The following is a 144179-nucleotide window of genomic DNA, read 5'->3' on the forward strand; positions in this document are numbered from 1 at the left end:
ACAATTGCAGAGGTTTACAATGCAAACACTCAATATAACTTCATACTACGTGCTAAAGATGTTATAAGTAAGATCAATAATGCAGCATCCTACAAGCATTTCATCAAGTCTAAACACATTCTTATCACACTAAATACACTCTTATCAACTTAACATCTATTTTAACAATGCTAACAAACAGGTAAGCCAGGATGATTTCCAGCTATGCATTTGTCAGTGTTCATTGAGGCTTAGGGACCTTGGCATGAGCTGGCATCTAGTCTGCCAGCATCACAGGACTCTCTCAATTTCTCCTGTTGAAGCTGTTCCACTTTGAATAACAACTCAGTCATAAGGCCAGAGTTGAGAATGACTCTATAGCTGGTGGTTAGAGCACCCACTCAGGAGGTGGGTGACATAGAGTTCAGTCCCCCTGCTCCAATGACCCCTTCATTATTTATAAAAGGTGACTGTGAAACAGCTTCAGCAGGTAAGATTCAGTAAATCCCACATCAGCACAGCCCATAACTTAATGGTTTGAGCACATGCCTCCATCAAGCAGAAGGGAGAACTGAACCTGGGTCTCCCACCTCTCAAGTAAGTGCTTTAATCAATAGGCTAAAAGTTATAAGGTCACCACTTTCTCTTTTGACCATTTTGTGTGGAATGACCAGGTGTCTCACTCATTCTCACTAGAAACAATTTAGGTACCTAAACTGCCTGACTCCAGGAGAGGGGTTCCTAGCTCCGGATTGCAAACAGAAATAGGGACACTTCCTGCAGCCTGGATTTAGGCACCAAACTCCTTAGAAGGCTTAGGACACACTGCTCTCTTTAGTATCTCCCACTGGTAAGTGTAGACAGCTTCCTGTCTAGCATGCTCGTGTAACCCACACACCTTCTGTCCCATCCAGTGGCACCGAGACCACTTAGAGAGAGAGAGAGGAAATGAGTCTGCTCTACAGCCTTAGCTAACAGTCAGTTGGCTTTTAGCTCATGCAGTAAAGGCTCATGCACTAAACTCCAGAGATCCCGAGTTTGGTCCCACCCATCGATGACTGGGGTCTGTTGGCGTTACAAGTGAGGGCTGGTCCGGGATTTCAACTGGGAAGTCTCTGAAGCTCGGGATGGGCTTCCTCAGCTAGGGGAAGAATGTAACCCACACACCTTCTGAGTATGGTGTTCTGTCCCATCTAGTGGCACCGAGACCACTTAGAGAGAGATAAAATGAGTCTACTCTACAGCCTTAGCTAACGGTCAGTTGGCTTTTAGCTCATGTAGTAGAGCAGGGGTGGCCAACCTGTGGCTGCAGAGCCGCATGCGGCTCTTCAGAAGTTAATATGCGGGTATTATGTATAGGCACCAACTCCAGGGCTGGAGCTACAGGCACCAACTTTCCCATGTGCTGGGGGGTGCTCACTGCTCAACCCCTGGCTCTGCCGCAGGCCCTGACCCCACTCCACCCCTTCCTGCCCCCTCCCCTGAGTCTGCCGTGCCCTCGCTCCTCCCCCTAGAGCCTCTTGCACGCCACGAAACAGCTGACCGGGAGGTGGAGGGAGGGGGAGGCGCTGATTGGCAGGGGTTCCGGTGGGCGGGAGGCACTGGGAGCGGGGGGAAAGGGGGAGCTGATGTGGGGGCTGCTGATGTATTACTGTGGCTCTTTGGTAATGTACATTGGTAAATTCTGGCTCCTTCTCCAGCTCAGGTTGGCCATCCTGCAGTAGAGGCTCATGCACTAAGCTCCAGAAGTCCCTGGTTTGATCCCACCCACCAACAACTGGGGTCTGTCAGCGTTACACTTGCTTTTGTGGATTGCATTTTTGGGTGCCTATTTCTCCCCATTCATTGTATAGGGAGTCTAGGTGCCTAACTCAGGCTTTATGGATCCCAGTGTTGCTCCAATGATTTTCTAGGCACCTAAAAATTAGACATTGTGATGCTGGGCATTGCAATGCCTAGGTCCCTTTGTGGATATTGACCTCTCTCTTCTTTGGTTTAATCTTCAAGCTTGTAATCAACTTTTCCATTCAGTTTAGTTCCACACATTCTTCCCTCTCCCTATGTTAGTTCTAGTCTTACAATTGCCACCTGGGCTATAAAAAGAAAACGTATATTTGCAATTTTCCTCAAGTACTTTTGATTAAAACATCTTTTAAAATGGCAGGAAACATTTCCAAATACTGTTTTCAGTAACAGTTCTGCTGCTACAAATGTTTTCTCTCCAAAAGCATGTAATTTATTAAAATAAAGTATGTTAATAGTAAAAAGCTATACAAAAACTGACACTTTCCAAAGTGATTGAAGCTACTGGTAAGGGAGTGAGCGATGTGTACTGGTTAGAGCATAAAATTGGATTCTAATCCCTAGTTCTGCTAATAATTTACTGTTGGCCAAATTATTCACACCTTTGTGTGGCTTTCTCCATTTAATATTGGGGGGGAAATAATTATTAACGCCATTGGAGTGTTGAAATTTAAGTTGTTTCTTAAAGCACTTTGAGTTGCTTGGATAGAAGTTGCTTTAGAAGGGCAGTAGGTACATGTAACATTGACTATAGACTATAGTTTAAGACTAATTCCATCCTCTATTCTATCATCCCCATTTTTGCTTCCTCACATTCCTTCTATACTGAAATTTTCCATGCAGGCTCTCAGCCCAAAGATGCATAAAAGGGGTGAGAAAAATAATTTGAGCTGTTTGAGCTATGTGAGTGTGGAAAAAACACTTCCTCCATATACTGTAATCAAAAATTTTGCACTCTGACATAATTCAAACCTCTGACCAGAGGACCTTGGGATTACTTTGTGAAGCTCATTGACACTCAAAAAAAAGGTGACTTTTAAGAAAATCTGTTGAGTAAGTTTAAAATTATGCATGTCTAAATTCAGCAGTTTTGCACATGGACACAATGTATTTCCAGTTTTGTAGACTCACTGTAGCTATTTATTAAAAAACAAAGCAAACAAACAAACAGTACCCCATTGATTTCAGTGGAATATATGATCTCCAAGAAAATTCATTTCAAGGAATTTAGTTAATATTTCTGGAGGAAAAAAAACTAGGGATAAAAGATACGGGGACAGTGCATTTTAGGGAGGGACACAAAGGAGAATGGCGTGTTGTGCCTCAGGAAGAAGACTGAAATGGAGGCACTTGCACTATAAAATATACAAGATGCATAGCGTGGATGGTATAGAGTTGTAGGGACAACTGTAAGTCTTAGAGAAAGTTCTGACTTTATGAGTAGATGCTCTCGCAAACTTTAATGTGGCATTAACACTAGTGTGTGCATTTTAATTAAAAGTTTCAGAGTAACAGCCGTGTTAGTCTGTATCCGCAAAAAGAAGAACAGGAGTACTTGTGGCACCTTAGAGACTAACAAATTTATTAGAGCATAAGCTTTCGTGGACTACAGCCCACTTCTGTATGTTAATAGAAGAAGTGGGCTGTAGTCCACGAAAGCTTATGCTCTAATAAATTTGTTAGTCTCTAAGGTGCCACAAGTACTCCTGTTCTTCTTTTTAATTAAAAGTGCAAGGCATTAGACTCAGCTGGTCACCAAGGAAGTCTTTGTTCTCTATAACTAAACCTTGTACCACGAGCGGGGTAATAACTATATCCCCTCTTCAGTGACTGTGACTGTGCCCGCCCCCAGGGGAACAACTGGAAACCACCGACTGCCCTTCGCCACCCTGATACAGCCGCTGAAATACCCTGGCCTGGGGGCAGAGGAAGCACGTGTCTCACACGCTGCCCCCACGGCCATTAACACTGGTCTCCCTCGGGGCCGGGCCTGCCCGACCCTCCCCATCCGAGCGTGACGTGCTTTAGGGAACACCCCTGGGATTCAAATGTGTTTAGATTACACTAGGGAACGCTACCAGGTGCGCATGCGCAGTGAGCAATTCTAGCACTCAATCACTTCCGGCTTTGTGGGCGGGTTAGAGGGGTTTATCGTCAAGCTGCTGATTTACTGAGGCCATTTTCCGATCTGTGTCTCCCTCGGTGATTGGCTACTGCAAAAAAACGCTATGTGTGTTTGATTTTCTGGTTGGCTGCCGTAATCCCTACTTCACCCCTATTGTGGATCTGTCATGCTGATTGGCTCCTTTCATTTGCCAGTGTGCCTGGCCCGCTGATTGGCTGCTGCACGTCTACCACACGAGCTGCTTATATGTCCCGCTCGTTGATTGACTGGTCCAACCGTTTGGCCCCTCCCCCCAAGCCGGGTGCGCGCAGCCCCTGCGCCGCCTGTGTTCGCCGAGCTAATAAAGTTTTGTTGGAAGAAAAGCGGCGCCTCCTCTCGCTCCTGCCCCGCCCTCTCGGAGCCGCTCGCCGCGCCCGGCCCCTCCCTCCCGGCTCGGGCCCTGGGGCGGTTGTTTCTCGCCCAGCTGCGCGCGCGCCAAGAGCTCGAGCCGGAGCCTCCCGGCGGCTCCTCCGCCCGCCCCGCTCGCCGCTGCTGCCTCCTCCTGCGGGCACGGTAAGCGTCTCCGAGTCCGGCCGGGGCGGGGGGCTGCTCGGGGAGAGTCCCCGGGGTATAGACCCTCCCTTCCCGGCCGAGACCGGGCTCCGCGCCGCTCCCTCCGCTGCGCAAACGCGTGTGGCCGCCGTGATTTAACGGGACTCCGGGAGGGTGGCACCCGGGACTGCGCTGTGCGCTTTCCCCCCCGCGCCGTGCGCGCGACGGTTAAACTGCTGCTCTGCCCCCGGGGAACGGACTCTAAACACCGGGGGGGGGGGGTGATGTCGCCTGCCTGCCTGCCGCGGGCTCCCCGGTCCGGCCGGGCGAGGCTGTGGCGGAGGCAGCGCTCTGCCCCCGGGCGGCTCCGTGGCTGGCGCTGCCCGGCCTCGGGTTGTTCCCTGCCGCCGCCCGTGAGGAGCCGGTGCATCCCGAGGATGCCGCCTGCTCTCCCGCCCCGCCGTGCTGTCGAGCCGGCCAAGTGCCGGAGCCCTTGGGAGGGAGGGGGGGGGGGCAGATCCGGGTCAGGGCTGAGGACCCTTAGCGAAGCAGACCCGCCTGAAAGGCTAATTGGGCTTCGCCGGAGCTCCCGCTTGCTCTTCAAGCTCAATGGACATTTGAGCCCAAAAAATGCAGGAAAAGGTGCTTAACAGAAGTGCTTTCTCAAACTCAATAGTAATATCTCTGTGGGGGAGGGACAGCAGCGCTTGGCCAATCTCTTCATCTTTATTCCCGTTTCCCCATCTGTAAAATGGGGGAAAGACTTGCCACCTCCCTGGGAGTTAGGAAACTTAATCTGTGTCTTTAAAGTGCTTTGACATACTCTGGAATAAATTAATATAAGTACAAAAAGTATTCTTAATGCAATACCTATAATCCAGTTGGCAGTGAATTTGGTATCAGAAATCATGGGTTTTGACATTAAGGGGCTGAGGGTGCAGTTTCTTAATTTGACTACAGTAGACCAGCTATGTTGGTGACAATAAGTATCAGCAAAAGGTGCCAGTGTACTAGTGCTGAGCACAGTTTAGCTGAAAACATAGACTAATGCGTTCAGCATCTGGTGGTGTTAACCTCTGTTTCTGAAATTCCTGAACACTGTTTCTCTGTCTACACGTTAATCTTCTGTAGCCCACTGTTTCACTCATTGTGGACATCTGTTATCAGCAGTGCTTCATTTTTCTAGTGTAGAACGTGCCTTAGTTAAGACAGTGATTACACCTTTAAAAGTATTTTGTAGATATACTAGCTTTTGGATGGCTGTCATTGACACTTCTCATTTCTTTTCCTACTTTAAAACATTTTTCAACTAATAAAACTAATTTTAAAATGTTTGCATTTGATACAGCTGAAGGACAAATTCATTACAGTTTTATTTGTTAATTCAACAGATGCAGTTTATGTTGCTTTTTAGTCGTCAAGGGAAGCTCAGACTTCAGAAGTGGTATGTCCCGTTGTCTGACAAAGAGAAGAAGAAAATCACAAGGGAACTTGTTCAGACAGTGCTGGCCCGTAAACCGAAAATGTGCAGCTTCCTGGAGTGGAGAGACCTGAAGATTGTCTACAAAAGGTGGTTCTGTCTCACTAAGCTTGTAATTACTAGACATCAAAAAAGATGTAATGAATAGCAAAGAAAATAATGAAAGTGAAATGTTTTCTCCCTTATGATGATGAAAACAGGCTGGTTTTGGGCTTTTTTTCCTTAAATCTTATTTAATAACTTAGTAGGAAGCATCCATGTGTAAAGAGCCACTCATGCATTTAGAAATGTGCTGAAGAACAAAGGATAGATTTTCCTAAACTTAAGAAAGAATGATTCTTTCCGGTTCTGTGTTCAGCTGTCTAAGTAAAAGGATGAATACAAATATGAAAAATAATGTATGATCTAATGGCTATTTAGTATGACTAAATTCTATAAACATGTTTACCTCAAGCAGTGGGTAACTATAAATTGGTTACAAATATAATTTGGGCTCAAAGGCACCAGATATATGAATAAGAAAAGAATTTTGCTGGCCATACAAAAAAGTATTTTTTCACTTTGAGAAATCAAGATCAGTTTTCTGTGGGTGAAAGTACTGTTTATTTTCTTAGTCAGAAATCTCTTTGTACCTGTTTACTTGCAAAATGCTAAGGTTGTGCAGCTGAAATGTTTTGATTCTGCTGACCTTTTAAATGTAATACAAAACAGCTGTGAAATTGCTTTTCTCCTACTAAAAGCTAATTTTATAAAAGGAGTTTAAAAAAATTGCAAGTTAATTGATGTCCGGGAAAGTAATTTAATTTTTCCTTTGTTTTATTTCCTTGTTTTTCTTCAAGTTTGGGTAGTCATGGTCATCACACAGCTGAGGGAACACCACTAAGAGGACTGGATTTAAGTAGTGATAAAAAAACACTTAGTGTGATAGTGCCTTTGGGCTTGGAGAAAGTGCATTCTTCCAAAGATAACGATGAAACCCATAAGGAATAGGAGCAAGCTCTGGTGGCCCAAGAGTCCAAGAGCAGCCTTGGAAACAATCCTTCATATTCAGGGAGTTCTTGTAGTCTTTGTCCTGGGCAGGCAGCCAAAAGAGAACCAGACAATCTACAGAAACTGACAAACCTTGGCAGGGGTCACAATCCTTCTTAGCAAGAGGTGCTTCATTTTGGTTGCAAGTTTGAGGATGCTACAGAGAATCCTGAGCCAATCCTCTACCAAGGTCTGCCTAATCTATCCCATAGTTTGGGGACAGTTTGATTCACATTGGGTGAAAATCATGACTTGTTAAAAAACATAAAACGTTTAACATTTTTTAGTTTCGTGTTGCTGGTTCTTCGTTTTTCTTATTTCATAATCTAAATTGCTGAAATGCATGCTTTATACTTATTTATTCTAGAACTACCTAATTGTGAGAATTTCAGATATTAGAGCAAGGTAGTAGGTTCACTTAAATCAAAGCGAATTTTAAGCAATCAATTTTAATGTTTTTGCCTTTGTACTCCTAAAGAGAGGTTGTTTAACTGATTGACAATACTTAAAACATGTTAATTTGCAACTAAATACAGTCTTTACACCAGGGATCTCAAATTCAAATGACCGCAAGGGTCACATGAGAACTAGTACATTGGCCCAAGGGCTGCATTACTGACACCTCCCCTCCCCCGCCCTGGGCCCTGCCCCCACTCCACCCCTTCCATGAGGCCCCTTCCTTGCCCTCATTCCAGTTCCTTCCCCAAAATCCCCACCCCAACTCTGCCCCCTCCCTGCCCCCAGGGGGTGCAGGTGGGGTGTGGCGGGGGCTCAGGGCAGGAAGTTGGAGTGTGGGGTGCAGGAGGAGTGAGGGGTACAGCAGGGGGCTCTGTGCAGGAGGGGTGCAGAGTACAGCAGGGGGTCGGGGTGCAGGAGGGGTGCGGCATGGGGCTCAGGGCAGTGGGTTGGGGTGCAGGAAGGGTGCGGGGTGCGGCAGGGGGTTTAGGGCACGAGGTCGGGGCTCGGTGCGGGAGGGGACTCAGGGTGCAGGAGGGGTGCAGCATCTGGCTCAGGGCAGGGGGTTGGGGTGCAGGAGGGGTGCAGGGTGAGGCAGGGGGTTCAGGGCAGGGGGTCGGAGTGTAGGGTGCAGGAGGGCTGCAGGATACGGCAGGGGGTTGGGGTGCAGGAGGTGTGGGGGTCGGGGTGCAAGAGGGGTGCGGCATGGGGCTCAGGGCAGGGGGTTCGGCTGCAGGAGGGGTTTTGGGGGGCAGGATCTGGCCTGGCGCGTACTGGGGGCAGGGCAGGCTCCCTGCCTGCCTGTCTGCCCCCACGCTGCTCCGGGAAGAGTCTGGAATGTGGGGAAGGGGGGCAGAGGGTTCCCTGTTCCCGGCCAATGGGAGCTGCTGGGGGCGGTGCCTGAAGCAATTCACAGCCCCTCTGCCCCCCCTTCCCCAAGTTCCAGCCTCTTCCTGGAGTGTTGTGGGGGCAAGGCAGGCAGGCAGGGAGCCTGCCCTGCCCCCGGTGCATGTCCAGCCGGAGCCGCTCTAGGTAAACACTGGGGGAGGGTGGGGGGCTGCCAGGGGCTCGCGGCCCGCAGAAAAATGTTTGAGACCCCTGTTTTACACTAAATTTGGTGCTGCTCTTTGCAAACTTAGGAGGAAACGTTATTTCTATACACATTTATTTAAGCAGTTATATAGCTTGCTTTACATTTATTCAGATGCTTAATTTTTTATTTTGTATTATGTTAGTAAACAATGAATAATGCGTTTCTTATTTGCAAGATTAATTTTTTTTACTTGTTCGTTTTGAGCTCTTTGGATAGGAACTCAAATGCAATTAAAATGCAATTAAAATTTTAAAGATTTTAATTAGTAAACTAAAGCTACCTTAAATATGCTGGATACATTAAAAAAAAATTAATCAAAACCTGCTTAAAACTAATTGATTTATTAAACAAAGTGTTACCTGCAGTTAGTGAATTGAACTAGTTGTTTCTGGTCACCGTGTCCTTCAGGATTTTAGAAATAGCAGATCTCAGCCTCTCACATTTAGTTTTTATTCATAGTTTGGAAGAGAAAACAAGCTTTACTGCTTTTCAACGTTCGAATGCTTTTTAACTTTGAATTAACTAATCATTGAACTTAAAATAGTTAAATAACCTGAAATGAAGAAATTATTTTCTCTGCATCTGCAAAAGAGGCTACTGCTGTCAAAGCTGAATTAGTTTTTCAACAGACTCTGGTTCCAGGTGTGTAGCCAACGATGTCTACCAGTTCAGTGGTTTGACTTTCTTTAAAACTTTGGCAGTAAACATATACTGCTTAAGCCCCAGGGCCTCATTAACATCGTTTTGTTATGAGAGCAGTACAAACTCAAATACAAATTTGGTAAGCTTATAGCTTGTGCCATATATACATTGAAATACTCAATGTTCACAAATCAAGAAAGCTGAAATGCTTTGATCAAGGCTGTACCCTTCATCATGGTTTGTAGTGGCAAGACATCCTCTGAATGAAGTGTTTTAAGAGGAAAATCTGAAAATATATTTTCACATATGTCAGTGAGAAAAAACACAGAAATAAACTCTTGCACATTCTCATCTCCAGAGGACCCACTCTAGACTTGACAAGAGATTTAGCTTGCCCGTCTCAGGGCTTGTTTTGGATATTTTGAGGTCCAAGATAGGAGAACCAATATGACTGCCTTCAAGCATTGGGGCCTGATGAGGGCATGTGCCTTTGTTTATTCCTTCAAAAGATTACAGATGTGGCCCTTACAACTGTGGTTGAATCTGGTGTAGGTGCTTGCTGTTCATTGCTTGGATATGGAAGTGTGTTTCTTCAAGAGGTCAGGCTTGCTCCTGTTTTGATTTGATTATTGCTGAATGTTTTGAAGGACAATGCTCTTTTCCCAGCCAGCATATCATTATAGGTACCTTTGCCTTCAGTTTGTGTTAGGGAGTTGCAACTTAGAAGCTTTTGTACTTAAATATATTTAAATTTTCCCCTCCAAACTGCATGTTGTAGAACTTGAACATGCATTCTAGTTAACGCTTGCTTTAACCTAGTTGAAAATACTAGACCAGCAGGGTTTCTAACCTTAAATTTGCCTTTAAATGTGGTTATGAAGGACAAACAGTCTTCTAAGAAGAAAGGTCCAGGTGATATAATCTTTTGCATTGTTGAAAAGTAATTTGATGTATTAAAACGGAATCTCAAAGGGTTGCGTGTAGTTTTAAAATCTGTATTTAGTTGTGGACACTGTATTGTGACCAAGTGTTATGGAGTGGAAGTTCATTTGTTGTTGTTTTTTTGTTTAGTGACACAAAAGCTGTTTTGTCTGAAACAGGTCAAATTGTTTGTTTAATTATATTTAAGGCCTGTCCTTTTAAGAGCTTATTACTCATTTAACTTGAAATGAAGGTCTGCTATTGTCATGAGATTCAAATTATCCTTCAGCATTGGAAGGGAAACAATTTAGCTGAACATAGCAATAATCAGCTGACATTAAAATGAATGTGGAGAAAGTCATGTGCCTTGAGTAACAGAATAGAAGTATTCAGACAGATTTGCTTTGAGTGCTAGTAATTAGAGTAAGCTTCAAATGGTTGTCCTAGAAAAACACAGATATTTTTCTCTTTCCAGACTGATGTTTTAATGTTAATGTTTTATTTATAATTTAGATTTTCAAATCTTATCTATTGGATGCTTTCTGTACTCTTTTAAAAACCAAGCCAGTAGAAAGTGATTTACCCAACAACTGTGTATAAAAGACATAATTTGTTTTGTAATGCATTAAAAAAATCCTCTGAGTTACTGTTTTTCTTTCTGTTGAATCAGGTTTGACAAAACAAGCTTAAAAAAAAAGAAAAAATTGAAAAGGCCATTTCAATTTTCTAACAAGCTCAGTTTGACGTGAGAGAAGCCAATGGTTAAAAAGGCCATAGAAATTGAAATATTATTTGATCCATGGAGGTGATTGCTCTTAGTTCTTTTTAAGGAACAGCAGTCATACTATGTGGGCAAGCTTGCAGTGCTGCTGCCTCTAATCTGTTACTTCTGAGGATACACAGATCTTAGTTTCCAGGACTGAGAACAATCTGTCACCTTTCAGGAGCACTAATTTAACTGACATGGGGGCTGGTGTTTTTATAATAACATAAAGATAATTTTGTTGTTGCAGATATGCAAGCCTTTATTTCTGCTGTGCTATTGAAGATCAGGACAATGAACTGATAACTCTGGAAATAATTCATCGTTATGTGGAACTACTTGACAAGTATTTTGGCAGTGTAAGTTAGTGACTCTGATTTTGGTTTCAGTTTTTTACAGAATTCCATTATGTATTTTTGTTAATATAGTAAGTGCATCATCTTCTTGCTTAGTGTACAAGATATTTTAAAAGTGATATGTTTTCTGCTGGACATGGATATCTGATATATCTATATCTATATCTGGCAAATCTTACATCACTTGTTCTTCCAAACCAACCTGGTAACTAACCTATCTTCACAAGACCTTTGTCAGGGGAGGAGGTGGTTGTATGTCCTGTTCCTCTCTCCCCCCAGGCTCCTTCCCAATCTACTTTCCTTCAGCTGCAATTTCAGGAAAAGTTCTGTGCAGCCCCAGTCTAGAGCATACTCAGTGCAGATAGAATTATAGTTAGCTATGTTGAAATTCAAGCAAATCTCTACTAGCAGATGCGAACTGTGGTTTTTCAGATGCATGTGATTTGGCCCAGTTTGGGTGGATTCTCATGGGGACAGTGAAAGGCGCATCCCTGACACAAAGGCCTCCCTCCTGCCAAATTTCAAGTCCCTGCTCCAAAGCATGGGGGTACCAGAGCTTGTCAGAGAAACAGTCTCCAGAATTTTTTAACGTGGGCAAGATGCATTTCTCATTAGCCTCATTCTCAGAAGTGATGGAACCACTTTGGCTGAAATTCACCACAAAAAATTCAGCCTTAAGAAAATGCCTGAAATGGAAATTTTCAGTTAGTTTGGCAAAGTTATGAGTAAGTGAAAGAAGAATCTAATAATAGGAAGTGTTGGGCAACCTTAATAAGGCATGCTACCCCCCCATCACAACATTTACTGTGCTTTTCAGGTGTGTGAACTTGATATCATCTTCAATTTTGAAAAGGCTTATTTTATTCTGGATGAGTTCCTGTTGGGAGGGGAAGTTCAGGAGACCTCCAAGAAAAACGTTCTCAAAGCCATTGAGCAGGCAGATCTGTTACAGGAGGTAAGCAAATGGTACTTCTCCTGCCTAAGCGCCAGCATGCTGTACTCTGGCTAATGAAGGCTCTCACTTTTCTAATATGGTAGAAAGCGCTTTTTAGCATGCTTAGCATGTAATCTCCTGTTAGTTTTTCTGTTTGTGTAGTATATGTACTACCACAGTATTATCTTTCAGCTTTTTTATTCTTTTCACCTTGTATTTAGTACACACATATGTAAAGCTTCTTTTTAAAGCTTTAGATTTATTTAGAGATTGTCCCTATGTTGTATGTGTTTTGCTAGAATTGCAAGCTACCTAATATTTATAGATGTTGCTCTTTTTAATTTATCCATATCTCTTCCTTAGATTTCTTTGTTGCACTTTAATAATCTTGATAATTATCACTATTTTTTTGTCATACCTGATGCATGTGTGCTTCTTTACTGTTTCACTGCTCAAATCCAGAAGCTAGACTCTCTTCTTTGAGCCTCTTTCAGGTATAGTTAATATTAACTATTCTAAAGGCATTATGTCTTAATGTTGTAGTTTAATTTATTTTAAAATATAAATGTTAGAATAATAGTCAGTAGTCATAGAAATATATAGAATGAAGTAGAAAAGACATTCAAAACTTCACCATTATTCAGTTATTGAAATAAAAATATTTCCACTGTTCATTTCTGACTTTGGAGAGCCGTTAAAGTATGAACTCAGATCTTAAACCCAGAGTTTAGAAAGCAATTTTTTTTAATTGTACCGCAAAATCCCTAGTAATAAAGTAAATTTAAAAAAGCCCTCTTGTCTCTACCAGCCCCTGTGTATTTTATTATTTACTAATGATGTTCTCAAGGTTATAACATTGAACTAGCAGTTCAAACCCTGCCAATGACACCTAGTAAGATCGTGGGAAAGTCACTTAACTTCTCTGTGCACCAATTTGTGACAGGAATGTACAATTTGCCCATCTCATGTGCATGTTAAAGTTTAAGGCTTGTAAAATGTTTAGAGGTCACTGGTAAAATATGCTATATAAATGCAAAATAGTATTTGAGCTTTGTCCTATGAACATTTTAATGGGTTATTATTTTGTCTTGTGAGAGATCTGTTTCTGTTGATCTATCATGTGAGCACTCCATATTTCTGAGGTTCTCCTTCTGCCATCCTTGCTATTGACCTAGGAACATCTTATTGCTAAATTATAGGATTGAAAAATCATCCCATTCTTTATTCTCTCCTCTCATAGTTTAGTTGCATTTTGTAATCCTATTACTTGAGGTGAAAGTAAGAGGATGACATACCAGCTAAGACTCATTTATAGATAGAGGTGCTAATAAACTGTGATGTATCCTTTTTTGGTTTGGGAAGCTTAATTATTCCTATTTTCAAAGGATGCTCTGAAACCTTCCTCTCGTCACTCCTTTATTGTGGTAAGAGGGGAATTTCCTAATGAGGTGGATATTACAGGCCTACTGACATTTTAGCTGTTTGGTACTCTACTAATGCTATATATTGTTATGGCATACAGAAAATGTTCCATGGGTTTTTTCATCTAAAGCTTTTGCTTTCCTAGAATCAAAGAATTGCAGAAGTTACAAATGGGAAGTGACCTAGTAAATAATCGGTCTCCCTGCAAATGCATGATTGTTCCCTACAATGTCAGCATTTTGCAGCATTTTGTCCAGTCTAGTTTTAAAAATTACAAGCAATGAGACTTCCTTTGGGAGGCTGTTTTATTGTATCCTACAGTCAGAAATAATTCCTAATATTCTGCCTAAGATTTACCTTTAATTTCATTCTACTACCCCTAGATTATTTTGACACTAAAAATAAATAATACAAAATAAAAAAATTGCCTCCCTTTTTCATTTTTTACAATGGGAAATTTTCTCCTTCCCTCCATTTTCTTTTTAAATGTGGACTTTGCTTCTTTGAAATAGTGTTTTATTTATTTATTGAATCCCCCCCCCCCCCCCCCCCAAGCCTTCTGATTTCTTTTATGATCTCTGGGTTAACTATTTTCCTGATTGTGACCAATAAGTAACAAAAATCTGTATCCTTGTTGCTTTTGAAGTTTATTTTACATTGTGATGGTGGAAATGTAATTGAGATTTTTGTCACCGTTTGATAGATTAATGATGTCATTTAAATATAAAATGGCACTCTTTATATGACTGCTTTTTTACTTCAGTGGGAGTTCAGTTTAAGGACTTCAGGATTTTAAAGAGGTTTAACACAAAATTATATATTTTAGTGTAGGATCTTTCCTTTCATGCTAGTTGATGCAAAGTGAATCCAGGGTCTGACAATGAAGAATACTGAAATGTTGAATTCATGTGTCACCATTGGAGGATCTTTTTATTTCAGTGAATTTCTGTGTCTCTGAATAGTTCAGAAAAAGTCCACAAGAATAGAATACATTCTTCAGTTCTACCAATCCCAAGTTTTTTCAAACATCAGTATGCTTTTTTCTCACCAGATCCGCTCCTCATATGCACATTATATCTCAAAGCTAAAGATTTTCTTTGAGCCCTAAATGGATTGTTACTTGACAGTCATTTAAAAAAAAAATTAAGTACTGTATTTTTAATACATTAAATGTAATGCATGTATCATTAACTGGTTAGTGTTTCTAACACATTTTGATGATGATTAGCTGTTCAGAAATGTTTATCACACAAAGGAACATCATTTTACAGATTTTAAGTGGGAGGAAGCAGTGGCTGTTGTGAGTAATATTAAAAGGAAAACATGCACAGGCAAGAGTTGTTTGAAGAGTGAATTGGCCTCTTATAGGCTTGTCCGTTTGTATGTCCCTGGCAGTTTTCCAGGAGATGCTTTATACTGTAGAGCACCTTTTTTAGAGTGTCATGTACTTAACCTTTCCGTGCTGTTATAATCACTTACAAACATTCAGGGCTTGTCTACACTTAAAATGCTGCAGCTGTGCCTCTGTAGTGCTTCAGTGAAGACAGGAGGGCTTCTCTCATCAGTGTAGGTACTCCACCTCCCTGAGAGGCAGTAGCAAAGTTGATGGGAGAATTCTCCCATCGACCTATTGCTGTGTACACCAGGGGATAGGCTGGATTAAGTGCATTGCTCAGGGATGTGGATTTTTCACATCCAAGAGCAACATAGTTATACTAATGTAATTTCCTAGTATAGAGCAGTCCTCAGTTCAGTTAGCGCTCATCTCACTAATGTACTGATTTTGGAGACTTACATGCTGTGGTTTCATGTGTACTTGATGCTCATTTTTCTTCAGTGTTCTTAGCTCCCTTCACACTGACAACACATTGAGTGTTGGCCACTAAAGTTATCAGTGATACACAGCTCACCCTCATCTTTGAAAGAGCTGCAACCCTGACGGTAGTTTGACATTCTATGTGTGGAGGTGCAGAGGGGCACATACGTTTCCATTTGAAAAGAATACATTTTTTGTCATATTATGGAACTGCGAAATAAAATTTTTCAGGTCTTGATGTGATCAATTAACCACTTTGCATTATAAGTATATTTACAAGAGCCAGTTTTCCATGCCACTTTCAACTATTCTTTTTTTCTCAGGTTGGCATTGAAATTAGTATGGTATTCCAGAAAATCTGTGGCAATTTCTAATCTCTGTATGCACTTTTTTCTTCTGTGTGGATACTGCTTTTTTCATTTTATATTTTCTTTGTTGTTTCCTGATGTAAGCATCAATTCAGCAAAGCATTTAAGCACAATCTTAAGTAAATCCTGGTTTAGTAGAGCACTTAAGCATTGGGGTTCACTTTAAGTTAAGGAAGTGTTTAAATGCTTTGCTGAATCAGGGCCTTATTTGATAATCCACTGCCTGTTTTATTGCAGTTACCAGTCTATTTAGTAACTCAAAACAGTTACTGAGGCATACTTTTGTTAAAAGACAACATTTTGCTCTTGAGGTCATAGCTCAACTCTTTGCCTGTGGTGACTTTTTTCTTCCATAAGCATAAAATGCTATGGCGTTTGTGCGCATTTATGCATCTCATATTGAACAGCTGAAAAGTAATTTTACTTTTCCTTATGCATCATAGTTTTGTAGATGAGTAAAGGTCATGTGGCCAATTTCATGATTGTTTACAATTCCAGCTAAAACTGCTAATGGTTTTTAATACTTGACATTGTAACACATAAATAACACAAACAATATAGTTTGCATTGTTATTGTAGCATGATGATACCAGGATTTGAGAGACAAGGTTGGTAAGTTTACATCTTTTATTGGACCAACTTCCGTTGGTGGAAGAGGCAAGCTTTGGAGCTCCACAGACCTCTCTTTCAGGTTTGAAAAAGGTTAATTGCCTATTTCATTTTAAGAAGTTTCTTGCAATGTGTGTTAATCTTATTCTTAACAATCTGTCCGACCTTGTATTTAGCTGTGATATTCTGGCTACCTTTTCCAGATCTGAAGATGAGCTCTGTGAAGCTCAAAAGCTTGTCTCCCACCAACAGAAGTTGGTCCAATAAAAGGTATTGCCTCACCCACCTTGTATCTCTGAGTATAGTACAGAACAATAATAAAGTATCAGTTTTTCACTTAGGGCTATAGGAATTGCCATTCAGTAATTCAATGATGGCCATTAGTATGAGATACTGTCTCCGACTAATACTGTGCAAACCTACATAATAGTCCCAATACAAGTATAGTTTCAGATACTATTATATACATTTAATAATACATAAATAATTAATCTCATTAAACAAAACCGTTACCATCAGTGTTTACTAAACAAAGAACATAACTGTTAAAGGCTTGCCAGCTGGTGAGATTTTTTTCTGTTTTTTTTCCTAGTAACCACATTTCAAAATAGTTTTGTAATCTTTTTTTTTTTGTAGGTGAACTTTTCTTTCACTAGAATTTCCCAAATCTTGTTCAACCCACGTATTATCACTGGAGCATATTTATTCCTCCAGGGGTCTTCAGCAGAACAGTTTGGATATTTCACTGTAAATATTGATGTTTATGTTCAGTGGAAATTCCAACAGTCTGGACAAAAGATCTGTTGGTAAATCACAATTGGTTACTTTTTGTTTCCATATTTTTATTCATATAATTGTCTAATCCTTTACTAAATATTACTAAAGTATGTGCTTCATTAAAATCAACAATTAGTTGTATTTTTTATCTTTTTAAAATATCTTGCATCCTAATTTCAGTTAGTGACTTCTTGTCCCTGTATATGAGGAAGAATAAGTGTATTTTCAATGTTATTCCTCTGTCTACTTTTTTGAAGGTAAAAACTTTTTTTGTGGGGGGGGAGGGGTATTAAAAACCTGCTCCCCCACTGAGATAAGCAGCTTGCGTGTGGAAGTGGAGGCTATTTTGGAACTGCCATGAGAATTTCCTATCAGAGGAAGAACTTCTCGACTGGAAGCTGTCAGTTTGAAAGAGCAGCTATATGTAGACTGTAGGATTGTGTATGGTTCTAAAGGCTGTAATATGCCTTTAGTAGTATATAACCGTTGTGCATATAAATAATGCTAGCAAAAGCAATTTTTAAAAATAAAAATCCCCAAACATTTTAACCTGTATAAGGGATCTCCACAAATGGGTGAGAACATAATTTTTCACCATCTCTATTAGAAGACCACCTCTGTAAGCAGCTGCTTTTGTTTGTCCCCCTTGATTGCTTAAGATAGTTCTACTGTGTCCTAGTAAACAGAGGCTGAAAAACTCAGCCACTGGTGAGTGGAGCACTTTCAGTGTGAATGTGGTGACTTCACATTCAGTTTCTGCAGAATCTGATCTTTCTTTTAAAAATGTTTCTAGTCCTTATAGTTATGAACATAATCCTAAAGTATAAACCAATGAAATACTGTCGTCCTAACTGTTGTCAGATTTCGTGCTTCTGCTATTGCTCATATTCCACAAAAGCAAAAGAATTAATGAGAATAGCATTCTTGACTAATTAATGCAAGCCTGCATATCATGACAGTATTATTGGGAAATGTGTTCTTCATACATAACTCCCACTGACATCAGTGGGAGTTGTGTATGGGACACATCTCACCATCAGACCTTTAGACCTCAATCCTTTAGAAACTTTATATATATGCTTAATTTCATGCAAGGATTTCTTTTTCACTGAACATTTTTTGTATTTTATAAATTGTATATACTCAATCAGAAGCCGGTTCGTTTGTAAGCCGACCGCACCCCAAGATGGATAAGTAAAAATGGAACATTTTTTATGACCCAATCATAAGCCGACCCTATAATTCGGGGGTCAGCAAACTTTGGCTCCCAGGCCATCAGGATGAGCTGCTGGTGGGCTGAGATGGTTTGTTTACCTTGAGCGTCCGCAGGCACGGAGGTAAACCTAAGTAAACAAAGTGTCCCAGTGTGCCAGCTGCTTACCCTGACGGGCCGAGGACAGCAACTGGTGAGGAATTTTTTTTTGGGGGGGGGGGGGGGGGAGCTGGGGGTCAGGGGAGTAACCCCTGAGCCACCTCCACATGACCCCATCCCTAGCCCGCGACCCTCACACTCTCCCCATCCCATCCCTTCCCACCTTATCTGGGGAGGATGTCTTTGACCTGGCTGGAGTTGCTCCGGCAGGCTGGGCAGCACAGCCGCAGCCTGCTCTGCCGGGCCAGACCCGGCAGCATGGCCGCAGCATGTCCCAGCGGGCTGGGCTGGGTGGCATGGCTGCAGCCTGCTCTGGCTGGCTGGGCCGGGTGGCGCGGCCACAGCCTGCTCTGGGGGGCGGGGCCGAGCCCTGGAGCTGCAGCTGCTTTGGAGGCTGGGGGGAGAGCAGCATGGCCAGAAGCAGAGAGACTCTGGCCCCGCCTCTTCCCTTCTGTCTCTGCTGGCTGTGCTTCCTCTCCTTGCTCCCTCTGTTGGGGGGAGGGGATGTGTCCCACCTCTCCCTTTCTCTCTCCCCGTTCATAAGCCGACCCCCTTCTCTGGTGCTTCCCTTTTTTACTAAAAAAAAAAATCGGCTTATGAACGAGTATATCCAGTAAGCTGTATTGTAGGAACACTGGTGGAAAAGCAATACTGTGTGTGTCAATGGGAGGCATTCAGTTAATGAAGTGTCTGAAGATTGGGCAACAATGGAAATCTATATATTGGTTGGGAGACCTTAAAAGTCCCAGGGAGATGAAGGAAGTGGTGGTGTTGATTAAGTAGACAGCAGTCTTCCCCTAAACCCAATACTGAACCATTGTCCCAACATGTCAGGAGGGTGAAGAATGCAGCTCTGCATTTTGGAGGTATAGTCTTCAGAATGAGATGTGAAGTAAGTTCTGATCAGCTGTACTTGTTGGAGATGCTAAGGCATATTAAGCAACAGTAGAGGTGTCAGCCAGCCAACCACAGTTGTGTTATTGCCCCAACCCTTTTTCCCATCTATCTTGCCATAAACTTGCTGCTTCTTTGTGATTGCCGTTCTTCTGGAATTGGGATAGAGTATTGCATGGATGGCCAGCTCTTCAATCTGTGACGTCTTCATTCTAAAACTAAAGTCACCAGGACTGTTGTTACTGACCTTCAGTATGCTGACAGCTGTGCTATCCTCACGCACATTGAGGCTGACTTGCAATCCACCTTAGATCTCTTCTCAGACGCCTATCAGAGCTTGGGACTTTCCCTCAACATTAGGAAGAGTAAGGTGCTCCTCCATCTTGCCTCAGAACAAGTTGCCCCTGTTCTCCAACAAATTGTCATTGGTGAACCCCTGGAAAATGTTGAGCATTTCCCTTACATTGGTAGCCACCTCTCCCAGACAGCCAATCTTGATGTGGAGATTGAACATAGGATCCGTTGTGACAGCGTATCCTTTGGAAAGTTGCTCCGTTCTGTCTTTACTGACAGATCTGTGGATGGAATCTAAGATCCTGGTCTACATTGCAATAGTCATCCCCACTCTTCTTTAGGGAGCGAGACATGGGTGACATGCCAAAGCCATATTAAGCATCTGGAGTGGTACCAACAGCGCTGCTTTAGGTAGATTCTCTGTATCGGATAGGAAGACCATTGTACCAATGCCAGCATTCTCTCTGCAGCTAACATCACCAGTGTTGAGGCAAAGATTATGAAACATCAGCTTTGCTGGGCTGGTCATTTTGTACGGATGGCTGATACTCGTCTTCCAAAGCAATTCCTCTTTTCTCACTTAGTCATGGTAACAGGACCCGTGGAGGACAGAGGAAATGCTACAAAGACACCCTGAAAGTATATCTTAAGAAGGGAGGCATTGACCCACGAATTAGGAAGAGCTGTAGTGGTGGTGTATCATACCTCAAGCCTCATCCTGTTTTGAAGAGAATTGCCTTGCTCAAGAGGCTGAGAAAGAGCATAGGAGGAAGGAAAGGGTACAGCATCCAGGCCAGCGGTTGTGCTCTTTCCAAGCAACCACCTGCCACATATGTGGGAAAAACCTGTAAAGCACGAATTGGACTCCTCAGCCATCTTAAGTCTCATCAATGATTTTTCCCCATGGCAGACATCATCCTTGTTTTGAGGGATAGCTAACAAACAAACAAGTGTTAGCCCTGGTGTCCTGGCTAGATATAGGAAAGATGATCTCATGCCTATGGAACTGTTTTGGGACATGTTTGGGTCATGAGATTTGGGTTCTATTGAGGCTGTGCCATTTCCTGTGATCTTTGAGCAAGATGTTTAATCTCTTTGTGCCTATCTGATTATACGTTTTGTGAAGATATATTCATTAATGTTTGAGAGGCGCTCAAATACTATGGTGATAAATGCTGTAGAAAAGCCTATATGTAAATAAAATACTTGAGTACAATTTGGGAAACTACATTCATCCTACTTAACTTTCCCCTGAAGTCTCACTTGCTTTCTTGCATCTTTTAGTGCAAGATGTGGCTGCATCTCAGTGCTAGGGTTGGGGGAGAAGTGTATTATTTTTTGTGAGGCACTTGGGAATCCTCTCTGTAGGCTCTAACTGTGAAATAAAACAGCTTTTGCACAGCTTGTTTCTTGAGATTTGGGTAACTTGTTACAAAATATTGAATTCAAAAGCAAAATGCAACAGCTTTAACCCAAATTAAGTCAATTATTTAAATGTTTGTTTTCAAGCTTATAACTTGAATAGACATAAATTATTATATTCTTTCCTGCCCGATTAGTTACTTATGATGGAAGTAAATGTTTATATTTTTAAATCTGTCCCCTATGGGCCAAGATGAGATTGCTAAAACAATATCACTTTTATGAACAATTCATGTTTAGTCAAATTTTGTGTCATGTGGGTTGAATTAATTGTAATTCAGTTATACTGTGTGCTGTCATTGGGTTGTACAAAATTTATAAATAAAACACTTCTAAGATAATTTATTTGGTAACATGGCATATATGGGATACATGGTAGTGTGGTATCGAGGTTTGATCAGCACTTATTTGCAATAACTTGCAGAAATATGGCCATCCCAAAATTATGTTAAGTTCTAAACCATGCCACGTTATCATGTATTCTTCGTATGTGTCTGTTTTATAATTACTTAACTCTTCATAGCATTATATCTGAGCATATAAAGTATGATTTATAATCTTTATATCCTGTTTTTATATTATTTGTTTTATGATTGGCTGGATGTTTGACTACTCTGCTTATAGTTGAATTTGTGTAAAACTTTTTTAAAAAGTATATAAATTCACTTTTATACTTTTCATTAACTGTTTTTGAGGCTACTGTTAAAATGTCCTAAACATATCATAGAAGTAGAGCTGGCTTTGTGATAAATAAATTACAAAAGTATGCATATGCGCAAACTGCAGGAATATTGGAACATCACCCTGTTGGTTAGTATTACTTAAAACAATAGAGATCAAGTTCTCAATTTGTTGGAATAGGGGCAGGCTAAGCTGGTATTGCTAGTTTAGTGTGGAATCTATATTATAAAAGTTATTTAAAAGTAAAATCAGCCTTTTAATGCCATTAACCATGCTTTCTTCATGAACAACCAACAAACTCTTTCTCTTGTGTCTTTGGAGGAATGGGAACCACGGTAGATGAAAAGCTGCTGTGCGAATTTCTCTAAATAGAAAATAAGTTTTTTAGTTAGGAAACATGATTGCAGAGAATTTTCACTTAATGTGTGCTGCTTCAGGTTTTCAGGCAGTTCCCTAGATCCCTAAAATCTCCTCATTTCACCAATTCTGCCTCCGAAAAAATTTGTTTAGCTGTGTAACAATACTCCTCCCCCTCTTTTTTTCTTCAATTTTGTTCACATGGAATTGGATAGGGGAATACAGAATGTAAATGTCTTTTTATGAAGGACATTATAAAAAGAAGCTGTGTCCTCAAAAGCTTCATATATTTAAAAATAAAAACAAAATAAATTCTTAATGTCACATATGCCAGCTGGAAAATTTCTTCCTCACTAGTGGTAGAATTAGTGTTCTAGAGCAGCTAGCTGTGTTCAAAGTACTACAAGAAATCCCAATGATAATGCTTCCAATTTAGAGGCTCTCAGACTCATTAATACTAACTGGGAGTCCTTGCCATCTGATAGCTGTTCAGTAGCCTCTGTCATATGAGGTCTAGTGAACAGCATCCACATTACAAAACTATTATCATGTAATTATTATCAACAATCTCTGTAGACATGCCAAGGAGTCAGTATATCTGCAATCTAAACTACCAGTTCATCCCTAGAGATGCTCTATTCCAGAACAGGCTTGAGGCATGCTGTGACAAGGCAATGTGAAGAAGCTTGCATTGCCATTGCATGTATCATACTTATTTTGAGGATTTTAGCTACTAGGGTTATCCGTCAATATGCACAGTAAGTTCACTGAACAACTGGAGAACACTCTCTGCTTTACAATAAAGCTGCTACTACATCTTGTCTCTCAAATCCTGTGCTTCCTGTTTAGAGACTTTCTTACAATCTACATTTCATTATATTTTATACTTTCCTTGAATCAACACCATGCTGAAGAGAGTAATATATAATGTTTCATATGTACAGAGGCTTTTCAGTTGCATGGAACAGCTTGCCATGTAGTGTTCTCACCCTCTGTTTGTTCACGTTACTGCTAAAGATGTGTTTCATGAGGCTTCAAAACACTGGGGGGGGGGGGGAGAATTAAGTTAACACTGCATCTGCCTCCCATTGTCTCCTGTTCTGTGTGTGTCATACTGCAAGTTCCTTGTGTTAGGTACTGTCTTTCTCTGTCTTGTACAGTACCAAGCACATTGTTGGTGCCCTTTTAGCAATAGCTTCTGTCATGTCTATCTCTACACAAAAGAAGAAATTTTGACCAAGAAGATATAAATTCTAATGCTGAATTTTAATGTTCGTAACAAATAATTGCAGAGATTTTTTTAGATGTTATGCCAGAGAATCTGTATGATTGAATATAGAAAGAATGTTTTTTAAAATCAGTAATCTAAATAAATTTGATAATCCATTGACATTTGTACTTAATCCATCTACTGTTTTTAACATTTTGCATATAGTAATGCGACCTGAAAATAATTGCTATGAATTATTACCATACAGAATTCATTTGTTGATGATGGTAACCAGAGGAGAAGTGATGTAAAAATGTGGTTGAGTGAATTCTGTATTAAAATACTTGCTCTAAATTGCAACAGAGAGAGTATGGTAGCTAATAAGTGAACCTATGATGTAAATTTTGCTTTATACAGGCATAAAACACCAATTTTGCTCTAATTACAGAGCAGTATTAATGGTTAAAAAATCAGTTTTCTGTGTGAAATACAACCACAGGGATTAAATATATACACAAAATTGCTATAGCTTCCTACTGATATTTTATAAATCTTACGGTTATAAGTAGTGAACAATTGATATTACAGTTCTTTCTTGTAAGAAAAAGCTCAGTTGGGTTCCTGGGTGGTGGTTAATTTTAAATGCGGGTTTCTAACAACTTTCAGTAAGCTCCTTTTTTTTTTTAAGGTTTAAAACTCCTCTATCCTTAAACTTCATGCTTCTGTTTAAAAAAATATCAAAATCAAACCACAGTGAGCTTTTTCTTACAATGCAACTTATTGGGATCCTCCAACAGATGTTCTTCATCTTTGCTAGTTGCGTTTTTCCTAGCAGTGGACTTTAGTTAATCTAATTAAATTATTTGTTTTCTTGAAAATCAATAGCAGCTGAAGTACACTAGTGTTATAAATAACTGATTTTATTTTTTGCATGAAGTTCAGAATATTTTTCTTAGTGTATCTAGACAAACACTCCTACGAATAATTTGTTAAAGTAGTAACTATGAAATTTTCACTGCTGCTTGATTTTGTGTTTGTAGAGCCAGAATGAAGACTGGGGAGGTTTGTCTGAGGATATCTTATGATTAAGAGCAGTCTAAGGCTTTAGCCCTTTTGACCCCCCTCTAAATTGGTAACTACCAGATTTACCATTTTGGTGGCATGGATTAAATGGGTGCTATGCAGAGACTGTTGCACGTGTAATGAAGTCCTTGCCTGATGAGTAAAGGATATACACAGAAATTATGGGTGATGGGCTTAATCTTCTGCAACATTTGCATGATGGTATTTGGAGAGTGCTTTGGGTGTTCTGTTTTATTTTCATTTTTATACTAACAGCATCAGTTTGAAGTGTGATTTTTTTTTTATGAGCTTTGTTTTGGTGTTGGTAATTAAGTGGGTTAATGGAGTTTAGAGAAGTGGTATACCAAAACTAATTACTAAACAGATGTTTGGCTTTGTTTACTTGTAAGCAACCCACTTAAACATGTGTTTACTGGAAAATGCGCTGTTACCTCTGGTAGGCAAATGACATGGGCCCCTGTATAGAATGGTGCTGCTGCAATTGACTGTATATCTAATACTGGGTGATGCTGCATGAGAGAACAAACTTATTTGCATATATAGTGCATTGCAACATATTTTTGTGCAGGCCCCTAAAAGAGGAATACATTGTGGCAGTGTTACAAAGAAAAGGTAAGACTGTCTTCAAAAAGCACACACACGAAAAATAGGTCACTTTGAAAACCTATTAGTAAGGTCTTAGTGTTTAAATCAGTTACATTACATAAATGTAGTTAAATATATCAACTTTTATTGTGTACAGATGCCACAGGGAATATTTTATTTCAGGTGTAGTTTCAGATGTATAAAGATTAAGACTTAATTCATTAGACCAGTTGAATGTAAATGTACACAAATTTTGCAAGTAATGAAAGGAAATTTCATCTTTAAGAAAATACATTTTGCAAAGAATGAGTTCAGATGCGCAGCTTGCCTTTTATGATGAGTCATAATTCTGGTTTATGTATATGATACATAATTATTTTAATAGTTAAATTTTCTTTATATGATGTCTTTTTTTGCCTTTTAAGTAAAATTTTGCTTGCTGTTCATTTGATGACTCCTGTGATGGCATCCAAGAGTGCTGGTAAAGTTTTGACATCAAATGGGCTGGATTGCACTACAATATTTTATCCTACATTAACGGCAGCAATTATGATTTACATGATGCTGAATGCAGTTTAATGGTCAGGGTAGACAAGGACAAAACGTTTTTTCACGTCAACTGACTGTTAGTTTGTTCTGGTCTACAATGACCACTAAATTGCATTCAAAATCATGTCAGTTAAACACAATTGTTGGCATCTGTGTTTAAACAGTAAAAATCTTGTGGACCTCATAGATTCAATTATTACTTATTTAGATTTAACATTATTAATGACTTTCACTTGAAATTTATTTGGAGGAAGGGAGTCTTTTTTTATTTTTTTGAAAGTGTGAGTTCAATGTTGTAAAGTGTGTGGGAAGAGGGAAGGGTACTTGATAAATTGTGTAGGATGAAGACTTAGGGCACATAAAAACAAAAACTTGGATTAATTCAATAAAATAATTGATAGGCTGGTTTAAGGGAAATAGAGAATAAACATTCATAACAATGCATTTGTTTACTGGGAATATTTTTGAAACTTAGTTGGGTGGAGCTCCATGTGAAAGCCTTACAGCACTTTTTTCATGCAGTTAATTAATTGCCATGTGGGATGGAGCCCTTATTAGAATTATTGGCACTTACTATATCTTATTAAAACAACCTCCAGTGTGGCCTTTATATAGTCCTACACATCATAGGAGGGTAGCTATTTATAATGATCTATAGAAGTTGCATACTAAATTTATATTTGAAGGACATTCATCTGGGACACGGGTACTCAAATTAGGGGTTGTGCGATCACCCTGCCTTTCCCATATTATATTGCTCAATAGGAAATGGGTCTTGACTAGATCCTGGGTACCTGGGATGGATGAGAATTCCTAGAGGTAGTTTGGGGCTACAGTGTGGCAGATGCTGAGTATTACTAACCTAGAAATTTTACACGTCCTAAAATACTGATGTGTGACGAGAGTCACTTTTTTGTTTGAAATAAAACTATAAGAAGTGAGTCTTGTAATACATTCATTGAGCACAACCAACAACCTTTGTAAATATTGCTAGGAGAACTTGGTCCGCCAAACAGGAGTATCAGGTTTCTTTTTCTTTTTGTACTTTGTTGTACTTTCCCATCTCTCCACTATAACAGAAGTCCCGTATAAGGATGTGACCCTTATGGCTTGGCTAGTGTTAATTCTGTGATTGTAAAACTTTGGTGATCCCTGTTTTGTTATGTTTTTCTCAAGTGGAGACTTACAAAAATGTTCTGTTCCAATCTATGTTGGGCAGTTAGACTATGGGCTTTTGAGGAACCTATATAATTTGTTGTCCTGTTTGGCTACTTTATGCAATGTTTCTAGGGTCTGATGCATATTCGTACATGTAGTAACTGGGGCACTGCATAATCTGAGTGTCAGTAAGTGGAATGTAATCCTATGTTCTTGAGGGGTATGTGTGAAAGAGCATATTCTATAGTATAGATGCAGAGTTTCTCCTTTTGTTGTTTTTACTCAATGTGTTACAGTAGTATGCATATGCCCCTATCAGGGCCCCATTGTGCTAGATCTGTGCAATCACATGTTAAGAGACAGTCTCTGCCATGAAGAACTTAGTCAAATTTAAGACGAGGCTACAGTTGTAATGAATAGTTAGAAAATATAAGGGAAATAGTGATAGGAAAAACAACGAGGCGTCCTTGTGTCACCTTAGAGACTAACAAATTTATTTGGGCATAAGCTTTTGTGGGCTAAAACCCACTTCATCAGATGCATGGAGTGAAAAATACAGTAAGCAGAATATATATTATAGCACATGAAAAGATGGGAGTTGCCTTACCAAGTGGGGGGTCAGTGCTAATGAGCCAATTCAGTTAAGGTGGAAGTGGCCTATTCTCAACAGTTGACAAGAAAGGGTGAATACCAAGGGAGGGGAAATTACTTTTGTAGTGCTAACGAGGCCAATGCAATCAAGGTGGCCCATTTCCAACAGTTGACAAGAAGGGGTGAGTATCAGCAGAGGGAAAATTACTTTTTGTAGTGACCCATCCAGGTGATGTGCACTAGATGATTTTGAGTTTATATGTATGCAGTAAATATGCATACAGGTCCCGCTAGATGCATACAGGTCCCGCTAGATGCATACAGGTCCCGCTAGATGCATACAGGTCCCGCTAGATGCAGTAGAAGATGTGCTTGCATATCTGAGGGTAGCATTTGCAAATGTTAGAGTAATGGTCATGACTTAAAAAGAACAGGAGTACTTGTGGCACCTTAGAGACTAACAGATGTATTTAAGCATAAGCTTTCGTGGGCTAAAGCCACTTCATCGGATGCATAGATTGGAACATACAGCAAGAAGATATTTATACATACAGAGAACATGAAAAGGTGGAAGTAGTCATACCAACTGTAGGAGGCCAATCAATAGAGATGAGCTATTATCAGCAGGAGAAAAAAAAGTTGTGAAGTGATAATCAAGGTGGCCCATTGAAGGTGTGAGGATACTTAACATGGGGAAATAGATTCAGTTAGTGTAATGACCCAACCATTCCCAGTCTCTGTTCAAACCTAAGTTAATGGTATCTAATTTGCATATTAATTCAAGTTCAGCAGTCTCTCTTTGGAGTCTGTTTTTGAAGCTTTTCTGTTGCAAAATTGCCACCTTCAAGTCTGTCACTGGGTGGTTAGAGAGGTTGAAGTGTTCTCCCACTGGTTTTTGAATGTTATGATTCCTGATGTCAGATTTGTGTCCATTTATTCTTTTGCATAGAGACTGTCCGGTTTGGCCAATGTATATGGCAGAGGGGCATTGCTGGCACATGATGGCATATATCACGTTGGTAGATGTGCAGGTGGACGAGCCCCTGATGGCGTGGCTGATGTGATTAGGTCCTATGATGGTGTCAGTTTCCACTCTGAGTGTGATTTTTACCCTACGTGCATTGCTTACTAATATATCCCATAACAATCACAGTGTGGGGTATCTATGATGAGGAGGAATAACATTTTTGGAAAGCTTTAGTGTGATATAGTGGATGTTTACTCCCTTAACTGTAAAGCTTGTGTAAATCATTTGGAAAACACCATTTATCAATTAACTGGCAGGTGTGAAGTGTTGCATTCTAAAGGGATTATCACCTTTGTTCCAACCAGATCAGGGAAGAGGTGGGAGTGGGTGAGGGGGAAGAAAGACACCCACTGAAGTCTGATTACAGTGAATGAAAGTTCAGCTGGTACTTTTGCTTCCCCAGTTGAGAGTGGAGGAGGCGAGGGGTCACTACTGTTGTCTTGCACGCTTTCCTTGGCTGGTGAAGTGAAGACTAGGGAGATGACAGTTTTACTTCACTGTGTAAAATTTTTACATTCTTGCAAAATAATGCTTTAATTGCCTAACGATGGAACCGCAAAGAAAGCGAACAGTAGCAGCTTTGTATAGAGAAATATCTTATGAAATATTTCCTGGTGACTCAATCTCTATTTGTTAAATTGATCTAAGATCTGATGGATTTCTGTATAATGTCTCTTTAAACAAAATCTCACTGTTGTAGTAATTGTTTTGTTTCTTATATTTACATGGCTAGGATCTGTAAACCTGTTAAATAAATAGTGTGTGTGTGTGTGTAATCATTAATTTTGCAATCTTATCTTCAGGTGCGTTTTGCCTTGAAATCTCTTCTAGTTGACAGTTGTTAATGAAGATTTCAATCTTAATCAAAATTTCTTACTGTTCCCCCAAAGGTAGTTTGCTTCTTGGACCAAAAACACTCCTGAAAAATGGACTACAGTTATTACCAATTCTATACGGACTACTGATTTGTTGCTCCAGTTTTGTATTTGTTTAGACTAGGAAAAGTGGTCAAGGTTAGCCTGAGGTTAGTCAACACATTTCCGCTCACAGTTTAACACATTTCTCTCTCCTACCTCTAAACCCCTACCAGCAAAACAAAACCCAACCTTAAAAATCATCCTCTATGCTACACAGAATATTGATCCCAAAAATGGAGCAGTAAGAGACTCAATGAAGTCCACTAGGGATTTCACTATTGTTATTGATTTTATGTAGAAGGTGTTCAGATACTACAGTGATGGTGTATTTATCATCATTTACTGCATACATATTTAGAGAGCTCATCTCAACTTTTCCCTGATCTAGACACAATATTGTCTCACTTTAGCTAGTATGGACATCAGTCAGCTAAATTGAGGCAAAAGTTGTTAACCTGTATATCTATGCTTGGGAAAAGATTAAGGTTAGGTTGGGGTTAGCTAGATATTTTAGCTAACATGAATTTCATCTGAACCACTTTCCTAATGTATACAAGTCCTTAGTGACAGGCTGGGATTTTCAGAGAAGCCTTACTCGCTTAGGTTCCTTTGAACATCCTTCCCGTAAGAAAGACTGTGTCATTTGAAGTAGTAGTCATGATGCATTAATTTCCAAATAAGTATTTGAGAAAGAGCAATCTGAAACCAAGCTCATGATGTCAGGCAAAGTGTTTCTCGGAGTTTAAATTTTCAAAAATGACTAGTGATTTTCAAGTGGGTGGTTGATGTCACCACCTGGACAGTTGTGCTGCAACTATACGAATACAAGTCTATTGTGAGTAGACCTAACTGCTGGGTTCCATGTGCTTCTAAGCCCACAGGGTCTGGGTAGAGTCTACTAATTGTTTCTAGCTCTGGGTCTCTAGGTTGCACTCCCAGGCTCAGACCTTGTGTCTGAGTCCTTCCTTGGGACATGGGACTCCACAGTGCAGCCACTTAGGTCCTGAAACCAATGTCTCAGACTTTCTGAGCCCCCAGTTGCTTAGACATGCTCTCCAGCGTTCCACCTAGGCAGTAGCTACTCAAGCTTCTGGTTTAACACCTTGAGGGACAATGTGGCATGGAAGCCAGGAACATGGGCTTAGCCAAGGAATTTCTTAACCACAGTTACTCTACTCGTAAAGTATTTGAGAGTAACAGGTCTTTGAGAACAAGCCTGAGATACATCCCTCCTGGGCCTTATCTAGTTCCTTCTGAGAGTCTGAAACTTGTCAGTGTTCAAGCTGAGCAGAGTCCTTCCTGCACATCTGGCTTACATGTGGCGATGGTCAAGCCCCCTGCTTGAGAGCAGCACCCCTTTTTAAATGGCTCTTTAAATGTTTCTTCTTTTGCCATGTGGCCAAGCTGAGAAGCTGCAGATCCATCAGCTGTGCTAGTGCCATTGTGTAGAAAATTCATAGTTCCATATATCATAGATTTACAGGATCTGTGCCATTCCCTAACCTTTAGACAGTCCCAGGGGAGGATATGTTCAGTGTCACACTCTGCCACAAGGATAGGCCATATAGCCTCAGTGGCTCCAAAACTGTGCTGCTGGGCTCCAGCATTCCTGTTTCTCTCACTGTGAGCTATGTCCAGCGAGTCCCACTGAAGTAGATTCCTGTTCAGAGACTTTTACTCCATTCAGGGACCAATGCATTTCAGCAAATATTTGCTTTTCAAAACAGAGTAGGGTTCTTTGAGTGATTGCTTATGTGTATTCCACAATAGGTGTGCGTGCTCCCCACGTGCACCAGTGCCGGAAGTTTTTCCCCTAGCAGTACCCGTAGGGGGGAGCGCCCCCCACAACCTCTGGAGTGACGCCTGCCTGGCGTGGTGTAAGGGGGGCTGCGCTCCCTTCCCCCCCCCAGTTCCTTCTTGCCGCCAGTGAAGGTGCGTCGGAACTGCTCTGCTCCAGCTTTGCTGTAGTTCATCTCCAGAACTGTTCGTTCATTTAGTACCCGTAGTTAGTTAGCGTAGTTAGTTTAGTTAGTCAGTGAGCCCGGGCCGGGGCATGCGCCGAGCCCCGGCATTTAAGTCGTGCGGTTCTTGTCAGCTGTGTGCACCACGGTGTTGGTAAGCAGCAATCCGCCAGTGCCATTGACCAGTCAGCACCCCTCCCCGTCCATGGGCGCGCCAAGAGGGCCAAGAAGGCTCCCTCTTTGCAGTGGCACCAAGGGAATTCTGGAACAGAGGCCAGGCCCATGTCGGGCAGTCCTCAATTCCCACCGGGCCCTAGGTGTCTGACTCTCATAGAGCAGAGTAGCCCGGCCCCTTCGGAACAGGCCTCTCCGTATGTCCGGGTGCTGTCCATGCCTGAAGCTCTCCAGGCAGCCCGGGACATCTTGTCCATGCCGGTGCCCAGAGTGCCGCTGATGTCAGCCCCATGCTCCAGAGGCAAGCCTCCACTGGGCTTTCCGCAGTCGCCCCCGGGTTGGTACCGGTCTCGGTCGAGGGAACGTTCTCGAAGCCGATCACCGCCCAGTTCTTGGGTCATATGTCGGCGTGCACGTATGTGATCCGTCACGCCAGACTCAGGATGAGGCCTCTCCAGCTCTGGTTGGCCTTGAATTTCTCCCAGGCCACGGATTGGATGGACAAGGTCCTCACCGTGCTGGATGCTGTGATTACCTCCCTGCGATGGTGGTCCACCCCGAACAACATGCTCCAAGGGGTTCCATTTAGGGACAGGCCCTGTCGCTGGAGCTGGTATCGGATGCATTGGACCTGGGTTGGGGGGCCCATGTGAGGAGCTTTCAGAAACAAGGCCTGTGGTCGGCCCAGGACCTGACCCTTCACATAAACGTCAAGGAGCTCAGAGTAGTGCGGCTGGCGTGTATGGCATTCCGCTCGCACCTGGAGGGCAAGGTAGTCAGGGTCCTCACGGACAACACGGCCTCGATGTTCTATATCAACAGGCAAGGCGGGGCCCGCTCCTCTGCCCATTGCCTCGAAGCCCTCAGTCTGTGGGACTTCTGTATAGCCCACAACAACCACCTGAAGGTCTTCCGCTTACCGGGCACCCGCAACAAGAGGGCAGATTGCTTGAGCAGGGACTTCTCCTCGCAACACGAGTGGTCCCTCCACCTGGAAGTGGCCCACCGGCTCTTCCGAAGGTGGGGAACTCCCCAGGCGGACCTATTCGTAACTCGGCAGAACCAGTGATGCCCCTGGTTCTGCTCCGGTGGGGTCTGGGGAAGGGCGCTATCTCCGATGCCTTTCTCCTATCTTGGTCAGACCGGCTTCTTTACGCCTTCCCCCTGTTCCCTCTAATCAGCAGGGTCCTGGAGAAGATAAATTCGGACAAGGCCTGAATTCTCCTGATTGCCCCGGCGTGGCCCAGGCAGTATTGGTACGGGACCCTCCGCCGTGGCTGTTGCCGCTGTGCCCGGACCTGCTCTCACAGGACCAGGGCCGCCTCCTCCATCCCAACCTAGCGGCTCTTCACCTTAGAGCGTGGCTGCTCATTGGTTATGTGGAGAGGAAAGAACGTGCTCAGAGCAAGTTCAGCGCGTCCTCCTTGAAAGTAGACGGCCCTCCACTCACCACGCTTATTTGGCAAAGTGGTTCTAGTTTTCTAGGTGGTTGGCAGACCAGGGTGTCTCCCCGGTGACCGCCCCGATCCAGCTTATCCTTGATTACCTCCTCCACCTGAGGGCCCAGGGCCTGGCGCCCTCATCCGTCAAGCTGCACTTGGCGGCCATATCGGTCTTCCATCTGCCGGTGCAAGGACACACCATGTTTTCCCATGCTATAACTGGCCGGTTCCTTAGGGGTCTAGACTGTCTTTTCCCGTATTCTAGACCCCCCAGTTCCACAGTGGGACCCAAACCTGGTGTTGGCTCATTTCACTGGGACCCCGTGTGACCCACTGGCCACGTGCTCCTCGTCTCACACCTTGTGGAAGGTGGCCTTCCTGATTGCTATCATGTCAGTCGGGCAAGTCTCAGAGCTCAGGGCCCTGACCTCTCAACCGCCGTACATGGTCTTTCATAAGGACAAGGTCCAGCTCCACCCACACCCTGCATTCCTCCCGAAGGTGGTCTCCGCCTACCACATGGGTCAGGACATTTTTCTACCAGTCGTCTTCCACAAGTCTCACCCATCCAGTGAGGAACGCCACCTCCACATGCTCGACATGCGGTGGGCTCTGGCTTTCTACCTTGAGCAGACTAAGCCATTCAGAAAGTCCTCGCAACTGTTTGTCGCCTTGACTGAGCGTGCGAGGGGCCAGCCGATTTCCACTTAGCGGCTTTCCAATTGGATTACTTTGTGCATCCATTCCTGTTATGAGCTGGTGGGCGTTCCCCCACCACCCATTGTGAGGGCACACTCGACCTGGGCACAGGCCTGTTTGGCTGCCTTTGTGGCTCACGTCCCCATCCAGGACATTTGTAGGGCCGCCACATGGTCTTCAGTTCACACGTTCAACTCGCACTATGCGATCGTCTCCCAAACCAGGGATGACGCCGGGTTCGGCAGGGCTGTCCTCTGTCCTGAGAACTTGTGAACTCCTACCCACCTCCAACAGATATAGCTTGGAATCACCTATTGTGGAATACACATGAGCAATCACTCGAAGAAAAAACAGGTACCTTTTCTGTAAATAGTGTTCTTCTAGATGTGTTGCTCATGTTTAATCCACATCCCACCCTCCTTCCCCTCTGTCAGAGTTGTCTGGCAAGAAGGAACTGAGGGTGGGGGGAGCACGCAGCTTCCCTTACACCACACCAGGCAGGCGCCACTCCAGAGGTCGCAGGGGGAGCTCCCCCCTACGGGTACTGCTAGGGGAAAAACTTCCGGCACCGGTGCACGTGGCGAGCACACACACCTATTGTGGAATAGACATGAGCAACACCTCTCGAACACCAGTTACCGAAAAGGTAACTTTTTTTTTAGTAGTCAACTGGAATACAGCCTCAGGAAGCCCTTAGGTTAGCATAGAGGAAACAAACGTTAAGGCTTATTCCATATTGGCACTGAGGCAAAAATAAAAATAAATCTAATTTGGAAAGTACAAAAAACAGCAAGGTAGCAACTGGATAAACCATCAAGTGAAAGATTAGGGCATTCTTATTTGTCATGTACCAGTCCTGCAAGAAATTGAATTGAGTCTTTATATTCAGAGGTGACCTCCTGTGCTGGAGAGAAGTTGGCACTTTGCTGGGAAGATCTTAAATTAATTGGTGAGTTCTTCAGAGGAGAGTTAGGGAAATGAGGTCTTGTTGGGTTCAGTAAATCTTCCTACTCCCTGACCAGAAAGAGCTGTCAAGTGCCTGTGAGATGAGGGATAGCCCAGCCAGGTGGAATAGTGGCAGGTGCTGGACTAGGGGAGGTGAACCCAAGACTCTTCCATCTATACCCAGGAGGAGAAAATGCTATACATTATTTATGGCTATTCCACATATCTTTCCCAAATCTAAACTGGGGCAGATAATTTAAATGTACTTACCAAAGAGAGACTGTAAAGTTAAAATTCATATACCATTGTTAAAAAGCAATTTCTTTAGACTTGTTAATAAAATATTCAAATAGGCAGTCTATTATCTTGCAGTGCTTCCCCAGTCCACTAACTTGCACCACTCAGTCAGCACAAGGGAAGCTGGAACTTTCCGTAAGTACCCTGTAGGGGAATACCCCTTGCGTGGGGGAGATCTCAGTAGGTGTAGAGCTAGCGCCTATGCCTCCTTTCCCAAAGGCCACAGCACTAGGGGCCAGTGCTAGAATATGCTTCAAGATCTCAGCTGCACCACTGTAGCACTTCAGTGTAGACAGTACCTATGCCGATAGGAGAACCCCTCCCATCAGCATAGATAATTCACATCCTCGAGAGGCGGTAGCTAGGTCAACAGAATAATTCTTCTGTCTACGCAAGGACTTAGATTTGTTTAACAACACTTAAGGGTGTGGCTTTTTCACATGCCTGACTGACATAGGTAAACCAGTGTGATTTTTCTAGTGTAGACCAGGACTGTTTGTTAGTTTACTTCTGTTTTGGGTTGGGCAATGAGAAAGTTTTCAAACTTCAAGACCTATCATGCCACACCATTTTTACTAATTTAATCAGCGCAGTTAATATCTGAATCAGAATCCATTATAACAGGGGTAGGCAACCTATGGCACGCGTGCCGAAGGCGGCATGCAAGCTGATTTTCAGTGGCACTCACACTGCCTGGATCCTGGCCACCGGTCTGGGGGGCTCTGCATTTTAATTTAATTTTAAATGAAGCATCTTAAACATTTTTAAAACCTTATTTACTTTACATACAACAATAGATTAGTTATATATTATAAACTTCTAGAAAGAGACCTTCTAAAAATGTTAATGTATTACTGGCATGCGAAACCTTAAATTAGAGTGAATAAATGAAGACTCAGCACACCACTTCTGAAAGGTTGCCGACCCCTGCATTATAAGTTTAAACCAACCCACATACCACTTGGTTGTTGCTCTCCTACTAATGGTATATGTACCATAGTTTTAGAAGTGATGAATTAGTCAAATTCACTTGTTCATATTCAATTTCTAAATAATTATATGCTGCAATGTTTGGATTGCAAACATTGCGGAGTAATGTTACTTCCTCAAGAATGGTTTCCTTGGAAATTGGGAATTATACATTTTTATTTTTTGTCATTTGTTAAAACATTTGACATTAAACCGAATTGGAGATATTTAAAGACCAGTTATATGCAGGGTGTTACAGATAAGATTAGCAAGTGCGGAAGCTTTTCTCGTAAGTATTTCCATCCCTTTTTAAGAATTTTGCTTGTATTGAGATTTCTTTTCTTGGTGACTCCTGGAATGGAAAGTGAAATAATGTCCTTAATTGGCATACAGTAAAGGGTAGTAACTGATAGGGAGATTTTCAAAAAATGCCTGACGGACTGAAAAGTAAATATCCTGTCAACTTTCAGTGGGACTTCTGCTCCTAAATCCCTTGAGCACTTGAAATTCTGATCCAGGTGTCCTCAAAACATCATAATGCATTGCATAAAGTGAACATGTGTTGTGAATGCTGTGTGGGTTTTAACAATATACTGCAACTGAAGCAGTTTTTCTAATATTCTAATGTTTCATATTCATAATGCAGTCCAAGAGCAAACTGTTATGTTAATAATCAAGAGTATTTTCAGTGAAATAGTAAGATTTAATCTGTGAAAAGTTTTTGATTACAACACTGAGTTAGGGAAGTTTTGCAATCATTAAACAAAAGTGCCCTTTTGAGAGGAGGGAATCTCGATAGTATCTGGCCCCTCTTCATGAGACATGCACATATTTTAAAACCACAGAAAAATGAATTGTTGCAGCTGAACCTCTTGGAAGTACAAATGGAATTCTAATATTTGTAGAATATTCCTTTAACTTCCTTTAACAATTTGTACTATGCTGTAGATAACTGTAAGGAAAAATATACCAAGCCATCATTTTGGTAAATTTCGTTGAAATTCAGTTCCTTTTTGAGTATCTGCTGATTAAAATATTTGTACCTTCAGAGGCAGGGTTTACACTACAGAATTTTATCAGAAAATTCTTATCTGCACTATCATTGTTTCAAATGCACTGGTATTAGTATGCAGAGCCCTAGTGTGAGCAAGTCTTTGTTGGCTGGAACTGGTGCAGATAAACTGTTTGGTGGCACGAGCCATAATCTGATTTAAGGTAGTTTATATGGGTCCTTTCCACATGTAATGCACAGTAGAAGATCAGATAAGTTTATAAAGCTCTCAATATCTAAATACAAACATTTTAGCAGCATATTGTTACATGGATGTTGTATACATAAAGGAGCTGTTCTAACAGTTTGAAAGGCAGTCATCAATCTATGAATGAAATTTGTGGTGGGTATATAAAGGAAAGAGAAAAAAAAAAAGGGCCACTTTTTCTCAAAAAACCCCCAACAACCCCACTTGGAAAAATGATGACAGTGCTGTGTCTACATGAAGCTTTTTTGGAAATCTCACTGGGACAGTGCTGCTACTGGTAGTGGTGGAAGAGCTAATGCAGATAGATCTCCACCATGTTGTAACCCATGCCTTCTGGATCCGCTTATATTAGGTCTAGATGATATAGAGGTATAAATGCCTGTGCCCTGTCTTAATGCTCCCAGCATTATATCACCAGTGGAGGAGCATTAATGGTAATACAATGGTAAAATATTTTCCCCAAAGGGCTAGTGGAGACAAGGCTAGTGTGTAGTTCTATATTAGAGATAGTATTGTAAGAACCTTCTGGCAAGAATATTTATTGTATATCTGTCCACCTGTGTACTATGTGTAAGAATGTATACATTTCTTTTTGTAGCCACGTCATGAATACTTTAATGTCCCAGTGTACTAAATGACTTCATTCATCATGCATGCAGCATTTCAGAGAGGAGATAGACCTGACTTATTCATGGCAGAACCTTATCCTCAGCTTGGTGAAATCAATCATCTTGAACACAATAGACTATACCACAACCATTATCTTTGCTGTTGTACTTTCCTTCACCCCTTCTGTTTGTATATTCTCATGTCTCATCTTGATATAACTTGTTCTTGTCAGTATATGATCTCTTACTGTGTGAAAAGTTCCCAGTCTTATGTTTAACGTTTGTGTGGAAGTCATTCATTTGAATAAGTACATACTGTAACATTACTTAATCTTTTAAATATTTCAGCTGTGGTGTTACTTGAAAATACATATAAAATTGTAGTATACATCAGAAGTTTATACAGAGAAACTAGTGATCCCATGGAATAGTGTAAGGCTTATCTTTTTAAAGCGTGTATAGAATATATACATACATATGTATAAGCTTTATGTATAGTTGTAAAACTGCATACATCTCTAATGAAAAATGCAAAAGTAAAATGCATTTTCCTCTACCTTTACTTTTAATTTACTTTGAAAGTATTTGTTGGGGGTAGTGGTGATTTACTGTTTATGTATAGAGGTAGTGGGGAGAAATTGTTACGTCTGATCGTTGGCATTTAAGCTAGATAATGTTTTTGTAATATCACAAAATCTCAGAGTTCTAACATTCTGATTTGGGTTTAAAGGTTGAATACACTTGAGCATTTGTCCTCCTTTTATCGTAGTAATTACTAAAATTGTTACCTAAGTACATTCCTTTGCAACCTAATACTTCAAAGTTGTAACATTTTGCTTTTAATATTCAGTCATTAATAGCATATTAAAATCTTAATGCTCATTAATCAGTATTTGTAGTTTGAAATAAGATGTATTGAATCACAAAAGAAAGACTGCTACTTTAAAGATTTCTATTAAAATAACTATCCTGAGTGTTATGCAGATCCAAGATGAAGACATATACTTCACCCTATATTGTCCACTAAAAGTGAATGTTGTTGCATTTATATAGAGCTGGTTTATCTTTAAGGCAAAGATTACATTCATTTAAATAGAAAGGAACTGGTTAAATAAATCGACCACAAACAGTTTAAAATTTCAAAAGTGTTTCATATATGGTTATGTACTACATTTTAAATGTCTATTGACTTTAAAAAAAATTGGGGGACATGAAAGGGGAATTTTTGGATTTAATTTGCAGCATTCTGGGATATGTTATAGAAAACTAGATCATAGGGATGGTTTTCCATTTCCAAGTTTGTTACTCTTTTTTGTAAGACATTAACAGTTTGTGTGAACGTGCAGTTGGTTAATGCTACTTTAATCTGCATTCTCTCCTGACTGTTGGCTTAAAATGCTATGCATTGAGCTGTAATGAGATGCTGTTTCTCTTGTTATCTGTATACAGCTGCTTGCTTTTAAATGACTAGATAATGAATTAGCTTCCTGGCATGTCTGAAATAAAGTATTGCATGCATTTCTGTCTCATGTGAATGGCTTTTTTCTCAACTCTTGGTTCTGGTATTTCAAATGTGTATTTGTTACCTCTGTTAAATTCTGTATTGCAGATGCCTTATAAAATGTCGTAAAAAAAATTCCATAACAGCTAGATAAAAACGTATGGAAATGTTTTCTAAATCTAAAAAACACAAATAGAACTAAATATAGCATAGATCTTGTCCATGTTGTATTTAAGTCTTAAATTGATTCCTAAAGTTCATAACAAAATGTTTAAAAATATCAAAGCATCCTAAATTGGAATGATGAAGGCAGTTGGTAAGAATTCAGGATAAAATGTATCTGTCACAAGACTATCACTTATCGCTGTTGTACAATAACCATACATCATGATTTCCTTTGAGGTCTAGTTCTAGATTTTTAATAACACAGTATCCAATCAAATGCCATTTAATTTTATTTGAGTCATGAATGAAGCAATGTGTTTAACTACACAGGATCAGTTGGCTGGAAGAAACTTTATTTTGAGGATAGTAAAAACTTTTACAATTTAAAGATTATCTGGAATTTGAATATACAGTGGTAGAAAAGTTCCTTAGTGTACAAAAATTGAAGTGGCAACATTAATCAATAGTTACCGTGTAGTTTATTGTGAAAGAAGTATTTTTTGGTCATTTAGGAAATAATTAATTTCACTTCTGTAGTTGTAGGTTTTCAAATCCATTATAATTAAAAGTTAGAATCACAGAAATGTAGGGCTGCAGGGGACCTAGCAGACATCAAGTCCAGCACCCTGCTCTGAGGTTTACCAAGTAAACCTAGACTATCCCTGACAGATGTTGAACAATTGCATTAAAATAAACAGGATAAATTTGGTCATCAAGCTCCCACAAGCTTGCATGAGAATTTAACAATTCTATTTCTCTTAATCCAACCATAGGAATAAAGTTCAACCCTCATTTAGAATCTCATTTTCCCCCCTCTATTATAGAATAGAAATTTGCATAAGTATTTTTAACATTTTTATAATTGATAGTATGCCAAGGCTGTTTTACACCAGCTTCCATGTCAGTACGGGTCTGGGAATATTTAAATACTGCTTCAGTGGGAAAACACATCTGTGGGTGTCACATGGCTGGAAGTGAGATTTTATGTCCTTGGCTTTATTAGAAAGGGGTAAATTTTATTGAAAAGTGAGTGGACTGAAAAAATCCACAGGATTTTGTCTAATCAGATTGTAATAGCGTTGAGTGATTTTAGTCTCCTTTTCGTACTTAATTTCCAGCATTATTGATGGAGTTGTGTATACACTGAGTGTAGAATGGACCTCTTGGGTCAAATGTTGGGCTTAAGCTACTCAACAGTGTCCTTGCAAAGTACAAAAATACACCTGTTTCAAGTGAAGCGGAACTATCTTAATATTTAACTTTGTGCCTTTAATAGTAAATCAGTGTATACACATGCATTAATCTGAAGATTAAAAACTTGATCATTCTACGTATGACGCATATAGAGATTAAATGACTCATTTCTGAAGTGCTAGTGTTACAATACTAAACCCCTTGAATCAAATAGGTACAAGACTAGTCCACGGATACTTTTAAAATGATCTAAATATTCTGTAAAACTAAACTTTCTGAGGATTTGCTGTTTAATTGTAATCTTTCTTTTTCTTGCTTCATGACATGCCTTGTCTTAGGATGCTAAAGTAAGTTTTGTTTTTCATTCTCTGGGTTGCTTTAAAATGACATTGGTTTTGGTTTCAGAAAGAGACAGTATCTCTTTTCATTGACTATGATGTTGCTAGTAATTGTGGAAATGGACAGCCCAGTTTTTCTAATTGGCTAGATCTTCTTCCAGTTGCTTAGAAATAACTCTTCAAATCCCTGAAATGAAAATCGGATATAGACTTTAGTACAGTAACTCCTCACTTAACGTCCTCCCGCTTAACCTTGTTTCAAAGTTACGTCACTGCTCAATTAGGGAACATGCTCGTTTAAAGTTGTGCAATGCTCCTTTATAACATGGTTTGACTATCTGCTCTGTCCACTTCTTGTAAGAGCAGCAACTTGTGCAATGCTCCCTTGTAAAGTTCCTCTTCTCCACCTGCTCCCCCTCCCTCCCAGCGCTTCCCGCACCACCAAACAGCTGTTTGGCGGCACTTAGGACTTTGTGGGGGGAGGGGAGGGAGGGAAGGAGCAGGGATGCAGCTGCTTTGGAGAGGAGGTGGAGTGAGGGTGGGAAAAGGTGGGCCTGGAGTGGAGCGGGGACAGGAAGAGGTGGGCCTGGAGCATCCCCTGGCAAAGTCGGCTCCTGTTCTTCTCCGGGGAAGCTGCTGCAAAGGTGCTTCCTAGTGTCCCTGCCTGCAGCGGGCTGTGCCTGTGTGGGGTAAGCCAGGGGCACTTCCCAACCACAGTACAGTACTGTACAGTATACAATGTCTTTTGTCTGCTCCCCAAAAACTTCCTTGGAATCTAACCCCCCGCATTTACATTAAATCTTATGGGAAAATTGGATTTGTTTAACATCGTTTCACTTAAAGTTGCATTTTTCAGGAACATAATTACAATGTTAAGTGAGGAGCTACTGTATATATAAATATATTAAACACATTTGCTTTATTTGGTACAGGGAAAAGGTTGTCTTTGAAAATTTAGTGCAGTATCTTTAGGAAAGAACTGGTTCCAGAAGTTTATACCTGGCCTAGAATACTACAGCCCCAAATCTTGGGCTTCCCTTCACTTCAAGATTGGCCATTTCATCCTTCTCAAGTAGTTTTTGTCCAGTATACAATAGTGTCTCTAGCTGGGAGGGCTATTTTGCGAATTAATACTCTTGATTTTGCATGACTAGGACCTGTTGCTTCCAAAACTTAGGAATTTTAAAGGATTTAAAGGATATTGTATCTGTACAGTACATCAGCCATTTCATTTTTACTTGCAGGTTTTCTGGCGCTCTCCATAAAATATCACAAAATGAAATAATATTGAATCCATTACAGATTTTAAAAAAATTCATGTCTGTTTTGCTAAGTTGTGACTTGTTCCATGATGGAAGGTCTGTTGATTTATTTTCTTTTTAGTGTTGAGGTCACAAAGCTTACAAGCCATCCCTATAAACCATGGCAAACTTCTTTTAATAATCCTTTTAGAAATGCATCTGATGTCAGACACACACACTCTCACATTTTCTCTTACAATTTTTTTTAATTATGCACTTTCCATATTAACTTTCCACATATGAGCTTGTTTGCTAGGAGCACAGGATCTGTTTACCACTGTCTCAAATTTTCCCTCCACAGGAAGCAGAGACCCCACGTAGTGTACTTGAAGAAATTGGACTCACATAAATCTCCTTTGAAGTCTCCTGGTGTTTCACATACTGTAAATGTTCACTGCCATCATTTTAATGTTTAGCTAATGGTGTAAGATGCTGTTTGTCAGTATTATTGTTTTGCTAAGTTGCTTCATTCAGGCCTACAAGAAAATATCCCATTTAAAGTTTTTAAAAAAGGGAACAAAAATGTAAAACCTCCAAAAAGGATAAAAGAAAGGGATTTCAATTCAAGACCTCTCTCTTTGGTGCATTTGAGAAAATCATAGGTGACGACTTCAGTAATTATACTGTTTTATAAGCAACTGTGACTTAAGGAAACAAATGAATCAGCTTCAGTACATATTCATGTTTAACAGAAAGGAAAGTACATGTGACAACTTTAAATGTGAAATGTAACAATGTGGAACTTGGTTTTATGCAACCAAAGACTTTTGTTCATCTACATTTTATGTCAACATTTGTGAAAAATCTGCTTTTTTCAGTTAATACAGAAAGATTGGGAATTAACTGTTTACTATGGAATTTTTTTCATTATACCAAAGAACCCTATTATGATCTGTATATCAAACTGGTATGAGCTGTTAAGGTGGCTTCATTTTTTAGCAACAGAGCTGCAACCAGACCATTTGATAGAAATGGAAATATTCAATACAAAGATTTTACACAAAAGTACATGAGTTAAGGTATTAAAGGGAATGCCAATTATTTCTTACAATCTGCATATTGGAACCATCCTGTTTTTAACATCAGTATTATTGCTTAACCACTGTGGATTTATACCTAGATTATGTACTTTGCCCTTCTGACTATTCAGATGAGTAGATAGATAATGTAAAATATGCTGGGGTAGCACTTGACATCATGGAGAGGAGGGGATAACCTAAAGGGAAAGTTAAAAATGTGCAATTTAAAAGTTAGAGAGAGAAGGTGGGTAAGGTAATATCTTTTATTGGACCAACTTCTGTTGGTGAGAGAGAGAAGCTTTTGAGCTTACTACATGTCAGGTCTGAGAAATGTACTCTGAGGGTCACAGCTTAAATACCAGGAGGAACTGCCCCTTCTGTGGCTCTGCCCAAAGCCCTGCCCCCTGCCAAGCCAGAAGCTGGAGCAGGTTGGGAGCCGCGGACTCTCCACCTGCCTGGGGCTTGGGGGGGGGCCCTAGAGCAGCCCATGGTCTGTGTCCCTGCCCAGCGGGCCCCCTGCCGAGGATAGGTGGAGGGCTTGTGGCCCCCCACACTGCCCGCGTGGCTTTTACCCCAACCCAACTCCGGGCCTCAGAGCTGCAGCCCGGCTGTGGGAAGAGCCACACAGCCAGTCAGCTCCGAGGAGCTGTGGATCTTTCACCTGCCCTGGATGGGGGGCCCAGGGCTTCTCTTTGACACCCCCCCCCCCCCAGGCAGGTGGAGGGTGGAGAGTCAGTGGTGCAGCACCTCCTGCTGCCCACACTCCCCAGCTGGGCTCCAGCTGCTGGCCCTGGCTAGGGGGGCCTTTGGTGCAAGAGGAGGGGCAGGGGCTATGGCAAAAAAGTGGACAGGACAGGCCCATCTGCTTTCAAAAAGTGGGAGGGCCATAGCCCCCCCCCTCCTATTCCAGCACTGATGATTTTAGTGGGTTATAGATTGTTGTAATAAACCATAAATCCAGTGACAATGTGGGTGAAAACTTTTCTCAAAGCGATCACTCTATATCTGACCTTTCAGTCCTCATCCTCAAAGGAAACCTGCACAACACTTTCAAAAAGTGAGCCTGGGAGCTTAAATTCATAACTTTGCTAGACACTAAAAATCATGGACTGAACAGACACATTGAATTTATGGTTTATAACAACAATCTATATCCACTAACAACCCCCTTACCCAAGCTGCCTCTCCCTGTATTTCTTCCTCCCCTAGAACTGGAAGGGTGTTAACAGGCCACTTCACCTTGAATGGTCCATTGAAATATGTATTAACTGCTTATGCTATCTGTTCCACATTGTGTTTAGCTGTGACTTTTAAGTACATTTCTCAGATCTGAAGAGCTCCCTGTAAGATCAAAAGCTTCTCTTTCTCACCAACACAGTTTGTCCAATAAAAGATATCACTTCCTCCACCTTGTGTGTCTAATATTGTGTGACAGACATGGCTACAACACTGCATATAACAATTTAGAAGTTTTTATTTTGAACCCTAGAAACAAGACTAATGGCTTTGCATTTACTGGTATATTATGGTATGCTCAATAGGGGCATAAGCATCTATTTTAAAAATATTTTATTAACCTGCTACATTGATATACATTAATGTCCTGTCACCGTACATGCAGGTGACATCCATTGTGAAATTACTAAGCTTAAGCAAACAAGTGTTTGTATACAGTACCACCAACCTAGTTTACGCTGAGGTCCTATTGAAAATTACTGAGTGAGTTTCAGCATGTAAATGAACAAATAAGGGTAATACACCACAAAATGTACTTTGTTCATTTATTTTGACAGTTATAGGTGTTTTGCAATATAGTCTACACTTTAAAGTATTTAGTCTTATGAGATCTCTGTACAGAACTCTGTTCTGTTGCTGAGAAGTTAGTGCCATTTTTTCTGCAAATTATATGTGGAGTAGCAAAGTTCTACTGTGTGTATCTGCAGTGATCACAAGGTGAGTGTTTTTCTAAGCTTGCTGTTATATTGGAACTGACCATAGGCTCCATAACATTTCAGTTTGCTCACTTGACGTAAGCAGTACCACACATTTGCAGTATTCATATCCACTCATGTCATGTACAGAACACAGGCCTCTCAAATCACTAGAATATCATGTTTGTATAAGGTACACAAGAGCCCTGTTCTGCATTTGACTCATGTAGAATATGCAAAAAAAGAGGATACACAACTGGTATGGGATGGCCTGCTGTTTGTGCTGTTGAAGTGATTGACATTTTAAATGAAGGAAATTCAATCTGAAAGCAGTTTTATATGTGTTTAAACAAACATGTTTCTAAGGTTTACGCTGTCACTTGTATGTGCTAGGCTGGATTAAGCTTTGTTGTGATTGTGTCAAAACCTGTGACCACTGTCTTAGTATCACATTAATTTAATTGTAATAAATGTTCATTTTTACACCATTTCTGTGTGCTTATATATAATCAAAGGTTTAATATTTTTGCAGGGGGAAGGAGATAAGTAAAAATAATGCACAATTAAACATTACATCACTTGATTTGCATCAAACTTTATTAAAAAAAAGTGTAATATGTACTCAAGATTCCATTTATTTACAGCTATTAACAACTTTACAGAAAACAATAAGTTAGCAGGTAATTGAAAGCTTAATCACATTAAACATTTACTGTAAAGAAACTTCATCTAAATGAATATTCAGGTTAAGCTATAGTGCTATTTCATCTAAGAATTAAAGCCAAAAACACACTTACTGAAGGTGTTTTGGATAATACAAACTTAGCATTCAATTTCTTGACTATAATAAAGGGCAGTTCAGTACAGTATACACAGTCCTAATTTCAGTGAAAGTGTTTCTCTAACTGGGAGAAGCCGCCACTCATTTTTCAAAAAGGGAGCACTAAGATTCTTGTCTGAATTCCACTTGGCTTTACCTGAAGGAAGAAAGAAATATGGAAAATCATTAGTATCCTCACTTTAAAGGGTTTCTGCCAAGGATAAGATGAAAGCAAGCTTAAGTGCAAGAGTAAGTTTCTCTACTTAATTGTCCTTTTCTACTCCAGCTATTGCCATACAATCTGTGCTGTGCTTGAAATACTGAGCATTGGACTCAAAGAGTTTTCAAGCTGAATGCCTCGCAGAATATTTTTCCAAGTGTTGAAGGATAGACTGCGAAACAGCATTTAGGGGTATAAATCAACCTCAAACTAACATCACTTCTCTAATTTATAAGCAGGGTTCTGCTTATTCTGCCATGCTGCAAAAGTTTCCTCTATGGGCCAGCTGCCATGGAAATCTAGTTTTCCTGGCAGTTTGGACTCCATCTTTTGATCTCATTTGGTACCAGGACGGTAAAAGTTTTGTTCTGCCTGCTTGACTTTACTTGCCTTATAAAGCAGAAGGATGTTCTGTTTTGTATTCATATTTCAGTGAAGTGAAAAACCAGAATCTTTACAAGGTTGTGTTAGATTTCTCTGTCCAGGGTATGGTAAACTAGTGCTGCCATTTATCTGTGACTAACTAGAGAACTTGAACATACACCCTTGCACCCTACCTTCCTTCTCTTCCCTCAAAGCAACCCTCTCCCCCAAAAAATGTTGCTTTAGCCACTTGTCCCCCTCTTCTACCAATGTGTTCTCTACTTGCTTTCCCTTCTATTCATATCCTGTGAAGCTGGAACAAGGGCGAGGGGCATATGGACTCCATAGCTTATAAGAAGGGATGCTGATTTTTGCAGCATGCTAAAGTGGAGCGCTGTAGCTTGCTAATAATCTACCCCACAAAGGCTTTTTTGAAAGAGATTCATAGATAAGGCCTTGAGAGACCATTAGTATCTAGCCTGACCTGTACAACACAAGCCATGCTACTTTCCTGCATTAATTCCTGCTTGAACTAGAGCATATGTCAGAAGAATCCAGTATTGATTAAAAATGCTAGTGATGATCTACCACAGCCTTGCTAGCTTATGCAATGGTTAATTACCCTTCTTGTTAAAAATTGCATCTTTATTTCTAGGGCTGTTGATTAATCACAGTTAACTCATGCAATTAACTCAAATTAATCCTGATTAATCACAGTTTTAATTGCACTGGTAAACAACAGAATGCCAATTGAAATTATTAAATATTTTGGATGGTTTTCTACATTTTCAAATATATTGATTTCAATTACAACATAGAATACAAAGTGTACACTGCTCACTTTATTATTTTTGATTACAAATATTTGCACTGTAAAACTGATACAGTATTTTTCAATTAATTTCATACAAGTACTGTGGTGCAATCTCTTTATTGTGAAAGTGCAACTTACAAATGTAGATTTTTTTTGTTTGTTAGTTACATAACTGCATTCAAAAACAAAACAATGCAAAACTTTAGAGCCTACAAGTCCACTCAGGCCGCCTCCTTGTTCAGCCAATCTCTAAGACAGACAAGTTTGTTTACACTTATTGGAGATAATGCTGCCCACTTCTTATTTACAATGTCACCAGAAAGTGAGAACAGGCATTCGCAGGGGACTCTTGTAGCTGGCATTACAAGGTATTTACATGCCAGATATGCTAAACATTCATATATCCCTTCATGCTTCAGCCACCATTCCAGAGGACATGCTGATGGCATTCATTTAAAAAAAAATGTGCTAATTAAATTTCTGACTTTACTTCTTGGGGGAGAATTGTATGTCTCCAGTTCTGTTTTACCTGCATTCTGCCATATATTTCATGTTATAGTAGTCTCAGATGATGACTCTGCACATGTTCATTTTAAGAACACTTTCACAGCAGATTTGACAAAACACAAAGAAGGTACCAATGTGAGATTTCTAAAGATAGCTACAGCACTTGACCCAAAGTTTAAGAATCTGAAATGCCTTCCAAAATCTGAGAGGGACGAGGTATGGAGCATGCTTTTCAGAAGATTTAAGAGACATGTTGTCTGGAATGGTGGTTGAAACATGAAGGGACATATGAATCTTGGCGCATCTGGCATGTAAATATCTTGCAACACCGGCTATAAGAATGCCATGCGAATGCCTGTTCTCACTTTAAGATGATGTGAACAAGAAGTGGGCAGCATTATCTCCTGCAAACGTAAACAAACTTGTTTGAGTGATTGGCTGAACAAGAAATAGTACTGAGAGCTGCTGCCATGCAGTATAGCTGCAGTTTTTATTTTTTGAGGCAGAGTACAGTGAATGACAGAACTGAGACCAGTGTCTCTCACTGTTGAACAACTGTGTAGCCTTTAATACAATAATTGTGGTAATGCACAAGATGGTCATCATCTGTACTGAGAAAATGACTCTTGTCTTTAAGCATGAAAGGCAAAAGTTAGACCTGAAAGATTACCAAAAATGTCTTAAACTTTTCCTGCTACTGCTATGAACTGGAGAACCGAGAGGGCCAGAAGAGATGAAGGGCCTGATTTTCCACTACCCTGCATCTGGCTCAGTAACGCTGAGCTTTTCTCTGAAGTATAGCCATGAAATTAGTGACATGCTCTGAAGAAATGCTGCAGCAGTACAGGAGCCCTGTTTAAAGTACACTCCACCAGGATTATGTCTCACTTTGGGGTGGGATCTTGTCAATGGCCTACACTCACTACAGACTGCTTGAAATGCCCTTATTCTGGGTGTGTGTATGTGTCTGTGTCTGTCTTAGAGTGTAAGCTCCATGGAGCAAGGACTGTCTCTTTTTGTACAGTACCTAGCAAACTGGAGCCCCTCAGTGCTACTGTCATACTCCTTTAGGATACCACATGATAGGAGCTGTACTACTGCATTTTGTAAAAAATCTTCATGAGCTGTAATGGCAGTAGATATACACATCACAGAAAATCCATCCTCTGAATTTAGTTCCTTCCTTGTTGAGCCCTTTTGCTATTTCCCTTGCAAAATTTAAGCTTACATTAAAAAAAAACAACTTCAGTTTTGATTTCAAATAAAAATAATCACTCACTAACCTGTAGTGAATTACAAAAAAGCCATGCACATGACTGTTTGTGAGAAGGCTTCAGAATCATTCAGACCTCACTTAGGTGTTATGGGAAACAGTAGTACTGAAACATGAGGTATGAAAGCAGTTGGAAAATGAATGCTAACACCTCAAAGCTGTAGCGGCAGTCTAGTTTTTAGTGCTGAATGCATACCCAAATAGCTTAAATGTGGAGGAAAAATACAACAGTTAGCACCTGCTGAATGCACTATTGCTATTAACCACTGATGCACAGTCAAAGCTTTAGAAGAAGCTGCACCCTCAAGTCAAGGCTGGAATAAATATTTCTTTTTCTATTTAATAGTGTGGCTATAAATAAGTATCTGCATTATGGGGGATAGGCTCCCAGCTCCTCTTGAAAAAATCAGTGGGAGTTAGGCACCTAATTGCCCTTTGAAAATCTCTCCTTAAGTATTGTATCTAATTTATACCCCAAGATTGTACTGGTTTCAAACATCCATTTGGAATGCAAATGAAGATTTTAAACACTAATAGCACCCCATCTATCAAGATTAACCTTGATTTCTAGAAGTTATTTTATTACTGCTTCGCATGCTCCACATAGGAAAGCGTATAAGGAATTGGAATGAGGAAGTCATTCCTTGTGCGTTGGAGGTGGCACTATGTGAAAGAAAATGTAGAATCAAATAAAGTAAAAATCTTAAATGAATCCACATGTTCCATAGAATCTATATGGATAGTAATTCCATGCTCTAATAAGAATATAACAGTAGGGATCTATTATTGACCACCTGACCAGGACAGTGATAGTGTCGATGAAATGCTAAGGGAGATTAGAGAGGCTATCAAAATAAACAACTCGATAATAGTGGGGGATTTCAATTATCCCCATATTGACTAGGTATATGTCACCTCAGGACAAAATGCAGAGACAACGTTTTTCAATACTTTAAATGACTGCTTCTTGGAGCAGCTGGTACAGGAACCCCACAAGGGGAGAGGCAATTCTTGATTTAGTCCTGAGTGGAGCGCAGGATCTGGTCCAAGAGGTAACTATAACAGGACTGCTTGGAAATTGTGACCATAATATAATAACATTTAACATTCCTGTGGTGGGAAGAACACCTCAACAGCCCAACAATGTGGCATTTAATTTCAGAAAGGGGAACTATGCAAAAATGAGGAGGTTAGTTAAACATAAATTAAAAGGTACAGTGACTAGAGTGAAACCCCTGAAAGCTGCATGGACACTTTTCAAAGACACCATAATAGAGACCCAACTTAAATGTATACCCCACATTAAAAAACACAGTAAAAGAACTAAAAAAGAGCCACCGTGGCTTAACAACCATGTAAAAGAAGCAGTGGAAGTCAAATCCTAGTGAGGTAAATAGAAAGGAGCATAAACAGTGCCAAATTAAGTGTAAGAATGTAATAAGTGCCAAAAAGGAGTTTGAAGAACAACTAGCCAAAAACTCAAAAGGTAATAAAATGTTTTTTAGGTACATCAGAAGCAGGAAGCCTGCTAAACAACCAGTGTGGCCCCTGGACGATCAAGATACAAAAGGACCACTTAAAGACGATAAAGTCATTGCGGAGAAACTAAATGAATTCTTTGCTTCAGTCTTCACGGATGAGGATGTTAGGGAGATTCCCAAACCTGAGCCGTCCTTTGTAGGTGACAGATCTGAGGAATTGTCACAGATTGAAGTGTCACTAGAGGAAGTTTTGGAATTAATTGAAAAACTTAACAGTAACAAGTCACTGGGACCAGATGGCATTCACCCAAGAGTTCTGACTATAATGTCAATATTTAAAAAGGGCTCTAGAGGTGATCCCGACAATTACAGACTGGTAAGTCTAACATCAGTTCCAGGCAAATTAGTTGAAACAATAATAAAGAATAAAATTGTCAGACACATAGAAGAACATAACTTGTTGGGCAAAAGTCAACATGGTTTCTGTAAAGGGAAATCATGTCTTACTAATCTATTGGAGTTCTTTGAAGGGGTCAACAAACGTGGACAAGGGGGATCCAGTGGACATAGTGTACTTAGATTTCCAGAAAGCCTTTGACAAGGTCCCTCACCAAAAGGCTCTTATGTAAATTAAGTTGTCATGGGATAAGAGGGAAGATCCTTTCATGGACTGAGAACTGGTTAAAAGACAGGGAACAAAGGGTAGGAATAAATGGTAAATTCTCAGAATGGAGAGGGGTAACTAGTGGTGTTCCCCAAGGATCAGTCCTCGGACCAATCCTATTCAACTTATTCATAAATGATCTGGAGAAAGGGGTAAACAGTGAGGTGGCAAACTGTTCAAGATAGTTAAGACCAAAGCAGACTGTGAAGAACTTCAAAAAGATCTCACAAAACTAAGTGACTGGGCAACAAAATGGCAAATGAAATTTAATGTGGATAAATGTAAAGTAATGCACACTGGAAAAAATAACCCCAACTATATATACACAATATGATGGGGGCTCATTTAGCTACAGCTAATCAGGAAATAGATCTTGGAGTCATCGTGAATAGTTCTCATGATAAATTCATGGATGTTAAGTCCATTAATGGCTATTAGCCAGGATGGGTAAGGAATGGTGTCCATAGCCTCTGTTTGTCAGAGGGTGGAGATGGATGGCAAGAGAGAGCTCATTTGATGATTATCTGTTAGGTTCACTCACCCTGGGGCACCTGGCATTGGCCACTGTCAGTAGACAGAATACTGGGATGGATGGACTGTTGGTCTGATCCAGCATGGCTGTTCTTATGTAAGTCCTGACAGCACTATAAGTATTAATTACTCTCCTATACATACTTTATTAATTTCTTCAGCCACTCTGTTCCTTAGTTAACAGCTCCTGTGTTTTGGTTTATAGCAGGGGCAGGCAATCTATGGCACGCGTGCCAAAGGCGGCACGCAAACTGATTTTCAGTGGCACTCACACTGCCCGGGTCCTGGCCACCGGTCCGGGGTGCTCTGCATTTTAATTTAATTTTAAATGAAGCTTCTTAAACATTTTAAATACCTTATTTACTTTACATACAACAATAGTTTAGTTATATATTATAGATTTATAGAAAGAGATCTTCTAAAAACGTTAAACTGTGTTACCTGCACGCGAAACCTTAAATTAGAGTGAATAAATGAAGACTCGGCCCACCACTTCTGAAAGGTTGCCGACCCCTGGTTTATAGTATCCCTGTAGTAATCTTTAGTCCTTACTTCACTTCAAAAAATAACAACCCACTTTAGATTACCATGCCTCAACATTACTGCCTTGATTTATGCCCAAGCTCACAATCTCTACAGCTAGCGCAAGGAGCACAGTATTGAATATCAAGTGGGCTACCACTGAACCAACCACCTGTGCACTCCCTCTTGGTATTTTTGTTCTCCGGGCTTGAATCGCTCCTTCCCTCAGCAGGACCACCTCAGTGCTGTTCATATATGCAGTGCTGGCTCAGTGTCACTCGCAGGTGAGGCAAAGTGACATTCAGAATCTTAATTTCACCCCCATATTCCTGCTGTGCAAGCACTGTGTGCAAGCAGCAACACAGGGAGCTTTCTTCCACGGTGGGGAGAATTTGATCCCTGATCTCCAGCTGATCGTAGGATACATTCAGTTGTCTAGTGCAACAGGAAGGATTTACACAAAATATTGAATTCCCATGACCCTGTGGTAAATTTAAATAATTAAATCTGTACCATCTTTCTTAAACTCTTAATTCCTCCTTGGATCATACTCATTTTAATACAAGATATACCCTAATGTAGTACAACATTATTCTTGGTACAGAGCCATCTACTGCACACATGGTATCTTTGGTAACACTACAGTTGCTCAAGTGGCAACTCCTGAAAGAATTCTCACTTTTTGGGGAGGGGTTCATTACTTCTTCCTCTGCTATTTGACCTCTTTTTGCCCCGACTCCTGGACCGAGAGGAGCTTCTACTTCGGCTTCTACTACGACCACGTGTACAACTACGGCTTCTGCTGCGACTACGACCTCTCCTCTTCTTCCCTCTACTATGTGACCGCCTTCGTTCCCAACTTCTTGACCTGCTAGACCGCCGTCTTTTCTTGCTCTTGTAGCTACTTTTTTTCCCCTCTGATTCTCCATTTCTTTTGTAAGAATGATCTGGGCTGGGGCTGCTCCGTCTTCTTGACTTGCTGTAATAGTCCTCGTGATAGCCTGTTCTGTTTCTCCTTTCAGAGTTTTTAGCTGACTGATTGGTCCGTTCAGGAGAAATATGTATGTCTCTATTGGCCTCCCAAAACTCATTGTGTGGATTTCTGAATACGTGAAGAAAGTTGCAGTGTTTCCCTCTTGGGCATTTTTGTCTTTCAAATAAACCTGCAACAGATATTTTTATTTTTTTAAAAAGAAGGTTACTGGTAATATTATATAAAGGCAACAATTCTATTTTTTTTAATGTAATGTCGGCCATTTTAATTAAATATGTATTTTAAAAGATTTGTTGCACTTAATCTTTTGTTTTTTTCCACTATAGATATTCATACCATGCCTATCAGCCTCATCTAAAGGAAAAACATACTTCAATTCTTTTCAAAGATTATACTTTAACCTTAATCATGAGACACATCCATCCTGATATTAGTTTTAGCTTTCAAACATTCTAGTATGTCTTATGCTAAAGTGAGCTAGTAATTTTATAACTTAACTTTCCTTAACTAGTTATGTAAATTGGGCAGGGTAGGTGTTAGTTAAATCTCAGGGATTTTAGGTAAGACATGAGTAAACCAGCCATTAATCTGCATGGACTGGCCCCTTATAGCCTAAGGCTGGGTCTACACTACCCGCCTGAATCGGCGGGTAGAAATCGACCTCTCGGGGATCGATTTATCGCGTCCCGATGGGACGCGACAATCGATCCCCGAATCGACGCTCTTACTCCACCAGCGGAGGTGGGAGTAAGCGTCGTCGACGGGAAGCCGCAGAGGTCGATTTTGCCACCGTCCTCACAGCGGGGTAAGTCGGCTGCGATACGTCTAATTCAGCTATGCTATTCACGTAGCTGAATTTGCGTATCTTAAATCGACTCCCCCCTGTAGTGTAGATGTAGCCTAAGTGCTATCCTGGAGGTAAGAATTTTCTGTTCAAGATAAATACATTTCGGATTGTAGCAAGACTGAGGTAACAACTAAATATAGTTAACACTGATCATAATGAAAAAGCTATGTTTTAACGTTTCAGAATCAATTAGGTTGCTGGCCTAACAGATATCCTGTCTATTGTACAATCATCTGTTATCCCAAAGCACTCTTCCTAAAGGTTGAGGGTGTTACTGCATCCTAACTACAGTCAGTTTCCTAAATCCCCCCGGCAGTGTCAGTTGGACACCATATACACTTCCTGCCCAAAGCTTGTGTAGTTGAGTTAGTGCATGTTTTCAGTTTGTCGCCTTGCACCACAAAAGGTTTCTGTACTGTAATTTTATGTGGATCTCTCGGATTTGAAAGCCTGTAAGACATCACTTCTTAATCTTTCAGTTTTCTAATAAGCCTTTCAGTAATGAGAGACTTTCCCTTTTATAAAGGTTTATCCTGACATACCACATATAGCAGTTTTCCACCTTGTCACTGGGCAAAATTCACACTGAAGCTGTCGTCCTGCATACCATCGTCCATTGAATAGAGTAAGGGCTTCTTGACAGTCTCGCTCCCTTTAATTTAAAGATAAGGCAGCATGTAGCATTAGTGGGATATCATTTAAATTCTGTTCTCTACCAAATTTGGACTCTTACTACAGTGTGGGGAAGAATCACTTAGATAAAATAGGGTTTAAGTGACATTCAAATTTAAGTAAAATGGAAATATGGAATTAAACCTTTTAGAACCCAACAGGAAAAAGTAAAATTTTATACTTGGGTACTGCTTATGATCTAGGAGTATTTAACTTTCAAGCGTCATAAAGAGTTAACTGCAAGGCACTTACGATTGGTACTGAACATATACATTTCCCCGCAGGTGAGGCTCAAAGTTGCAGCTGACCTAAGAGGAGATGAAATGTTAGATTAAAGCTTCTGAAAAACTGAGAGATCCACATAGCTCATTAGTGATGGAACTATACTCACCCCAATTTAGCTCATACCTAGGGTGACAAGAATGTAAAAGTATTTTATTTATCAATTCTTCTGGCCTGGTTTTCACATACAGGTTTAATAAAACTGAACACTTAGCTTTGATTAAATAGAAGTTTGTTTAAAAAAAAAAAAAAGTATTTGTGGTATGTTTGAACAACATTTAAAATGGTTTGCTTTGATGTTAAACATAGGACTTTTCTTTTCCCCTGTAGCTGACAGCTTTTAGTTGAACACAGACACACACACGCATCTCCTCATACTACACCTCATGCTCTGTTAATCAGGTTCTGTTTTATTCTCTAGAATGGCACCCTGGGTAGGCAACACTGATGTGTCACCACATGATTAATCCTCCTGGTTACACGGTGTTCTGGCCAGCTGGACTGTAAGAAGGCATCACCAGTATTACAAAGGCAGTCAACACCAGCTGGACTTTTAATAGCTAACGATAGTTAGTAGTAATAAATGCTAGAAGTGCTGGAGCTGCTAATGCGCATCATTAGACACAAATAGCACTTATAGGAGAGGAAAAACTGACAAGACAAGGAGAAGAATGAACAAGGAGACGGAGAAAAACAAGAGAGGTGAAAAATCAGATATGAAAAAATAGCTACAACACGTATTTCATCAGACAAGCAATGCTGGCACTGGAAAAGTTTGATATTTTGGGAGGTGGTGGGAGTAACAGTAAGAATGAAATCCCCAGAAGTGTAAAAAAATGTTGGGGTCACCACCCTTTTAAATATGAGATATTCCAGCTCTGAAGTGGGCACTAAGCACTAATTCCTAAATTCACATAAAACCATCTCAATCTGACTAGGAATAAAGAGAAGGACAGGAGAAAGAAGGCTATTATGCAAATAGCTCTTAAATATTTAGCCCCTGCTGTTGTTTTCTTTCCTGTACTGTACCAAAAGTTGATTTCATTCCATTGAAAGTGATTTAAAAGCTCTTTTGCTGGCATGGTTTTGTTGCACAAATAGATTTCTCTAATCTTTGTGAAATTTTACATAAAGGCACATTATTTCAGATTTAACTTACTGATCAGACATAAGTTACCCAGGTTGAAAATGCTTAGGATAGGAATTTTCAGACAGATATAGGTGAAATACTTGAATAAAGAGAATGTGATATTAGCTTATTAGTAAGTAGTGATACAGTCAACATTTCTGGTTCAGACACTGTAAAATAACTCAAAGCCATTAGATCCAGGGTAGGCAACCTATGGCATGCATGCTGAAGGCGGCACGCGAGCGGATTTTCAGTGGCATTCACACTGCCGGGTCCTGGCCACTGGTTCGGGGGACTCTGCATTTTAATTTAATTTTAAATGAAGCTTCTTAAACATTTGGAAAACATTATTTACTTTACATACAACAATAGTTTAGTTATATATTGTAGACATATAGAAAGAGACCTTCTGAAAACGTTAAGATGTATTACTGGCATGCAAACCCTTAAATTAGAGTGAATAAATGAAGACTTGGCACACCACTTCTGAAAGGTTGCCGACCCCTGCATTAGATATAGAATGGCCCCACAGCAGCATAATACAGACAAGCTTTTACCAATAGTGTACCATAGATCACACCATTGACATGCAAGAAATAAGCCGTGTGCACACTAGGGAATTTTATAAAAATACTGACCCGTGCAAGTTAACCAATGGTAGCTTTAGTGTTGACAATGCTCTTAAACACTTGAAGCTGATCACCATGTTAGTTAAACCTGATGAAAAGCAGGTTTAATTGCCATGGCAGTACAACTGGGACTGGCCTTGGGAACACTGTCTATACCTGGACTGGTGGGAATTTGTTGTTGTCTTGTCCCACAATAATTATATCAGGCATGGAATCTGCGAATGAATTAGGTCAGTGTTTCTTAAACTGGGGTTGTCGCTTGTGTAGGAAAGCCCCTGGTGGGCCAGGCCAGTTTGTTTACCTGCCCCATCCGCAGGTCCGGCTGATCGCGGATCCCACTGGCTGCGGTTCGCTGCTGCAGGGCAACGGGGGCTGCTGGAAGCGACGGCCAGTTAGTCCCTCGGCCCGCGCCGCTTCCAGCGGCTCCCATTGGCCTGGAGCAGCAAACCGCAGCCAGTGGGTGCCGCGATCGGCTGGACCTGCGGACGGGGCAGGTAAACAAACCGGCCAGGCCCGGCCCGCCAGGGGCTTTCCCTACACAAGCAGCAACCCCAGTTTGAGAAACACTATATTACATGACTCCTACAAAGTTCTTTGTAAGGGCTTGATGCAAGGTGTCAAATCCATACAATATTACATTCAAAGGCATAGGTGGTTGTGAAAGCCTGCTCCTGAAACATCTTGCAGAGTGCATATATCTTGGTCCTGTGTCTGCTGATGTTCATTCCTACAGTGTCCTTACTCTCACAATAGTGGATGTTATTTTCTGAAATCCTTTGATATCAGAAGATCTTGTCTTTCATCCATTTATTTCAGCTAATATTTTCCTTGATAAGGCATCAATAGCCTCAACCATTGTCATTCCAACGTGAGTTTCGGATCTTCCAACTTTGGCCAGATCATCAGCTAACCCAACTCCTGTATATACTACTGTGCAATGAAATCCCATAAAAAGTCAGTGTATTGCCTTGCTTTCTGATCCCCCAAGCCTCATTATCAACAATGCAATTCACAGCGTTCAGGTGGGAATTTTGTTTTGTAATACAATTCCCAACAATGGACAGGTGTATTGTACAACAGGAGAAAAATATTTTTGAGGAAAGGAAAGGTAGAGAGTCCAACTAAAGGAAAGAGGGTGGAGGATAAAAATGGAAAACAATCATGACTGGTCATGAGAAGATATTTCTCTTTCTTGGAATAGATCAGAATTAAGGCTGTCAGAAAAGAAAATTGTGGTTTTTTTTGGTTCAAAGGTTGTAGCCAGAGTTGATTAAAGTTGCAGTTTTGGTGTGGAGGGCCCTGTGCTCTAGAGTTGGCCTCAGGCACAGAGCCCTCTGAAGGCCTGTGGGGGGCTGCAACTGCTGGGGCTCCGCTGTCCCAAGCCCTGTGCCTGTGGGAGGCACAAGTCCCAGCCCGGCCCCATTCACTTAGGCCTCCCCAAGCCCATCCTCTGATGCAGCTGGGCAGCCACAGAAAGCGAAGTCCTCAAGATCACACAGAAGCTCCTTCTTGGCAGGCCTAGCTCACATCACTTGGTGGAGGCAAAACTGCGTCAAGACAAAGTGCAAGGCCAGCACCAGCAGGGCTGAGTGCAGGCAGCAGCACTCACCACAGAGCTTGGGCGGTGAGCAGGACAAGCCTCCTGGGAAGCCTGGCCTCAACCAACATGGATCCATGGCCCCATCCTTCTCCTCATTGGCCTCCGCCCCCACCTGCTCATGACAAAGGGGCAGCCGGGCCAAATTTGATTGAGTGGCACTGCAACCTGGTGCAGGCGGTCCACCACCAATCAAACTTGCAGCAACTATAAAAAGCTGGTGTTTGGTCAAAGCTGCAGTTTCTGCTACAAATTCTACCATTTCTAACTGGTCAAGTACTATTCAAACATTTTACTTTCATACTAGTTCAATTTGTCAAACAAATATTTTTCTGCTCTTCACCAAGCCCTAGTAGCAAGTTACATTTTTTAAAAGTGAATTAAACAGAAAGTTGACTGTGTTCTAAATAAATCAAGCATATAACCATTTTACTCCATTAAATTGCCCTGGGCATAGATTGTAAGGGGAAAGGGGGGGAAGGTGAGGGACGCACTGCCATGGCAGCACAGCTATCTTTACTTTGGCTACAAGGCTTAGTCCTTGGGCTAATAGGTAGTTGGTAAAATTTTCCAGCCCTGAAAATGATCTGAGAATCTGCTGGATTGCTCGGAAGCTTAGTAAGATGGGGGCTGAGAAATAAGCAGACTGTTTCAAAAGGTAATTTTATAGATATGTTGTGAGTTTGTCCCAAAATAAGTTTTGGGAGGGATTTCATCTGTAACTTGAAGAAATACAATCCTCTGGGATGACACAGAGATTAGTTTACAGGTACCATCAGAAATATGCAGTTTGAATTGAGAAACTGTACATTAAACTTAGCTATGGCATATTCCACAACTGAGATTTACACTAGTCAAAACTGGCAAAGGAACAATGAGAGGTGATGATTATCATTGGGCTCATATGCATACCTTGAATTGAATAACCTTTCCCACATTCTTGAACTCAGGCAGTACATCTTCATAGAAGTCTAAGAACTGCTGGTACGTTTCCTCCTCACTGTATTCAAGACTCGCATCTGTATCATAGTCATCTCTTCTACACTGCTCCATTCCAAATGTAACAAACATACCTCTGATCAGAAGCGTCTGACTAGATGTTGGGTAGTTATGTTTGCGGGAACACCTATATAATTTATGGTAAAGAAAAAAACACCCCACTTTCAGCAAAGGCTACACTGCTAAAGCTGCAAACATTTGCTATTTCTAGACCCACTAACAGCTCTGAATTGCAAGAAAATATTCTAAAAAGGCGCTTCATTAGTGTAATGATGGGAATCAGCATATTTCAAGGAGTAAAGCAGGTAATTCAAGACAAGTTTCCTGATAGTTTTAAAGCATCCTGCCATATACAAATGCCATCAGTGTTCACAAAACACACAAAAAATCATCAGTTAGAAATTTCAAAAATGATGAAAGGCATTTATTCAAATGCTGCTATTTTGAAATATCTGTTCAATTTTTGAAGGGTCTTGCAAGACATTTTAAAGTCTTACTTCTGTAAGAGCCCCTCCTTTCTTCTCTGCAAAATTAAATAACTCTTATTGAAGTAAATGAAACTACTCTCATCCGATTGGGAAGGGGAAGAAAAATTAGGCCTCAGGTTGTGAACATCTGCAGCTATGGAAGTACCATATTTACAAGTGACAGTTCTGCACAGTTTTATTTTAACCTGCATCACATCATATTGGTGGCCATACGTGACCTTCAGATGCTGCAATACAGTAAAAAGAAGAACAGGAGTACTTGTGGCACCTTAGAGACTAACAAATTTATTAGAGCATAAGCTTTTGTGGACTACAGCCCAGTTATGCATCCGAAGAAGTGGGCTGTAGTCCACGAAAGCTTATGCTCTAATAAATTTGTTAGTCTCTAAGGTGCCACAAGTACTCCTGTTCTTCTTTTTGCGGATACAGACTAACACGGCTGCTACTCTGAAACCTGCAATACAGTGTTCACCATAACAGCCTGAAGCTCAGTGAGACATCCTCAAATAGTAATCTCCCTGACTTGCTTCTGAATGAGAAGGGTTTCACTATGCTTTAGGATTTCTGCTTCAAATACTCTCCTGTTCACCCAGGTAACTGAGTCAAAAAGCTCTGTCTAAAATGTGCTAGTTCTTTCTCGGAAGCACACTTCGGAGGATACATCTTAAATATAATGCAGTCAAACTACCACATTTATTAAAACTCTATACAAATCAACCTTATATGATAGGAAACTAAAATTGGAAAATATAGAAACCATGTTACTAAAAAGCTAGTAGGTTTGTTCATGATATAGTAACGTAGAACCCCGTTTATCCAACCCTCCATTTTCCCGCTCGTCGCATTAACCAAACAACCAAGACTCCAGGGCCAGAAGTGTTGCTAGCTAGTGCTGCAGCATTGCACTCTCTGATTCTCCAGATTATCCCGCTTTCTGATTATCCGATCTGGCCCCGGTCCCAATTAGATCAGTTAAATGGAATTCTGTTACACTGGATCAGACCAATGGTCAACCTAGCTCAGTATCAAGTCTGACAGCGGTAAAGAGCAAACACTATAGAGAAAGGTACAAGCCCTGTAACAGACAACTATGGAATAGGCTGTCCATAGGAAGAAACTCTCTTCCTATCTCCAAGCAATTACTGATTGACATATACTCAGATCCTATCTACTATAAATATGTTTTCATTTTTGACACGAGTCTAACTTTGAAACCTACTAAGCTCAACTTCAACATGTAGACTTCCACTGCTTAGTTATGAATTATACAAAAAGGCTTAATTTCAGGTTTAATTTTGTTTCCTTTCAATTTGATGGTATGACCCCTTCTGGTATTGCAAGATAGTAAGAGCACCCTCTGACCTTCTGTACCATTCATTTGATATATTTCCTAACAGAAGAATGCCAAAGAAAGGCAACACATGTGATTCAAGTCATGGGAACACATTAGGGCTTATTAAGTTTTCAGAGACAATAAGTAAGAGATTAGAGCACTTTTTGAGAAAGGATACTAAATTAGATGGACCATGTGCAATGATCATGTGTACTGTACAAATCAGATACTGGAAAGTCACATGACACATCCAGTCATGCAGATGTACATTACCTTGCTTTTGTAGCTGTTTTAGGTGCAGTGTCTGCAAATCAATTAAGACATCTGACTAGATATATTCTTTTGGAGCTGCACCAATAATAATAGGAAACTGGATATACTCTGATGGCATAATGATCTACCACTACAAATGCTTCTGCTGAGTCAGTCAGTCAGATCAAAACTGGGACCACACTATTAGCAGTTTGATATTCTAATAAAAAAAAAAAGATAACCCAATTCTGACTATGCACTGCTTTTACTCTCAATTCACAGCTGTATAACTGAGAACAGAATCCGATCCAATAAGTCTACAGGAAACCCACCAAGCAATAGAAGATAATCTGATCACAAACCTGTAAGAAATCCCAAGGGAGCTAACCCCTTTAAACCATGTTATATTCCCAACATTTGACCAGTTACCTGTCTCCAAATCTGCAGGATCCTGTTTTGATATAAAATGGGCAATTAGCTCTATCTTTCTCCGTTCCTATGTTCTCTGGGGGTTCTGGGTTATGCCAGGTAGCGCCATTTTCCAGCTGTTTAAAAACATCATTAACATATTACCTTAACGAGCAGAACACAGTAAAAATGAATAAATAAATGTGACAGCAAGGAGTCAAATTCAATACTTATGTAACTCAATGTTATCTCCTTTGACACCCAGGTGACTTTGAACCAAGTATTTTAAATACTGCTCTGTATGGTCATCCAAGTGCCTCTAATCTATCCAAAGATGGACAGCTCTTCCTTGGAATCTCAATACAAAATGAACTTAAGATCACAAATGGAAATTTTCCATTTGCCAGAGTCCAGGATACATTAAGTTTTTACAAACAATGACAGTACTCAGTCCTTACACTGGATTTACACCCTCTAAGAGAATTACAAATATTCTTTCTTGCATTAGTGTAGCCCACCATCCTAGCACAGGGGGATCCTCAAGGAAGAGACCCAGAGAGCAAAGGAACCCCAGGACCGGGAGAGTGTAATGAAGACACCTTTGCACCCCCTTTCCTGAATTGGGCTGAATGCTTTCTGGCAGGAATTGAGGGTTGGGTCCATTAATTTATCCTTACAACAGCCCAGTGAAGTAGGTAAACAAGTATCAATTTTTAATGCAGTTAGGAAAAATGAAGTATTAAACTTAAAGTAACTTGGCTCAGGGACACACACACCCCCCCTACCAGAGCTATGACTGGGATTAAAACTCAGGAATTCCCCATTTCTAGTTCTGTACTCAAGCCACTGGCCTGGGACTCCTAAAATGCAGTATTAGATTACCAAATTGCAAATGTTTGTTGACTAGAAGCAAAGTTGGAAGCACCCTTAAAAAGGTGAATTTTACCCATTTTAATAAGCAAAGCAGTTTGGAAAAAAGTGTTGAAGTAGCACTTCTCGCATCAAATAAACTGAAAGCTATGATTATGTACAGTTGGCACTTCTACTGGTGATAGCACCATTTGGGAGAGGGCAGGAGCAGAATGCCATTTGTGGCTTCCGCAGTGGTAGAACTCACCAACTGAAACCTTATATCTTTCAATTTCAAACTCCAATATACTACATTTCCCCTTTGTTTCTCTCCCAGAAGTGCATTTAGCGCCTTAGACAGTAAAAACAGTCAAAGCAGTATTCCATCCAGATTTTGTCAATTAGAAGTTTAGTTCCTTTGCTCAGTCTAAATATAACTGAGAATCCAACACTATTCCAATGTGGTTAATAGCAATCAACTCTGAAATGGGTAACTATAATTAAGTTTACTTTTCAGATAGGTGCAAGAGTCTATTCAGTGCAAGAACCTTTACAAACCTTTACTGCCTGGGTGAGATAAAATGAGTTGTTTTCTTTTAAAGAAATGGAGAGACTGAATTCAGGCACTGAGATCTAATTTAAGAACATTCTGCAGATTTTCTTAATACTTTTTACCAATTCGAGATCTGCACTCTTCCAGGTACCCAAGTGGTTCCCTCTTTATTTCAGAATCAGTACTCTCTCCTGCTGCAGTGCTTTTATTCAAAGAAAACATGCCATCATATCAAGTCTTCAGTGGCCCAGAAAGCAGAATCCCAAAGTCATTCTAGACCTTGCTCTCCTGCACAGCTGCACTGCTACCAAGTAGCCACAAATGTGCTTAATTATATGTTCCAGCTAGTAAATACATTGTTTATGGCTAATGGAAACCATTACATATTAAATTATACAAGGCCATTAGCTTCTCTTCAAAAGAGATGAATATCATTCCAGAAGACAAGAGTCAGATGGTAGTCAATAGTCATCTTTCAGTTCTTTATTGAAAAGAGACTGAACATACCTGACTTTCAGCTTGATCCAGCATCTTCTGCACAGCTTCCTATAAATGGTGCAAACACAGGACTAGTGAAAACCCTGAAGGGAAGTAACTCATCTGGTTTCTTTAGTTAAGAACCTAATTTGTAATATTTAATGACTATACACGCTAATGCAGTGCGGTGGTTTGTTTTAAAAACACTGAAAAATTATTTTTTGCTTTGCAATAAGTCAGCCCCCCTATAATGTTGTTAAAGGATACATCTGAGAAGACTTCAATGTAGATGAGTGTTTTCTAATATCTAAATGCTAGAGCACTTCACAAAGTTACTTTTGAAACTAGTAGTTTTCTTTCTCTACTTTTGCTGCTACTGAACTATATGTTACTTTGCACACCTAAACATATCTGTGGCACTAAAACTCTGCTTGATAAGTGGGCATAAATATAAAATGGAATTCAGGAAAAGCCAAGAAAAGTGACCACTTAAGTTTAAAATGCATTTTTAATATTAATAAGTTAGCTTTGGATTTTCCTAGTAATAGGTCTCTTTGCATACACACTGCCCACTCAGTAACATCTATAGCAAACGTTTTGGACTTTATTTTAGCTCTGATGTTCTCAAGCTTTTTTATGGACTGAACCACGTATTAATAACGAATGGCTCATGGACCCAACTCCCCTCCCAGTCACAATCATGTGGACCACTTCCCGTCCGAGTGTTGATCATATATAGTTCCAGGACAATTACAGCAATCGTTTACATCGAAGAGCAATTTTAGGAGAGTATGTAATGTATTTATATTGATCTTAATGCAATTTAGCAGCTGAAATAAGGTGCAGAGTCCGCACCATTTGACCACGTAATTGTCTGTGGACCACCATCAGGTGACCACGAAGAATTCTGGAACCAGTTTTAGCTAACAATTCACAAATTTCTGATGGCCAGAAACAACAAATATGCACTCCTTTTAGTTTAAGCATGACATTTATTCTGTCAGCTCGGTATTGCTCTTCTACACGGTCTACTGGATCCCAGGAATTCACAACTAACACCCTATTTCTACCACTCTCTTCCCCTTTAGTTCTCATTTTAATCTTTCTATTGTTTTCTCTCCATTTCAGTCCATCCCACTATGTTTGAGGTTCTCCTCATACCTTCATCTTGGTTTGGACATCTAGAATCATACACAGAAGACATGTATCATAGCAACTTTCTGTTAAGTGGAGGGAGAGGGGGAGTGGTGGATGGAACTGCTTTTGCAGCCAGACAGCACAATATTCCCAGCTCCTGTTTATCCAGGGAATGAGAGACATCATTCTGCCCCAGCTGGGTAAGTGCTGACTCCTGAACCAAGTCCAACCACCATTTCCTTCTTTTACAGTCTCCACTCTTTCATTCCATTTGGATCAGTCTTCTATCCTCCTAGTCTACTGTCCACTTCTACCACTAACCCCCATTTTACTTTATCTAGATCAGTGATTCTCAAACTTTTGTACTGGTGACCCCTTTCACATAGCAAGCCTCTGAGTGTGACCCCCCTTATAACTTAAAAACACTTTTAAATATATTTAACACCATTATAAATGGTGGATGCAAAGCGGGGTAGGGGTGGGGGCTGATAGCTCGTGACCCCCATGTAATAACCTCACAACCCCATGAGGGATCCTGACCCCGTTTGAGAGCCCCTGATCTAGATGATCATATCTGTGTCTTGGTGGCTGCCGCCACCCATATCACTTCCTCAGTAGTTCCAAAAAGAGACTGACAATTCCTGTCAGTGTTACTCTTTTGCTTCTACTGGAGAAGTACAGTAACTCCTCACTTAAAGTCATCCCGGTTAACGTTTTGTTATTAGGTTGCTGATCTATACAGAACATACTCATTTAAAGTTGTGCAGTGTTCCGTTATAAGATTGTTTGGGTCGCCCCGCTCCGCCTACCCGCCCGGCGCTCCTGCGGGGAACGGGTTTGGGGCGTCGGGGCTTGCCCCAGTCTGCCTGCCCAGCACTCTTGCTGGGGAGCGGGGTCGGGGCACGGAGGCTTGCCCTGCTCCACCCGGGGAGTGGGCAAGCCCCCATGCCCCGACCCCCGGCAGGAGCGCTAGGTGGGCGGAGCAGGGCAAGCCCCCGCACCCCAACCCTGCTAGGCTCCTGTGTCAACCAAGCTTCACAATCATTGGTGAGTATGGTATTAAATTGTTTGTTTAAAATTCTTTAAAACTTATACTGTATATGTATCAAATGTCTTTTGTCTGGCAAAAAAAATTTCCCTGGAACCTAACCTCTCTCCTCCCTCCCCCCAACACGTACAATAATTCTTATGGGGAAACTGGATTAGCTTAAAGTAGCCTTTTTCAGGAACATAACTACAACGTTAAGTGAGGAGTTAATGTATTATGTACAGTAGCCTCAGTGCTATCTTCCATTATTAAAAGCAGGAGGGAAAACTACTTGTATTCTCTCCTCTCCTGCTGCAGCTACTTGAAGATGGCGGTGGGCTGAATCACATCTTTGTTTCTGGTGAAGCAGCTCTGAATGAAACTGAGTAGGATCAGATCAGTTTTCATCTCTTGCTGCTCTGGAGAAGTTGAAATGAGATGGATGAACTCCAGAAAGTTGTGATCATCCTTCCCCGATGACAGCAATGGGTCAACCTCACTTTGGACCTTTGCAGGAGGAAATCCCGGGGGGCAGCTACAATCTCTCTAAATTCTAAGCAGATACTCTACCAAATACCGTTTTTTTGGTTAAATTAATTATACAGCTGTTAACACTTTTCAATATTGTGTTCTTCCCCACCCAACAATTTACGAAAAAGATACATCCTGATGAATGAGTCAGGTAAAGAGGACCTGTAACATCTTTTGAGTAAGAACACTGTTAAGGAACAGCAGCAATATAATTCCAGATCAATGTAAGGAACTTTTAAAAAATGATTACATTAAGATTGCTCAGATGTCTGATAGGGAAAACATACAATACTATGTTGAGAGTTATCTTTAACGTGTCACATGTTAAGTGCACCTGAGAGAGCGGGTGCCAGCAATATACCTTCATATTTCCCCAATGCAAATAATTACAGGGGAAGTGTAATACAAGAAGCCATATGTTGCTACACAAACTGAAGGATTAAGGCTATTTTTGTTTAATTTTTATCCCCAATATAAGGCTTCATTAAAATAAAATACAGAGGGTCTACTTCCAGGTCTCAGAAAAACACCCATCAATTATTTCCACTCCCCATTTTCTAACTCCAATAAACAGATGCATAAAGACAAGACTGTTACATCTGGTACTGTAAGAGGATATGCAGTGTGTTTATCCTCCTAGTGCAGGCATCACCTCTCTTTCTCTCTTCTCCTGTTGCTTCTGCTCCTCCTCTTCTCTCTCCTTCCTTTGCTGTTCTTCCCATTCTTCTTTTATCTTTCTCTTTATGAGAAGAAAGAAACTGTTCATTTTTCTTGGTAAGTGATTAAAAGAATATTCTTTCAAAAATACAATAGATACACATATGTACGTGAATGAGAAAACTATAGGTAAATCCAAAACCATCACCCAGGGTGGACTGATTTATATCAAAGCAACTTAAATTGTCAATTTTAATTATGTTTTAAATCACCAAGCAATAAACCCTGATTTAAATCTTAAATTTTAATCCTGTTTTGCATTTATACATCTTAATTATTTTCCTAAAGAAGTGTTGATTCTCATTATTTAGTAACCATTATAATTTGTTGATTTGCAACTAAATGTAGCCTTTGGTACTTTTTGCAAACCAGGCTACACGATATATATCTATATACATTTAAGCAATTATACAGCTTAACTTACATTTATTTAGATTCTTAATGTTTACATTTTTTAATATGGTAAAAAATGGTAAGTGATGCATTTCTTATTTACTAGATAATTTTGTACCTGCAATCTGTGTCAGGCTTTATTTGGATGGATATTTGAATTCAATTAAATATGCACAAAGACAGCATTTTAAATTTTTTGTTATTAAATAAAACTACCTGCAATGCACTGGATACATAAGAAAAAGGTTAATTAAAACATGTTTTACATTTAAACTGATTTATTAAACAAAGGAAACAATCTGTAAAGATTTCAGAGTGGTAGCCATGTTAGTTTGTATCAGCAAAAACAACGAGGAGTCTTTGTGGCACCTTAGGGACTAACAAATTTATTTGGGCATAAGCTTTCGTGGGCTAGAACCCACTTCATCGGATGCACGGAGTGAAAAATACAGTGAGCAGTATAAATATTACAGCACATGAAAACATGGGAGTTGCCTTACCAAGTGTGTGGGGGGGTCAGTGCTAAGGAGGCCAATTCAATTAAGGTGGAATTGGCCTATTCTCAACAGTCGACAAGAAGGGGTGAATACCAAAGGAGAAAAAGAGTGAATTGAACTGATCACCAAGTCCTTCAAGATTTTAGAAGTACTCGATCTTATCCTCTCACACCAAGACTGGTAGAAGAAAATAAGCTTTCATGCTTTTTCAACTCCCCATTGGTTTCTTAACTCTGAATGAACTACAGTAATGTAACTGAATTTGCTGAATAAACTGAGATGAAGACAATATTGTCTATGCATCTGCAGAAGAGCTACTGCTATCAAAAGTTGGCTCAGTACTTCAGCAAACTCTGATTCCAGGTGCTCAGCCAGTGACTTCCACCAGTTCACTGGTTGACTTTCTTCAAAACTTGGCAGCAAGCATGTATTGCTTAAATATTTTTATTTAATTTAAATTTTAATAGATTGCAATAAAACTAGTGTGACCGTCATTCCATATTCTTTATGAAAATATGCTTATGATATGAATGTGACATAACTGAAATATACTTTATGCACGATGGCTCATGTGAGATATTATTGGAAAGGTTATCATTTATTGAATGTGATTATCCAATTTGTATGCCTGTATCAGTTCTGTATCTGAAGTTAGGAATATTGACTATATATCTGTATTTCAACTATGCTACTTCGGATGATACCCCAGCTAACACTTCAGATACAACAATGAAAAAGCCAGACAGTGCTGATGGCCCATCAGCGAGAGACAATGGACTGTAAAAGAGCTTAGTCTTCCTGTGAACACGTGGGTCAGCCTGTGAAGAATGGCTACAGGGGCCCTACAGAGACATGTGACCATGTCACTTGATAATGGAACTCATCTTGAATTCTGTACTTTTTCAGGAGAAGCTGGGGAGGGGCGTCAAACTAGGAAACAAAAGACTCTCGCCTTATGCAAATCCTATTTAAGGGTGGGGAGTGAGGTAAGCCAGGTCATCAGTTCTCCCCTGCTACTCCACCCAAGATGACTACTGGAAACAACTAAGACTGAACTGAGGGAAAGAACTGGGACCCAGGCTGGAAGGGCGTCTGACCTGTGAAGAAGATTATTAGAACCATATTTAGGGTGAGAACTTACATGTAACCAGTTTCTTTAGTGTATTAAGCTTAGTCTGTGTGCTGCTTTATTTTCTTAGTAATCTGGCTTGTTTTATCTTCTACCTCCTTAACTACTTAAAATACACCTGTTATAGTTAATAAATTTATTTCTGGTTTACAATATAATCCAGTTTATGTGATTTCTAAATGGGGGAGGGGGGAGAGAAGTTGTGCAGACCCTTCTCCACATTGAGGGAAGAAGCGAATTTCATATAATTTTGGGTTTGTACTTCAAGGGGTGTGTGTGTGTGAACATCTGGGTACTGTGGCAAGCCCCTTAAGCTGAGCCTTCCCAGAGCAGATCTCTGTCTCTCTATGCAGCTGGGTGTGGCCCTGCAGGTGTGCTGGGCTGGAAAAGGCTGGGGAGCCTAGCCCAGCAAGACCAGGTAAAAAGGGGCCCAAGCTGGCAGAATAGTCTGACTCAGTGATGTCCCAGCACACCAGGTGACATCTCAGGGAGTCCAACCTGTCACAAATAGGCCTTAACATATCTGATATTCTCATTTCAAATTTAAATTTTAAGTCAGCACAATTTTTAACAATAAACCTGTATTTATTTATTTTTTAAAATCTGATTTTTAATTTTTTTTTTAAATAATAACTGAATTTTATCCATCCTGCCATCAACCATGCTATATGTTGTAACCTTTCCAGAACTGAGTTTTTAGATTTATGTCAAGGGTGGCCAGAGCATTGGATAGATAGCCTTTGGTGAGGAATGATTTGTATGGTTTTTTAAGATCAAAACTGAAAAAAATAAACATACTAGACTTCTAAGCATTATGTAGCTGCTACGCAACAGAAAGACATTAATATTTTCCCCAAATGATGGGCAGCATAGTACAGTGAAACATTGTTCTCAATTTATACTTCACCTCCTCTTCCTCCTGAAGTCTTCTCATGGCCTCTTCCTTTTCCTTCTTGAGCCTGAAGTCTTCTTGAGCCTTTTCTTCTCTCAGCAACCATTCCTCATGTAGTTTTTGCCTACCAATAAAATCAGATGCTAATTAGCAAGAGAAGTCCAGTGTTCATCAGTAATTTGTAGACATACTTTTGTTTATATTACAGGAGCCATGGTTGCATGCTTATTAAACATAGTTATAATAATTTAACACAGCAAGATATTACAATTTTTTTTCTTAACATTACATTTTCCCCAAAAGGTGCTTAGTCACGTTCTTTTGATACCAAAGTGCCGTTTTGATTCTGGAAAAATGTAGGAGAATTGAACAGAATTTTAGAGAGTTATACTTCCGTTTCTATTCTGTTGCCAAATTATATGAGTTTCTTGGGATATGCTTCCAAATAGATGAACATTAATTCTGGGCAGGACTAGAACATAATATAATATGTTCAGCCACATGTTTGCAGGCTATAATAGTCAGCCATATGTTTGTTGCTTATCCTAGGAGCTAAAACTAGGCAAAATACACTGATTTAAATTTTCCAATTTAGTGATTTTGGATAAATTGTTGCATATGTTATGGATACAAGGAAGTCCAGTTTATCTGAAATTGCTGAGCACAGGAAACTCAGTTGGATTCACAGTTAATTTTTCAGAGAAATTTGACTGTACACTACATAATATGGATAAAAATAGATTTTTATTTACAAAATATATAATTGTCAGAGATTTCAACATTAAATAAAAGACTAAACAACAATATTATTAACAGATATTATTTTAAACTCTAGATTATTTACCTTTCAGCCTCAAGTTGTTTTTCCTCTTCTTCCAGTTCCTCCTCTTCAGGCAATGGTTCACTTTTTTCTGTGATTTCTGAGGAAAAAGTAACATGTCCCTGTACATGCAGCTAAATATAATTTTTCTCCTGGGCTTCACCACTATATATAACAGAAATGCTATAATATAAACGTTCAAATTAGAGCTACACTTCTTTTTTTTAATTAGTAAACATCAAAAATACCATTTCTTCAGAGATATTCTTGTGTTAGTGTACCTGCTTTCCTTTACTTTTGTAGACTTAAATTTAAGATTCATTTAAAAAAAACCTTTAAGAACCTTCAAAAATATTTACTACATATTGTTTTAAGTCATCTGACACTGTATGCAAGTAATAATGCACTACGTGCTCAGATCGCCTAAAGGAAATTTCTATTTTATAAATCTCATTCTTCTGGAGCATCATTAAAATTGTGTCTTCTGGTCCTTCAGATAATGTGGCTCACATTTTAATGTTCCTTTCCTTTTCTTTATGACAAGGAAAAATAACTGGTACATCCTTACAAAGTAGCAACAAAAAAGACTTATCTATTACCTGAATCTCTTAATCTGGCAAGTGCTTGTCTCTTTTTCTTTCGTTTTTCTTTCTTCAGAATAGCTTTGTATTTTTTATGGCTAAAGATGGTAAAGTACATCACTTGTATTATGAAAGGTCATCAGAACATTTTTATTGTATAGTTAAAAAATTCAAGTTTGTCATCAACACAAAGTCATAAAATCAAATATGCTAAATAACACCAAATATTCACAGAAGCAGTATTTCTATAAAAGTTTCAGACATTAGTTTAAAAAAAGCACCAAAACTTGTCTTTAGAACTCTGTCTAGACAGTAGTAATAATTAAGGTTACATTTTAGTCATGGGTATTTTTAGTAAAAGTCATGGACAGGTCATAGGCAATAAACAAAAATTCACAGCCTGTGACTTGTACTATATATCCCTAACTAAATATTAGGGAGGGGGGCGGCCGGGACCCGCGCTGGTGCTGGGGGAAAAGGGAGGTTGGCGGGGCTGGCAGGCTCCCTACCCAGCTCTGCGCCGCACCGGAAGTGGCGACATCCCTCAGCTGCTAGGCAGCGGTGTGGCCACACAGTTCTGCATGCTGCCTCCTCCCCAAGTACCGGCTCCGCAGCTCCCATTGGCCAGGAACCAGTCAATGGGAGTTGTGGGGGTGGTGCCTGCAGATGGAGGCAGTGCACAGAGTCCCCTGGCTGTGCCTCCTCTTAGGAGCCGAGGGATGTCACCGCTTCTGAGGGATCCACTCCCCCCTCCCCCAAGGTAAGCGCCGCCCAGAGCCCTCACCCCCTCCTGCGCCCCAAATCCCAATCTCCAACCCAAACTTCTGTGGAATCCGTAACTTCTGTGACCTCCGTGACAAACTCGCAGCCTTAATAATAATAATCATAGTTGGGCTAAAAAAATGAGAACCTCATCCTCAAGCTCTCTGCTGCTTTTGACATGATAATACTGATCACACACGCCTTATCACATTCTTCTTTGGCTTATGACATGGGGGAGATGAGGCTAGCACTGACAGTTTTTGACTCCACCTTCTTCCAATTATTTTCACATCTCCCCAATTATTCCTCCGCATCTCTTTAGGTAGGTCCTCTTCCTCCTCTCTTCTGTTATCTGTGTGGCCCTTAAAACTCTGTACTTGCCCTCTTCCACCTCTAAATATTGTCTGGGTGTATAAATACTACAGATAATTCTCAGATCGACCTTTCCAATTCTAATTTCTAGCCAATAGTACATCTCAGCCTGCATCTGACAGCCCTTGTCAATGTAGCTCTCCAACAAGATAAATTTACTGCAGCCAAAACTGAACTCATGATAATTTCCTTCTGAAAGCCTCTCCCCTTCTCCAATTTCCTGCTACTGTTACCAACATCTCCAGCCTTCCTCTCATTCAGGCCTGTAATGGGGCCTTTTGGAGAGAGAGAGAACGAGAGAGAAGAATCATCTCTGACTTCTCTCTTTCTTGCCCCAAATATTCAGGCAGGATCCAAAATTGTTGCTGCTTCAGTCTCCATAACATATCTACGGGGGATAGAGGGGCGCTAACTGCACGACACACACAGACGAGGCAGGGATCGTGTTTATGTCGCTGCCGACCGGGGGGACTACCCAGGCTCACGGTTGCTAATGGCAGCACGGGGGGTGGGATCTCCCGAGGGCACAGCGGCCCAGACGGGCCCGGCACCGGCACCGGCTCCCCTGTGGCGCCAGCGTCCGGCAAGGCGAGAGGGCGTCACGGCAACGCCCCCAGACTCACCCCAGCTTTTCCGGGGCCGCCCCGCGCAGCAACATGGGGGCCGCCATGTTGTGTAGGGACCGGGCCGTCACATGATACGAAACCGGAAGAGGATAAAGCGGCTCCTTCCTTCCGTTTCCCTGGGTCGGGCGGAAGCAGGGACCGGTGAGTAAAATGACGCACGCACAGAGACAAACGTGCGCATGCGGAGAGGTAGTGTCGGCTACACAGGCACGCTGGCTCGCGGGCTGCGGTGCGCGTGGGCGGCGTGCTGGGGCGGAGCGAAGGGACGGGGTGGCAGGCGGGGTTGGTGCAGTGATTTGATCCCAGACGGGGTGTGACGTGCTCGTGCGCGCGCCTCTTTCCTCGGGGACCCATGAGCCCCTCCGCGCGCTCGGCGTGTCACAAAGGGCCAGAAATACCCCTGGGGAGGGGTTAGCCGCGCGGGCACAGGCCGGTCCGGAGAGACGCGAGGCGCTGGCACGTCACAGCCACTCGCCCCCATCTCTTTGCTTGGCCAGATGGTTGGGTTCCTGCGCTCGCGCGCGCCCGCTACTGCTGCCGCTGCCCCCGCCGCCTGTGTGCGCCGGGCCACTGCTGCTGCCGTGACTTGCGGGCAGGGGCCGAGCTGCGGAAAACAGGCCGTGCAAAGTGCGCGTGCGCTGGGGCTATTGTCACACCTACAGAAGGTGAATTGTTTGTGCCCAGCGCCTGTGGCCGCATATTTTGCACAGAATGGATCTCAAAACTCTGTGCATTTGCTGGGGGCCCTGGGGCCTCTTTCCAAGTTACTGCCTTGCACGTGTGCATGACTGAATTCTGGTCATAAACTGCTCCATGTGTACTTCCTGTTTCAATACCTGGCTATAGCGGGGGGGGGGGAGTGGGATTCTTACCGGTGCTAACAACTCTTACCCCATATTCTCTCTCACACACACGAGGAGGGTTTCCACACCCAGAATATTTCCAGCAAGGCATCCTCTCTGTCTAGATATCCCAGAGGAATTCTATAGTCCTGGACAGATGTGCTCTGTACAGGGTGGTAGACACTACAGTTGAAGTCCCTTCTTCTTAGAGGGCCAAGTGGTGTTTAGCCACCGGAGACTGAGCAATAACAGGTCTGTGATGCCCTTAGATGTCCAGGGCTGCATGTGCGCTACACTGACTGGCTCAGCGTGTGTCTACTCTACGCCAACAGGTGCGGGTAACCCGTTGAACCCCATTCGTGTTGGGGATCGGGGATTGCAATTATTCCCCATGAACGAGGAATACATTTGAAGTGTCTTTCGGGGCGGGGGGGAGGAAGAGGTGATATCTATTGTTAAGACGGTTTGGAACTACATACTTCTACACAAGTCTGAGTGCAGGATCTGGGCATGTGCAGGAAATCCAAAACTTGGAATGGAGCCTGGTCAGGATGGTTGGAAGCTTCTAAGGCTGCTACATTTTTCCTCCTTGGAATCGAACGTTTATACTTAGGTTGTGGTTTTCTAAATATTATCTAAATAGCATTGAAAGAAAGGAGGCAAAAGCCTGTGTGTGTGTTTTGTTATAATTATGGCACTAGCTACACCTTTGTCCCTTTTTGCTTTGCTGAGAGCACCCACCTCAAGTCTTGAGTCTCTCGTCCTTACCTCTTTTGGGGTGGAATCTTCTTAAACTGTTGGACCGGGACCGAGATACAGACTACACTGTGTACACCAATCACGTATTGCTCTGCAGGTCTGACTGGGTTTTGGGCACCTGCATTTCCTCCCTTCAGGAACCTTTGACTAGTAATGTAGACCCGCAGCATTCTTTTTAAAAAAAAAAAAAAAAGTAGTTGGAATAAGGCATTAGAAGGGAAAAAGGTATTTTAAAACAACAGTCTCCTGGTGTATTTAGTTTTATCTAACCTTATGCTTTGCTACAAGTTAAGTTAAATAAGCTATCCTGTTAAGTTACAGGAACAGAATAGAACCAATTTACATTCTGGCAAGTCCAGATCTTCTGGTGACCCACCTGGTCCCCACCCTACTGTTCTTCACCCCTTGCTTGTCTGAGGGTCTCTCATTCTGGTTCTCTTTGCCCATTGTTTAAACTTTTTTTGTTCTCCCAGTCAGCAGGAACATCCAGCAGGACATATCCATGACAGCTGCTCCATTTTTGAGCAGTTAGGCCCATCTGGTCTCAATGAATTCTAACCATTGGCCTGATTCAACATCCTCATCCACAGGGGTGAGGCAAACGGTCTGTGATCCGTGTTAGAGTAAAAAAGGGGGGTGGCCAACCTGAGCCTGAGAAGGAGCCAGAATTTACCAATATACATTGCCAAAGAGCCACAGTAATATGTCAGCAGCCCCACCGATCAGCACCTCCCGGTCAGCTGTTTTGTGGCCTGCAGGAGGCTCTGGGCAGGAGGCTCTGGGCAGGGAGGGGTTGGGAAGGGATGGAGTGGGGGCAGGGCCTGTGGCAGAGCCAGGAGTTGAGCAGTGAGCACCCCCTAGCACATTGGATAGTTGGCACCTGTAGCTGCAGCCCCGGAGTCGGTGCCTATACAAGGAGACGCATATTAACTTCTGAAGAGCCGCATGTGGCTCCGGAGCCACAGGTTGGCCACCCCTGCTCTAACATACCATCTTAGAAGTTAAGCACGCTTATCATCCTTGCAATTGATACAGGTACTAGTAGTCCTAGTTACTCATGTGTGTATACAGGGTCTACACACAATGCAATCCTTCTTGGTGCCTCTAGGATCACAATACATAATAAAAATATGTATCTGGCCTCTTGGGAAGCAGCCACTCAATTTATTGATATTTATGATAAAACATTTTAATATGTCCCTTCACAGAACTGATTTTGAATGTGGTTAAGATTTTTCTCCCATGACAAATGAGATAATGTTGATATTAATACTGCTTTATATACTAGTGCTAAACAATGGCCCTTCAGAGATTACTGTTCTGTTCATCCAATGATTATGCACTACAGAAATGTTGATTAAAATTCAAGCTAACATGCTATAAGGTCTTGTTGTGTCTATGTATGGTATATACAAAACAGTAACATACAACGGAGATTTCAGCATGCATTGATTATACTGTACTGTGCAAAATAACAGAGTAGGGAAATGTTTTAGTCAAAATCATATTTCATTTGCACAACATGTTCTCTTATAAATTTGTGCGTGAATAACAATACAGATAGTGTCATATACTACCTATGAACAATGTAGTAGAGAAATCACCTGTTGGGCCACACATTTATTATTTGGCCCATGTGAACTGGTATATACAGAATTGCACTTTTGTGTTCATGTGCCCAAAGCCCTGTGTCTCTACATTTTATTTGTACAAATACATTTTGAAATAGGCCTCATGGGCATATTTGGGAACATGTAGGATGAAATCCTGGTTCTACTAAAGTCAGTGGAAGTTTTGCCATTAACTTCAGTAAAGCCAGGATCTCACTCCTGCTGTAGCCATGAGACTTGTCATTTTTTTAGTTGGGGGAAGTGGGATGGGGAGGATAGATGAGAAATGAAATCTGGGTAAATAGTGTGACTTTTGTTGACTTAGAAAATAAATTTTGATTTGCCATGTTTGTACCCTTTTTGATTTGCCTTGGTGTGTCATATGAATATTCCTGAAACATGGATTTCAGATTAGAGGTAACAGATCAGCCATTTTAGCTAAATTATAAAAACTAAGTGTGACAGGGAAAAGAAGAAGAGCAGCTTCAGCAAATGTATGGGAAGTCACTACCCCACTTCTTTTTCATCCTTAGTGTTTGTCCTATTGAGGCCGGTCCTTAATGCTGCTCTTTTTCACAGCAGAGTGCAGATTTCAAGGGAACACATGGTAATTTCTCACTACAGAATTTATTTGTTGAAAAATAATTTGATTTATTTTTAATATAATTGAAAATGGGTCACTCCTTCCTTCATTTGCAGATACAATGGATATAGAGCTGCTTAAATAGATGCAGATGTGAATGACTGATATCACTCAAACTGCACACTTCTATGAGCACAAAGAAAAGAGACAAGGTATGTTTAATTACATTTCCATCATTTTAATATGATAGTCACTATGGGTCCAATCCAACTTCTGTCTGAATAATGGGAGTTTTTCACTGAATTTAATAGGAGCTGGATTGGGCCCTATATCATCCAACATTGACCTATCACTTGGGGACCCCATGTTCACTTGGAATCTGATCCTGCACATTTCTGAGTACTTCAAGAGGTGCTGAGTGCCCTATGATCCCACTGAACTCTGTGGGAACTGCTAGGCACCTTATAGGATTAGGTCCATACAGGGCCAGCTCCAGCATTTCGCGATCGTGATCGGCAGCGGCAATTGGCAGGGGGGGGGGGGGGGCGGAGGAAAAAAAAGCCCTGATCGGCGGCAGTTCAGCGGCAGGTGCTTCTCTCCTAGACGGAGTGAGGGACCTGCCGCCCCCAAATTGCCGCAGGTGCCGCCCCTCTCGCTTGGCCGCCCCAAGCCCCTGCTTGTTAAGCTGGTGCCTGGAGTCGGCCCTGGGTCCATACTCCCTGTAGTTACATTTCCGTGAGTGATTAAATGCTGATAGTAGCACATTGATACTTTGCACGTAAGAGTTAATTTTTAGTCCTGAGTGGTAGTGATTAACTTTCTCAGAATTTAAAACTGTTAGTTGGTCAAACAGAAAAAACAGGATTAAGCACAGCTATGGCTATTAATTAACTTATATGACCGCTATCAATAAAGAGAGAAGGTGGAGTGAGGTAATATCTTTTATTGGACCGAATTCTGTTGGTGAGAGAGACAAGCTTTTAGTCTCTCTCACCAACAGAAGCTGGTCCATTCAAAGATACTACCTCACCCACTTGGGTCCGGATATTAGAGAAAGAACATGGCTACAACAACACTACACACAGATATCAATAAATACTTGTTTCTTGGGACTTTCCATTTCAAAGACATTTAAATGTGGGGAGGAAGCAGAATCTACCTTGCTAAATCTACGTTAATTGTCACAGGAGATAACTGCAAATCAGAGTCATGTACCTACTTGAATGAATATCTAAGCCTTGCCTCGACAGCCTTCATTTTGATTTTTAAGCTATACTTTTATGTATATACTTATAGATTGTATAGATATTTTTGAGGATTCTACTATTTAGAAATATCAGTTATCTTGTATTTTGAACCAGTCAGTCCTATTCATTTTTAGGGAGGTTGTGGACTCTCCAGCATTGGAGATTTTTAAGAGCAGGTTAGACAAACGCCTGTCAGGAATGGTCCAGATAATACTTAGTCCTGCCACGAGTGCAGGGGACTGGACTAGATGACCTCTCAAGGTCCCTTCCAGTTCTATGATTCATACTAAATTATTTGCACCAGTTCAATGATATTTCTAAGAAGTTCATCAAATATCAGATTCTGCATTGCTGTCTCTTGTAATTCAAAGATGGCTAAAAAGGATTTTCTCTCGTAAAGTCATTACAAAAGATGAACAGTTTCAAAACTTTGTATGTTGAATTTTCAAAATGTTTTTTAGATGCACCATATGTGCATCTAAAAATGTTATGTGAATGTTCTGACAAATGAACGATATGTAAACATATGAGTACACATATGTGCAAGCAGATTTACACATCAAACCAGAACAGAAGAAGAGTGGGTTTGAAAAAGACTTGTACATGCATTTGAATTTCTCATTGAGAACATATGAAGGAGAATTACAAAACGGTGGGTGCTGATATGCTCAGCTTGTAACATAAAAAGGCATAAACTTGTGATACCCTAAATCTCCTTCTCTAGCATTTTTACTGGTCTGTCTTAGAGCTGGAGGATGACGACTGTTCCATTTAGAAGGATTTCAAAATTTGGCTTCATTTCAAATTGGAGGAATTTTTTTTTTTTTTGTCCTGTTGATCAAAATGTTTTGTATCAACAAAATCAAAAAGTTTCATTTTGATTTCTGCTTTCTAAAACAATTATAATAAATTTGAAAAATGTAATTTGAAAATGAAAAATCAAAGCATTTTGTTCTAACAATATCAAAATAGAATGTTTATAGAGACTATTGTATCAACTTTATAAGCGTTATATGTCTTTCTGGGCTGGAAAACAACTGGTTTAAACAGCGCTTCAGTGTGTGTGCGCGTACGTACGTACGTAAGTACATACGTAATGGGTTCCAGAAACAAGGAAGACAATCAGAAGGTAACCTTATTTTTGACAATATCTGATCCTGAGGTATTTGATGTGTTTAACAGTTTTCAGTTACTTCAGGTAGAGGAGGCTAACTAGAAAATGTATTACAGAAATTTGAGGAGTAATACACTTCATGTAAAATTGAAACATAGGAGGTTTTTTTTTTTTTTTTTTTAAAACAAAGAGTACAAAAAGAAGGTGAAACCATAGAAGAGTTTGTGATTCATCTAAGGCTGAAAGAGCCAGTCATGCAATTTTGGGGGATACCTTGGATTGTAACTCTGGGGCACCTTCATGGGATGAGGGTGGACACCTCTCCCATCCTTTCTGGCTGAAGGGGTTGCTGTTGTGCCTGTTTGGTGTGCAGGATACAGTTTCCTGGCTGTACGTCTTAGGGAGCCGGCTGCCCCATTTCCGAGCATGACCACAGTCCAGACAAATAAAAAGGCAAACAAAGTAATTCTGCAGCCACAAAACAGTTGGGCTCACCTCACTTTTCTCTGCATGTGCTGTGAAGGTGGCTGGGTTCCTAACCCCTGCAGTCTGAGAGCCGCAGTCTGAGAGCCCCAGTTCGAGCACTCTGGGCTCAAATGAAAAGTAAAGTGAAGATGGTCCCTCCGCACCTCTCCAGAGGGCTCAGGTGGCAGAGGCTCTTCAGCAGCTTTTTGAGTAAGCAGCTGTGCTCTGTGGGGCTAGGGAGCTCTAGCTCTGCTTCCCTCCAAGCAGGGGTGTGCACAAAGGGGGGCAAGCAGGAGCACGGCCCCCCATTAATCTGCGGGGGCACAGAACTCTTCCGACTTTCGGGCTTCAGCTAGGGTTACCACATTTGAAATGCAAAAAAACCTGGCATCCCTCCCCACCACAGGGCAAGCCTGCCACAACCCTAACCCCCCAATCACGAGGCAACTCCACAACCATCCATTCTCCGCACTCACACGACTCGGACCCCTCTCTCACACATGTGCAGTGCACTTGTTTGTTGGTGGGTAGATAGCTGCTGTATTTTCAACAGTTTTGATCTGTTATCGCTTAAACTGCAGAACTGGGAACACTGCAGCACCTTTAGCTGTATGCAGAAACTTTTAACATTAGATATCCCAGTATATTGTGATAGTAATGCAAATCTTTAGAGCCACGTAAAAACAAACAAACAAACAAAAACGAGCAGATTAAATTATTTTTCTGGCAACTGACAAATCCATAAAAAAACATCCAGTCCGGTCAAATACCAGCCAGGTGGTAACCCTAGCTGTGGCAGGGTCACAGAGTTCCTCTGGCACCGGGGCCGCGGCAGGGAGAGGGAGCTCCTCCAGCCCTGGGGCTGTGATGGGAGCTGACAGCTCCTCCCGCCCTGGAGTTCTGTGGGGGCACAGCTCTGGCCCCATGGCCAGAGAAGCGCTCGCTCTCTCTCTCTCTCCTCACCATGGCTCCAGGGCCAGAGGAGTGCACGCTCTCTCTCTCTCTCTCTCTCTCTCTCTCTCTCTCTGTGCTGTGGCGGCTTTGGGGCCAGAGGAGCTGTCTGACCCTGCCGCAGCCAAGTACTTGTGGATACATTTATTTAGATGGCTCCACAGCACATGGATTTTCATTGAAATGGTGAGTGTACTGCTGTGTATTTCTATGCATATGATGTATGTGCATGTGTCAGAGGGTTTAATGTATATGATATGTGGGTGTTTAACGTGCCCCTCCCCAAGCAGTCAAATTTAAATTCCTGCGCATGCCCCTGCTTCTAAGCGCCACCTGCACTGGGCTGGGATCCTCCCTTTTAAGGAGCCTCCCCTATCCTGCTGCAACAGGCCCCATAGGTACAACAGGTTGAGGCTGATCATTCCCAGAGAGCTCTTTAATCCTTTCCTGACCAGGGTGAGAACCTATCCCACCACAGGGCATTGAGTCCTTATTAAGAGACCAGATTGTGATTGGGATCTGGAACCAACGTCTCAGAGAGAGACTACTAAAAGACCAGAATTAACACTTGACAAAGCAATTAGAATTTGCCAAGAAGCAGAAATCCCTCAGTCCAGAATGAAGCTGATGGAGCATGGACAGTGCTCTGATACTGTAGACATGATAAAGAATCCAAAATATAACAAGAAAAGAAATCTGAGGCAGAAAACCGTGTGGAGCTCAGCGTCCAGCAAAAACAGTACATTAAGCTGTACAATCTGTGACAGTCAAGACAATGCCCAGCATATGGGAAAAGGCGCAAGACATGAAATTGATTACATCACTTTGCAAGGGTTTTCAAGCACCAGCACAGTATGCACAAAGAGAATGGTGACCGCACCACTAGCTTCTTTTTAGGAGCAGTGGACATTGTTGCAGTAGAAAACAATTGAACTGTCAATCTGAAAGAAAATGGGACATTTATTACTTTTAAGTTGGCCACTGGTGCACAAGACAATGTGTTGCCAGAAACAGTGATGAAAGCTCTAAAAGAAAAGCCACAGATTGTGGAGTGTAAATGGGTGAAACTCCAGGCTTACGGTGGTGAGTATATTACCACTAGAGGTATATGTGAACTAAATGTATGGGTAAATAACAAATTGGAAAAGATATAATTTGTAGCAGTACCAGGGAAAACAGCACCCATTGTTGGGTTAAAAGTGTGTCAAGCCCTTGATCTCATCAAGATGGTGCGTTCATTGGACACCAAAGCAGTTGAAGAAGAGTTTGAGGATGTCTTTCCATGGGATAGAGAAGCTCTCACCAGAGTACAGAACAGAGCTGAAAGAACCCATGCACCCTACATTCAGCCTCAGGCAGAAACTAAAAGATGTGTCAGATAGGCTCATTACTCTAGGAATCATAATATGAATAGAAAATCAACAGAGCAGGTACACTTGTTGGTCATTCTGAAAAAAGACTGAGCCCTTCACTTTGGTATAGATGCAAAAGATTTAAATATGTAAAAGGGAACATTTTCCACTACATGCAACAAAAGAAATTTTTGGGGAGATGGCTGATGCCAGATTTTTTCAGTTTGATGCATCAGCAGGATCCTGGCAGATGCCCTTACGAAAACAGGACACATTTATGCACATTCAAGATCCCTATTAGGAGACACTGTTTCCACAGACTGCCATTTGGGTTGTGTTTGACACCCAAGGTGTTTCACTGGAAAAAACAGCAAATTTTTTCATGGTATAGAAGGTGTTAAGGCTTACATAGATAATTGTTTTGATTGGGGGGGAAGAGAACAATAGATGAGCATGACCAGAGGCTCTAAGCAACCTTGGAAAGAACCAGAGCTGCTGGGATAAAGATAACCGAAATATACATGCCATGCAATGGAAATAGCGTATCTGGGAGAGAAGAGAGAACAGCAAAGTGAACAGGTAGATCACAGTAAGGATGAGGCCATCACCAACATGCCTGCCCAAATAGCCCAGGAAAAGGTACAACAATTTCTTGGAATGGTGAACTAATAGTTCAGAACTATATAGGGAAATTTGTACCTAATCTAGCTGCCTGAACCAGCAACTTGAAAATACTCCGGTGCAAAGATGTCCAATGAACATGGGGTGCAAATCTTAAGGATTTTGAGAAACTGAAGAAGTGAATTAAAGAAGCCCCACATCTGAGGTACAGTGAGAGTAAGCACAAAAGTAAGTTGTCCACAAATGACTTCAAGGAGAGTAGGTGCAATCCTCTTACAATAGTACTGTAGAACCTCAAAGTTATGAACACCAGAGTTACAAACTGACCAGACAACCACATGCCTCATTTGGAAACAGAAGTACACAATCAGGCAGCAGCAGAGGAAACAAAAAAAGAAAATAACGTACAGTACCGTGTTAAACAAAAAAAATAAAGGGAAAGTAGGATTTTTTTTCTGCATACTAAAGTTTCAAAGCTGTATTATTAAGTAATATTCAGTTGTAAACTTTTGAAAAAACCATAATGTTTTGTTCAGAGTTACGAACATTTCAGAGTTACATACAACCTCCATTTCCAAGGTGTTTGTAACTCTGAGATTGTACTGTGTAGTCAAAGTTGGAGACCAGTGGCTTGTGTCACAGGCACTAAGAAAAACGAAGTGTCAGTATGCTCAAATAGAGGAGGTGGCTTTGGCCTTAGGTAACGGATCTAAAAAGTTTCATGTCTTTATTTATGGGAGGCCTGCGTTAGCTGAAATTGACCATTACCCACTGTAACGATGCTGCCTTTGGTGGGTCACTTCTGAGAGTATCAGTTCAGGACAAATTGCTTAGAGCAGGGCAGTTACAGCTTGAGGCTGGGGTTCCTTTGCACACCAAGGCAAACCAAACCAGCCAAACAGAGAAGATGCCAGTTTTACCCTGCTGGCTATCCAGAAGTCATACACGCAATTCCCTTAGACACTCCAGTTTCCCAATATCACCACCAGTGCCACCAGTTATGGGGACGAATGGTTATGAAAACCAATATCTCAGTAAAAGAAAAAAGGTTCTCCCGTTCCCAAAGGACCAAGCCCAGACCCAGGTCAATATACAAGTTAGATCTTACCCACAAATCACACTGTTGCCAATCCTTTAGAATCTAAAATCTAAAGATTTATTCATAAAAGGAAAAAGATATAGGTGAGAGCTAGAATTGGTTAAATGGAATCAATTACATACAGTAATGGCAAAGTTCTTGGCTCAGGCTTGTAACAGTGATTGAATAAACTGCAGGCACAAATCAAGTCTCTGGAGTACATCCTCAGCTGGGATGGGTCATTCAGTCCTTTTGTTCAGAGCTTCAGTTTGTAGCCAGGTTTCTCCAGAGGTCAGAAACAGGATTGAAGACAACATGGAGGGGTTTACAGGGCCTTTTATATTCTCTGCCCGTGGAAGGACCCCTCTTTGTTCTTACTGTGGAAAATCACAGCAGCAAGATGGAGCTTGGAGTCACATGGGCAAGTCACATGTCTATGCATGACTCAGTTGGCAGGCCCACACCTTGATTACATGTTAGTTTGAACGTTCCCAGGGAAGCGCAGATTTGGATTGTCGTCTCCCAAAGTCCATTGTCAGTTAAGTGTTTCTTGATTGGGCACTTACTGAGAATAGTTCGTCCTCAAGAAGCTGACCAAATGCTTTACTGAGGCTACTTAGAATAAAAACCCATTGAGATACAAATACGTAGCCAATATTCACAACTTCAACTACAAAAATGATAAATACATATAGATAGCATAATCATACCCAGCAAATCATAACCTTTCCATAGACACCTTACACGACAACCTTTGTACAATATTTGTGGCAAATATATAACAGTGGTTGCAACAATGATCTATACGGCACAGGTTATGTCAATAACGTCACACCCACTTATTGCCGTTGCCAAAGAAGACTTGCAAACATCCCCCTGGGAATACAGAGATTAATTTTTCAGCCACAAATGTATGATTTTCAAACTGAATACAAACCTCAAAGAGATTAGGTGGTTGCAGACACACACTGTAGAGCATTTGACAAAAATGCAGTGAAGCAAAGTCCAGAGCTAGAGTTAGTACATGTCAACCTCCTTTTAAAAAAACAACACCCCTGTGTCTGGACCCAGACCAATTGTAGATTGTGATTGCCAGAGCTACTGCTCAGGATGAGACCCTGCAGAAAGTTATTGTTTTAATAGGGTGGCCAGGGCAGTTTATTCCCAGCCCCTATTTATCAGTTTAAGGGGAAGTTGTCAGTATTAGATGGGATTTTATTTAAAGGCAGCAGGATGGTGATTCCTAAGGTGTTGCAGAAAAATGTTAAAAAAGGTACATGAAGGTCATTTCATGATTCAAAAACCTAAGAGAACGTCAAAGACACTTTATACTGGCCTCAAATGAGCAATGACACTGAGGAAGCAGTTTACTGCATATGTCAAAAATACATGGCAAGTCAAATAAGAGCTCATGTTGGTGGCACAGGAAAAATGGACCCCTTGGAAAAAAGTAGTCCGGTGTTGTTGTGCTGTTTTGTTGGTTGGTTGTTCGTTTTTTCCAGCCAACACCCACACAAAAAAAGTACTTGTTCTGGACTGTTTATTCACCCTTCCCTGAGAGAGCTTTCCTATAAAATGTTGCAACTAAACAGGTGATTGTACGTATCAAATCTGTTTTTGCTAGACAAGGTATACCTGGCATAGTAATGTCTGCCAGGGAGCCACAGTTTCGTGGACATGAGTTTAAGCAGTTTGCAGTGAAGTACAGGCTTGGACATGTAACTGATAGTTCCCATTATTCCCAGTCCAACTGGTTGATGGAAAATGGTGTCAAAATAATAAAGCACCTACTGAAAAGGAATGCAGAGTCAGATTCTGACCCATATTTAACACTGTTTAATTACAGAATGGGCACCAATAAAGCATGGGCTGTCACCTGCTGACATTTTGTTCAACGGAAGACTGAAAACAAGAATGACCGATGTCAGAGTCATTGGAGACTTGTAAATGTATAAACAGACAGATAAGGCAAAACAAAAAAATCAGTCTGATTTGTGGTCCTGGGAGCTGCCACCACTTCATGAAAATGATGTTGGGCATCTCTGTGATGGGAAACAGTGTTAAATAAATGTGCTTGTTAAATAAATGTGCTCCCTTAGAAAGGGCTGTGTAGTAACTTATAATGTGTGGCAGTTATGGCTCTTATGCCTTGGGAAAGAAAGGAATGCACAGACACTGGCCTATTTAGGCAGTCTGATTTGCTGAAGATATCGCAATGTAGGCGCAGCCTGGGCAAAAGACCTGGTCAGGAGGGTGACAGTCTGTAACCCCATATTCACCCCTTACACAGGACTGTGATCCATTTTGGACAAATTTTGCCTTGTGAGGTATCATTTGAAAACTCATAATTTTCTGATTATTGTCCTGGTAAAATATGTTTGGCAATACTGAATGTAAAGCTATAAGAGTCCTCCTTATAGTATTATTAAGATATGTTCCATGTCTGAGGGGAGCAGCCATAAACGAGTTCCTCAGAGACAAAAGGCTAGCCAACGCCTAAGCCAGGTGTCAACAAAATCAAATGGACCATCACCTGGTTAAGTGGTTATTCTTTGGCAGGAAAGAGGATGTGGGTGAAAATCTACATCTTGACAAAGAAACAGATGGGGTTTCCTGTCCACACAGGCTTTCTGTCTCCTGATCATCAGCCGGAGATGGTTCTTGAAGAAGAGAGAGAATTATAAGAGGACAGAGGAGACATCCCATATGATTCCTCCTTGTCTTTCTACGCACTTAACACTTGAAGAACAAAGGAAACAGCATCGGACTGGGGGAGGGATCCTGACTGAAGGAGATTCAGCCAGTAAGACAGCTGTAACATGCAATGAAAGCGACATTTGCTTTGAATTCACTTAGCTTAATAAATTAGGTATTAGTTTCACTTTACTTTTATTTTCTTGTAACCGGTTCTGACTTTTATGCCTCATTTCTTGTAGTCACTTAAAATCTATCTTTCTGTAGTTAATAAACTTGTTTTACTGATTCATCTCAGTCAGTATGTTTGGATTGATGTGTTGGGAAAACTCCATTTGGGATAACAGGATTCATGCATATAATTTTCTATTAATAAAACGACAAACTTTATATGAGCTAGTATTGTCCAGGAAGGTACTGGGTAGTACAAGACACCCATTTCTGAGGAAAGTGTGGGACTGCAAATTTGCTGGTGTTGCTCTGCAGCATAATTAATGAATGGCTGGCTATAGCACTCATACAATATAACTGGGGGTAACTTACATGCTGGAGGCTGTGTGTGAGTAGACCAGGCGTGGTAGCTCTCACAGAGAAGCAGTGTAAAAGGCACCCCAGGTTGGAGAATTGAGGGGACACAGCTGTTCATCAGTCCAGATTGTACCCTGGGTAATGTCACAGAGGGAGAGAGATGCTGGCCTCTGCTCAAGAGAGGTGATGACTGAGGAGCCAGGAACCTAGAGTGGATGCCTTTGGTAGACCATGGAGCGGGAAATACAGGTGCAGTTGCCCTGAACTGTGACACTGAAAATCTTTGAAAAATTTTGTGTGCTCTCTTTTTGTTAGTCTGAACCATCATTAAAAATGAATACACCAGTTCCTTTGTTTTCATATGCACAAATATGCATCTGAGCAGACAACAGAATTAATAAGTGCGTATTCAGAATTATCTGGCTGGGTACAGTAAATAGCTTCAGAAATAGGGAAAGCAATTTTTTTGCAGCAGGTAGCTATTTCCAAAAACAAGATTAAATTAATAGATGAGACAGTTCTTAGTTATCTGGAAATCCAAGTATCCTACCAGTAAAATAATCAATATTTCAGTAATGTAATGAAGTAAACATTTTCCTTACTAATAACTCCTGAGAGAGACGTTGAACTCACAGTTTCAGGGCTTAATCCTTAGTGCTGAGGGAGCAATGCAAAAACAGCGCTAAGCCATCTTTTTGCCATTCCCAGTTCTGGGACCTACTGGGTGCCGAACCAGCTCCCAGCATTAATCGGAACAGCCACGGCGAGAATGCAAAGGGATGGGGGAATAAAAGAATCCCTTCTTACTCCCTGGCTTGTAAAGATTGCATAAATGCTTGAAGTAACACATTTAAATATTCCACATCTATCCCGTATTTCTTTCTTTGACATCCTGGAAAAGTGCAGAAAATATATAACAATAATATTTTCATACATATGTGCATACATACATATATATATAATATGAATATTTACATATTCAACATGAATACATACTCTCCTATTTAAATCCTGCAATTTCTTTTTTTCTCTTACTTCAGTTACCATTGCAGTGGTCTTCCAATAGTTAGGAAGGCAGTTCTCAGCCTTGAGCTTTTTTCAGTTCAGGGTGGTATCAGATGTAATCCTGCATTTCACCTCCAAATTCCTGCCTTGAGCATGTCACTTCAGCAAGGTGCCTGAACTAGGCAGCAGCAAGAATCCTAAAGACTTCATCAGCTAGATCTCCTGCATGGTGATTGCTCTACGCTAGTACTAAGCCGTTGTGCTGACTGAAGCTTCACATTTCATAACGTGTCTAAGTGAAAGGAATATGATCTGTAATTTATGGTATGTGGTCTTGTTTCTTTTGTGAGGCCTGGTCCACACTAACCCACCCACTTCGGACTAAGATACGCAAATTCAGCTACGTTAATAACGTAGCTGAATTCAAAGTACCTTAGTCCGAACTTACCGCGGGTCCAGACGCAGCAGAGAGGCTCCCCCATTGATGCCGCGTACTCCTCTCGCTGAGCTGGAGTACCGGCGTCGACGGCAAGCACTTCCGGGATCGATCCCAGAAGATCAATCAATCCGGACCAGGAAGTAAGTATAGACGTACCTTAAGAGTGGAAAGAGGTCCTTTGGGCAAGGCCATCCTTTCGGCCACATTATTCCTTGTCATGGAATAAAGTAGTGGAAACTTTTAAAATATACCATAATAGAGGCTCAAATTACATGAATAACCCAATTAAAAAACACAGGAAGAAGACCAAAAAAGTGCCACCGTGGCTAAATAACAGAGTAAAAGAAGAGGTAAGAGGCAAAAAGGCATCCTTTAAAAATTGGAAGTTAAATCCTACTGAGGAAAATAGAAAGGAGCAGTTCAAGTGTAAAAGTATAATTAGGCAGGCCTAAAAAGAATTTGATGAGCAACTAGCCAAAGACTCAAAAATTATCAGCATGAAATATTTTAAGTAGGGCTGTCAATTAATAACAGTCAATGCATGCGATTAATGCAAAACAAATTAACTAGATTAAAAGAAATAGTTGTGATTAACTGCAGTTTTAATTGCACTGTTAAACAATAGTAGAATACCAATTTAAATATATTATAAATATTTTTGGATGTTTTTCTACATTTTCAAATACATTGATTCCAATTACAACATAGAATACAAAGTGTACTGTGCTTATTTTATATTATTATTTTTAATTACAAATATTTGCATTGTAAAAAAGATAAAAGAAATAGTATTAATTTTTCAGTTCACCTCATATAAGTACTATAGTGCAATCTCTTTATCATGAAATAGATTTTTTTAACCTAACTGCACTGAAAAACAAAACAATGTAAAACTTTAGCGCCTACAAGTCCACTCAGTCCTACCACTTGTTCAGCCAATCGCTAAGACAAACAAGTTTGTTTATATTTACGGGAGCTAATGCTGCCCACTTCTTATTTACAATTTCACCTGAAAGTGAGAACAGGTGTTTGCATGGCACTATTGTAGCCAGCATTGCAAGATATTTACATACCAGATATGCTAAATATTTGTATGTCCCTTCATGCTTCAACAAACTGATAAATTAAACAGTAATAAGTCACCAGAACCAAGCGGTACTCACCCAAAAATTTTGAAGGAACTCAAATATGAAATTGCAGAACTATTAAGTGTGGTATGTAACCTATTATTTAAATCAGCTTCTGCATCAGATGACAGGCAGATAGCTAAAATGACACCAATTCTTAAAAAAATCTCCAGAGGCAATCCTGGAAATTACAGGCTGGCAAGCCTAACTTCTGTACCAGGCAAATTGGTTTAAACTATAGTAAAGAACAGAATTATTCAGACACATAGATGAACATGATTTATTGGGGAAGAATCAACACGGCTTTTGTAAAGGGAAATCATGCCTCACCAATCTATTAGAATTATTTGAGCGGGTCAACAAACATGGACGAGGATGATCCAGGAGATATAGTATACTTGGACTTTCAGACAGCGTTTGACAAGGTCCCTCACCAAAGGCTCTTAACCAAAGTAAGCAGTCATGGGATAAGTTGGAAGGTCATTTAATTGATCAGTAACTGGTTAAAGCACAGGAAACAAAGGATAGGAATAAATGGTCAGTTTTCAGAATAGTGAGAGGTAAATAGTGATGTCTCCCAGGGATCTGTACTGGGACCAGTGCTGTTCAACATATTCATAAATGATCAAGAAAAAGGGGTAAACAGTGAGGTGGCAAAATTTGCAGATGATACAAAATTACTCAAGATAGTTAAGTCCAAAGCAGACCGCAAAGAGTTACAAAGGGATCTCACAAAACTGGGTGACTGGGCAACAAAATGGCAGATGAAATTCAGTATTGATAAATGCAAAGTAATGCACACTGGAAAACGTAATCCAGAGCTAAACGAACTGTTCCAACTCAAGAAAGAGATTTTGGAGTCATTGTGGATAGTTCTCTGAAAACATCTGCTCAACATGCAGTGGCAGTCAAAAATGCTAACAGGATGTGAGGAACCATTAGGAAAGGAATAGATAATAATACAGAAAATATGTCACTATATTAATCCATGGTACGCCCATATCTTGAATACTGCATGCAGTTCTGGTTGCCTCATCTCAAAAAAGATATATTAGAATTGGAAAAGGTACCGAGAAGGGCAACAAAAATTATTGAGGGTCTGAAACAGCTTCCATGTGAGGAGAGATTCAAAAGGCTGGGACTTTTCAGCTTGGAAAGGAGATACTAAGGTGGGATATGATAGAGTTCCATAAAATTGTGAATGGTGTGGAAAAAGTGAATAAGGAAATGTTATTCACCCCTTCATGTAACAGAAGAACCACGAGTCTCCCAATGAAATTAATAGGCAGCAGATTTAAAACAAACAAAAGGATGTACTTCTTCACACAACACAGAGTCAACCCAGTGAACTCATTGCCAGAGGATGTTGTGAAGGTCAAAAATATAATGGGGTTCAAAAAAGAACTAAAGTTCATGGAGGATAGGTCCTTCAATGGTTATTAGTCAAGCTGGTCAGGGATGCAACCCCATGCTCTGGGTGTCTCTAGCCTCTGACTGCTAGAAGCTGGGAGTTGATCACTAGATGATTGCCTATTCTGTCCATTCCTTCTGAAGCACTTGGCATTGACCACTGTCAGAAGACAGGATATTGGGCTAGATGGCCCATTGGTCTGATCCAGTATGGCCGTTCTTATGTTCTTATGTTTATCTTAAGGCCATTTGTCAGGCAAATCGAACCTTCTAGCTAAACTTGGTTGCAGTTTCCTTCAGAACTTGTCAACATTGCACAATGGCAGCACAATGCAACTTCACATCCTATGAGTGATAGCACATCACACAGCTAGTAGACCTGCAGGTTGGCTTTGAATTAAGTACCTTATGATCTCAGACATTTTTGGTATATGTTGGAGATCATGACCAAAAAGACCAGAAAGTATAGCTATGGCTAGCATATGAAGTTTTCTGATTGTTTTAGGAAATAGCTTGGAGGAAGAAAATTAAATGTGTCTTATCTCTTTCTTTGCTAAAGAGAAAAAAGCAAATAGAAAATGGTTCTTTCCAATTACAGTTTTAGCTAAAATAATGGGGTTAATTATTAAACCTTTTACTTAGTTGCTCATTTTTTCTGCTGATGCTTTAATCCTGGGTCACAGAAAGTTTAAGACTGCTTTACTGTGGTGACTTTTTTCTTTTTGCCACAAGTTTTCCACTCTGAAAGGATGTTAGGGGTTTTGCTGCTTGCGTTCTCCTTGGTTACCATTGTTCATTCTGAGCTCTGCAGACCAGGTAAGTTTTGCAATTGAGCCTCATCCTTTATCAGTTAAATGTCTCAACTTGGTGGAACTTTCAAAGCTGGCTGCTTAGACTTATTTTTGTAACACTTCTTATAGAGTTTGAGGGTGTATACTCTGAACCTTCACCTCTTTTGTGAGTTTGTGAATAGGTTGCTAAAGCCAATCTTATTCTATTCTGAAGAGATCATGGTTAAAACCACATTGAGAATCCACGGTGTCTGGGCTTGTTCACACTAACAATGTCGAGGTCTCCTAATCATGTAATAAGTTAAGATACATTTAGAAGCTTTTAAGACTATGCTCTGTAATACAGTTGGAAAAGTAAATAATTTAAAAACCAATTTTCCAAGATTATTTTTATGTTTATTGCTTTCTTTTTCTTTGTGTCAGATGCACAGAATGCTTTCAAAGTACGGCTTAGTATCAAAACAGCTTTGGGAGATAATGCAGTAAGTAAAGTATCTTCATGTATTCTTTCTGACTGAATAACTGACTAAGTAGAGCTAATATAAACGGTAAAATCTCTGAGGGGACAATTTGCACTGACGTCCTCTCTGTAATAAACTGCCCATCAAGTCATAATTCAGGTATTAGTTTCTTGAGGTTAGGATAGCATTAGTCTAAAACAAGTGTCCTTTAAAACAGTAAGTATAAAGCATACCTCTTCAGAACGAGAATGTTCCATGTACATTATTTTGGAAAGCACTTAGAGATGTTGTACCTTCAATATGAAAAGTGCAATGTAAATACAAATTCTGTCTCTCCTACTTTGGCTAAAGCTGCTCTGCTTGAGAATGCTAAAATGTAAAGGCAAGCAAGTGGTGGCAGATAAGAAGGAAAAGTCTTAGATCTTCCTTAGTTTTGATTTTATTTCAGACTTTCAGATCAATGGACAGAATCCATCAATTCATTCCCAGTTTTGAATACTTACAATATATCTCCTGTATGTTACAGGGTTCAACATTGAATTAGATATGAAATGTCTTGATCTTTTTCTTTATTAGAAGACAAGAACCCAGTTATGCTAGAAGCCTGGGAAATAAACTGCCACAGTAATATGTTGTAAAAGGTATTTGTTGCAGATACTCAAGCTCTTTTTATGACACAGGAAGCTATTCCCAAATAAAACTGAAATGTCAAATAATTTAAATCTGTGTGAGCAGGGACTTGATTGTGATAGAAAGTGCAACAGCCGGAACAAATAGGGAATAGATCCTCAGGATATGTGTTAAAGTATTTGTCTTTGAAAATCAATATTTAAATCAGCTTTCTTTGGCTAAGAAACTTTAATAAAAACAGATTAAGTTGGATTGTTTTAAAAATATATTTAAAATAACATAATCCTGCAGTAGAAAATATGATGAAATTGTACCTGATACTCACCTTGATTACAACTGTTTCCATTCTGAGCAAAGAATGAAAGTGACAGTTCACGTTTTGTCCCTTTAACAATAACATCATCTCTCTGACTATAGTCAAATAAATATTTTTTTCAGTTACTCTACTCTTTACTATTTTACTGAGTTCTGCATCACAAAGCACCTAAGACCTGAAGCAGTAGCCCAAAAAGGTACCCCTTATTCTGGCTTTTGTTATAATAAAGTATTCCTCTAGTTGTTTTACGCAGAATAAACTCTAGTTTATTTCACACAGTATGAGAGGTTTGAATAAAGCTAAGACCTGCAACAATCTAATTTAGGATAATTTTTACATCAACAACCTGCTGAGAATAGTTTGTTGACACACAAAAGTATCAACAGATGGTCAATAATCGCTTCTCTAGGTGCACAATGAATGATTACCTTTTTACAGCACTTCTAATATCGTCTGCAAATAAATTAAATTCAGATAGATATCAATGTACTCTAAAATTAATTCAGTCTTAATAATTTGGAGCACAATGCTATCTTTCCAGTTTTAACATGGAGGAGAGAGAATACAATCACATAAGTTTCAGATGGAAAATATTTAGTCTCCTATTGCATCACTGATTAGATGCTCTGCTACTTAAATCTCTTTTATTCATTTTCAGATGAATATGCAATATACAGTGATACAAGACTATCAGCAGTACTGGCATTTTAAATCTTGGATTGCAGGATCACCCATAAAGATCTATACATCCAGGGGGTTAGCATATAGGTCAGTAGAGCTAACAAATAATAGAGAATAATGTAATCAATTATTTTCACCTATTTTGTAATGGTAGCAAAGACAGACACCATTCTTTATCATGTTCAAGAATGAGACTTAATTCTTTGGTGCAGGGAACATCGTTTACTATTTTTATACAGCACCTCACACAGTGGAGCCTGGACCTGGCTGGCCTGTTGGTGCTACTATAATATACATATGATAATATTAATACTTTTACTTTCTTTAGTTCAGATCATTATAGATTACTACTGAGTTTCCTAAACTGTGTTGTCTGGACCAGTGGCTCTCAACCTTTCCAGACTACTACCTTTCAGGAGTCTGATTTGTCTTGCATACCCCAAGTTTCACCTCACTTAAAAACTACTTGCTTACAAAATCAGACATAAAAATACAAGTGTCACAGCACACTATTACTGAAAAATTGATTACTTTCTCATTTTTGCCATATAATTAAAAATAAATCAATTGGAATATAAATATTGTACTTACATTTCAGTGTATAGTATATAGAACAGTATAAACAACTCATATGAAATTTTAGTTTGTACTGACTTCAGTAGTTCTTTTTATGTAGCCTGTTGTAAAACTAGGCAAATATCTAGATGAGTTGCTGTACCCCCTTGGAAAACGTCTGTGTACCCCCAGGGGTACCTGTACCTCTGGTTGAAAACCACTGGTCTAGACCATTGGTGATCCCAAGAGCCTCTGATCACATGGTACTGTATATCCTCTGTATTTCTTGCTACTAAATCACACTAAAGGGGAGCTGAAAATACAATAAATGCTTTACTGATATTTCTTTTCCATGTAAGCAATTGCTGTAACTCTCACACAGATGTTATTTCAGCACCAATGGAGGGCATGTGATCCATGTGATCACACAGTGAAGGGGAGGTGGTCTGCAAGATAATCTATTAAAATGGTTTTAACATGATGAAATAATCTGAGAACTCTGGCAGTACTCGAATCCTTTTGATGACTGTCAGTCACATAGATATTTAGAGTGATATTGTTAAATTAATAGGACCATATTGGCCATGGTGTAAATAAATATAATATGTGTTAAAGTCAATGATTGTTGTGCTTTCTTATGTCTAGGCTCAGTTTGACCCTTAGAGTCAGACTGCTAAAGCACCACACTGCCTTCTGAATGCTAGATCTGTCGGTATAACTCTGCTACTTTACAGAATATAGAAGATGGTATGTGTAATAGCTCTCTGATCAGCACAGAACCTGTAGTTTTAAATATTGCAGTTCTGTTTCACTGATAGTGTGCTATTGCTTTCTGAATTGCAAGTGAAGTGTTCAGAATATCTCTTGTACAAAGCAGTGCAATATGTGCATAAATAATATGTAAACAAACCAAATTTGTACTCAGCAATTTAAAAAAAAATGTATTTGGTAATGCTCCACTGCGTCTATTACCTATATTAGCATGCAATAGAGCTTACATAGTCATCTATTTTCAAGGCATCTCATGTGAATGTCTTGAGAGCTGGGCAAATAGGTATAATGATGAATATAACAGGGATTTTTTCCTCTTGGAGCTGTCCTGAAAAAATGCAATAGTGTGTGGTGAGTCAATCAGTAATTCCATGAACAAATGAGAGGAAGATCTTTTCTTTTAGCACTGTAAACAGGGCTATGTTGTTTGAATACGGATGTCCTTAAAATGATGAAAAATAGGTGTATGGTCCTCATCTACATTCAGTGTTCTTTTATACTATATCTTTTATTTTTAAGTCTCAGTCTTTTTGTTGTTGCTGTCTCACATCTTCATCAGTTCTGTAGGAAAAAAGTTTAGGCCTTGGGAGAGAGTCCTTCGTTCAGACTACCATTTTGTCGTTCTATGTTCCCATATTGGCACGTATCACCACAGTATGTTAACACCATTCTTGTTTCCTAGACCAGCGGCTCTCAACCTTTCCAGACTACTGTACCCCTTTCAGGAGTCTGATTTGTCTTGCATACTCACGTTTCACTTCACTTAAAAATTACTTGCTTACAAAATCAGACATATGCAGTAATAATCTGCAGTGTATTTGATGCTTTTTGTAACCAGGCTATAGTCAGTGTGAAAGTCTCAAGTGCGCTGCATCAGCCTACTCCAAGGGATGTGTGTGGTGAGTGTTAAGATTGTCATTCCCAAGGCATGTCTAGATCAGCAGGACTTGTGTAAGTTTATGGAATCCCAGTGAGGCCTTTTGAAAATACTAGCAGACATGCCCTTAACCATGTTCCGACCCTGCCTCTTTGTTTACCACTCTCAACTACGTATTGCTGGCCCTCAGTTGCTGCTTATATCCCTTTTAGAAAATGCCACGAATGCCCATAGGTCCCAAAACACCTTTTCAGTGACCAGTCTGGGCAAGTTTGTCAGTGTTCTGGCCTCAACCACTAAAACATCCAATGAGAAGCATTATTAGAATGTCAGGGTTAGAAGGGACCTCAGGAGGTCATCTTAGTCCAACCCTCTGCTTAAAGCAAGACCAATCCCCAGATAGATTTTTGCCCCAGATCCCTAAATGGACCCCTCAAGGATTGAACTCACAACCGTGGGTTTAGTATGCTAATGCTCAAACTGCTGAGCTATCCCTCCGCCAAGTAATGGAAGCTACTGACCGATTATACACTGAAGGCAAAGCAGTATTTCCAGAGCAGATTCTGAAAGCTGCTTTTCAGGGATGTTACGTTCACCACATTGGTCTGCTATTACTCCTACGAAGATCTGTTATCCTGTACGGAGTTGTGAATGAAAATATATATAAGTGTTGTGTCATGCTAGTATATTTCTCTGTCTGCATATGGAAAACCTTTGTGAAATCCTGGCCCCATTGAAGTAAATAGCAAACCTCCCACTACATACCTCCCAACAGTCCTAGGTTTCCTGGGATTGTTCCACTTTGACCCCGAAACCTCCTGTCATGGATACAGTGGCTCCTGTCCCAAGGGGCTGCCTGGGCCCAGCTCCTCACTCCAAGCATTGCGACCTGAGTCCTGGCACACGGGGTCACACTGCTGTTCAGGTTCAGCCTGCCTGTCTCCCTGGTGAGGGGCAGCATGGCACCCATCACAGTGCCGCTCAAATTTGGCATGGCTACTACCCCACTAGAGTGCAGGGAGCCAGGTCCAGACCTGTGGGACAGGAGCCGCTGCTGTGGAGTGAGTCCAGAGTAGGCTTGTTCTGCAACTCCCCAAGCCTCCCCCCCCCACCGGGGGCAGCACTCAACTCCCTCCAGCCAGGGCCTCCCACTCTGCAGGGCAGCGCCTGACACCCCCTCTTGGGGCAAGACCTGTCCAACACCACTGGAAACGCTGAGAGGTATGCCAGTAATGGGGTTAGGATTTCACCCAGTGTCTAGAAATGTACTTGTGGTTACTTTGTGGCGATATTGAAATGTAAAATAACATGCCCAGTGGTTAAAACAGGGGTAGGCAACCTATGGCATGTGTGCCGAAGGCAGCACACGAGCTGATTTTCAGTGGCACTCACATTGCCCGGGTCCTGGCCACCGGTCCAGGGGGCTCTGCATTTTAATTTAATTTTAAATGAAACTTCTTAAGCATTTTAAAAACCTTATTTACTTTATATACAACAATAGTTTAGTTATATATTATAGATTTATAGGAAGAGCCCTTCTAAAAACGTTAAAATTATAACTGGCACGCGAAACCTTAAATCAGAGTGAATAAATGAAGACTCGGCACACCACTTCTGAAAGGTTGCCAACCCCTGGGTTAAAATATGTTTTCCTTTAGCTGAATATCCTAATCTGTCCTAACATTTTATTTGCTTTAACTTTAATTCTGCAATCCTTTCCAACAGGGCCGCCCGAGGGGGGGGGGGGGGTGGCAAGTGGGGCAATTTGCCCTGGGCCCCATAGGGGGGCCCAGGAGAATATAGTATTCTATAGTATTGCAATTTTTTTTATGGAAGGGGCCCCTGAAAATTGCTTTGCCCCGGGCCCCCTGAATACTCTGGGCAGCCCTGCTTTCCAAGTGCAGGTATGATCAGCAAATTGACTATGTAAAATGACATCTTCTTACTCAGAGTTAATTTTTACTACTTTTTACCCTTTACCACTGTTCAGCCAATACATCCATGGAAGGGTTAGCTGAATTCTTTTCTGTCTGACACACAATCAATAATTAATAAAGAAGGCTCAGATTCACAGCCGGTGTAAGTTGGGCATAGTTCCATGGAAGTCAGTGGAGGTATGCCACTTTACACGAGCTGAGAATCTGGCCCTACGTTCCAGTTGCAGAATCTTTATAACCTGTTGATAATTTGTGAATAAAAATAACACAGCTTGACTTTCAGATCTTAGACTAGATATGCAGAAGTGGGCAGTTAGAGGAAAAAATCGTTGTACTAGCAAACTGAACAAATACAATATGAAGTTATTTAGGAATAATAAACATGGACCCACACAATTTTTTTTACAAAGTCATTTTGCAAAGTTTAACTGCACTTTAAGCCTTTTCGTTCTGTAGTTTCAATTAACGTTGTTACAATTATTGCTTAATATGCACTCAGAGAATGTTTTTAGAAGCTTTCAGTTTTTAAAACACTAATGATGTTAAGTGCAGTTTTCTGTCAGGTGTCAAGACAATGGGTTAAACTCAGCCCTTACGTAAGCAGGTGCAACTCCATTCAACTTAATTTAGAATTATACCTACCTGTGAGAGCATATTTATATACCTATCCTGATATTTGGAAAACTGTATGTACAGATAGTAATGTATTCATTGTAAAAGAGGTATAGACAATGGTCCTTCATTTCTATGTCACTATCTAACCTTGGTCTGTTTTCACTGAAAGTTGCTACAGTCTGATTACTGTTCAATAGCCTGTGTGAAATGAGTTGTTTTCATGATGTGCAGATGTCCATATCTCAGAAACCAGCATCACAACTAGCACTTCTTCCCCAAACTTAACCAAGGTGCCTGTGCCCTGTACTGTTCAGACCACCTCTAGGAATGACAGTGAAGTCTACTCTCTCTGCCTGCTCAGGCCAAGGACAGAATGGGCATGGAATGTAGACTTCACTTTTGTTCATAGAGGTGATCTGACCAGGATAGGTTCCAGGCACCTTGGTGGAGCTGGGGGAAGCTTCTACTGGTATTGCTAGTCTTTGATAAAGAGTAAAATTAGATCTCTAGTGCTATCAGCCTGGCAACTTTTGTAAGCATTCAGTCCATTCAGATTTTTGAAAAGTTATAAAGTTCTGTGTATTGTACTTTCTGACAAGCCCTATAAAAATCCTTTATGCACAACAAACAGTATTCAAGAAGTTATTTTCATAGCATTATCAGGAAGGTTTATTTCTTTTTTAATGATAGACTGTTTCAGGGTCAGTGCTCCATGCAACCCCCCTCCCTGCCAGTACTAGTGCTAGAACTGTTAATTTTCTATCTTTCTTTACAGTATGCCTGGGATGCAAGTGAAGAATATCTGTTCAAGGCAATGGTGGCTTTTGCAATGAGAAGATATTCCAACAAAGAAACAACTCAGTAAGTGCATACTCAGTCCTCCAATATACATGTTTACAATATTGCTTATGATGGAACCTATTTTGACATAGAGAAGTTATAGAAATAAACACTATGTAGAACCAGCATACTGCAATGCCATTATTATTATTATTATTTTGCCATCCTAATATGTGCTAGGTGGCTTATGATCTCTGCCCCAAGCAGTGTACAATCTATGGGCCAAATTCTCTGTTGCCGTAAATTAGTTAGTTGGCTTCAGTGGAGCTGCACCTATTAAACGAGCAGAGAATTTGGCCTTACATGTAACATGACACCATAAGTGAAGGTTCTGAACAGCCAAGAGTTGGAGGAAGGGGAAAGAAAGGACAAGGTTGGCAGCAATGAGAAATGCAGTGTTATTTCTCAGATAGGCATGATGATAGAGGCTCAGTTCCCTTTTTTGTCGTTGGTTACCTATGCTCCCCTTTGCATCTCATAGACAAGATGGCAGAAAGGCCAGCGTGCAAGAAGACACAGAGATGCTTGTGAGAAAAGAAGACAAGAGTGATATACAATGACACACTTATCAGAATTTGGAGGGTTATCTGTCCCTAAGAGTACAACTGCCTAATTACCTTACACTCTATCAGGAAAAAGCTTCAGATTTCACACTTCAGGGCATAAGCTGATTACCAGCTGGAGTCAGGAGAAAATCTTCCCCCATGTTATTGAGTATTATAACTTCCTCTCAAATTTCTGGTATTGGCTACTGTCATAAGACAGGCTATTAGACGAGATAGGTCTTTGGTCAGTGTCAGTATGACAGTTCCTATGTCTTTAATATGCTCACCTCCTCCTTAGAGATGAAAACAATATAAAGATATTTTGGTATCCTATATTTTTTTTGTTTATGAATATAAACAGAAATGTCTGCAGTTCTACTACATTACTGAGACCAGGCTTTAGATTTACTTTTAAGAAAAGCTGGCCCTGGCTGGCACCGAGTCTGATGAAGCGTTTTCTATATTTGCAAAGAGATTAGCTAATCTGAGTCATATGATATTTGATTGCAACTACAGTACTGGATTTTAAATAGAACAACCCCATCCATAATTGAGATGTTGGTTCATTACAATTTCATTCTGATTTGTAAGAAGCTGTCCTTTAAGCTAGAGAGCCATATCTGGTATGTACCACCATTGCTTTCCTCAGGTTCCACAGGAACAAGTCAGGTGACAGCATGCTTCTGTTATTTTACATCATTGCAAACAACATGAATGCTACTCAGAGTAAATGGGTTGAAGTAAACAAATCATTAAAAGTGACCTGTAAAGCTTTTTCAAGATTGTTCGCTTTTCCAGCTTATGAGACTTATGGTCCATGAAGATTCACTTCTTACTTATTTTTGATACAAACCCTGTTTTCATAATTTTTTTCTTCAAATTTGTGGCAATTTCATCCACCTGGGGAAAAAACAAGGGAGAGGCAGTTAAGCTCCACCCCCTGCTGACATCACTGCTAGTTGCATGCCATGCTAATATCAATAAAAATAATAGTAAGTTGACTTGGAAGCAGAAAAATTATGATGCTGATACCAAATGGGCTTAAGTTTTAACATTAACTAGGTTATCTGGCTTGGGAATTTACAGAACCTACTGCTCAAATAGAATCATAGATGTGTAGGACTGGAAGGGACATCGATAGGTCTTCTAGTCCAGTCCTCTGTACTCAAGGCAGCACTAAGTATTATCTAGAGTCTAGACCATCCTTCCAGGTGTTTGTTTAACCTGCTCTTAAAAATCTCCAATGACGGAGATTCCAGAACCTCCCTAGGCAATTTATTCGAGTGCTTAACCACCCTGACAGTTAGGAAGTTTTTCCTGATGTCCAACCTAAACTGCCCTTGCTTCAGTTTAAGCCCATTGCTTCTTGTCCTACCCTCAAAGGTTAAGAAGAACTATTTTTCTCCCTCCTCCTTGTAACAACCTTTTATGTACTTGAAAACTGTTACCATGTCTCCCCTCAGGCTTCTTCCAGACTAAGCAAACCCAATTTTTTCAATCTTCCCTCATAGGTCACATTTACTAGACTTGTAATCATTTTTGTTGCTCTTCTCTGGACTTTCTCCAATTTGTCCAAATCTTTCCTGAAATATGGCACCCAGAACTGGGCACAGTACTCCCGTTGAGGCCTAATCAGCGCATAGCAGAGTGGAAGAATTACTTCTTATATTTTGCATACAACATTCCTGCTAATACATCTCAGAATGATGTTTTCTTTTTTTGCAACAGTGTTACACTGTTGACTCATATTTAGCTTGTGATCCAATATGACCCTCAGATCTCTTTCCACAGTACTCCTTCCTAGGCAGCTGTTTCCCATTTTGTATATGTGCAACTGATTGTTCCTTCCTAAGTGGAGTACTTTGCATTGTCCTTATTGGATTTCATCCTATTTACTTCAGACCATTTCTCCAGTTTGTTCAGATCATTGTGAAATTTAATCCTATCCTCCAAAGCACTTGCAACGCCTACCAGCTTGGTATCATCCGCAAACATTATAAGTGTACTCTCTATGCCATTATCTAACTCATTGATGAAGATATTGAACAGAACTGGACCCAGAACTGATCCCTGCGGGACCCCACTCAATATGCCCTTCTAGCTTGTCTGTAGGGAAATACTGTGATAGTTTCTCCTTTCACTTAGGCCAGTTTGACATCCCCTTGTGGAAAAAAATCTTTTCCATAGACATTTTTAAATCTACCTATCAGTTTTAATACAGAATTGAATTTCTGCTATGGAGTCCTATTGATTAATTTATATACTTGGTAGAACAGTTGTCATTCTCTATTAAATTCTATATTCACTTCAATTAAGTTATTGCTCATTTATACCAGTGTAGGTGAAAAAAAAGAATCAAGGCCCATAGAAAGTATTATAATCTATACTTTCGTGTCAGGACCTCAGCTGGCTCCAGGTGTGGCCTCCTAGCAATCCAATGAGCTTGGCAGGGCCCAGTAAAACCCTCACTAAGTGACTGTGCTCCCTTTTTGGACAAAAGGGCCACCAGATCACCATTTAAGCCTTGTAGCAACAACAGCACAGGGGCTGCACAATGTGTTCCACGCCCGCAGCTGTGCCACACCTGCTTCCTGCACCAGCCCTTGCTCCAAACCTTGTCTGCTCTGCTCCAGTCCTTGTCCCTCCATTCCTCAGAACTGGCCCCGACCACTGTCTTATCTCCTGACCACCTCCCCAGTTCTACCTTTTGCTTCTGTTTTGGCTCTGGCCATTGACCTGTCTCCTGACCATACCTCCAACTCTGTCCCTTGGCTCTGCTCCAACCACTAGGCTAGGCTCTTGTTCCGATCACTAGGTCATACTGCCGACCCCCCGGTGTGTGACATTGTGTGCAAGTGTTGCTGCTTGCTTGGAGGTGAGGTTTTGTGTGTCATTGGAAAAGGAATAATTCTTTGGTGCTACATTGTTAAAGGAGAATCAATGTACTGTAATGTGTCATATTAGACCAATTAAAATGTTGTGTTGAAGTTACAGAATGTTTCCACTTTCTTTATCGGGTAGGGTTCTTTTAATATAGCAGTAAATTATATGATTAGATAACCTGTTTTAAATTCGATTTTACAGTTTCAGTGATTTTACTGGCAAAATGTCAATGAATTTTCATTAGAGGTTGTAGAAGATTCACCATGAGTCACTCAGTATCATCAAAAGAAAAACTAGCTGATTACCATTGAGGCATGTTATGGTCTAGATTTAAACAAATATGAGACATTGTACACAATTGATCAAAGATTTATGAAATCACAGGAACAGAGAATGATTGAAGGATTACGTTTTTGCATGAAGGTCCAAATCCTTGTTCCCCTTGCAAGTATATTGGCTGTGCACAGAGGGGGATGATCTGGGAGGGAAAAGAATCATTGCTACAAGGTCACTGAGCAGCATGAGAGATGCTACATAGCTCCTACAGCAGTTTCAGGGCTTCATTAACTCTCAGACCTGATTCTTACTCTTCAAGGACATGAGAGATGAATAGTGGTTGGATCAGCATAGTCAGAACACCCTACCTGCTAGGATTCAAAGTGACCCCTTGCTAGACTCTTGGAGGAGGGATAAAAGGATTTTCTTCACTACAGTGACCAACTTTTGGCATAGGAAATGGCAATAGGCCAGCAGTAGGTGCCCATTTCTGCCCCTGTGTTACTATTAAGCCCTGTTTAGACTTTACTTTATGTCAGGGTGTCAGAGCAGGTTCTCATTAAATTCAAATTTCAATCTAAAATTTATTAAACTAGAATTTTAAAATTAAGCCACTGATTTATGCTTAACACTTTAAAGATATATTAAATTGACAAAGTTGTGTGAGACAGAAAAATCACGCTACCCATTTGAGTACTCTATAATAATAGAATGTTTATTGAAAAGTTTAACTTTTCCAACAGAGGCACAAATCCTTGATTTCCTTCTTAATAGGGCCTTGTAGTTCACTTTGAAATATAGACATTAGTGAACTACATAAACCAACCTTTGATCGCGCAGTGTTAAAAATTGATCCTCTGTAATTTGTGTTGGTAACCTTGGTTTCCCTAATCTGTGACTTGTTTGAAATAATGTTCATCTCTTTTGTGTTGGAGACAAGTTAATCTTTAGTACATAAAGAATGTGAGAACATTGACTTTCAATCAGATAGCAGAATCAGTTGTTGCTGTATCTTTTATCACACCCATATTTAAATATCTGCAGTATCTTTCATTGACCGGCCACACAAAACCAAACTTTGTTCTCTATCTTCCACACAAGGATCACATCCGTATTTAAAATATTTTGACTATTTGGAAATGGAATTACAAGTGTTTGTGTGTTCTCAGATTTGAACTGATTATGTCAAGATGAGTATTTTGGCCCTGCTGGTTACTCTTCACAGAAAAATCCTCATAGTGTCCAGAAGGTTCTACGGGGGGGGGGGGGGGTGAGAAGGGTCTGCTGCCTTGAAAATGTCAGAGCAAGGATTCAGAAGAACCCAAATTCTTTGGTTCTCCTATGATCCAGTAGAGGACAGGGTCTGCACAGAAGCTCTGTGCCTCTGCACTGCCTTTTGGCTCCCTGCCCCTTTCTTGTATTCCTTGACAATCCGGTAACTCCCCAGAAGAGAAGTTACTTCGCCCCCTGACTAAGAAACTTACAAGTTTTTGTCCTGTCTGCTCACTGATCTGGAGGAAACTATGACTTAGATTGTAAGTTTTTAGGGCAGGGCATGTCTTTTGTTCTGTGTCTGTGCAGTGCCTAGCACAATGGGGTCTTGGTCCGTGACTAAGGCTCTTAGGTGCTACAAGAATACACATAATAATAATTTATTGTCGTATATTTAAAAAAAAAAAACTGGTGAGATTTGCCAGTGCACATACTGTGGGTCCTAAGATCTGGTCCAGTATGTCATTCTAACATTAAGATTCATCTATCATCTCTGTGGCAAAATATTGACACTTGCTAACTATTTCTAACGCAGAAGGCAGTTTTATTGTAACTTTACCTTAATAAAACATTGCAATTAATAAAAAAATATTCACATCATAACATATGTTTACAAATTTACATCATGGTAATTTACATAATTAAGGCAAGTTTTTCAGTCCGAACAGATTCCGACTGTTAGCTACATATAATGTTACAGCACAGTATGAATTATCACATGTGGGAATGGGAAATGGTATATATAAGGGTATGATAACCATGCTGTGAAAAGATATGTGAACTGGTATGTGTTGCACTGTAGTCCATCTTGGTATTTACTCACTTGAAACTCCCATGAACAACAGCTTCATTCTTTTCAAAGCCTAGAAGGATTTGCTACTCTCAGATTCTGTTGATGAAGAGTGGCTGTGGAGCCAAGTTCTGGATGATTATAATCATGCAAGGATTTTATACATAACAGGGAGCTCAAAGGAAGTAAAATTTACCTGTTTTCATGAGTCTTGCTACTTGACTATTAAAAATATTAATAATTGCATTTGCCTGTTAATGAAATAAATAGAGATGGAAATCATTTAATTATGTTTCTGATCAGCCAGCAGATGTCACTATGAACATTTACAGCACTCTGTTGTGGGTAGCTGTTTGCAGAAGGAAATATATCCCACTAGAAAACCAGAGGGGAAGAAATGTTAAAACTTGTTTTTTAAGAAGGATGGGCTAAGCCATAAAAATGAGGCGGAACCAATGGCAAAATAATAATAAATACTGGGCAATATAATTACTGCATACATGGCCATAGGGATTCACTCCACATGAGGGCTGGTAGTGCCATCCTCCCAGTGGGGAACTGCCAGGGCACTTGTGTGTGGAGACTTGCCAGTGCTATGCTGTATTACTGCCAGTGTTAACCAGCCCAGGAAATTCAGTGCAAGTAAATCTGGGCCCTTACTCTTGAGTTTGATCTGCAAGTGCCACTTGCTCAGAACAGCTGCTTACACAAATGTCACCTAAAATCTGTTCAGATACTGGAGTCTCAGCAGTCTGGGGCCAGAATTTTATTTTCGGAATACAAAGTCGGCTACTATCAGATATACTTTAAATTCCTGTCGGATTTTAATCCTTCATGTATTTCTAATGGTATTTTCATTATGAATTACTGATAAGTATACGAATATCAAAAAGCTAAATTTTAAAGACATGTTCAGACTCAATTTTATGTAGCAACTCATGAAAATCTGATTGCATACAAAGCTTCCAATAATTGCTTCACATTCACTTGAATGTTTCTGTCTCTAGAAAGTTAAATGTAGGTGGACATTACCTAAACGCTATGGGTCAGTGCTAGAATGATTTGAGGTTTAACAGTCCCTAGTAAACTTAGCCCATTGCCTCCACAATCCCCTCAACTCCCACTACAGCAAGTGACCAGGGAGCTAGATTCATTTGCAGGGCTAGGCTGGCTTTTTCTGGTATAAATCCTCTCAGAGAGGTTCAAGATCAAAAGTCTGTAGAGGGGGCTGCAGTCAGACAAAGAGTCCACAGCCTCCCTTCTTCCAGTGGAGGCACAGGGAACGAACACAGCCCCAGAAAGATGACTGACACTGGTTGGAAAGTGGGTATGGCCAGGGCAGCTGGGAGGTGCACTGCTTCAGCACTCCCGAAGGCATCTCCTGCACCAGGAGCGCCTATGGAGTTCCAAGTGGAAATAAAATCTCTTCTTTCCACAATCCTCCCTGAGATACAAGGGACCATACTGGGGCAGGGAAGTGCAATGTGCACCTCCTTATGGCAACTTTAGGGAATCTGCTCCTGATGTCATAGTCCTAGCTGTACACTATTATTAATTATTATTATTATTATTACCTTAGCCCCTAGGAGTCCCAGTCTTGGACCAGGACCCCTTTGTGATGTGTGCTGTACAAACACAGAACAAAAATATGGCCCCTGCCCCGCTAAGCTGGCCCTACATATATATATGGTTGAAAACACATTTCCTAGTGGTGAGATGACGGTGATAATAGGGCTATAAAATGTTTTTAAAAATAAAATAAAGCCTCTATACATACAGTTATTTTGTTATTGTTTTGTTACTGTATTGGAGAATAGAAAATATGACCAGTATTTCTTTCTCATTCTTTCTTATTAGATTAACAGAAGCTAATAATTTCCTTTTCTAAAAGATTTTTCTCCTTAGACTAAAACACTGCGAAATACAGTGATAACATGCATCACTTCAGTACGTACTTACTTATTTTACAATGACTTCATTTTGTTTTAAATGTTCACAGAATTTCCAATGTGCTGCTTTGCAATATGACAGAGAGGGTGTCATTTTGGTTTGTGGTCACAGACTCTGCCAGAAATGTGACAACTGTTCCTGGAAGTGAAGTAGAGGCAGCCATAAGGTAAAGTAATTGTCCCTCCCTCTGACTCTTCCTTGGTAACCAAGGATGTTTTCTTAATGTGGGCCTGTGTCTCAGGCCGTATGAACTAGCACTCTGTGTTTTTTAATTACATGAATTAGTTTATAGTTAAACACAATGGGATCGGTACTCTTCTTCCTACATGCATGTGAGATTAAAAGGCATTATATATGGCTGAGGGAAAACAATGTCTTTGTAACGTGTGAGCCTTTGGGAGGTTGATTGCAACTTTGAAAGGTGTCTTTTTTTTTTTAAACTGTGGGTTCTCATGATGTCTAGACATGATGAGCTCTGACTGTAGCCCACTGTTCAGTGTGCGTTGCACATGCCCCTCTAATGGCTGATCCACGGAATCTGCTACAGCTCCCCGACAGGAGATTTAGTACTTTTACTTCAAGTAACAGAGGCTCATGCTTTTAGTGCTGAATGTTCCAGTTTCATATTGCACTGTCAGCCCAAGCAAATAATCCAATGCTCACATTCTTTTTATCTTAGGTCTTTGTGGGAAGCCTGTCACTGTAGATGAGTACCATTTGCACACAATACAGTGTAGCATAAGTTATCCCACTTTCCCATTAAAAATCATGCTCTAAAGCTAGAAAAACAATAATATGGAGCTGCATAGGAAGAGAAGAAAAATAGGTTATCAGACCTCAACAGTTTACGATGTGTTCACAAGGGCTTTGCAAGGGTAACTCCCATAAATAGAGTTACCCACATATGTTTCCCAAGCATCAAATGAAAAATAGACCTATTGTTTTTAAATATACTGCACTTTGTCTTTAAAAAACATGTTATCTTTGCAAAGGCGTAATACCTAATTCCTGATGAATGAGTATGCGTTCTTTTGGAAAGATTAACTTTAAGCTTCTGAGCAGATTAAACTATTTCCTACAGAGATACCCAGCAACAACTTCAGTGCATTAGTGGGCAAAGGAGGTTATTTATTCACTGAAACTTGCTAAGAGTGTTGGAATGTACCTTTTTTTAATTCATTTCTGTTGTTCTTTGATACATTCGGTAGCATAAGCTGATTTACAGTAAGTCTTTTATAGGCACTGTTTGCCACAGAAATTGGATGCTGTTATAACATGTTTGGTTTTTAACTGTTGTCTTTCACCTACTAAAGAAGAGTATATGTTTTTAAAAATGTTTAAATTCCTATCAGTAGGTTAGAGATAAGAACAAAATTCTCTGCAGAATGAGAACTCCTGTGCTCAGTACTGAACTACTTTTGCTTACAGTATGCTGAATCTAAGTTGGACATGCAAAATCTATTCAGTGTTATGAATCAAAATCAACATCTCACAAGTGCAAGATTCCTCCTTTGATGATAATTATATTAATTAATAGTTATAATAATAAAATTTGTTTTAGCGACAATTCCATTTGTTTTGTACATATTCCATCTCATGAGAGTCTATGCATGACCCAAAGTAGAAACAATTAGAAATATAATAAATACATAAACAGTGATAATATAAAGTCTCGTCCTTATCCCCTAAGCTTTCAAACAGTTGCATATGGGAGTCTTGTGGCTAACACCCTGCACAGGATATATAGGGATCAGTGACAATGGCTATGCAATGTATGCAGCCTAAAAACTTCATATTGGGCCACATTCAGCCCTGCCAGAGTTGTACTGCCTACATCAGGGCTATATTTTCCTCATTGTCTTTTCATTTATAAATGTGTTTATCATTTGTGTTGTGTTTTGTATTTTTTTAAAGGATGAACAGAAACAGAATCAACAGTGCTTTCCTACTGACAGACAACACGCTGCAGTTCTTGAAAATTTCCTCCACTTTATCACCACCCATTGAACCCACTGTGCCTGTCTGGCTTATTGTGTTCGGTGTTGTTCTTTGCCTCGTTGTGGCTGCAATACTTTTCCTTGTTGTTTCAGGAATCCGGAAACGTAAAAGGTAAGCTGTGCTTTTGTTTTAACCAACTGTTAGTGAATTAAGTGAACTAGAAGTGTTAGAGTTGGATCACTCTGCAGTTCACATTGGTTACAAAGAAACAATAGCAGCCTTTTCTCCCCAATTGAGGATATCTGTCCTTTCAAAGGGCAGGTGTTGTTATTTTGGACTGTGGAGTTGTTAACTCAAGGTAAGAATGTGATCTTAGAGGCCATGTTAATAAAGATGATTGCTTTACAAGGAATTTTTTTGCTGCCAGCCCCCGCGCTGCAAGTAGGTCACCTGTCAGAGATAAGGCATGTGAGAGGAAAAGGCTGGCAATGATTGTGGCTACTGATTTTTAAGACTGGCAGATTTAAAACACTGCTCCTGATTTGTGCAGATTCAGGAGCCACTTGCAGGGCAGACCAGTGACTGAAGGGCTACTTGACTGAAATTTTAAAAGGGCCTGATCCTGTAAGTCGGTGTGTGGCCTCAGCTCCCATTCACTTCATGAGGAGTTCTAGGAGTTCAGCATCTCACATGGTCAATTCCAGATTGGACTCGCCATGAGACTAGATTATCACGGCTATGCAGTAGAGTAAGGAGTAGTTGTCTCCCCTCTCCTTACTACCCTGCTCATATTGCAGCACCAGGCATGGTGTTGAGTGCATAGTAGCCATTGCAGTCCTAATAAGGGTTACTTACTTGATACTTGCTGCTGTGAGCCAGTGAGTTCATGGGGATAGAGAAGGGAAGGGAGTGGGTGGAGCCTTGAGTTTGACCCCCCGCTCCCATTCTGTTCCTACTTGCTGTTATTTCAGATAGTTGTACCTAGATAAGGACATCTCTAAGCTCATCTGAGACGCTCCTGCTTGATCATACAGTGAAGAGAACATCCTTTATTTGACTATGATCATCATGGACATTGATATGTTGTCACAAGCATTATGATTTCATTGCAGGCTCAAACAGGAATCGGAGAGAGATTGGGAAAGTACAAACTCTTGTTGACAGCTGGATAGCTTAAAAATTAGCATATGTCCAGTGGCAAAAAAAAAAAAAAAAATTCTCACGAATAATCCAATGTAAATGGATTTATGTGTGAAGACTGAGATGTTGCAGAGATTTCTCCAGTATAAAAATGCCTCATTTTAGGCAAAGAGGTTGAAACAACTGGGTAAAAATAACATATACTGCTAGTATTGAGTGAACCCTATGGAGTTGGAGGTTTGGTGAGGCTTTCAAATTATTTTTTTTGATTCAGAAGACTGGTATGAATTTATGAAACTCTTCCCCATCTAATCCCATCCCTGTTTCAAACAACAAGAACAAAACCTAGCCAATGAATGAATGCTGTTCTTGTGGTTAAGGCACTGACCTGAGATTCAGAAGATCTGGGTCCAGTTCTTAGCTCTGCCACAAACTTCCTGTGTGATCTTGGGCATCAATGAACTCCCCTGAAATCAATGGGAGTTAAACACCTAAATCCTTTTGAGGTCCTGAGCCTTAATCTCTCTGTTACCCTTACAGAAATTACCCCTTCTGTACATCTAGGATAATAATACTTCCTGTATCTCATCCTCTGACTGTCTTGTCTACTTAGACTGTAAGTTCCTCAAGGCAGGGACTGTCTCATACTGTGCATGTGAGCAGTGACTAGCACAGTGGGCCCACAATCCCCGTTTGGGCCTCAAGCCCCTACTGTAATACAAATTAATAATGATAATAATAAGTAATCATGATTCTCTAGTTAATGGGAAGCCTGTGCTGTAGATTAGGGACAAAAGACACACACCACCATCTCCTTCCTCCTTCTCAAAAATAAGTAGGCTGGCACAGGAGGGGTCCCTATATATGGTATATACTGTTTAATTTGTTTTATTTCGAATATTTTTCTTTTCCCTTCTCTGCTTCTTCCTCCTGTCAGCCTCTCTAAATTTGTTTTTCATCCTGCCCATTCTCTGCTACATCTCTTGCCCTTATATTTTCATTAGATTCTTTTTCTCTCTGCTCACCTTGTCTTCTTTTCACTCTCATCTTTTCTCAGCAAAACACAAACTCAGCTCATGTTTGAATTCTATCATACTTTCAAGCCAACAGTGATTGAAGGGAGTTGAATATGAGGGAAAACAAATGTGTTTGTTCCTGTCCACTGCTGGGAGGATTTAAGGGTTACAGGGAATGTCTGGGCCACTTTGCTTCCCAAGGGAAGAGACAGGCACTTGGGACCAGATTTTCAAAGGAGCTCAGCTTGTTGGGTGTCACACTGGGAGTTGCTTCCTTTGGAGTGCTTTCAAAAATCTAGCCCCCCTTATAGGTGTTGAGTATTTGAAAATCTGGCTCTTTTTACTTCAATGGACTTTGGATCAGGCCCTTACAGAGTGAGCAATGTACGGAAGTTTAGGCCCTGATTCAGTAAAGTATGTAAGCATGTGTTTAAATCCATCCCTGTTCAGGACAGCATGTAAACATGTGTTTAACTTCAGTAGGACTTATTAAGTCTCATTGAAGTTAAGCACATGCTTCAGTGCTATCCTGAGTAAGGATGCTTTTCTCGATCAGGCCCTTGGTGAGTAGCATTCAAGATCTACTGCCCCCACATACAACTCCAAGAACCATCTAGCTCTAGCTTCAGTTCCTCTCATTATAGGGCTCAATTTTCCTCTCTATTGAAATCAGTGGCAGTTTGGGCACTGATCTCAGTGGGAGCTGGATCAGACCCATACTGAACAGACTCTCCAATCCCTCATAAGCCTGGTTTCCAATGTGTTAGCTCTATCACCATGGCAGCATGTCATCTCCTTCTCTGCTAATAGACTTGTCTCATTTCCAAGCTAGGAGAGACAACCCCAGAAGCATGTCACAAGCAGGAGGAGAGGAGTTTATTACCCACTCTCATTTATTTTTAGCAGGTCTCTAAAGTCCAAGTATCTCTCACAGGCCAGTAAAGTTTTATTATTGTTAATATTACTGATCTATAAGTACTGAGTCAGGTTGTCACAATGTGTTATGGGATTGGAAAAAATACTGTAGCTAACCTGTGAGTTTCTTATCATTCTAAGTTGCTGATGCTGCAGTCTGTAAAGTACAGGAGGTTTCTTCAGCTATGAATCAGCAGGTCTCAAGGTCAAAATAAATATGGAAATTAAAGGAACTATACAGTTATTGTTGACTAAATTTGCTTACAGTTTGTCAGTTTATATCATTTTCTTCAGCGCCTATTTTATTATGGTTGGTATCAGAGTCTGAGTCTGGAAAAGTGAAAGTATGCAAGACATATTGCTATTTAATCTAGCAGCCAAAGATCCAATGGCTGGAAGTTAAAGCTAGTGAAGTTTGAACTGGACATAAGATAAAAATTTAGAACAGTGGGAGAAACTTACCATTGGAATAGATACCAAGAAATGTGGTGCATATATTCTCTAACATCTAACTTGTGTCTTTAAGTCAAGTTGTTGGGCTAGATACAGGAATCACTGAGTGAAATCTATGGCCTGTATTATGCAGTAGGTCAGACTAAATGATCATGGTGGCCCCTTATAGCCTTGAAATCTATTAAGTATATGAATGTGTATTTTATTCTTTGTTTTCCTTTTCTATTTTTCACCCTCCTCCAAGCCATTTTACAGAAGGGGAAACTGAGGTCTAGAAGTTAAGTGAGGCAACAGAAGGGAGCCAGGGTGAAAGTGATATTAGAATTTACTTAGGAATTTCTGACTCCCATTCCTATCTTCAGATGAGTAGACTATGCCTCTTTGTATATAGTGTGTTGTAAACTTCTTAATAAAAGTGCATGCTAAACTATTTTTCTTATGCCCAGTCTTTGTTGAATGGTACACTTTGATTGCAGTAATGTAATTTTGTTATTCCTTTTTAGAAATAACAATGAGTCTACAGAGACAGGAGATTTAGAAGACAAATGTGACACACCAGTGACAACAGAAAATGGGATTCCCTGCGATATACTAGATTTAAAAGCAGGCCAGATTAATGGAGTCTACGCAGCAGATGATGAACGGTTCACACCACTATGAAATATCAGTTTCTTTTTGGCTTCTTTGAGAGAGACTGCACTAATTTTATGTAGTCATGACTGATGAATGTCAAACATTAAGGCAAGAAAAATATGACTTGTCAGCAGGGCCTGCTCTAGCGTTTTTGCTGCCCCAAGCACCAAAAAAAAATAAAAAAAATCCGCGATTGCAATCGGCAGCAGCTCTACCGCCGCTTCATTCTACGGCGGCCTTTCAGCGGCAGGTCCTTCGTTGCAAGAGGGAGTGACGGCCCCGCCGCCGAATTGCCGCCGAACGGCCAGACATGCCACCCCCCTCTTCATTGGCCGCCCCCGGCACCTGCTTGTCATAACCTTGTCAGTTATTTTCCCTTGAGAGACACTTTCCTTGATAAAACACAAACACACAAATCTGTATTACAAAGCTAAAACAAAGGAAAACACTCAATTGTTCATTAAACATTTTCAAGAAGTGTGTGGTGGAATGAGGGTGAAGGCTGTCTTACATCAGATGCTTAGTTATTAACGATTATTTAAAGACATCATTATGACTAGTTCATTGTTCTTCTTAAAGTGATGTCCCTATTGGTGCTCCGTTGTAGGTGCGGCAGTGTCTCCTGCACCTGGTATCGGAGATCTTCACCAGAAGTGCCCGTAGGACTGCACATGTGCATCTTCTCTCTCTCACACTGTGCACAGGACATATATATATATAGCACTGTTTGGTCAGACAGACAGCACCAGTTCCTTCTTTATTACCTTTGGTCTGGGATGGAAGCCGCTAGCAGAGCTCGCTGCTCCTCATAGATAGTTCCTTACCTGATAGAGTAGTTAGTATTTTCCTCTTCTTCTTTCAATGTCTATCTATTAAAAAAGATTGTTTTTTGTTTTAACTTTATCTTTACAGTTATTCTCATAGCTTAGGTTTCCATTTATCCCACTTCCCACCTTCCAGACTGGGAAGCCCTTTTCCCTTCACCCTTATGCCCAGCTCTCCCAAGTATAAGAGGTGCGTTCATGCGGGGCCGCCTTCTTGATAATGGACATCCACCCACAGTGTATCCACTGTCTGGGAGAGGGATATGTCCCTCAAGTGTTCCCACTGCCTCGGCCTGAAACCCAGAGCTAGAAAGAATAAGGATATTAGATTGAAACTTCTCCTCATGGAGAAATCACTACATCCAGGATTGGACCCGGGCCCGGACTCTTCCCCAGAGAAGACTTAATGCTCTGCCAGATTGTCTGCCGACCCCAACTCTCCATGTCCTGTGAAGAGAAAGTCATCCGTGATCATGCAGATGACAAGAAACAGGCTTCCTTCTCCTCACACTCTGAGGCTCAGCCCTCCAGAACACCATCCCTAGCTAGGTCAGTGGCTTCAACCTCATCTCACAGGGGACATAGCTCCAGGGCTCATCTGAATACCTCTGGTACTGGCTCAAGAAAATGGTCTAATGATCTTGTCCGGGCACCTTCAGCCCTCAGCGTCCTTTCCCAGCTGTGGGGACCGAGGCAGCCCGCTTGCAGGAGCTATGGCACCAACGCCATTTCTGGCACCGACGAAGCTGTTGGCACCGAATAAGTCCTTGGCACCATCAAAATAGTTGGCACCAGCCAAGTCACCAGCACTGACCGAATCATCAACACCAAAATCTTCGGCACCAGGCAAGTCTTCGGTACTGGCCAAGTCACTGGCACCGGCCAAATCTCTTGTGCCATCTTCTGAAACTTCAGGGACATACACTCTCTCTCCATCACCATGCATTACAACCGCACTGATGGTGCTCCTTCCCCTTCCACAAGACTTCAGATACCCTAAAGACCTCTGGTATCTGACACTCCCAAGTCTCTGCTTCTTTGATGGAACTTCCCCCCATTTCTACCCTCCTCTCTGAACTCACGGTGTTCCTCCCTCTCTCTGCTGAGGACAACACCTCCCTTCCCAGTGAGGAGGAGGAAGAGGCGAAGGAGGACGAGGGCTCCATTGTTCCCTCGACTACTGGACAAATTGCACTGGCTTATCCTCACTATATGCGGACTACCTCTGGCTCCCAATCCTGGCAGTGCCACCATGGATGCAGCCACATGTGCCATTCCCACCAAACTGACCATATTGGGACCCTTGGGCCAGGTACAGGGCACAATTTGGGAACCTTCGCAGAGAGCAAAGCCAGAGACATACACTTCTCCCTTCTCCATTGGTCTCTCACCCTCAGGAAGTCAAACCACCACTGATACCAACTGAGGAGGAAGAGTAGGAAGAGGAGGCTCCCAACTTTACATTTTTCCTCCTCCTTACCTGATGAGGCAATTATGCCTCCATCCTCTATATCTGCTGACAACTTCAGGCACTTTCAAGATCTATTCCATAAGATTGGGGACTCCCTATAGATCCCTTTAGAGGACGTCAAAGATTAACAGTATAAACTGCTGGATATCCTCCACACATCCTCTTCCTCAAAGATCGTACTACCGATCAATGAGGCTCGTCTCAAATCTGCAAAGGTTCTGTGGCAGACCCTGGCTTCCATCCTTCCAACCTGCAAACACGCCAACAGAAAATATGTTCTGGTGAAGAATACTGAATTTTTATTTTCGCACCCCACCGCAAATTTTTTGTTGGTCACTGCGGTGCAGGAGAGGAGCCGTCAGTACCAATCTCGATCTAGTCATCCAGACAGAGATTGGAAATGCCTGGACCTATTTGGATGCAAGACATACTCTTCAGCCACACTCCAATTTAGGATTTCAAATTATGAAGCTCTCATGGCCAGGTATAATTATCTGAATAACTCCAAATGGGAGGAACTTTACTATGATCTACCGGAGACCAAAAAGGAGCAATTCCAGTCCTAGATATCAGAGGGACACCTCCTAGCCTGTAGAGCCCTACAAGCCTCATTAGACTCTGCAGACACTGCTGCTCGATCCATCGCACTGCTATGGTCATGAGGCATGCATCATGGCTCCACCTCTCGGGCTTTCCTAAGGAGGTACACAGTAGAGGACTTACCATTCAAAGGCTAGAACTGTTCTTTGAGCGTACAGATGACTCTTTGTATTCTCTTAAAGACACCCAAGCTACATTTTATTCTCTCGGGATATGCACACAAGCACCAAAGAGACACTCGGGGAAGTACCAACTCCCACCGCAGTCCCAAACTCAACAGTATACCTCTCAATGGCACTTCAACACCCAATGCCATTGACAAAGGCCTCAGTCTAAACGTAGACAGCCCACTTCTCAAGGGTTACCTCTCATATACTGGCACCAAAGCAACAATTTTGAAGGTGTGATCAAGGCCCCAAGAAGCCTTCCCTTGTTCCAGTCATCCCCACCATCTCTGATGTTCCAGTAGTTTGGTGACTGCTAGCTCAATTTTTCCCATCTTGGAGTCTCATCACCTCGGATAAGTGGGTTCTAGAGATAGTCAAGGAAGGATACTCCTTCCCATTCCTATTCTGCCTGCCCCCCGTTCCCTCTTCAGGGACCCCTCTCATAAGTCCTTTCTATGGGAAGAAATAAATCACCTTCTGCAACTGGGAGCCATGGAACAGGTCCCTCCCCAACACACGAGAAAGGGTTTCTACTCCCACTCTTTTCTGATTCAGAAGAAGCCCGGTGGCTGGTGTCATATCCTAGACCTTTGCAATCTAAACAGATTCGTCAAGCTGCAATGTTTCAAGATGGTTACCCTCTCCATTATTCTCCTAGCATGAAACAATGGGAGTGGTTCTCTGCCCTCAACCTCCAAGACGCATACTTTCATATTTCTATACATCCTGCCCACAGATGATTCCTCTGGTTTGTCGTGAGCACTGACCACTGTCAGTACAAAGTACTGCCCTTCGGACTATCCACAACACCTCGGGTGTTCTCCAAGGTCCTTGCGATAGTTGCAACCTACTAAGGAAAAGAGGAATTATCATTTTTCCATACTTCGATGACTGTCTCCTCGAGGCCCCATCTGAAATCTACACTCTCCAAGCCACCCACATAGCAACAGACCTGTTCATGAAGCTAGGTCTCCTCGTGAACCTAGAAAATCCACTCTAATGTCAGTACAACAGCTGGAATTCAGTGATGTGCAGTTATATGTCATACAAGCCAGAGCCTTCCTACCGTCTCTCAGATTCTCAGCTATAATGGATCTGGTATCTGCTGCACGTATCTGCCCCCAGATCTCTGCACAAATATGCCTCTGGCTTCTAGGCCACATGGCAGCGGCCACGTTTGAGGTCAGGCACGCAAGACTGCACATGCTATGTCTTCAAGCATGCCTCCATACTGTTTACCTCCCCCACAAGCACAGCATTCACAAACTTTTATCTGTGCTGAGGCGAGTCAAAGACTAACTACTGTGGTGGACATAGCCCAGCAACATCTGTGTTGGAGTTCCTTTCCTACAACCATCACCAGCTATGATCCTAGCCACCAATGCCTCCCTAATCAGTGGGTGGGGGGACATCTACACAAACACTCAGTGCAGGGTAGATGGTCGTCCACTGAATCCACCTTACACATCAATGTCCTAGAGCTACGAGTGGTCTGCAGTGCCTGCCAATATTTCCTGCCTCTTCTCAAACATCATAACATAAGAGTGATGATGGACAATCTCACTTGCATGTATTACATCAACAGGCAGGGTGGAGCGAGGTCCTACTCTTTATGCTCGGAGACAATCAAACTGTGGAACTGGTATATCCAGAACAACATCTCCATTTCAGCCACATACCTCCTGGGACACCAGAACACCACCACGGATGCATTGAGCAGGGAATTCTCACACGATCATGAGTGGGAGCTGGATATGTGAGCACTTCAACCCATATTCAACTGATGGGGCCTTCCCACCATAGATCTCTTTGCCACGCAACACAACACCCATTGCCCTCAATTCTGATCCAGAACGGGACTATGGCATGGATTGCTGGTAGATGTATTCCTCATAACCTGGGACACACCACTCCTTAATGCCTTCCCTCCCTTTCCCTTCCTATTCTGAGTACTTCGCAAAATAGAGGAGGACCAAGCTCATGTCATACTAATAGCTCCAACATGGCCACTACAAGTCTGGTATACTTACCTTCTATGCATGATGGTATGCCAACCAATCTCTCTCCACCTAACACCGTGGCTCCTCTCACAGGACACAGGACACATTTTCCATCCCAATCCATAGATGCTCCACTCAAAGTCTGGTTCCTCCGTGGTTCCAGAGTCCGGAAATAATCTGCTCAGACACTGTCAAACAGATACATTTGAATAGTAGGCGTGAAAACAATCAGACACACTTACATTGACAAATGGACTAGATTTCACTGCTGGTGTGCCTCACATTAGGTTGACGCAGCACACGCGTTGTTGCCACTTATTCTTGACTACATTCTACACCTTAAACAGTCAGGATTGGCCAATAGCTCTATTAGGGTACAACTGACAGCAATCACAACCTTTCACTCCCCTTTTGACGGCCACGCCTTCGCACACCCACTCACGAAGTGCTTCTTGAGGGGTATTAAATATCGCTATCCCCATATCCAAGACCCGACCCCCAGCCTGGGACCCCAGGCTAGTCCTACATTCTCTGACTAAGCCCTCATTTGAACCAATGGCAACTTGTTCTTACATATACCTATAAATGAAAATGGCCTTTTTTGTCTCCATCACCTCTGCTAGACAGGTGGACAAAATCGTGACCCTCATGGCATATTCACCATACACAGTGTTTTATAAAGATAAAGTTACACTACGCCCACACCCAAGATTCTTACCTGAGGTCCCAACATCTTTTCATCTCAGTCAACTGTTACACCTCCCTTGCTTCTTCCCAAAGCCTCAGAGTAATAAACAGGAGACAACTCTTCACGCCCTAGACCAGGGATCAGCAACCTTTGGCACGCGGCCCGTCAGGGAAATCTGCTGGCAGGCTGGGAAAGTTTGTTTACCTGCAGCGTCCGCAGGTTCAGCCGATCGCAGCTCCCACTGGGCGTGGTTTGCCGTTCCAGGCCAATGGGGGCTGTGGGAAGCGGCGGCCAGCACATCCCTCGGTCTGTGTCACTTCCTGCAGTCCCCATTGGCCTGGAACGGCGAACTGTGGCCAGTGGGAGCTGCGATCGGCTGAACCTGCAGATACTGCAGGTAAACAAACCATCCCGGCCCATCAGCGGATTTCCCTGATGGGCCACATGCCAAAGGTTCCCGATCCCTGCCCTAGACATAAGACGCACATTAGCCTTCTACTTGGACAGGACTAAACCCTTCCAGAAATCTCCACAATTATTCCTCTCCACCACCAAAAGATCCAGAGGCACTGCCATGCCTAAACGCTTCTCTAAGTAGATCTCACAGTGTATAGGTTTATCCTATGAAGTCGCCGATAGACAACCTCCTACCTCAATCAGAACACAATCCACATATTCGTTATCTGCCTCGATTGTCTTTCTTAATAATGTCCCCATTGATGATATTGGTAAGGCAGTCACATGGGTATCGACAGACACTTTCACCCAGCACTATGCTATTACCCACGACGCCTCAACAGACACTCTCCTAGGGAAGGCTGTCCGCTCCTTAGCAATATGTGTCGCTCCGAAGCCCCAGCCTTCCAACTACCGGTAGGGCACTGCTTTATAGTCACCTGCAGTAGAGCACCCACAGGGACATCACTCAAAGAAGAAGAGAATTACTCACCCTTTGCAGTAACTGAGGTTCTTCGAGATGTGTCCCCCTATGGGTGCTCCATTACCCGACCTCCTTCCCTCTGCTTCGGAGCCAAAAACATAAGCTCTGTGCCAGAGAAGGAACTTGGGGCAGGTGGACCGCACAGCACTATATATATATCCCTCTCACAGCGCGAAAGGCGGGAGGTGCGCATATGCGGGTCCGACGGGCACTGCTGGTGATGATCTCTGATCCCAGGCACAAGGGGTGCTGCCGCACTTACAATGGAGTACCCATGGGGACACACATCTCCAAGAACTTCAGTTACTGCACAGGGTGAGTAACCCTCTCTTTTCTTTCCCTGTAATAAATGTGAACCAAATTATTCATGTGTGTTCCATAAGAGCATTTGTCACTGTCACTTTTCACTGGCGCTAGTCTTGAGTTGGATATGAATATGTCTTTGCATGCAGAAATGCAGTGTGTCTTTGGTTTGAATAAGAATTCATATGTGGTATTTTTATTTACTGTGAAAAAGCGAAAGGCCAAGGAGCTGATCCAGCAAGGTGCTAACAGCCTTTATAGCTTATAGAAGAGAAGGTTCAGGGGTGACTTCATTACAGCCTGTAAGTATTAAACATGGAGAAGAGATCTAGTACTAGAAGCCCCTTTAACCTAGTAATCAAGGGCACAGGATCCAAAGGCTAGAAATGAAAGTCAGCAAAGTTTGAGCTGGAAAATGAGATGCCTTGAGGATATTTTCTAAGGCACAAAAGGAAGTTAGATGACCAACTCTCATTGAAAATCCATGGGAACTAGGCACTTAACTGCTCTTTGAGCCTTTGGAAATCTTCCCCCCAATTTTTAACAGTGAAAATAGAACAATTCCCAAGGGATGTGGTAAATTCTGCTTCACTTGGACTCTAAATCATGAATGGATTTCTGTCTAAAAGACATGCTCTACTTTGACCACCAGTTATTGGGCTGGATACAGACATCACTGTGAAATTCCATAGCCTGTGTTATGCAGGAGATCTGACTGGATGGTCATAATGGTCCTTGCTGATGGCCTATTCATATCTGGGAATCTCCCATTGACATGAATGGGGAGCTGAGGGCACCTCAGAGGATCAAGCCCTAAATTCTGCCGTTGGACAACTTTAATGAGAGCCATTCACACGTAATCCATGGTAGAAATTAATATTAAGGACACTATCCTGCTCCCATTGAAATCCATAGTAAAGGTCCCATTGATTTCAATGGAATAGAATTGGGCCCTAAGCAGAGAAGAATTATATATATTGTTAAAAGAGGATATGAGTATGTTGAGGTGAGGAATTGTATCTACATGACTGCATAAACATCTGTTTACTTTCTTCTACATCCTGTCCCGTCCTCGCAACTCCTTTGGAAAATACAATAATAGACTTGAGGATAGAATTTGGGTAGTGTCACTACAATTATCATTTCTCATTTCAAGAGAACATTTAAACCATTATTTAAGCATTAGTGTTTCACAGCATATTTTCAAACTCTTTACCTACAACAGGAGCATGTGTAAAGCGAAAAGAGCTGGCAAAGACTCTAGAGTCCGGACTGGCTATGTGGATCCCTGCCCCCAGGAGACCAACCCCACCTTCATTGACTGTGTTTTCCTTTTTGGTTTCTCCCACTCATCCCTGAATCTCAGGTTGGGGTGAGAAGGGACCAGGGTATAGAACAGTGGGAACAACATGTGTAACAAGGATAATGGGGCATTGAGACACATGAGAAGAGGGAAGGGAGGAAGGAGGCAATTAATAAAAATAAAATCATAGAGCTAACAAGACATATGCCTAGGATGGTCTCAGTTTTGCTTGCATCTCTGACCGCTTCCCACATCTGTTGTTTGTCCCATCAATTTAGACTGTAAGCTCTTCAGGGCAGGGACTGAGTCTTCTCTATGTGCTGTGAGATTCCTAGCACAAGTCTGGGCAATAGATTAATAAAATTTAAAAATGGAAATGAATAATAATCTCCCTGTGTCTCAGATTTTCCATTTGTAACATGGAGATAATTATACTCCCCTGCATCACAAGGATATTGCAAGGTTTAGTCCATCAGTGTTAGAACATCATTTTGAGATATTTGGATGGAAGAAGTACAGAATATTTTACTGGCCCCCATCCTGAGGTCCTTAACTCAGGCACTGACTTATTTAAGGAACTCAGGATTAAGCCCAGTATTATTTTGTTGCCTATGTAGGTGGCTGGCTACCTTCGTAGGTGCCATATTCTGTATTGCTAGGAGTGAACTGCAATATGATCTGCACTGAATGGCTGGAACTGTGACATCTCTTCAGAAATTGCGGAAAGATTTCTGCAGTGTGGCCCTTTGGGGGAATGGCTTAATAGCACAACAGCAAGTGGGAAGTGCAGATAAAAAGAGGAAGTTCTACAGTGTGGGTGAAATTCACTTAAAGTGCAAAGAGGCCTTGGCAAGGCTTTCTACACCACACACGACTTTAATGGGGATTTGTCTGAGCCTTCAGCACTGGCCAGCACTTTGAAAGTGGCTCTCTTCTGACTATTGTATGTGAGGTAGCCTGTTATTGGTGGTAAATGGTTAATCACTAACCTCCTCCTGAATTGGATCTTCAGCAGTGAGATTAATTAACAGGGGCTTGGCATGATTCTCCTTAGCAGTTATGTAAGGTGAAGACAGAGAGTACATTTTGCTGCCCATAGGAGCTGTGAGTGAATAGCCTGTGGGATATAAAGCAAACGGGCTTGTATCATTCGTAACAACCATTAAAAGTTATTCTTGGTTTAAGATTCCTGTCTGAAATAGTAATCAGAAACTGGGTTATACAAAAACATATTTGCTGTGGAAGAAACTAGTCTGTGTTCTAGTGTTCTCATACTGCAAACTCTAGAAAACAAAGAGTTTGACTCGGTGAGTTCTGCCCTTTAAACACCACTAGTGGCATAATGCTGATTTACATCAACTGAGGAGCTAGCCCAGCTATCTTATATAACCTTTGCTTGTTTGCAGCAGTTATTTTTCCTCCAAGCAACCTGTCATAGGTGGTGAGCTTTAGATAGGTAACTCAATGAAAGGCAATATGCCTTAAATCACTTCCTTAAAGACAGTGAGACAATTCTGCTCTCAGCTACATCAGTGCAGTGCCATGAGGTATGAATGGAGTAACACTGATGTGACTGGGAGGAGAATTTTCCTTTTCTGAGAGCTTGATCTGAGGCTACAGATCATTACCTAAATTCCAGATAAATGAAATAAAACAGTTAAATGAAGCAATTATAAAATTCAGAGATATTCTGTATAAAGGAAAGGTTGATCAAGATTCACTAACTTCATTACCAGAGTTGGTCACAATTTCAGCTAACAGGGAGAGTTTTGATGCCTGTGGGTTAAAACTAGTGCAAATTTTGCATAAATTTAAATAAACAAACTGAGCTTATGGTTTACTCTGTCACTCATTTCTTCAGAGTGTTTAGAGAAGTTTTGAGAACTTTGAGATATCTGCCCCTGAATTAGAGAACGAGCTCATTTTGACACTATTCATGTTTACTGATTAAATCGGTACAGAACTGTGAGTGCAGCACCGGACACATTCTTTACTTTTAAATGAAACACAAATGTAATGATTTATAGGAAAAAGTGTAAAATTAGGGACCAAATGTTGGAAATGCTTAGTCAGGCAATTTTGCCATTGAATTGGGTGGGAGTTTGTAGTAATCCCTTACCACAATTTATGGTGCCTCTCCACTGGTCTGACCTATCCTGAGGCCTGGTACGTATGGGTGAGTGAAGGGGTTTGCACTTGCTCTGCTGGAACAAGGTACAAAGCTACTCAGAGGGAACAGTGTTTATGTAAATGAGCTTCTTATCCCCCACAATCAGATCTCCATGGATCCTGGTCCTTCTCACTTCCCCAGTGGCAGTTAAAAGGGTTATAACTCTAGTCCTTCATCTCTGCACATCTACTGTGGGGTAAAGATATGTTCAAGAATGGGCACCCCAGCATGAGAACATAATAATCATAGTGAAGGTGCTGAGGAATCTCTTTAATGTTATGTCCACCTCCTCTTGATCACTTCGGAGGTCTGGCCCAGTGGGCACTGGACTCTGCTCCCAGATGACAGCTCTGGTTCAATGGCTCCTTTCAATCCCTCTGTCTGGCTGTCTTTCCTCTGGGAAAGAATTTACCCTCTGTGTTGAATCAGGAAGACACTGTGTGCATTTTAGTGCATATGGGCACGACAGAGTTTGTACCTATATCCCTAGGCAAGGGAACCAGTTGGGGAGTTGCATAAGCCTTACAGAGCCATCTGTGAGGACAAATTTTTGTCCCTTGGAATATGTACAGACCTCAGGGTTTCAGAACCTGTCCAGGCGGCACAGTTCCAGTACTCTGCTTTCCATGGATGCACGAGGGTTGGGGATTAGGACCATACATAATAAGGAACTAGGGTCCTGCTGGTCTTCAACAATGTCACTAGCAGTACTGAAGTTGCAATTTTTGTTGGAGCTGCCCATCACATCAGTAGGGGAAAGAAACGTCCTTGTTACATGTTGGACTTCATGATGAAGCACTTTCCTGGATATTCCTTATTAAGCATCATCATTTGCTCTATAATTTGAGGGAAAACAATCTTGCATTTATGTCTTCTCTCTCCCATATTGTTATCTGCAAAGGAAGAGGGAGAGATCTGCATGTGGGGCTCTAGGAAACTGTTCATGGGAATGGATCAGTTTCAACAAATGTCTTATTTTGAAATTTTTTTTGGAAAAAAAAGTTTTGAAATTATTGAAATCGGACATTGTAACATTTTCAAAATGAAAAATTCTGGATTTCTTTTGTTCAGAACTACTTTTCATTTAGAAATGTAAGTGTTTACTATAATTAAATGTATAAAAAGTCAAAATCAAACAAAATGTTTCAACTGGCCTGTGCCAAAACATTTTTCAGTTTGTTGATTCACAACAATTTTTCAGATATTTGACATTTTGTCCCAATTCAGAATGAGATGATATTTTGAAATCTTGACATTTTTCTTTGGATGGGAAAACCATTTGCCAGCCACCTTAGTGTCATGTGCATATCTTGAGTGGTAAAAACTCCCACCCATAGTATCAGAAAGAATATACACTTAGAAGCTTGGGACAGGAGCACTATGAAGAATAAAAACAAAAAAGCTAGGATTTTTTGGTCAGTTCTTCACTGCAGTAAACCTGTTGCTTATGAAGTAAACTGTTTTAAATGTGCCGAGTTTACTTAGGGCATGTATCGACCCAGGGCCAGCACTTCCATTTAGGCGACCTAGGCGGTTGCCTAGGGCACCAGGATTTGGGGGGGCGGCAATTCGGCGGCGGGGGGTCCTTCCGCGCTCTGGGTCTTCGGCAGCAATTCTGTGGCAGGTCCTTCACTCGCTCCGGGACCCGCCGCCGAAGTGCCCCACAGACCGGGAGCGTGGAAGGACCCCCCCCCCCGCTGCAGAATTGCCACCGATGACCAGGAGCGCGGAAGGACCCTCGCCTAGGGCGCCAAAAACCCTGGCGCCGCTCCTGTATCGACCAGCTGTCCCCAGCCTATTAGCTGGGAACAGTCTTTGCTCAGCTTTCTATGAACTGCTCTAATTTGTTTCTAGTATTTTTGTTTTCTTTAAAAGAGACAGGTAATGAGGGATTTGTGCGGTTTAATTATGTTCCAACTTTCAAAACTAACAAACAGTTATGCTAATGAACTAATAACTAATTACTAATGAACATCATTAGTTAATGATTAAGCAGTTACATACACCTGTTTATTTTAAATGATTGAACTTGGTAGCTTTCAAATAACATGGAACAGGTACAGTGGCCGAGTGATTATTAGTGTCACACGTGCCTTTACATGGTGCAGATATGTTCACTTGTATAAGTACATGAAATGCTTTCATACCTTGTGGATGCACATATAAAATGATGATGATATTTTTGGTTTCAGAACTGAATGTTCTGTAGCCATATAAATATTTTTGCATTTTAGACTAAGGTTTGATGGCAAGTGAAAATTCCCCCTTTTCAATGAGGGCAAAACCTTCCATTAAAGTCAATGGCAAACTTCCTGTTGACTTCAATGGGAACTGGATTTGTCTCAAGAGTGCATGAGAGGAAAGTTCAGTTTTTCTGCTCTCTCTCTCTCCTCCCTCACAATTGCCTTTTCCTCTTACCTGTTTTATGTGCCATGTTAGGTGTGTTTTGTTACCTGGTGCATGACTCCTTGGGGCTGACACTGAAGGTTTACGTCTCATTTTATTTACTCCGATTTAATAATAATTAAAATGAAGAAAAATCCTTTGGAAAGTGAAGATGAAAAATGTTTACCTCTTGCTATTATTTTATGAACTTGTACTAGTACTGCCTGTCCGTTTGGTTTCTGATTGCCACATAGTGCAGTATGTAGCTCTTATCAGCTATGGACCAACAGGAATTTTGAACTTTGAATTAACATTCTCTATGATATTGTTTCTAAATGATATTGCAAACTATGTTGTGTGGACACATGCCCATTAGAAACTGTACTGAGACCTCTCCCTCATTATTCCATGTTCCCTCCCCTAGCCTGTGGTAGAACAGTTCAGTAGCTAATAATGTGTGTGCCCGTGTTTCATGCAATAAGCAGAAAGACAGAATGAAGAGTGTTTGCAGAGATATCAGAGCAGACAGCTGGACTGATGCCCTGGTTTGGAGTATGGCTTGACAGCTACAATGTAAGGTAAATACCTGGGCCATCATGCCCAATAGGTAGCTGACTGAAATCAGAATCTCATATTTTGTTTATATTTAGGTGCTATTTGATACATACAAAGTAAAATTCTCTGCCTGATGGCCAGCATGAGTCTAATTACATGGTACAGCTCAGCCAGTGCTGTAAGCACCAAGCCGGACACTTCGCTAAACATGGCAACAGCAGCCACGCGGCTGATCACAGCACGCAGCTACTGAAGGGGCTGTGAGACAAGTCAGACTCTCAGAGAACTAAATAGGGGTTGCAAAGGAGGAGCCAGGAGTGCCACTGATGCTGTAGCAGCCCAGGCAGGGAAGGTGAGGGGGGAACTGGCAGATCTGGATGGGCAAGAGATTTCTGCTGTTATGAGGCTTCATCTGCACATTTCACAACAGTTATGACATGTTCACTATGTTCCCCCCCTTACCCAGGACCAGCAAAATCAGCTCTGATTTCTCCATATACCAATACACGTTGTGTAGAGAACCTCTTCTCACCCAATTGCTTCTCCTCTTCCTCACAAATTGCTTGGATGCTGTCTCCTTTGCCATCTCCAGAGCTTGGGACTCTCTGAAGAGGGTGTGGGATCTCAGCATGGTCCAGGTATCACACACTCCATGTCCTTATCTCTGTTGCAGCCTCCAAGTTAGTATTCTCTCTCTCTCCTTGCTGTTCTTCACTGGAGCAGCCAAGCTGCATTTTAACTCTTGAACAGCATCCCAAACTAAGTTGAAGAGCAATCACCAAGAAATCTGTCCAGTTCACCATAGACCTGCTGTTATTGTCTCAGGCCATATTATAGAATCATAGAGTTCAAGGCCAGAAGGGACCACCAGATCATCTAGTCTGACCTCCTGTGTATAGCAGGCCATCAACCCCACCCAGCACCTGCACACTAAATCCAACAATGGAAATTAGACTGAAGTATTACAGCCCACTGTAGAATAGACTATTATGTGCCACAAGCAGGAAAATGATTACATGAGATACACCCAGATAATGCTGGCAAGTCACTCACACCCACATGCTGCAGAGGAAGGCAATAAATCCCACAATCTAACCTGAGGGAAAATTCCTTCCTGACCCCACTTATGGTGATGAGTTAGACCATGGATGGGCAAACTATGGCCCGCGGGCCGGATCCGGCCCATGAGCCATTTTAAGTTGGCCCGTGAGCCGCACCACATGGCTCAGCCCTGCTCCGGCGCTCCATCCGGGGCGGGGGCAGCACCAGCAGCTCGACCCCACTCCGACGCTCTAGCCGGGGGGGCACTGGTTTGGGGCTGCACCACGCAGCTCAGCCCCACTCCGGTCGGGGCTGCACCACACGGCTCCTGGAAGCTGCGGCATGGCCCCACTCCAGCTCCTATGTGCTCCAATGGAAACTGCAGGGGTGGTGCCTGTGGATGGGGCAACGAGCAGAGCCACCTGGCAATGCCTCTGTGTAGGAGCCGGAGAAGAGACATGCCACTGCTCCCAGGAACCGCTTGAGGTAAGTGCCACTCAAAGCCTGCACCCCCTGAGCCTCTCCCCATGCCCCAACCCCCTGCCCCAGCCCTGATCCCCCTCCTGCTCTCCAAACCCCTCGATCCCAACCCAGAGCACCCTCCTGCACCCCAAACCTTTCATCCCCTGCCCCACCCCAGAGCCCACACCCCCAGCCGGAACCTTCACCCCTTCCCCAGCTCTGATCCCCCTCCCGCCCTCTGAACCTCTCAGTCCCAGCCCTGAGCACCCTCCTACACCCAAACTCCTCATCCCCACCCCCCCAACCCCAATTTTGTGAGCATTCATGGCCCTCCATACAATTTCTATTCCCCGATGTGGCCCTCGGGCCAAAAAGTTTGCCCACATCCTGAGCATATCAGCAAGAACCAGGTAGCCAAGCACCTGAGAGAGAGAATGCTCGGTGCCACCTCAGGGTCCTGGCCCACCCTGCCCAGTGTCCCATCTCCAGCCATGGCCATCCCTCATATTTCAGAGGAGGAGAGAAAAAAACTTCCCAGAGTACATTGAGGGGTGGAATCCCTTCCTGACCCCTGCCCTTAACAGTTTCCTGCATTACTCACTCGACTGAGTGATGCTTTGGTCAGCAAGGGATTTGGAACCAGGTGACAGATTGGGAGTTCTGAATTACAGATTTCAACTATGACTGGATCTCCTTGTTGTCCCAGATGGTCACCAATTCCCCCACAATTGCTTCTGGACAGCTGTCAGCACAGCCATAGGAATCCTTCTCCTGAGAATTGCTGGTAAATAACAATGCCGCAGAAGAAGCTGATGCTGGGATCTGGGACAGGCATCATGGGTGGTCACAATATGGTGGTTGTCAGGCCAAATTTCTCTAATGTAGGCAAAGCTCAAGTTTAAACCTCTACTGATCCATATCACAACAAAGGTTTACCCTCTGTGAAAATACTGTAGAATGTGCAAAGTGGAATTCTGTCTACATTGCAAATAATAGTCTACATTTTATGAAATATTTTCACTTACTGGTGCACTTTTTAGTATCCTATAAATAAGTCAGAAAGTTTGAAGGATTTCATAATGAAGTCATTTTGTGATATAATTCAGAACAACTCTACCTGATAGATAAGGAGCAAGGTGCAAAATGTATATGTAATGTTCTGCATGTGGCACATTACATTGATCCTCAGCTAAAAGAGACTTGAGCTACCTCTGGTAAGTTATCTTGGAAACCCTAAGATATTATCACTTAGAACGTCCCAGGTTTATCCTTCCTAATTCTGTCACAAATGGCCTTTCTCTAGGCACTGCCCTAATACAAATAATAAATAATAAAATAACAACAATGAAATCTTATTCTTTTTCTTCTTTGTTTCTGGTAGTGCCCACACTGTGCTAATCCCTTCTCAAATATACAAGAAGGCATTGCAATGCCTACGCGACTTAGGAGCCTAAGTATCATTTTCAAAAGTGACTCAGGCACTTAGAAGCCTAAAGTCCCATTGACTTTCTGGCTCTTAAGGGCCAGATTTTCAAAGGTATTTAGGTGCCTAAAGATGCAGATAGGTGCTTAGTGGGATTTTCAAAAGCACATGAGCAAGTTAGGTGCTTAACTCCCATTAATTTCAGCAGGAGTTAGGCACCTAAATACCATTGAGGATCTGGGCCTACAGGTATGTCTACACAACAAAGAAAAACCCATGGCTGGCCCATGCCAGCCGACTCAGGCTCATGGGGCACAGGCTACAGGGCTGTGTCACTGCTGTGTAGATGTCTAGGCTTGGGCTGTAGCCTGAGCTCTGGGACCTTCCCACCCAGCAGGGTCCTTGAACCCCATCTTCATCCCAAGCCCGGAAGTCTACACAGCAATGAAACAGTCCCACAGCCTGAGCCCCGCGAGCCTGCATCGGCTGACATGGGCCAGCTGGGGTTTTTTCTTTGCTATGTAGACATACCCTAAGACGGAGTGGGCAAACTTTTTGGCCCGAGGGCCAGACTGGGGTTGCAAAACTGTATGAAGGGCCGGGTAGAGAAGGCTGTGCCTCGCCAAACAGCCTGGCCCCCACCCCCATCTGCCCCCTCCCACTTTCCACCCCCTGACTGCCCTCCTCAGAACCCCTGACCCATCCAAACCCCCCTGCTCCTTGTCCCCTGACCGCCCCCTCCTGGAACCCTCCACCGTAACCACCCCCGGGACCCCACCCCCATCCAACCCCCCCCTGCTCCCAGTCCCCTGATTGCTCTAACCCCTGTCCACACCCCCGCCCCCTGACAGCTCCCCCCCGGGACTCCCACGCTTATCCAACCCTCCCGTCCCCCAACCCCCCTCCAGAACCTCCGCCCCATCCAACTGCCCCCTGCTCCCTGTCCCCTGACTGCCCCCGGAACCCCCCACCCCTTATCCAATCCCCTGACCCCCTTACCATGCCGCTCAGAGCAGGATGTCTGGAGTCGCACCACCCGGCCAGAGCCAGACACGCTGCCCGGCAGGAGTGCACAATCCCGCCGCCCAGAGCGCTGCCCGCGCGGCGGCGTGACTGCAGAGGAGGGGAGACAGCAGCGGAGGGGCCAGGGGCTAGCCTCCCCGGCCAGGAGCTCAGGGACCGGGCAGGATGGTCCCGCGGGCCGGATGTGGCCCACGGACTGTAGTTTGCCCACCTCTGCCTTAAGAGGCCAAGCAGCAACATTACACCAGTCCTACACTGAATTTGTTTCTTCCCAAGAGATAAGGTCAGGTAGTGTCTCACTGAATTTGCTAACTATTTTTGTAGATTATCATCAATCTGTTAAAGGATTAGCAGATCTTGGACTTCCTTTGACACTGTGAGATTATAGGAAATAACCAGCTGTATCACTGACAGCATACTGGGGAAATATTAACTAAAAGTAAAAGCCTTTTATAAGAAGACCATAAAATGCTACTAGTAATTATGTTTCTCCGAAGTTAATCATTAACTTTTGTTTATTTGCCTTTTTAAAGCTATTTTCATTTCTGTCCTTCACTGGATAAAAACAATAAAAGATCCAGCAAATTGGATTCTCCTCTTTTCCCCTAGCACACACCTATGTGCAAAGGCTGATGAGACAGCAACTGATTAGGAAGCTTATTTGAGGGAACCTTCCTCAATTCGTGGCTCTTGGCTCAGAAGGAAGTATGTTGGTCCATCTTTGGCTTCTTTGCAGTCTCACTGCTGTTGCTACATCACAAGATACAACACAAGAGGCCAGCAACTTTTTGTCTCAATTCAATGTACGAGCAGAAGATCTATCTTATGCAAGTTCACTTGCCTCCTGGGACTATAACACCAACATCACGGATGAGAATTCCAGAAAAATGGTGGGTACTCAACACTGTCTAGGAATGTTTGCTATGATATTAGAAATTATATTATAACTACATGATATTTTATTGTATTGCTGTAGATAGATATATAGGAATTGCTAATGAATAAGGAACTAGGGATGGGTTCAATTTTTGATTTTAGTTCAGTAGTTACTGAAAAATTTCTGATGGTCATTTGGCGGGTTATGTGAAATGAGTTGGTGACCTAAATCTATTTCATGGTGGATGATTGTCTGCCTCAAAACACTGTCGCTATTCTCATAGATTAGCATCCTTAGCAACCATCAGTGGAATAGGTAGAATTGTACTGTGAGGAAAATTTAATGAAGACATAGATTTCCAGATTCCCAAGGCCTGATGTTCTGACTAACAGAAGCTAGTATATAGCCACAGGAAGGACAGTGACAGTTGTGCTTGCCCTATCTCACAATAAGATTCACTATCTCCCAGTCTCTAACTATCCAGCCTCTTCTCAGCCTCTAGCTATCCAGTACAATCACCTGCCCCTCTAGACCGATATCATATGCTGTGACAGCATTCAACCGTAATCTGATTGGTCACTGAGGATTCAGTGCTGCAGCCATATTAGAAAACATCTACTATCCTTGGAATCTTGAAAATCAATGGAAAATATTGTGGTGACTTTTGTAGCTATATTTTAAAGCGAACTAGTTTCTAAATGACAGGTTTCAGAGTAGCAGCCGTGTTAGTCTGTATCCGCAAAAAGAACAGGAGTCCTTGTGGCACCTTAGAGACTAACAAATTTATTTGAGCATGTTTTGGCATGTGATGATGCAGTGTAATCTCAACAGACCTAATTTTAAATAAATACAAATAATTTGAAAAACTCTACATCTGTGAATAAATTGAATAAATGTTCCCTAGTTGTTTTCATTGTATAGTAGAAATATTTCCAAAGCTAATGAGAGAACTAGCAAAATCCACAAAACTAATTCTTCATGCAAGGAATGTTTTCTCCCCTAAAACTTATTATCTTGCTGGATTTCTTATAAATGAGTAATTCAGACTTTAATTAATCTGTTTTAGAATGAAGCAGGAGCCAAATGGTCTGCATTCTATGATGAAGCATCCAACAATGCCAGCAAGTATGCAATAGATAAAATTACGGATCCTATTGTCAAACTCCAACTTCAGTCTCTTCAGGACAAAGGAACATCAGTGCTATCTGGGGAAAAATACAGTGAAGTAAGTTGCTAAATGTATGTAGACTGTCCCAAGACATGCATTTCAAAATGTCTCTGGCAGTGGTTACAATATTATTCTTAGTCATTGTTTATCCCAGCAACATATTAAATCCCAACAGTGTTGTCTTGTTGTGAATCATATAGCTTTTATTAGCTAATAGTACATATGCGCACATTTAATTTATTGCTAGTTTATATTGTGCATTAAATATCTACACGTTTAGAACATTACATGAACTCACTGAATACCCAGATCCTTCAGCATATGTTACATACAATTAAGCAACACGCATGTGTCTGTATAGCATAGTCCATGGGACTGCTCACATAAGAAAAATTATATACACGCTTATGTGCTTTGTAGGGTCAGGATCTTGGGGAATAAGTAGAAACACAAACAAAAAGGCATTCAATGAAATTCAAAGGTGGCAAATTTACAACTAAGACAAGGAAATAATTGTTCAGATGTGTAATTACCACAGAAAGTGGTTGAGGCCAAAAATCCAGCAAGATTCAAAATGGGACTGGGCATTTATATGGATATCAAGACTATCCAGAGTTATGACTAATGACTATACACATATCAGAAGGGATATTGAACCTTGTGCTTCAGGGCTTAAGCCAGTCTCTAACTATTGGAGATCAAGATGGGACCTAATGTGGAGGCAGATTATCCTACATCTGTCTACTGCGGGGTTCTTACACCTTCTGAGGCATCTAATGCTGGCCCTTGTCAGAGACAGGATGGAACTTGGGTCTGATCCAGTCTGGCAATTCCTGTGTTCAGAGAAGGGTAGACTGTCTGTGAGCAATTAGAAATGGTTCAGGCATATATTTTGTGTAATTGTAGTGTTGCAGTGGCATTGTGGTTCTGAGTGACAAGGCATTTCCATCTTTATCCTCTATTTTTAGGCACTTATAGCTTTCCAGAAGAAAGACTTACTGGGCTGAAATTGTTCATGCTGGTTCTCAGCTCAAAGGCGACTTTCTGTACTGTTTGACAGAACTCCATTTGTATATTTTTAAATTTTCTGATTGTGACACCACCTCCCCCCCCCCACATACACAATCATTTTTCATGCTTGCAGAAATTGTTCAAACATGTTTTTTTTTTTTTTCCCTCTTGGATAGCTCAGAATAGCTCTGGTACAAAATATCAAAGTGAGCAGGTTGTGAATTGGGTCTGTGTCTGTACAGCTTATGAATTCTGGTTGATATTATGAAGTTGTATTATGAAAAACTGTGATATCATTTGTGCCTATATGTATGTGGATCCACTATTGCTGACAGGGCCTGTAGCAGACAGAAATAATAGAAGGTGCTTACCAAGGGAGAGCTGCTAGGTGTGCTCACTACGGGGGACAATGAGGAAAAGAGATTTCAAAAATATGTTGGAGATTTCAAAGGGGGGGAAGTCCTCCAGTCTCTGTGACCTTTAGGCAGTGGAGTTTACAACTGTGTCCAGAGTCATCACTGTTAGAGGGAATTGGGCATTATGAAACAGCTAGTGGAGGACTGTTAAGGTTGACACTGGTCATACAGTGTCTACACTCACCCTGTGTTGACCTCAGCAGGTGAACCATGATTTCATGCCATTCGGTGAGGTGGTTTTATTGTGTTGCCATAGTGGGGAACTTACGTTGGTTGGAGACAAATCTGAGACACATACACATATAGGTCAACACAGGGTGACTTATGTTGACCTAACTTTGTAGTGTGGACCAGGCCTAAGGCTCAGTGATTCTATTCAGACGCAATCATCTGGGACAATGGATGAGTGGCAGCCTTAGGAAACCAGTTTAGCTGACTCCTCTGATGCGGGGTGTGATAAAGTAGAAGCAGTGGAAAGTTACCAGGAGGAGAACAAAGGCAATCAGGTGACTGGGAAAAGTTTAAATAAGAAACCCCCAGGAAGGTTCAAGAGACAGGAAAAGGAAGCATGGGGCATGAAAGAGGAAGGTCACAAAGCTAGGTAAGGGGCTCCAGGAGAGAGAGACTACCAATCATTTAACAGCGTTCAGGAGACAGAAGTCACCCTGCCTGCCTTCCTGGAACCAGATGGTCCCCAAGGACTCCCAAGGGAAGTGTGTTATAGGAAGGGGCATGCCTTTAGGCTTAACTGTTTTGTGTGATCGTATTTTCCTCTGCTTTACATGATTAAGTATAAAAGAGCATTAAGGTGTTAGACTGTGCAAAGTTTGTGTGTGTGTGTGTTGACTGTTTCACAACTGCTGTGTGCCCCTGAAAGAGTTAAACTGTAACCAGAAGCTTCACACTTTGGGGTGGAGTTCCGAGAGAGGGTGTGCTTGAGTAACTGGGGTATCTTGCGGGTCAGTGCTGATTCTGGAGGACAAGGGCAGGTGGGATGAGGAGCTGGGGTTCTGAGAAGGGGTAACAGACTGAGGGTTGGTGACCAGGAATTGTGACAAACAGGACAAGGGAGGAAACAGTGTTGCAATCTGCTAAGGCTCCAGAAGTTTAACACGCTCTAGGGGATCGAGAGTAGAAGAAGCTGTGGATTCCTCTCACAGCAATCCTCAGGAGTGAGTGTGAAGGGGCATTTGCCAGGACATGTGACAGCAGCTATATAGTCCTCAATGAGAGAATATGCTTTACTTGACACTGGAAAAGTTGAGGATAGTTGAGAGAGAAAGAAAGAAGTTAACGATAGATAAGTGAAAAGAGAATGCTCTGTAGCACCACTGGTGAGGCTAAGATGGAGCTGAATATTTTGAGATGCATTCGGCTGAACCAAGACATAAAAATTAACTTCTGTGTAAATCCACAGCAAACAGATCAACACAATCTACCTTATGTATAATTAAATAATACAACCAACAATCAACGTGTCTGTATCTGGAAAAGGGACCTTTTCCCCTCCATTAAAACACGTGTACTGTATATTTACCCAGAAATCCTTGGCATGGATGCCATATACATAAAATGTATTGTTAATCTTTATGATAATGATGATGTATTGGAAGGGTTTTGTGGAATCACTTAATATCCACTCAAAAGATATTACATTATCTGTCTTGTCCAAGTAGCTCCAATTTAGCAAAGCATTTAAGTGCATGTTTAACTTCATTTTTACTCAGGTACAGTGCTTAAGCACATGTTAAACTGCCTTGCTGATAGGGATAGGCTGATGTACTGAGATTTTAAGGACTAACAGTTATAGAATAGTCATTTTGTATTTATTGCATTTTCTTTTTTAATGGGCTTTTTTGTATTTAAATTGCAGCTGAAAACTATTTTAAGTACAATGAGCACCATCTACAGCACCGGGACCGTGTGTAAACCTGATGATCCGTTTAACTGCTTGCCGCTGGAGCCAGGTACAGTATAAACAATGTCTGTCCTGTGCCCTTTACGTTAACAGGTTTCAAGAAGAGTGGAACAAAGCAGAGAGGAGGTTTTTAATTGTGAAAGATCAAATTTTAGGTTTAATAGATCTGCGTTCTCCAAATGCTTTTGTTTTATAAAGCTTATTTGTTGGTGGTGGTGGTGGTGGTGTGGTTTTATCTCCCAGTACAATTTTGCTGTGACTTTTCACACATGGAAATAATTTAGTGAAATAGCATGAGCTGCAGAGTTCATGGTCCTCCATCTGGCTTGCTCAAAATTACATGCCCCATTTCAAATGATGTAGGTTTGGATGGCCAAAACTTGTCTGCAGCTTCTAAAGTTGCAGATTAGTCTATGCTAGCTTTGCATCACTTGGGGGTTCTGCCATACTGGGGGAGTTTTGTCAAATTCTATCAAAAGAGATAGAAGTTCTATTGGCAGACTTCAAGCCAGATTCTGATTTCTATTACATTGGTGTAAGTCCAGAAAACTGCACTAACTTCAGTGAAATTAATCTAGAGTCACACTTTTCTTTAACTGAATCACAAATTACCCACATATCTCAGGGCAGAAAAGATGAAATGGAAACAAATGAAACATTTCCTTCAATAAACCAAAACTTTCAGCTACAGCATCACTGGTTTTACCCAAAATGTGCATTCAGCTATTTTCATTATTCCTTGTTTTCCTGTTGTTTTTTTAATGTAGAATGACAAGTACTTAAAGAATTCATCTTTTATTTATGGCTCTGGTTCTTTTTTTAAAATGATGACAGGTCTAGATGCTATTATGGCTAGCAGCACTGATTACTCTGAGAGACTGTGGGCGTGGCAAGGCTGGAGAGCTGAAATTGGCAAGAAGATGAGACCGTTATATGAAGGTTATGTTGAGTTGGAAAATGAGGCTGCAAGACTTAATAGTAAGTTACAATTGCAATTATTTTGTCCTTCAGAAGTACAGAGGGCCTGATTCTCCACAGCCTTTCATACCTTGTGCAGTCATTTGTGTCCAAGCAAAGCCAGGATCTTCCCCGCATCAGTGGGTAGCCTTGTGCACACACTTTGAACTCACTTTATACATGTGTAATCTGCAAAGGCCTGGTCTAAACTTAAAAGTTGATTAACATAGATATGTCCTGTCACGGTGTGAAAAATCCACACCCCTGACCAAGGTAGCTATGCCAACCCAACCCCCCAGTATAGACACAGCTGTGTCAATGGAAGAACACTTTGGTTGACATAGTTCCCATCATTCAGGGTGGTTCTGCCTACCACCAACAGAAAAAACCCTTGTGTCAGTGTAGGCTGTGTCTACATCAGGGAGCCATGCTGGCATAGCTCCGGTGATATACGTATGCTGGTATAGTCTCTGTAGTATAGAAATACCTCAAGGTTTTTGATTTCAAATGGGCACACTTTGAGAAATTATGGAAGCTAGTTAGTGCAGTCAACTGGATAGAAGAGCTCAGGGCACGGGTGGGCAAACTTTTTGGCTCGAGGGCCACATCGGGTTTGCGAAACTGTATGGAGGGCCGGGCAGGGAAGGCTGGGCCTCCCCAAACAGCCTGGCCCCCACCCCCTATCTGCCCCCTCCCACTTCCCGCCCCCTGACTGCCCCCTTCAGAACCTTCAACCCATCCAACCCCCCCTGCTCCTTGTCCCCTGACTGCCCCCTCCCAGGACTGCCCCCCTGGGACGCCGCCCCTATCCCCCCCCCGTTCCCTGACTGCCCCAACCCCTATCTACACCCCCGCTCCCTGACAGGCCCACCCGGGACTCCCACGCTTATCTAACCCCCCTGTTCCCCATCCCCTGACCGCACACCTCCCGCGAACCTCCACTCCATCCAACTGCCCCCTGCTCCCTGTCCTCTGACTGCCCCCGGGACCTCCCACCCCTAACCGCCCCCCGAGACCCCACCCCCTTTCCAACCACCCCTGTTCCCTGTCCCCTGACTGCCCCTGGACCCCCTGACCCTTATCCAACCCCCCTGCTCCGCGCCCCCTTACCATGCCTCTCAAGAAAGCCTGGGAGGTGGGCAGGCACAAGCCGTCCAGCCCGGCAGGAGCAGCAGGCCAGAGCATTCCCCGTGTGGCTGCGGGGGAGGGGGGAAAGCAGGGGAGGGGCTGGGGGCTAGCCTCCTCAGCCAGGAGCTCAGGGGCTGGGCAGGATGGTCCCACGGGCTGTAGTTTGCCCACCTCTGGCTCAGGGATTTAAAAGCGGAGGCAGCTTGGAATTTCTTTAAGTCAGAGGTGCAAAAACTATGTGGAATTTGCATCCCAAGCAGGGGAAATAACTAGTAACAAAGGGCTGCAATACTAACGAGATGAATAACCACCTCAGAAAGGATATTCCTGGTAATTAGAGAGCCTACAAAGAATGGAAGATGGGATTGATCAGCAAAGAAAGCTATGTCTCAGAGGTCAGAAAGTGTAAGGATAAAGAGAGAACTGCCAAAAAGCCAAGCTGAGTTAGATCATGCAAAGGAAATTAAAACAATTAGTAAAAAGTTCTTTAACTGTATAAATAAAAGAACAGGAAAAGAAGTGAGGCCACTATGATTTCAGGATGGGGTAGAGGCTAAGGATAATCTACGTGTGGCCCAACAACTCACAGCTCAGTTTTCCATAAGGATGATAAAGTAGAACAATGGTAGGATGGCTAATGGGAATGAGTGTACAAAAATGGAAATTACCACCTCTGAAGTGGTAGCAAAACCCAGAGCTTAATGCTCTCAAATCAGGGAGACTAGATAATGGAAGTAAACAGAAAAAGGGATCAAATGCAACATGGGTTTACCAAAGCTAGATCATGTCAGACTAACCTGGTATTTTTGATAAACTAACTAGGAACTGGCTAAAGGGGAGACAACAAGTTGTTCTGAAAGGAGAGCTACCAGGCTAAAGGACAGTTACTAATGAAGTTACTTCAGGATCTCTCATGAGGGGTGATTAAAAAAGCTTTGTTTGTTTAGGCAGGAAAAACAAAGGCTGAGGGGAGGATAGGATTTCTGTCTAAAAATGCATCAGGGCAGTAAACACCTGGGAGGGCTGAAAAGCCATTTAAGTTAAAGGACAATGTTGGCACAAGAACAAGTAGGTATAAACTGGCTATGAATAAATTTAGGCTGGAAATTAGAAAAAGGTTTCTAACCATCGGAGGAGTGAGGTTCTGGAACAGCCTCCCAAATGGAGTAGTAGGGGCAAACAACATAACTAGATTTTAAGATGGATCTTGATAATTTTATGAATGGGATTACATGATGGCATTGCCTGCAGTAGCAGGGACTGGACTCGATAACCCAGGAGGTCCTTTGCAGTCTGACAGCCCACGTTCCTATGTGACTAACTGTATAAGGTGCAAGGCAGTGGAGAATCAGGCCAGTGATCAGACCAGATACATTTCACAAGTCTTACACCATAATGACGAGGTCTGTCTTTGTCGGCATTTTATCTCACTCCCATAACACCACATTATCTTTCACTACCTGAAATTAAAACATTGCCCATCACTGGGCTGCACTGTATTTCACGGCCTCTCAGTCACAGCTGAGTGGATAACTGTGGACGTGGCTAAGTCTTTTTGTATCTATTGAGTTGTATCTTGTTGTATCAGATGGAAGAACGCATGTGGTGTTAGACTTTTATATATTATGTTCCATGAATGATCACATTTTCTAGGATTATGTTGGCAGAGAAGGCAATAGGTGGAGGAGGCAGGCCAATAATTTGCCTAGGTGAGGTGCAGATGCAGCTATTATCTGAGCATTTGAAGGAAATTTTAATTTAAGGCACAAAAGATTATGCGGTGTAATACTTTTCAGAGGAAATCTTCTTCTCACCAATCAGAGAGGATCATCCTCTCAAGAAACAGCAGCCTGGATTAGTTGTTTTTATCCTGAGAGCTTCTATGATAGATCATACCATAGCATATAAATAACACCTAGCAAGATGTAGCTACATCATCAGAACATAAGAACGGCCATACTGGGTCAGACCAAAGGACCATCTAGCCCATTATCCTGTCTTCCAACAGTGGCCAATGCCAACTGTCCCAGAGGGAATGAACAGAACAGGTAATCATCAAGTGATCCATCCCCTGTCACTCATTCCCACTTTCTGGCAAACAGAGGCAAGGGACACCATCCCTGCCCATTCTGGCTAATAGCCATTGATGAACCTATCCTCTGTGAATTTATCTAGTTCTTTTTTGAACCCTGTTATAGTCTTGGCCTTCACAACATTCTCTGGCAAAGAGTTCCAAAGGTTGACTGTGTGTTGTGTGAAGAAATACTTCCTTTTGTTTGTTTTAAACCTGCTGCCTATTAATTTCATTTGGTGCCCCCTAGTTCTTGTGTTAGGAGAAGGAGTAAATAACACTCCCTTATTTACTTTCTCCACACCAGTCACAATTTTAGAGACCTCTATCATATTGCCCCTTAGTTGTCTCGTTTCCAAGCTGAAAATTCCCAGTCTTATTAATCTCTCTTCATATGGAAGCTGTTTCATACCCCTAATCATTTTTGCTGTCCTTTTCTGAAACTTTTCCAGTTCCAGTCATCTCTCTCCCCATGCAACCATACCTCTACCTATCTACTTTCCTGTATTTTATACTTCCTCAAAAAAATCTAACCAGAGGCAGTGCCAAAGCATGGAAAATTTAAGTCCAAATGGTAAAAGATTGTCAAAGTTACAAACAGTTGAAAAGGGAAGGTTGTAATGAAAAGTGTCAAGGCAACTTTAACTAGAGGCCTCGCTGTCAGCTCCCCCAATATTAAAGGGGGCCCAGACAGTGGGCTTTAAACATGAACCATCCCCTCCCCAACAAATTTCATGGAGGGGAGGTTGAATTTGAATCCCAGGATCTGAGCTTGCCCCTGTAGTTGTACTCTTGAGGTAGATTCAAAACTAGAAAGGGCTTTTTTCCTATGTCTAGTTTGGCAGCAGTCTGCCCTGCATATGTTTTATGAGAATGATTTGTGAGATTTCATTGTCACTGAACCTGAACCCAAGTCTTCATTCTCCATTGACCCCTAATCTAATGAAGAGCTCCAGCCTAATCTGTCTCTTCATTCTGACTCTCTGATTAGTATGAATCATACATTGCTACAATTTCTGTTTCTGCTGTCCCTGGAGACCTGGACTATCTAAACTGCAGTGGACCAGAGCTTTTCCATGGGGTGGCTTCCTCCCTCCCACCATCTCAGAGGACACATGCCTTCAGTTCCAATACTAGTAACTTCATCTCTTCCCTTATAGGGAGAGATTGTTTAAATTTCAGGCTGGACTCTGGTCTCAGTATGAGCATGCCTTTGTTTTACAGAGTATTCTGACTATGGAGATTACTGGAGAGGAAATTATGAAGTAGATGATTCCACAGAATATGCCTACAGCCGTAATCAGCTCATTGAAGATGTGGAAACAACATTTGAGCAGGTAGTGATTCAGGGTCAAGTTGCGGGAGTTTTCTTAACCACTGTTCTGTAGTTTCATTTTGTCATTTCTACACTGGTTAGTAATTTATGAAAGTTTTGTGACTTAAACTGCCGTACTATGGGGAAATAGTACAACTCTGCCTAGCCAACTGGCCTTGGGTAATGTAGGCTCCACAAACCATAATCAGGTGGTTTTGTTCATAACATTTATTGCTCTCACAGTCCTTTCAGTTTCATCTGGAGCTTCACGTTCTCATGAACTTAAAGACTTCAAAGCAAACCTGGGGCAAGCGCAAATGGAACTTGCAGGTTTCATAGGAACCTGGACACTTTTCTAGAATGCTCTTCTGCCTTTGCTCAACTGGGCTTGAATTTGTTACAAAGCCTATATATTTATCTAGTCTTTTAGGGGCAAATTTAGCTCCCTCCGTCATAACCATAGAAGGTACCCTTTGCAGTGGAACTGGTGCAAAAGATACAGCAGTGTGCAGGAGGTAGGAGAATGAGGGGTGTGACTATATGTTATGCAGCTTCTTACATCCTTCTCCTGTGTGGGGGTTATGTGAATCCCCACAGAGAGCATTCTGCCATGGGACTGTAGTGACATCCATTGAGTGGCTCCATAGCTATTCCATGGCTTAGGGATAGATATGCCTCCCTCCCTTGCATCTGTGCAGTGCTATTAGGGCCTTATTGAGTGAAAGCTGGATTACAGTAGCATTTTGTCTCCAAGCTCTCATATGCAACTTAATGATGGGAATATGGTTGCCAGAGTCCTGTTAGCCAGCTATTTCCTCTGCGAACACCCCAGTACCACAATGAGGTCAGGATAGGGTGACCAGACATCCCAATAAAATCGGGACCGTCCCGATATTTCGGTGTCTGTCTCATGTTCCGACCGATCTTTTGTCGAGACGTATTTTGTCCCGATATCCACCGGCAGCACTGTGTTTTTTGGGGTTTTTTTTTTGCTCTGCTGGCGGGCAACTCCTCCCCCCGTGTCCTGATATTTTCTTCCCCTCATCTGGTCACCCTAGGTCAAGATGGTCTTTACAAAGGACCCTGTAAAAGTCACCAAATTCATTCTCAAACTTCATGGTCTGATATCAATATTGTGGGACAAGACGACAACTGGATTGCAAATTTCAGAATGTATTCACATGACATTGTGTACGTACACCTAGGACATTGGACAGGTGCATGATAATACAATAAGCAATATCCAGTTGGTTGAATCTTAGAGGCTCTGCATTTCCAGATGGTGGCTTAGACAAATTAATGGCTCTGTGATCTAGCCCCCCCTTTTTTTTCAGATAAAACCTTTATATCGGGAGCTACATGCTTATGTGAGGTACAGGCTGGAGAATGTCTATGGCTCAGACCGCATCAGTTCAACAGGATGTCTTCCTGCTCATTTACTCGGTATGAAAAAGCAACTGTATTATACAAGCTTGATTTCATAGACACTTACTGCTGTGGGAGCAGGACAGTGCCATTTAAGACATAAATATTAAGACATTAAATTCATGTGAATCCAGATTCTTGATATAATTTTGGGCCCCATTGCACTAGGTGGTGTACAAACACACAGTGAGAAAGACAGTCCCTGCCCTGCAGAAGTTACAATCGAGATAGACAAGACAGAGAAGGGGGTGGGGGTGGGGAAACAGAGGCATAGAGAATTGAAAGCAATTTGCCAAAGCTCATACAGCTGGTGAGAGGCAGAGGTAGGACTAGAATCCAGGGTCCCTATCTTCCAATCCAGTGCCCTTTCCATTAGACCACATTGCCTCCCAAAAATGGCACTATATAATGTAGCCAACTTAACATCATTAAAGGAAATTAGGTCAAGAGTCTCAGAAATGGGTATCTTAACCTAAACTACTAAACTCTTACTTAGGAACATAATTTTAGGCAAGTATTTTTGGAAAATCTTGACCTTAACTGTGACATTCTTATTTTATCTGTGCCACCTTTATGTTGCATTAATATAATATATACATTTAGCCATATATGAATAGCAGTTAATGAAAATAATCAATCGTAGTATTACACATAGAAATGCAGGGGATGTTCAGTTGTTTCAATTTTGAAAGCTGTATGGTAAGAGGTAGTTTATCTCAGGGAATGACGATGTTTGCTTTTCATTGAAGAAATTAGCACCTTTGAGGTTGAAATAATTTTGGTAGGCAAATAAAACTTTTTTTTTTACATATTTTCTAAAATATTCTACTTGTGATATCATTATATTAAATATATCCTGTCTATGTCTATCCATCTGTTGTCTCATACTTAGATTTTAAGTTCTTGGAACAGGGACCATTGTGTTCTGTCTTTGTACATCCATGACTGGGGCTCCTAGGATCTAACATAAGAATAATAATAATGTGCTTGATGCAAAGCCCATTAACGTTAATGTAAGGACTCCCATTCATTCCAATGGACTTTGCATCAGGCCCTAGCTTACATGTGTGAAAATCCTTACACCTGTTATGATACAAACCCAACATTCTGGTGATGACTTTGAGCATGGCAGATAGTATGCTATTTAATTAATTTGTAACTTTCCCTTCTCTGTTGAAGGTGACATGTGGGGT

At 41.5% G+C, this 144179-nt stretch overlaps 4 protein-coding genes and 1 long non-coding RNA gene across 10 annotated transcripts in view; 4 read left to right on the forward strand and 1 right to left on the reverse strand.

The window, feature by feature from the left end:
* The first annotated feature begins 4271 nt into the window (after positions 1 to 4271).
* Positions 4272 to 67077, forward strand: AP1S2 (adaptor related protein complex 1 subunit sigma 2). Of its 5 annotated transcripts, none has more exons than XM_054007124.1 (6): positions 4274 to 4459; positions 5830 to 6008; positions 11073 to 11181; positions 11996 to 12133; positions 24375 to 24466; positions 42399 to 45535. In XM_054007124.1, the coding sequence occupies exons 2-5, from the start codon at positions 5830 to 5832 to the stop codon at positions 24417 to 24419; spliced, it is 471 nt and encodes a 156-aa protein (XP_053863099.1). In that variant the 5' UTR covers positions 4274 to 4459; the 3' UTR covers positions 24420 to 24466; positions 42399 to 45535. The 5 variants fall into 5 exon arrangements, with proteins under 5 accessions (XP_053863086.1, XP_053863099.1, XP_053863105.1 ...); XM_054007130.1 differs by lacking the exon at positions 42399 to 45535 and adding an exon at positions 37589 to 39116; XM_054007111.1 differs by lacking the exons at positions 24375 to 24466; positions 42399 to 45535 and adding an exon at positions 66234 to 67077 and having other exon boundaries at positions 4272 to 4459.
* ZRSR2 (zinc finger CCCH-type, RNA binding motif and serine/arginine rich 2) lies at positions 44000 to 73293 on the reverse strand. Its single transcript, XM_054007098.1, has 12 exons — positions 73233 to 73293; positions 71494 to 71573; positions 70919 to 70994; positions 70090 to 70198; positions 67099 to 67185; positions 63782 to 63820; positions 61894 to 62009; positions 59305 to 59518; positions 55008 to 55063; positions 54626 to 54735; positions 52922 to 53405; positions 44000 to 46024 (listed from the first exon to the last, which is right to left on the reverse strand). The coding sequence occupies exons 1-12, from the start codon at positions 73277 to 73279 to the stop codon at positions 46021 to 46023; spliced, it is 1422 nt and encodes a 473-aa protein (XP_053863073.1). The 5' UTR covers positions 73280 to 73293; the 3' UTR covers positions 44000 to 46020.
* A 7408-nt stretch (positions 73294 to 80701) lies between these two features.
* Positions 80702 to 86843, forward strand: LOC128830634 (uncharacterized). Its single transcript, XR_008443624.1, has 2 exons — positions 80702 to 80992; positions 86483 to 86843. It is a non-coding gene; the product is annotated as an uncharacterized LOC128830634 (long non-coding RNA).
* Positions 86844 to 91767: 4924 nt separating this feature from the next.
* On the forward strand, positions 91768 to 120399 carry CLTRN (collectrin, amino acid transport regulator). Its single transcript, XM_054007153.1, has 6 exons — positions 91768 to 91876; positions 92275 to 92333; positions 99470 to 99555; positions 107300 to 107416; positions 109165 to 109359; positions 113216 to 120399. The coding sequence occupies exons 1-6, from the start codon at positions 91810 to 91812 to the stop codon at positions 113370 to 113372; spliced, it is 681 nt and encodes a 226-aa protein (XP_053863128.1). The 5' UTR covers positions 91768 to 91809; the 3' UTR covers positions 113373 to 120399.
* An 11008-nt stretch (positions 120400 to 131407) lies between these two features.
* The window catches only part of ACE2 (angiotensin converting enzyme 2), a 36129-nt gene continuing 23357 nt past the window's right edge, over positions 131408 to 144179 (forward strand). For both annotated transcript variants that reach the window (XM_054016501.1, XM_054016502.1), the window contains exons 1-7: positions 131408 to 131590; positions 132644 to 132802; positions 136046 to 136139; positions 136925 to 137068; positions 141471 to 141583; positions 142896 to 143004; positions 144166 to 144179. The exon at positions 144166 to 144179 is cut by the window's right edge and continues 84 nt beyond it. In XM_054016501.1, the coding sequence (XP_053872476.1) occupies positions 131408 to 131590; positions 132644 to 132802; positions 136046 to 136139; positions 136925 to 137068; positions 141471 to 141583; positions 142896 to 143004; positions 144166 to 144179 (816 nt within the window). The remainder of the gene's footprint in view (positions 131591 to 132643; positions 132803 to 136045; positions 136140 to 136924; positions 137069 to 141470; positions 141584 to 142895; positions 143005 to 144165) is intronic.

The sequence above is a fragment of the Malaclemys terrapin genome, chromosome 1, assembly GCF_027887155.1.
Source record: "Malaclemys terrapin pileata isolate rMalTer1 chromosome 1, rMalTer1.hap1, whole genome shotgun sequence".
NCBI lineage: Eukaryota > Metazoa > Chordata > Testudines > Emydidae > Malaclemys > Malaclemys terrapin.

Coding starts and splice junctions, on each gene's coding strand:
- CLTRN (XM_054007153.1), top strand. CDS start 91,810: ATGTTAGGGGTTTTGCTGCTTGCGTTCTCCTTGGTTACCATTGTTCAT. Junction 91,877..92,274: donor TTCTGAGCTCTGCAGACCAG/GTAAGTTTTGCA, acceptor TCTTTGTGTCAG/ATGCACAGAATGCTTTCAAA. Junction 92,334..99,469: donor CAGCTTTGGGAGATAATGCA/GTAAGTAAAGTA, acceptor CTTTCTTTACAG/TATGCCTGGGATGCAAGTGA.
- AP1S2 (XM_054007111.1), top strand. CDS start 5,830: ATGCAGTTTATGTTGCTTTTTAGTCGTCAAGGGAAGCTCAGACTTCAG. Junction 6,009..11,072: donor CTGAAGATTGTCTACAAAAG/GTGGTTCTGTCT, acceptor TTGTTGTTGCAG/ATATGCAAGCCTTTATTTCT. Junction 11,182..11,995: donor TTGACAAGTATTTTGGCAGT/GTAAGTTAGTGA, acceptor TGTGCTTTTCAG/GTGTGTGAACTTGATATCAT.
- ZRSR2 (XM_054007098.1), bottom strand. CDS start 73,279: ATGGCGGCCCCCATGTTGCTGCGCGGGGCGGCCCCGGAAAAGCTGGG. Junction 70,995..71,493: donor TGCCAGATTAAGAGATTCAG/GTAATAGATAAG, acceptor CTTTTTCCTCAG/AAATCACAGAAAAAAGTGAA. Junction 63,821..67,098: donor AGGAGAAGAGAGAAAGAGAG/GTGATGCCTGCA, acceptor CACCATTTATAG/GAAGCTGTGCAGAAGATGCT.